Source organism: Bidens hawaiensis, unplaced genomic scaffold, assembly GCF_021521415.1.
Source record: "Bidens hawaiensis isolate Kalapana, Puna unplaced genomic scaffold, B.hawaiensis_p1.1 tig00000566_1, whole genome shotgun sequence".
Lineage (NCBI taxonomy): Eukaryota > Viridiplantae > Streptophyta > Magnoliopsida > Asterales > Asteraceae > Bidens > Bidens hawaiensis.
Window position 1 is genome coordinate 2,674,466 of NW_027491035.1, and position 144,179 is coordinate 2,818,644.

At 37.7% G+C, this 144,179-nt stretch overlaps 1 protein-coding gene across 1 annotated transcript; it reads left to right on the forward strand.

The window, feature by feature from the left end:
• The first annotated feature begins 12,132 nt into the window (after nt 1–12,132).
• On the forward strand, nt 12,133–106,978 carry LOC143636011 (uncharacterized). The gene is made up of 3 exons (XM_077103709.1): nt 12,133–12,423; nt 98,678–100,474; nt 106,800–106,978. The coding sequence occupies exons 2-3, from the start codon at nt 99,262–99,264 to the stop codon at nt 106,976–106,978; spliced, it is 1,392 nt and encodes a 463-aa protein (XP_076959824.1). The 5' UTR covers nt 12,133–12,423; nt 98,678–99,261.
• Nucleotides 106,979–144,179: the final 37,201 nt, after the last annotated feature.

The window sequence follows — 144,179 nt, forward strand, 5'->3', positions numbered from 1 at the left end:
GAGCAGCACATGAGATTCAGATTTGTCAAGCTTGTTGCATTCATTCTTTCATTCTATCTTGCGTCTTCAACTTCCGTCTAAAAACCTGCCACATGTGAAACGCATGTCTCGGAATACACTGATTAAATCATACAATTTTTGCCCAATTCACCTCAGGTTGCCTCACCCGAATCGAATCCCAAGCAATAGCGGCTGAAAATGCCGTATAATCCTTTCCAAACACTCGCCAAACCAAAGCATCTCTTTTATTCGGATCAATAATAGGTATTGGAATATTAATAAGGACTGGAAACAAATCATACCAAGCAACCGACCATCTCCAAGTCCCAAACTCAACCAACTCAGCAACATTAGAGTCCAATCAAACCCAGATCTAGCAATAATCCTTCGAGTAATAAGACCCCGTAAAGGGCTAAAGTCATTCCACCTATCACTCCAAGCATTCGTATCCATACCATCACCAATAAGTTTCCATATAAACGGTCTAAAGGTCTCACGGATCTTAAGGATCTTTCGCCAGCCCCAACTAACATTCCCACGCAACTGAAACTCCCAAAAATTTCGACCTTTCAGCTTGTACATTTGAACCCATTGAACCCATAACGAATTTCTATTAAACAAGATACTCCAAACATGGTAGGCCATAAGCGCTTTATTAACATCCGTTAATCGAAGAATACCCAACCCCCCCCCCCCCTCCGACTTCGAAAGACACACAGAATTCCAAGAAGCTTTAGATTTATACTTACCCTCATTATCGGATCTCCAAAGAAACTGTCTCATCTTTTGTTCTAAATCTTTAATAATTCGAGAAGGAAGGATAAAAACTGAAGCCCAAAAAACATGCAAAGACGAAAGAACCGAATTTACCAATTGAAGCCTACCCGCAAACGATAGAGATTTATTTTTCCAATCATCCATTCGATTTTCCATCTTTTCAACCAGACCCTTACAATCCGAATAGAGAAATTTTGTGGAGATAAGCGGGACCCCCAAATAACGCACCGGTAATTTCCCTTCCTCAAACGGCATCCAAGAAAGGATAGCCTGTCTAACCTCATCCGCCACATTCCCAAAGAAGACCGTACTCTTAGCAACACTCGAGACCAAACCGGACACTTCCTTGAACTCCTCTAACGAATTCATAATAATTTTACTAGACCTTAAATCACCTCCAGAGAAAAGGAATAAATCATCCGCAAAACACAGATTGATTAACCGTTGTTTCTCACATAAAGCATGAAACCTGAAGTTAAGATTTTGGCGAACAGCCCTATGGAGTAAAAGAGTTAGCACTTCCATCACCAAAGTAAAGAGATAAGGAGACACAGGATCACCCTGCCTCAAGCCTCGTTTCCCATCAAAATAACCATGAATGTCTCCATTAATACAAATAGAGAACGAGGCGGTAGTCACACATTCCATAATCCAATTAACCATCACATCATGAAATCCGAACCCAACCAGAATTCTATGAAGAAAATCCCAACTAACCGTGTTTAGCCTTTTGAATATCAACTTTAAAAGCACATCTAGGAGTTCCTTTGTTCAAATGATAATTATGCATTAATTCTTGGCTAAGAAGGATATTATCTGAGATTCTTCTCCCCGGTATAAAAGTTGATGGGTTAATACTTACCACTTCATCCAACCCCACCTTAATTCTATTAGAGATAATTTTGGTGATGCATTTATACAGCACATTACAACAAGCAATATGACGGAAATCAGTAACAGATTCAGGTGTGGCTACCTTAGGGATAAGAGCAATGATAGTATGATTTACATCCCGAAGCATTCTTGTATGCATAAAGAAATCCCTTATCGCCCCACACACCTCATTCCCAACTACATCCCAAGCCCCCTTGAAAAACGCAGCCAAGTACCCATCCGGACCTGGGGCTCTATTATTCCCAATTGAGAAAATCGCCTGTTTAATCTCCTCATTTGTAACCGGTTTTACCATTACAGACTAAGACTATCTATATGACTTATTGAACCCAAAAAATTCTGATAGTGATCAACAAAGGCCTGAGCAACCGAGTTACCTTCAAACACCACCCCATCCTTATTTTTAACTCTTTCAATTCTCCCTCTATGGTTTCTACGTTTGAGAGATCTATGAAAATAGGCCGTATTCGAGTCACCAGCATTAAGCCAATCAATCTTAGCTTTTTGTTTCAAGAAACATTCTTCATCATACACCGCTTCCTCAAACTCCTTCAAACAAGCGGCTGCCATTTCACACAGCTCCAATCATCATTAGGGTTACCATCCACTTGAGATTGCAACGAATCCAGATTCGATCTTAAGATTGTAACTTTAGAGTGCAAATTACCTTGATCATATAAAAGCTTTCTTAAAGCAAGTTTTGCAGCTCTCAAGTTTTTAACCACACAAAACATTTTATTTCCCCTTACCTTCTTACCCCAAGCCTCTTTCACAGCATCCTTAAACCCCCTCTTATTAACCAGAAAATTTGCAAACTTAAACGGCTTAGGTTTCCATCTAGTAATTGACGGGAGCTTGAGAACACATGGAGAATGATCCGACACACGATAAGGCTGAAAAATCGCATACGAAGACCTAAAACGATCAATAAATTTCATGTTCCCCATAATTCTATCAAGTTTCTTTAAAATCCCAATACCCTTCTTCGTTTTTTGATTCCAAGTATAATGTAATCCCGAGCTATTGATATCCAACACCTCAATCTGATTTATACACTCCTTAAAGTCTCTCATACCCGTGTTAATTTTTGAAACACCTGCATAGCTATCTTCCAACGTGAGGAAGACATTAAATTCCCCCAATATAACCCACGGTTTATCTTGTATAAACTGTTTATGGATGCAGAGATCCTTCCATAAGTTTCGCCTTTTCATATAACAATTCTTCGTATACACAAAGGAACAAAAAAGCATTTTCATATCAATCTTAAAATAAACTTGAGCATGCATAACCTGCGAAGACTGAGACAACACCATTACATCGACAGCATCCGAGTCCCACCCTAGAATGATACGAGTACCTTTATCACAAACATTGCCATTAGAAGTCCACTCCCACTATCTAAAACCCCTTTTGCACACATCAAAAAGACTACTAACATCCACATGCGACTCCAAAATTGCACACACTTGAAGATGATTTTCAGACATAACATGACGAACCTCAGTTTGTTTAAGCGAGCGGTTCAGCCCCCTTACATTCCAAGCAGCTATACTACACATGAGAACCGTCTAAACCGGGAGTGCTTGCCCCCTCAGATAAACTATCATCCATTAGCCGACCCGAATAAGTTTCTGATTCTTTAATTTCCTCCTCCATATCTGAATCATCCTCAATAACCTTATTCTCCCCAACCTTCAAATGTTCTTGATTAACTTGTTCCACCGTATTGGTCTCAATATCATTCAGAACAGCAAAAGAATTAGCTGTTAAAACCTCCGCCAAATCAACTGTAGGTTTAGCATTAGATGTACTCGGTTGATCCCTTTTCTTGACTGGCCTATACTCAAATCTTTTTTTAGGTTTTGGGATCTGAAATCCCGGTTTATGTGCCGCCTTATTCATCTTTACCTCTTGGAACCCATCAGCATCAATCTTTTTATCCTTGACGTCAATCCTTGGCTGTTTAGGACAATTGGCGTCAACATGCCTAAACACACGGCAAGCATTACACTTTGGAGGTTTCCATTCATACTCTACTTTCATCGTTTCCCGAATATACCCATCCTCCTCTAACTTAGGAATAGCCATAACCAATTTTTCTTTTAATTCCTTCTCCGAGTCAAGCTCAATCATATCCCCAGCATAGCTGCTTCGTCCCCAACTTTCCAAACACATAGAACTCGTATAAGAGTCAAGAAGTTTTAGATTACCCAGTTTTGTGGCCAATAGACTAAGCCCATCTTCCGTGTATGCAGCCAATGGAACATTATGGATCTTAACCCACACCGGAACCCTTTTTATGTCATCCTTCTTTAGAACAGCCGTTGGAGTCCAAACATTCAAAATAATAGGCACATTACGAATCAGCCAAGGTCCTCCTTCAAGAACATTTTCCATTCCTCCCTTAGTCTCAAACTTAAAGAAGAAAAATCCATTCGCATTCATCATAACCTTCTGCAATCAAAACTTGGTCCAGACATTCTTTACATAATGTTCAATAACCGGAAAAGGTAATCGCTTACCAAGAAAGTACCCAAACAAAGTATTTGTAAACCTATCTTGCACCCTTTTGACCGTTTCCCTTGGAATAACGATATCCACATTATCAAGTTTCACAGCAGCCTCAAGATTACGGAAATTTACCTTCTTATTTGGACCACTATTAACAATTGATGCAAACGAAACACCACCTATTGCAGCAGCATTTTTATTATTATTATTTTTTTCCACATCATCTCCAGAACTTACCTTACTATCTTCCATATCCGGATTTGAATCACTTGCATCACCATAAAGTTGTGGAGGCTGATCTTCCTTACGCAACGGGATATAAAACGTAGAATTCTCCATGAAAGAAACTGAAGATCTTGCATTTTTTTGGTTTGCAGCCAACGCCGTTTTTAAAATTCCCCTACGAGGAGGAATACCATCAATGTTTGTTACCTTTTTGGCTGAAAAACCATGATTCAATCGTTCAATGTTAATATCACTTGGTGGCTGATCCATAACATCACTAACACCTCTCTCCATAATCAAACACAGCCCATGCACAAGAAAAACGAAAAACACCAAAGAACCCTAATATAGAATGACGGCAGCAAGGAACATAAAAGAAAAGAACGAGCAAAGTTTAGAACTGAGGTTTATATTCAAGGATTACTACCAATAAGGAATCCGAATGAACCCCAAACCCTAAACAAGATCGATCACAAGAAGAACAAATTTCAGCAAAGTCGCCATTCTAGAGAGAGATTAGTATTGAAGCTTGAGAGAGTAATTCGGCAGAGGTTTGTTAATATAAACTCCAAACTTAAATAACAGAGGTCGAACGCCTCACACACATCTTCTCCCTACTCTTCTTCTTCTCGGCCAAGCAAGGAGGAAGAACGAGGGAAGTTTTGCAAGAGTGTAAGTGTAACACCCCAGCCCGGAAGGGCTGACGTGTCACAATAATATGGCTCCTGAACAAAATACATAATTTTATATATTTACTTGTTAAAGTTATAACACATTAGACAAGGCAAATTTAAGGTTAATTACAGGTAGTTTAAAGAAAAGGTTTCATGTATTTACCAAACAATATCGGAATTCCTCTACAAACATTGATTGTATTATATAGTTTAAAGAATCTTTAAAGTTGGTAGGTAAATATATAATATGTAACAAAAAGATAAATCTTCAATATTCAAACTTTTATATGGTAATTAATTTGGGAAGTGAGTGCATATTATATTACCATTTATTGACATATATAAAGAGTTCATAAATTTATAAAACGAAATTGTCATAAAAGTAAATAATTATATGAGTAAACAACTTTTATAGTTATTAGGTAATTTTACACATAACATTAAGTAAAAAGCGATCTTACTTATTATATGTATGATATCAATTTTGAGGAAAAAGTTGTTTAATAATAATAAAATATCATCCAACTTGTCTTATTCGTTTCAAGGATGATAGTAGCATATCACACATGTTTTCATATTTTAATCAATATATTGAATTTGCATAAAAAGTTGGTGTTTGATCTCCTGTATATTAACTAATTATAAGATAACAAAATAAACCTTGCTACTACTCCTTCTTCTTCACTAGTTCGCCGGAGAAAACACAGGTTGGCCGGAATTCGTTTTGAGTTCTACGAGAGCTCCTTACGTTAAAGTTCAACGACGGTTCTGCTGTGATATCGCTTGGTGGTTCAAAAGTGGTGGGGGACTGGTTATGGAGTGAAGATGGTAATCGATGGTACTGTTGTGTTGTTGGGTCCATATCGGTTTGTCGGGAAAATTGTAAGTTGCCGGAATTTACTAAACCTGTTTTCAAATTATTCTTCTTGAGTTAAGCATCAAAATAACTTCATTTATTCTGATTAAGAAAGTAGTCATGTAGACGTATATATTCATAATAACATTTTGAATCTTTACTATCACAAAGTGGAAATTATATTCTTTTAAATTCTTAGTAACAAATAAATACTTCATTTTTCAAGGTATACCTATATATATCTTACTTAATACTTGCTCTCCAATTTCATAAAATATATATTCAGTTTTTAAATAAAACATATTTATATTTGAAGCTCTCCTTAAAGGGTTTTGAATTAAAACATTTCACAAAATGTTTATTTAGTAAAAACGGTATAAAAGGAATCTTTTATGAAAGCACCTAGATGCGCTAATTTATTATTATTATTTTCAACGAGGTTGGACATGTTTCGCCTTATAATTTTTTTTAATTAGGGTCGTCTCCGATAGTGAAGCTTGGGATAAGTCATAGGTAGGTTTGTTCACGGTGACAGAACTTGAATACTCATGTAAAGGGGGCGTACATATTAAATTACTCCTAAGCTCAAACGCATAATTTATTTATTTATTTTTAAGAGACCATATACCAAAATAATAATAATAATAACCAGTTCTTACAAATAAACGAACGACAAAGGAATTATAACTCAACGCAAGGAGTATTAAATTCTTTAAATTTACTAATTTCCAATTTAAAATCTTCACCTTTCTAGATAAAGTGACAAGTTATTCACAAAAATTATCTAACATCAGCTAACATTAAGACTAATTCATTTTTAATTCATTTAATTAACCGATATACATAATACTGACTCAAAACTAATGAAACTCAAATTTTAGAGTTCCTCAATCACTTTCATGAATATAATCAAGTTTTTAGTAATTTATTAGGTGGGAAGACGTCAAGTGGATAACTGTGTCAGAACATTTTTACACTAATCCGGTTTATCATTTTAAGAATATAATAAGTTATATTATCTTTCTTTTCATCTCACATTAGAAATAGAAGAATGTCCACAAACTTTCAAATTAAAAGAACCAAAGTTGTATAATTCATTTCTTAACCCAAAACCAAGGTGGTTTCGTGCTCGGGCACTAAATTTTACAAGATAGCTTAGTTAGGTTCAAGCTCGATTTTAAATTTAAGTGAGCCTAAGGTTGAGCCCATGACCCGAGAAATGAACTAAGCTGAGCTTGGGTTGATTTTGGTTTGGCTGCGAAAAAAATGAGTCAACTCAATTTGGGTTGTTTCAAATCAAGTTTTTTTTTATCTTAAATAATTATCAAAATTTGTTGTTTTAGAGAGACATAAATAAAATGACGTCTTAATAGGTTTAAATAAAATAACAACGTGATGTTCGAAAACTTTCAATTCTCGTAAATGCTTAAAGTTTAAAAGTTATAGAAGCATCGTAAAGTAACTCATATAGTCTGAAAGAAAAACAATTGTAAAGGGATTTACTAGCGGAGGAGATTGCAAATAATAAATAAATGAAATGAGGGGGTTTTAACAAGTCAACAATGGTTTTCCCAAAGTTCAGCAATGGGTTTCGCAAAGTTCAGCAGGAATTTAGAAGTTCGGCAGGTTTAAAAAAGTTTAGTAGAGGCTTCAAAATTGGGGTTCATAATACTAGTAACACTATGCATTAACCAATTATTTCATATTTTAATTTAAAGGTTGAGAATTTCACATATTAAACAGAAAAATATTAAAAGACGTGTTTAAAAAAACACAAAATGTCTTATATAACTAGTTTTGTTATACTAGCAATTAAAATTCAAGCAATCATTTAACATATATATACATATATAAACTTTACACTAGTTAATATTGTCTTTATTACGAATTAGCAGTAATTATTACTATATTATTGTTCGTAATGGTAACAATATAAGATTTAGAAATACATTAGTCGCTTATGATGGTGACGATAACTTATCAAGGCATGTATTCAAATAAGTACATGTTACACATCTCGTATTAAACTTGTTTTAGTTCACTAAAGCATAAAAACATTTCGGTACATGGTGTAAAACGGGCAAGTGTACTATAGCAATTATCATATGTGGTGCGTTAAAATTTTAGTGGTATACGGTAACTTAAAATAGTATCAAAACAATATTTGTAACGTCATGTCAAAATAGTATTGGATACCAATGATTATAAAATAATTATAGTTAAAGTTGTGAGTATATATTGTAGAAATAGAATTTCTCATAAAAATAATAAGAACATATCTTGAGCATTCGTTTTGATAATACGCGGATGAGATTTATGACACATCACCAAACTGCCTTGATTAAAACTTTAAAGGAGAATCAAGTGAATAATTGGAATTTCTAGTATCTCTAGATTAATCACATCCCTTAAAAATAGCACGTGATGGTATTCTTGTCAGTTACCAAAATTTAAGGACAATTAAATTTAAAAACTATTACAGATAGCCAACAATAAAAATCATAAATAAAATCTAGAATTGCTTCATATAATCAAATTATTGATATGTTGTTGGCTCGAATTGCTCTTCTTTTTTCTTTCTTTCTTTCTTTTTTTTAAAAACACAAAATAGTTTTAATATACAAGTACATATTCTGAATATATATATATATATATATGTATTAAAGAAACTAGTTTTGTTAGTTTTGTATTGAATTCAAAATAAAAAATGATTTAAACCGTAAAACCGATTGCGTGATTGTAGGAATTTTTAAAATTCGGATGTAAAGAAAAATATATAAATGTTCTTTTATCCTTGATTTAAAATATACCATGTGTCATTAAGTAAATGGTTATGACAAAATGTAAGTTAAAAGTAGTTACCGCATTAGGTATTAAAGAGGTTAGGGTGAAATATAGTATAATAGTTATATAAATGGCAGTAACATATTTGTGGTATAAACAATAGATCAAAATAGTAGCAGTAGATGTTGAGGTATATATAGTAAACCAAAGCAGTGTCGGTAACGGTAACAATATCAATATTGTTATCTGTAGGTGCTTTAATGAAAATATCTTAACATATTTATTTGTCTAGCACGCGTGTAAAAATTTTAAATAAGTGATTTAATTATTAAAATAATTTTGTAACGAAAAAAAAATTGTGCGTGACATATCGGTTGCAGAACGGATACTTAAACAATTTCTTTACTCATTATGCTTGTGGAGTTTTCAAAACTTTAGAAATTAAAGTGCTAGAGGTTTCGAACACATAAACCTTATTTTGTGGAGCGTGTTTTAGACTAGATGCCAAAAACACTGATTTTTTATTTATTTTTTTTGTGGTGGTATATCATATCATAAATTAACTTCATGTTCAAAATATTTTGATTAAAACTTTAATACTAAACAAACACGGTTGGTAGAATAGGAGGTCGTATGATATTCACCTACGGAAGTGAGGATCGGTAATGGCGCAACGGTTGTTGTTACGAAATTAACGTTAAGAGACATCTATTAGTAGGGACACATGGTTAAAATAACGAAGAAGAATAAGACAAGACATCTACCTAATTCTTAACTTCTAAAAATCCTAATGTGCCTAAGTCCTAATCTACCCATTCCTCACATGCCTAATTACTATGTTTAAGTTTTCTACATGAAAGAGCCTTTGCTCTGATACCATAGCTGTAACACCCCAACCCGGAAGGGCTGACGTGTCACAATAATATGGTTCCTGAACAAAAGACATAATTTATTATATTTACTTGTTAAAAGTATAACACATTAGACAAGGCAAATTTAAGGTTAATTTACACACTAGTAGCACGGTTGAAAAGATATATTATTAGGACCCTGATGTTTTATTTCTTGCTCTTAATCCAGCCCAAAGTAACGTAACCTGTGGACCTGTAAAAAATATAAAATAACGGAATGAGCCGAATGCTCAGTACGGAATTATAAGCTCAAACAATAAATGATTTAACAAAACATAATATAGATTGAACTTAATATTGATGATACGATGCAAAGTAACCTTATTAAAATAATTTAAAAATATCATAAGGATGTACCCATGAGCGAACATAAAACGTGACAATATACAGGGAGCTACTCCAGCATATTTATCACACGAGATGGCGAGTTGGCATACCCGCTATCCATCTCCTTAATATTAATCCTAGGATCGATCCATACGCCTCTTAATAGCCATATGTACCACGCTTGTACTTAAGAGACGCCGTGAACTGATCTCACCGTCACGGATGGTGCACATGTTGTCGATGCCGCAACAACATACTCGTGGGACACTCCACGAGAAGCGACACTCAGGGTATCGGAATATAGTTAATCTTATTCACATAACTCATAAAAATTTTATACTATCGTAACATATATCGGAACATACGAAAATGAGTATAATTAAATATAATATTATCGCATGACATGAAAGCTAAATCCAGTGTTATAATCAGATCTGAAATCCAATGGACAGTTAAGTGAATTGATAATTCAAAAACGTGAGGAGTTTTAAAATATATATTAACTCAATGGGTTTATATTAGTTGAATATGAAAGCAATGAAGAGTGGTGGAGGGTAAGAATCCGTACCTTTAATGTTACATGGTAATGCTAACTTGTTTACGAGCTTTCTAATTATCTACATAAAAGTTATAGTTTATTTAGAAAACTATATAAGGAGTTTTACGGTTGGTTCGTTTATATATTTTATATATATCAAGTGAACATCGTATATATTTTGAATGAATATTAGATTAGATGTATAAAACACACAAAGCCTATGTGCATGATTCATTTTAAAAATTATATATTTAATTAAAATAGTAAGTATCCTTAGTCATATTGAATTCTGTTAAAAAATAAAAACATACAGCATGCACAGTTGCTTGTTTATGTATTTTAATTCATCGCATTCTTTGTGTATGTGTTATTATCTTTAGTGTTTTAAGGTATTATTTATTTCTTTTCAAAAGAAAAGGTTTCATGTATTTACCAAACAATATCGGAATTCCTCTACAAACATTGACTGTATTATATAGTTTAAAGAATCTTTAAAGTTGGTAGGTAAATATATAATATGTAACAAAAAGATAACTCTTCAATATTCAAACTTTTATATGGTTATTAATTTGGGAAGTGAGTGCATATTATATTACCATTTATTGACATACAGAAAGAGTTCATAAATTTATAAAACGAAAATTGTCATAAAAGTAAATAATTATATGAGTTAACAAATTTTATATTATTAGGTAATTTTACACATAACATTAAGTAAAAAGCGATCTTACTTATTATATGTATGATATCAATTTTGAGGAAAAAGTTGTTTAATAATAATAAAATATCATCCAACTTGTCTTATTCGTTTCAAGGATGATAGTAGCATATCACATATGTTTTCATATATTAATCAATATATTGAATTTGCATAAAAAGTTGGTGTTTGATCTCCTATATATTAACTAATTATAAGAATTTAAACCATGTTGTATCCATAAGATGGTTTAGCTTAAACAACTGAGACTTATGAAGAATATAAAAGAGTATGCAGGGGATGGGTTTCAAACCCCTGACCATGTGTTTAAGAGTTTCGTGCTTAAACGATTTAACTAGGCTCAGATTTAATAAAATGAAGGATGATAAGATAAAAAATAAATAAACCTTGCTACCATTCCTTCTTCTTCACTAGTTCGCCGGAGAAAACACAGGTTGGCCGGAATTCGTTTTGAGTTCTACGAGTGCTCCTTACGTTAAAGTTCTCCTTACGTTAAAGTTCAACGACGGTTCCGCTGTGATATCGCGTGGTGGTTCAAAAGTGGTGGGGACTGGTTATGGAGTGAAGATGGTAATCGATGGTACTGTTGTGTTGTTGGGTCCATATCGGTTTGTCGGAAAAATTGTAAGTTGCCGGAATTTATAACCGTAAAGTATGAGTTGGGTAGGAGGGTGTGTGATTGTTATTATATTTAGAATTACTATTCGTTGGTAATGAAGGTAAAGGATATGGATGGATGATATTACCTCCCTTGAATAAACTTAATTCTATTTCAAATTTACATTCGATCTTATCCCTATTGGTTTTGTATTTGTTTTGCATCGACTTTTGTAATAAGATTTCTTTCAGTCTATGCATATTTTATTAATATCAATATATCTACAGTGACTAACCATTGTTTTCCTTAGACATTCCTTGTGTCATTCTCGTCCCTTAGGAGTGACCTTTTGACACAGTTGTTTCGGTCAAAAAGTGTTGTCTATTTAAGTGGCTATGGTTATGGACATGTGCTTGTATTTTATGCTTGTATGGTTGTTTTAATTTTATTGTTTTATCATGTTTGGATGTTAACAATTAAAATCGACAACTAGCATAAAAGTGATTCCTTTGAAATTGTTATGTTATAAAATTGGTTTTATTAACTATTAATGATTTCATAATAAAATGGGTTTTATTAAAAGAAACTTGAAAATTGGTTTTCAAAGGTACCATACATTTGAATGCATGCAAATAGAAGGTACATTATATAGTTTTCCAATCTATATTTTGAAAACTAAAATCCCTTTTAAAAACAAGTTGAACACCATCCTTTTATACAACACTTAAGTTACTTGTAGACTTGAATCGTGGAATAGGGTCACCTAACCACTTGTATGTGTAAAGTCACACGTGTGTGTAAGTAGGACGACTTGATTTGAAACCATGTGGATAGGGTCACCGACACATGGCGTTCAAAGGTGTTGATGGGATTAAACGTGCCAACTAAACATATGATGTTTAACCGATCCCATAAAACTAGAAGTTGCAAAGGGTTGCAATCGTCAAACGTTGACTACCTTGTTAATTCGGATAGTAGGATAAAGGTCACCTAACTACTATTGGGATGAAACGTTGGATTCTAGATTTTAATCAATAATTGTCTTGGAGACATTAAAGGGCATTAAAGATTAAAATTTATTGATATCGAAAATACTAAATTGAACTTTGTTAAATTGTTTATAGATGGCCGCAAACAATCCACAGAACGCTATTATCCCTCATGTGCATAATCTATTACTTAGATCCATTCTGGATAAGGATCTTCTAAATTTTAACAACTTTATGGACTGGTATCGAAACTTGAGAATTGTTATCAAGCAAGAGAAGAAGTCCTATAAATTAGACGATCATATTCCCGATGAACCCGATGTCAAAAACATGGATGCCTACGCGGATTGGTTGAAATACACCGAGGATTCGGTGCAAGTTTCTTGTCTCATGTTGGGAACAATGATTCCCGAGATCCAAAAGGATTTCGAGAATCATGGGGCATATGACATGATAACCCAGCTTAAGGAAATGTTCCTTACTCAAGCTAGGGTGGAGCGCTTCGAAACGGTTCGAGCACTTCATGCATGTCATATGGAAGAAGCCCAATCCGTATCATCTTATGTTCTTAAGATGAAAAGCCACCTTGATCGGCTTGAACGGCTTAACTGTCTCGTCTCAAAAGAGTTAGCCACAGATTTGATCCTGAACGGCCTAACTAAAAGATTTGAGACATTCGTCATGAACTACAACTTGAACGGATGGGACAAAAGCGTTGGCGAGCTTTACGCAATGCTTAAGACAGCCGAAGCCGGCATGGGTAAAAAGGTTTTACCCATTCTTGCGATCAATGAGGGTGGCTTGAAGAAGAGGCATCACCCGAAACCAAAGGCAAAGGTTGTCGTTGGTAAGGGGCAAGTCAATAAGGGGTTCAAGGGAAAGGCAAAGTTGGAACCCAAACTCAAGAAGCTAAAGGTTAGCGCTGAGGATCCGTGCTTTGGTTGAGGGGAGATAGGTCACTGGATGAGAAATTGTCCGACCTATCTCCAGGAGTTGAAAGCTAAGAGGGATGCGGGGCAAACCTTATGTACAACTTTCATGATCCATAATGATCTTAATATTATTTCTTCTAACACATGGGTATTGGATACCGGATGTGAAACTCATATCTACAATTCATTGCAGGGGTTCAAAAGAAGAAATGATTACAAGAAAGGAGATATAAGTCTCTTCATGGGCAATGGAGCAAAGGTTGATGTCCAAGCTCGAGTAGATTATGTTTTGAAGCTTCCAAATGGTTTGGAAGTTATTTTGAAAAACATTGTGTATGCTCCTAGTTTGACTAGGAACATTATCTCCGTTTCTCTTTTAAGACAATGTGGTTATGATTTCAAGTTTGTAGACAATGGGTTTTATGTTTTCATGAATGATGTGTTTTATTTTAAAGCAATGCCGTTTAATGGCATTTATGAATTCGTTCATGATAATACATCCATTGATAACTCGTTGTACCAAGCAAGCATCAAAAGACTCAAATTGGATTTGAGTAAAACTTTTCTTTGGCATTGTCACCTTGGTCACATAAAAAAGGATCGCATTCATACACTTCAAAAGAGTGGTCTTTTGAAATCAAGTGATGATTGATGAATGTGAATCTTGTTTTGTTGGGAAAAATGACCAAAGAACCATTTAGTGGAACTATTGAAAAGGCGAAAGACTTATTAGGTATCATACATTCGGATGTATGTGGCCCTTTTAGGACAATGACAAGGAATGGTGAAAGATACTTCATTACCTTTACCGACGATTATAGTCGCTATGGGTATGTGTTCTTGTTAAGACACAAAAATGAAGCCTTTGAAATGTTCAAAGTCTTCCAAAATGAAGTACAAAATCAACTCAACAAAACAATCAAAGCACTACATTCCAATAGGGGAGGTGAATACCTCAATGATGCGTTTCTAGAACATCTTAAGAGTTGTGGGATTGTCTCACAACTTACTCTACCTAGAACACCACAGCATAATGGTGTGTCTGAAAGGAGGAATCGATCTTTATTGGATATGGTTCGATCCATGATGGCTAGAAGCACATTACCTCTATCATTTTGGGGTTTTGCACTGGTCTCTGCTGCCCGTATTTTAAATATGGCACCAACCAAGAAAGTGGAAATGACACCTTTTGAAATATGGCATGGAAAGGTTCCATCATCATATTTTAAGGGTATGGGGCTGTGAGGCTTATGTTAAGATCTACACCCCGGACAAACTTGAAAGCCGATCCACTAAGTGTATCTTTGTAGGATATCCCGAAGATTCGATGGGATATTATTCTACAATCCAAATGAGCATAAAGTGTTTAGAGCTCGCAAGGCTAAGTTCTTGGAAAGAAGGTTCCTTATGGAAGGAACTGATAGAACTATGGAACTCAAGGAGGATCGAGAACCACAAGCCGATACACGTTTGGTTGACACTAGCAATCAACAAGAGGTTGTTGATAATGATCAATTGGTTGATCAACCCACATAAAATGTTCGCAAATCTGGTAGAATTAGCACCCCACCTGAAAGATATGGATTTTTCATGGATGGATGCTATGTGGTAGATTCTGATGAACCAACCACATACCGAGATGCAATGTCACAATCTGATTGTGACAAATGGCTGGAAGCTATGAACGTTGAGATGCAATCCATGCATGACAACCAAGTATGGGACGTGGTTGCTCCACCTCTTAATTCCAAACTGGTTGGAAGTAAGTGGGTTTTCGAGAAGAAAACTGATATGCATGAAAACTTGGATACTTATAAAGACTTGTAGCAAAGGGTTTCACTCAAACTCAAGGGGTTGATTATGATGAAACTTTCTCGCCCGTGGCGATGTTAAAGTCTATAAGGATATTGTATGCCATAGCCGCATATTATGATTATGAGATATGGCAAATGGATGTCAAAACTGCTTTTCTAAATGGACACCTTGAGGAAGATGTCTATATGGTTCAGCCTGAAGGTTTTGTCGATCCACAACATCCTAATAAAGTATGCAAGTTGAAAAATCAATCTATGGATTGAAACAAGCATCTAGGAGTTGGAATCACCTTTTTGATGATGAAGTCAAGAAATTTGGATTCATCAAAAACGCTGATGAAGCGTGTGTGTATAAGAAAGCTGGTGGGAGCATCATTACCTTTCTGGTATTATATGTCGATGACATATTACTATTTGGAAATGACATTCCAACCTTGGAAGGTGTAAAAGCCTGGCTTGGAAGCTGTTTTTCCATCAAGGATCTCGGTGAAGCCGCCTATATTCTGGGAATAAGAATCTATAGGGATAGATCAAGGCGGTTGATAGGTTTGAATCAAAGTGCATACATTGACAAAATCTTGAAAAGTTTCAAGATGGACAACTCTAAGAAAGGTTTGGTACCTATTCAAAGAGGAACAATGTTGAGTGTTTCTCAATGTCCAAGCTCAAAGGATGAGCAAGACAAAATAAGTGGAATCCCATATGCATCTGCTATAGGATCCATCATGTATGCCATGATTTGCACCAGACCGGATGTGTCATGCGCTTTGAGCATGACAAGTCGATACCAACAAAATCGAGGGAACTAGCCATTGGATGGTAGTTAAGAGCATATTGAAATACCTTAGGAGGACTAAGGATATGTTTTATATATCTTGCTCGGGTGAGGAGGAACTCGTTGTAAAGGGTTACACGGATGCGAGTTTCCAAACTGATCGAGATGATTCTCGATCACAATCGGGTTATGTCTTCGTTCCAAATGGTGGTGCTGTCTCTTGGAAGAGCGCAAAATAAGACATGGTAGCTTTGTCCACCACTTAATCTGAATACATCGCCGCCTCCTTGGCAGCTCAAGAAGCTGCATGGATTAGAAAGTTCATTGCCGATCTAGGGGTAGTCCGTACCATTCAGGACCCTCTAGAAATCTTTTGTGACAACGAGGGTGCGATTGCTCAAATCAAGGAACCCTGTGCACATCAAAAGACTAGGCACATTGAGCGGAGATTCAACTACATAAGGGATGAAGTTGAAAAGGGAAAGATATGTATTCGCAAAGTTCACACCGATCAAAACATTGCGGATCCACTCACGAAGCTCCTTGAAAGGCCGAAGCATGAGGGTCATACTTGCGCCTTAGGACTTCGATATTCTAGTGATTGGATTTGACCTAATTTGTATTTGGATATCGGAACAATTGTTATTTTGACTCATTCATATGATTATGGTTTATGATTATGAATCTTGAGTTATGTTCCATTTTAGTATGTTTAAATCCGTGAATAAGTTAATTATTCCAAACGTCCGTAGTCGATCATAGTTGTGGGAACAAATATGAAAGTAAGACTATTATGAACTTGGATTGGTAGATATTCATAAGGTATGAATATAGTAAAGGGTTTGCTGCCAAGGTTCATAGATATTTATGGGATAAATATTGGACTGACCCACCTTCAAATTTTACTGCATGGAATCCTTGTGATTTGTGATCATAAGTAAATTTTAGTAAAGGCGAACATCATAGTATCCTCCGACCTGAGATACATATTGGGTATTGATATTCATCGATTATTATACTTTGACTTAGTTCTTCGCTGCTCTGAAACATGTTAGTACATAAGGCTGAGTTCAAGTGTAGTACAAGGTGATAGTGAGAGACGTATGTAGTCAATAGGTGATTTGTCCCTCTTATTCGTTGAGAGTTAAATGTCTAAGGCCTGAAAAGTTAAATCAACAGAGAATGATCACTCTTGTCTTTGGATTTAACATGACATTTGTGGCAGAAGGATAAATGGTAGTTTCACCTAAATCATTTTCAAGTATGGGACTTGAACGGGGTGATGTTATTGAATGGCACTTCGTCATGCGTATTAGGGATAGTAAACCGTTGTTAGGTGGTATTTGCTACTTGCATCAATCTTATATGTATCTTGTGCAAGTGGGAGATTGTTGGAATCGATTTGCCCAAGACACATATTAGAGTTGATGTGGCTAGTACGTATTGATCCAAGTCGGGTCATACCCAATAACAAGCTAGACAAACGCCACGATATTTATTATTAGATATGTTCTAGTTAATAAATATCAACACTTATAATATTTGAAAATGAGTTTTCTAAATATTTGCAATTGTGTGTTAAATAAATTATATGGATAATTTATATTTGAGAGTTGTTATTTATTTATTTGGATAAATAAATAAACAAGAGTGTTTTGTGTTTTTTTTGGGGGGGGGGGGGAACCCCTTTGTGTGGGCCAGCCCCTCCCACTCTCTCTCTCCTCTTTGATGTTTTCAAGAACATGCAAGAAGGTTGAGTGGAACATGGGTTAGAACAACACAACTACTCTCACACTCTCTCTCACACACATCTTCTCCCTACTCTTCTTCTTCTCGGCCGAGCAAGGAGGAAGAACGAGGGAAGTTTTGCAAGAGTGTAAGGACCCTAGCAACCAAGGCGTTTGTTGGAGCTTGTCGGGTATACAAGCTTGAGGTTTCCTCCATTGGAAACTCCTCATTCAACCTCATTCATCCTTTTCATTCTCGGACTTGAAGGTATGTATGTTAACACCCTATGGTTGTGTTTTGATAGCACGTATTTCGTGTATGGATCCGGGCATTGGGTTTAACATAAATGGGTTTATGTGTAAGGTAATAGCAAGATTTAAAACTTTATTTCCGCTGCATTTTACTTAATAAATGGTTATTTTGAACTTTGATAATCTTGCTAAAACCCAACAGTAATTGCCTCTAAGATCCTCAATCGTTGAAAGAATGGCAATATCAGCCTGAACGGTTCCATCTTCTCGCTTGCACCATCCAAAAATGCATAAATATTAGTATTAACGTCATGATCTTTCACCATCTGCACACACAAAAGAACAATCAACATGTTAGAAAATTTAACAATTTTTAAAAAATATTCTAAGTCCGTGTAAGTTTTTGGACGTGTAAGTGTGACAAGCGTGTAAATCAAGTCAACGTGTAAGTTCTTTTCATAACGTATAAGTTTTAAAAAATTATAAGTTTTTAGTAGTTTATACGCCGTATAGAACAATTAGACTTATAAGCGGTATAAACTACTAACAACTTATATGTTGAATACCAAACCTAGGTCAAAACTGATTTGAAAAATTAGACAATAATATTCTAAAGAGGAACTCAAAGATTCATATACATATCTATAAAATGTTTAAATCAAAAAATCTATAACCAATGTTCAAAAGTAAGTCCAATAATATTTAAATGGGTCCGCCTCTGTTCATCAATGTAAAACAACTCAGATCTAACACATTAGACTTATATTACACCTTCAAAGATTCGAGTAGTGTGCGAATCAACTACAAGAATCAGTAAAATCGAATAAATGGAATGATGAACAAGATATATGGCACAAAATTACAAACAATGTTCACAGCGTGTATGTTCTTCAGAAGTCACGTATAAGCAGATAATGAATGGTCAACTTATAACATACATACACACACACACATATATATATACATATAAATTTCATTTATAATCTCGTATAAGTAGAATACTTATACGTTGAATATATCAAACAATGTTTAAATCCGATAAATTTCACACTTTCGAGCCCAATCAAGTCCAAATTAATGACCTTGATGAATTCACTTGAAATTTTAAACCCAATTTTAAAAATTTTTGCCTAAAACAACCATTCAATTCATATTCTCGGATATCCAAACCCGATTACCCATCCACCAAAATCGAAAATAATACAGAAATGTAAAATCTTTTTGGTTTATAAAGGAAAGTTGTAAACAAAACAAAATATTTCAAAATAAAACCATTTACAAACTGAAAGAAACATATTTTTGTGAATTGAGCAAGGAATCATATTGATCAATCCGTTCTTCCTTCACGGTCTTATATTTCTGCTTTATTATGCATGATGTTAAGTCAGTTATTGGTATTGTTGTCCACTTAAACTTTTATAACAAAAGATTCAGAGACGTCAGTGATATGATTATGGTTCAATTAAGCACACAATATCATAACATGATTAGATTCTAATCTTGACTCAGGCTTGATTTGATTTTTACCATGTCACCCCAACTTGACTTAAACCTTAGAACCAGCAGATCAAAACAATTAAATTTTTTATTTAGCAATCATAGCAATAGTTTTCCACAACAAGGCATACCCCCGTTATCAAGCAATACCCTAAGTTTCCTTTACCATGGATGAGTATGCATGATTTCATCTGTCGGCTTGCATACATTATGTCCCATATGGTTCGTTTCTTAATGGTAATAATACGCGAGCAAGGGGACAATGTATGACTAATAGCGTGTTTGATTAAGTCAGTAGTGAAAGTTGCACACAAAGTACAAAGTGATCAAGTTTAATGAATTTTCAGGGTTCGCTCTTATAGCACATTTTTATATATTCACCGAAATGAATACCTAGACGATAAACTGCATAAAGACCTCAATGGTTCCAGAAACCAAGTGCATCCCATCAATACAAGATTTAAGGCCATAAAACCATACACCATCGAAGTGTAGATTATGTACTAGATGCTTAAAACATTTTTATTAACATTTTTATTTTTGGTGATCTAGTGAAACATAAGGCTTGAGTATGACAGACTATTAATCATTTGCCTTCATCACCATGACTTTTGTGCTAGAATACTAACCCATATTTCAACATGGCTATTTAGATTTGTATCGCTTATTCCCTTGCTTGTTTATAAGCCTACCAATGGAAGATTATGTTGATACACGAATGTCTTTAGCTTTTGTCTTGTTAGTGGTCGGGTTGATAGTCAGATTTAGAAACGGGTTTCGCAATGAACGTATACGTGGTTAAAATTCACCGTATGAGTTGGTGGCTGCTACTGTTCACATATAAGGTTTTGATACATGGAAGTATAAGTTTGTATAGACTTATACATTGAGCGGTTATGTGCTACGATAGATTGAATATATATAGGTATGAGATATGATGATGGTCAAAGGTCACGGCTATGTTTGTTGACTTATGCGTTAATCATGTAAGGCCATTAATGGACTTATGCGGCTTCTCGATCTTACACATTGTCTATTTTCCACATATATGTTAAACATATAATTGTTCACATTGACATATGCGGCCACCATGAATTTGATGATAATAGGACTTATACGTGAGCAAATAGATATGCGCTGTTGGACTTACATCATGCATGTGCAGTTATACGGGCAGTTATACGATGCATGTAAATCACATTATTCGCTCTGTGTCCTTTGTCATAGGTGTGCCCTAAAGTTTCCTTCTATAGGCACACCTGACATTCCTCGTAGAAACCCTAATGACTGATTCTTAACATATTCAAACGTATTACAAAATATCACAAGTGTAAGCATGTCTTCGAGTAAGCTTGGAAGCTTTTGTCTTTTTTGGGCAAACCTGGTAACCATTAAGTGTGCTCGGAACAGTTCTCCGAGTAAGCTTTACTTAGAATACTTTCCTAAGAATATATTCTTCAAGCAGACTTTAATATTTGGATATATATCAAACTTTGCTCGATATAATTCCTACAAGCAAACTTGTTCTTCTGAATCCCTTTAACCGTTTGTTACTTAACATATTTGAACAAGTTAAGTGTGCTGGTTATATTGTATGTTGCCCGCGGTTGAACCTTTCTCATTGGAAGTTCTTAGTAATTTCTTCAATAAACTTCCTTCAGGTGAGCTGGGACCACTGTTTATTGAACCTTGCTCGATCCACCAATATACTTGGTTTTAGCTTGGTTAAGTCAAGAGTTTGCTCTTTAAACAAACATTGCTCGACTTGAAGAACAACCTTGCTAGATGAAGTGTAGTTTGCTTGAACTAACCCTTAGAAGACTTCTAAAAGATAACTTTGCTCGGAAAGCAAAATACCTTGCTTGAATAAGTTTAGGCTTGCTCGAAGGCTTAAGTTTGCTCAGTTTCCATACTTAAGCCATTTTCCGATTAGGTTGAGAAGATTCCAATCTTCCTTTGTCATAATTTTATCCCAACAATCTCCCCCTAGATTGGAACAACCTCAGCTCACCAAAGCACTTTGTAGGTTACATTCACTTTTTTTCAAAATTTACATCGAATTTTTAAAAGCAAAATTACATTATTTAAAGAAAATAAAATTACATGGAAAAAATTGTCTCATGGACATTACAAATTAAATTTAACAGAAAGATAAACAGATCTTCTTCTTCTTGAGCTTCCAGCTTCTCTCCTTCTGTCAAATACCACAGCAGCAGCCTTTTCTTTAAAACGTGTGACCTCCCTGTGGTGTGGATGTTGAGAAGGGAGATTCCATCTGATTATCTCCTCAAGATCCTCCACATGAAGAAACTCTAAGTCAGTGTCATGCTCAATAATGCCCAAGGCCAGTCCATCAGAATTTTTTAAGATAAAAGATAAGACTATCTTAGAAATCCTGCCATTTTTTTAGACCTCATAGTTAGGTTGCTGCTTCATGTTGATACACTCTCTCATGTTGGCTAGAGGGTTTGAGTATGTTCTTTATTGCTTGTAAGATGAGTCAATCATCATGATATCATACATCTTCCTTTGACTTTTGGTTCTTTCAAAGTGTTAGAGTTCTAGCTTCCTCTTTTTGTTAAGTAAAGGAAATCCCTTCCTACATTGTTCTTCCAAATATCTGGAAAGTTTATTCCTTTATTGTCCGACAAATCTCTGTCTGTCTTGATTGCCATACAAGTTCATCCTTGCCATTTCTTCAAGTTGTTCCTTCTTATATTCTTGGAAGACATCCTTAAAAATATTGTTCTTCAAAGCACCATTAGACATTATTACTTTCAGAGTCTTTGTTCTTGCATCAAAATACAGCTTCTTAGGTAGGTCCACATAAGTTGGTGGCCTTTGTTGTCTTTGAAGTGTAGATCTTGTAGTAGGTATTGGAACACTTACGGTGGAGACCCTTGGAGTATATTTTCTTTTAAGTCCAGGTCTTCTCACACGCCCAGTTTGTTAAAAGAGATTTAAAATCTGAGCCTTTGTTATCATAACCAGCTTGAGATAGTCTCCCCCTTCTTTGACCAGAGTTGTAACCATTTCCATAGTTTCTTTATCAAATGGCTCAGTTTGGGTAGGTCTTTTGGTCTGAATAGGTTCCCCTCTTGGTCCACATTGGAAGGATAGCAATCTTCTTTGTTCTTCCTCTAAACTCTCCCAATTTTCTTTCTCAGTATAAAATAATTCTTTCAATTGAGCTTTACCAAGATTGTCGAAAACCTTTTTTAGCCATACCTTTGCTCATCATCAGACCCTTCAGAGTTTTTATCCTGTTCTCATCTTCCCAAGGCAGTAGATTCACCTTTTCAACAGGTTCCTCTTTCACTTGAATCAGAGGAGGAGCCTGAGCTGGTTTTGATTTACTTTTCTTCTCCTCATTGTATTTTTCAAGCTCAGACTCATAAAGGTTTAGTTTTTCTTTAGTACTCATCATTTTAACCTTCTCCCCCCCACCTCTTGCAGTCATTAGTCTTTCCAATAATACTTATATCTCTTATTCCCACTTCTTTTTCTCTTTATCAGCCAGACTCATCAGTTTTGATTTTCTTTTCACATAACCTGAACCAGAATGTATTTTCTCTGACATTTTCTTGAACTTTTCTTCAACATCCTTCTTGCTCATATTGATAACCTGTTCAACACTTACACCATGATCACTTAAAAATTTGCATTTTCCTCAATACTTGTGGTACAATTGATCAATTTTATCCTTTTCATCCGCAGCTTTCTTTCTCAAACTTTCCTTTTCTTCCTCTTCAACTTTCTTATTTGTTGATTTGTAAACACTTTCATGATCATTATAGCTCATGTGGCTTAATTGTTTGTCTGAGAAATTGTGAAGCCTTTGAGTGTTCCTGTTCTTTTCTCTCTTATCTTTTTGAGTTCTCTAACTTTCTCTTCAAGAAGAGAATTCAACTCCTCATCGGGTCATTAATGCCAAATTTTCAAAGGCATAACCATGATTCATAAGACTGATTATTTTGGGATCTTCCCTTCTAGATTCATCAAGTCTTGATTGGATATTCTCTCTGTGGATTTCAGTCATGTCTACATGAGGAAAGTTATGTACCTCTTCATCTTCATCATCAGTTAAGTCAATCAGAGAATCACTTTGTGGTTCATTCTCCATATGCTCATTAGGTTTCACAGCTTGAATAGGTACAACATCAATTACCCTCTTCTTCATCTTGGGTAAAGCTTCTTCAGAAATCTAATTTATTCCAAATCTCTTCCTCTTCCTCACATATCTCAAAAGATCAGTAGGCCAACTCTACTCATCTTTCTTCATTTCATCAATCAGGCTCTGATTCATTATTTCACTAGCTTTTTTCACCATCTTATCTTGAATTGTTTTGGCATCATAATCAACAACCGCCGCCTCTCAGTATTTTCCTTTTCATGCTCATTAGTGGTAGTGGGAATAGTCTGTTTAGGCTTAGAAAATTTGACATCAGCTTTAGAGGATTTAGGTTGCTGGAATTTCTAATATAACAATGACTAGAGAGTTGTTAGCCTCCTCAGTCTGCTGCAACCTCAGCAACCCTTCAATTACTTCCTGATCAATCTCCCTTTTCTCCTCATCAAGCTTCTTTTTTAAATCAAACTCCTCCATCATAATTCTCTGCTCCTTAACTTCTTTATCAAATTAAAATCTTGTGATCATTTCCCTTTGTATCCATTCACCAACAATATTGTCAGGACTTTTGATGGCCTCCTCAGCAGACTCGTCCACAAATAAGACTCTATCACTAGATTCAATCTTTTTAAGCTTCAAGGGTTGCAGCTAGCCCTCATGTTCAACCACTGCTTTCCCTTTTATCCCCCTCTTTTATTCATCAGCAGTTTCAGGTCTGCATGGACCTACTTCCCTCACTACTGTAGGTGGGAAGTCTTCAGGAAAATTGTCAATTTCTTCAAAAAGGTCATTAAGCTCATCATCCACCTCTTTAACCTTTGATGCCACTTCTCACCATCAATTAATTCTTCAATTTGTCAGTTAAGAACACAATTTCACCTGAGATCATCATTTCCTTAGTGATTCTGTCATCCTCAACTGTTTTGTCAGTTTGTGCCTCAGTCAAAGCATCATCAAACTGCTTCTCAGCATCATCCACAATATTCTCAACCTCCCTCTCAGCCTCATTTAATACAACCTTTTCCACCACCAAATCATCATTTTCATTCAAAATATATTTTTTACAACCTCCTCAAACACATCATCCTCATAACCTCCATCATCTCCTCTATTATCACTTTCCTCCTCACTTGCATACATCTCTCCCAAATATTTTAAGATGCTAACATTTTCAGCATTGACATTGGCAACATGTGAATTCTCTCCTTGTTTTAGTGCAGTTGAGGTCATCTCAACCTCACTGACTAGGGTTTGAATCATGTGTAAAGCCTGCTCCAATTGGGATTTTAAGTCAGCATTCTTCTTCTTCAACTCCTCATTCTCCCTCCTCAAATCACAGTTTTCAATGAGTACATTCATATATCTGTCAAGCAATTTCATTCTAGCATCAGGGGAAGGGGATCATGGGAATGGGAGTTTATAGGTGAGATTGGAAATGGGTCAGGGATTTGGGTTTGGTGAGTTTCATGAGGTGGGATTTCTATGATATTTTCACTATTAGGTGGTAATGGGTTTCTGGTTTGAATTGTGAGTGTATATGTATGTATGATTTGGAAGGTTGGTATATGTGCTTGGTCAGATGTTTGGGAATGTGTTGGTGATTGGTATGGGGTATTGGGTTGGTTTATAAGGTTAGCTTGAATATGTTCAGGGATATATGGTTCCTGTTCAGGTTTGTCTGGTATTTGGGTTTGGGTTTGGGTTGGTGGGGATGGAATATATGGGTCTTGGGTATAATTTTGTAATGAAATTAGTCGGGATGGGATATATGGGTATTGGGTTTGAAATTAAGGTGGTGATTATGTTTGTGGTGAGGTGGGTGGTGTGGGAACAAAGTTATCAGTGGTTGGTGTCTCCATTGAACTTCGATTATCACATCATTTACAACATCATATACATTCACCATCTCCTCCTCCTGCTCAACATTTTGATCAACATCATCATCTCCTCCACCATCATTATCATCATCAGACTCAAAAGTCCCATCGTCATCCTTACTCTCATCTTCATCACTAGTCACCCTCGGTGACTCTGGCACATCCATGATTTCAATATTGCTGTCAATCAACCATGGAAAAATGTCATACTCAACCTCAGGATTAAAGTTACTTGTAGCCCCCAACCTTGTAATTCTTCTATAAATTATTGGGTCTTGCAATACATGTGTTATGCCCAAGGTTGGTAGACCAGGGTAAAGAATGTTAAAGATGATATGTAAAAATCTGGGATATCTCCTCTTTCCTAAATTAACCACTAGGCCTTCAAAAATAAGTTTTGAAAAGTTGATTGGCCGATTATATATGATAGCAACAGTAGCATTGGAGATTTCCCTTCTCATGAGAGTCCAAGTACCCATCCTTGGTGTAAAACCCTGTATAATATGGTGTATAAGAAATCTATACAAATGGGAAACATCCCCCTTTTTGAATTGCCCTTCATGCACATCTCCTTGGTATCCCAATGTCTCTTAAAAAATCCTCAACAATCGTTGGGTCGTAAAAGATATCGACCATCTGCATCATCGTTTAATTGAAGACTTGCCCTTATTAAGTTTTTAGTGATCTGGATCTCATGTCTAGCAACGGTGGCTTCTATTCGTCTGCCATGTTCATCATCTTCTAATTGAGCAGAATTCCAGAAATCTAAATGATGGTTTCTGTATATAATAGGGCTTTCAGTAAGAGAGAACCGAGGATTTGAGCGAAGGAGCCACTGAATCATTAGTTCCACCAGCCTGTTCTCCTCTGTGACTTGGAGAAAGGTGCACATATTGTGCTTCTTCTCAAAGGGATACACCATTTCTACACAATCACAGACAAAAAATACATTCAAAGTGAAACTTAGTCAGTAAAGTTCATTAATTTATCATGTATCAACTTAAAATTTGAAGAAGAAATGAAAGACAGTCTTTTTAAGAACCCGTTCTTCGACAAAGTAGTAACCTACACAAAAAATAGAGATGTCAGTACACATGAAATTGAAGCCCTAAACCCGTACAATAAGTGTCGGAAATCATTCAATTGAAGCTTACCGAGTCGGATTTAGTTGGATTACTAATTTAGGTTAGGAATTATACTAAATGATTGAAATTCTGGGTAATGAGCATGTCGGCAATAATGCAAGAGAGAAAGAGGGAAAAGGTGAAATGAAAAATTTTCTAAGTCCCCCTTTTATAGTGTACCCCATGCAAATTTTAAAGTGGGTTTTAAATGAATTTTTCATTTAGTGAGAGAATACTGCCAAAAACCCAATTTTAAATAAACTTGCAAAAATCTTGACGATAAAGTATACTTTCAAAAGCTTGCTCGTACCCAACGTTTGCCCGTGCTTAAAAGTATCAAAAATAAGCTGTTGGAATGAGAAAATGCTTAAAGGAAGATTGGAATCTTCTCAACCTCTCAAGAAAAGGCTAAGTATGGACATCGGGCAGACTTAAGCCTTCGAGCAAGGTTTTACTTGTCCTAGCAAGGTATTTTGCTCTCCTAGCAAAGTTATCTTTTTGAAGTCTTTTTAAGTGTCAATCCGAGCAGGGTTCACTTTGTCTAGCAAAGTTATTCTTCAAGTCAAGCATGGTTTGCAAACTCTTGACTAAACCAAGCTGATGAAGCCAAGTACTTTGGAAGATCTAGCAAGGTTTGATTAATAAACAGTAGTCCGAGCATGCTTGAAGAAACTTGATCAGGAAATATTCAAAGGACTTTCTCTAGCAAGGTTCAACTCCGAGCAAGCTACAGTGCTACCAACACAAGTCAAACAGTGTTACAAGCACACTTCAGTTTGCTTAATATGTTATCCTTAACAAAGAGTTGAAGGAATTCATGAAGAACGGTTTGCTCGTAGGACCATATCGAGAAAAGTTTACTATGGTCAAGAAGATTGAAGTCGGCTAGGTGAATATTTTATTTGGAAAATATTCTAAGTCAAGTCTACCTAGAGAACTGTTCCCCGGCACACTTTGGTTACCAGGTCTGCTCAAAGAAGACAAAAGACACAAAGTCTACCCGAAGACCTGTTTATACTTAGAATCTTTTGTAATATGTTCTCTGAATATGTATTAATGATTAGGGTTTCTAGAAGGAATGACAGCTGTCAGGTGGCAGGCCTCGCCTATGGCAGCCGACATATATGATACCTGAACATTGATTGACAACGATTTGACGGCTGATATATTCGTACGGATATTCTGCCTAGAATCAAATCATTCCTTTCTTAGAACCTGTAACATCATGAAAATTTCGAGTTCAAAATGTCAACATTTCAAAATTAAAGGGACTAAAATGCCAAATTCCAAACCTTAGGGTTTAAAATGAAAATTATGATTTCTTGTCCTATCGCGATACGCGATGGACAAAAGGATAAGCCCATCGCGTACCGCGATGGAGCTTCTGACACAGCGTGACACGTGTGCCATGTGGCACACGGTGGCATCACCTGCTGCCACGTGTCACCACGTGGCAACACGTGTCGCAACAACTGCCACGTTTCGCCACGTGGCAAACCTACGCAGTGATTCATCAGACCTATATCGCGATACGCGATAGGTCTGTCCAGTAACCCATCGCGTACCGCGATGGGATCCAAAATTTCGTCTATTATAGCAGCCATGGGGTGTTCATTTCACACATCCAAACACAGCTCTCACTTCTCTCTAGTCTCTCTCTAAAATCCCGACAAAACATATAAACAATTTATCTCGATAAGTGTGCCCCGATCCTTTGTTGTGTACCAACGTTTCCTCAAAGTTCGTGCCACCCTCCACCCACATACGATCAAAAGGCGTTGTTATGGCGAAGAGTCTCGAAGGACGTGCCGACGAGTGTTGAAGTTGGCCTACCAATGTTGATCAATACAAGAAGCGGCGTCAGAGTGCTGCTCGATTTCGTAGGGTTTCTAATACGCTATAAAGATTAGGCGTAACGACAAATTCAATATAATATAATATTATATTAAAGGCTTAAGCCTTAAGTCGAGGTTATACTCGATGCCTCGATAAAATAAATACAAACATAACAAAGAAAAGAATAAAGAAAAGTTATGATAGATAAAATATATATTTGTGTGCAAGTATATATATTCTTTGTTATGAAATTATTATTTGAGTAATAAGAGTATTCTTAAATAATAAAAGAAAAGATTACGTTTCTTGGCGAAGAAGAAACGTTGGGTTTCTATATAAACTAAAGGTTTATAATTTACTTTTAAACTAAAGGTTTTTCAAGTAAAAGTAAATGAACTAAAGGTTCATCGAGGTTGAGTTATAAGATAAGACTAAAGGTCTTAAGCCGGATCGTGTATCCGACTAACAAATGTTTATACTCGTACTATAGGTGCGAGATAAAGAAGGGAAAGACCCTTGGATGGTGACTGAAGTCGATCCAAAAGCGAAAAGGTGAATACGCCCCCAAACTTCATTAACCTATTTTCAAATGAGTCAAACATGTTATATGAAATTTGTTTACAAGGAACTATGTGTTCCTAAAACCGTTATAAATAAGGGTATAAACCTAGCCCTCAGGCTGTGGTATACGTGTGTTTGGATCCTTACATAGGTGGTACTACGCGATGAATGGGCACATCGCACCACCCTTGGTCGTAGGATGCTCTCCTGCAGTGAGTACGACCGTTGTGTATATTTACGGGTACTTAACTAAGTCAAGCGCTGCGGTGTTTGCTGAGGTGACCTAGAGTAGAGGTTCGAGTTTATAATGTGTTATTTAACTTTGTTATTCTTAATCCACGATGGGCCGAGGCAGGCGTAGTCTCGAGGAGTAATAAAGTAAAAGAAATTATTTTGCGTCAGCGTGTTCACCAGCATTCGTTGTTGACGTATTTTCTTACATTTGTAGGTGAACAATGATAGCGCTTGGAATGACGAAGTGCTATTAATATCCGATGGCTCGGATTCATTTTGTATAAGTTTAAAATGGTGGTTTGTAAACATAAACAAGTAATACTTTTGTTAACTTAAACGGGTGTTTTATAATCCCGTCTTTTGAATGTATATATAAAAGTTACATTTTGATTCTTAAAGTTTTATAAGACTTCCGCAAATTAACGCAACTCTGATTTATTTACAATTATGGTACCAACTATGTGGTCACGCTCCTAGGCCTAAGATGGGGGTGTGACAGAACCCTATTGATTTCTGTTTTCTAATTGACATTTCTATTAATGGAAATCCTTTGAATTTAAGAGTGTTTCTGTCTTTATTGTGTTCTTTAAAGCAACAATTAGTGTGTCATTGATTCCGCCTTTGATACATTATTGTTCTTTTCCAATCTAGCCCCGTCGTAAACCTTCTTGTTAACACTATTTGTGTGGGTTGCGACATAGATGGATTGAGAAACCAAAGGGATTGACAAGTGGTGTAAGAGCTTTGCTCGGCTACCTTGGTGAAGAATAAGTTGCTGATTATTGACTTAATATGTTTGATTTGAGGACGAAGGGTGACGTCAGCTGAGCAATGTTCGATTGGAAAGTGACGTCAGCAGCTCTGTTATTCTTTGCTCATATCTTCCTTGTATTACGGTTTAAAAGTTTCTTTTTCCTTAGATCTTGCTTATTTTTACTCTTAATCTTGCTTTATTCAGTCCAGATTCATCAGATCTGAGTGTTATACCTCAGATCCGATAATTTTTCAATAAGTTTAAATTGAGTTTTTAGTCTAAATTTTTTTAAGGTCCTTGTTTTCATCATAAAATATTTCACAAAAGTACATCAAAAATGTCTCGATTCGAAGAGAAGGAAGTCTCAACTAACAAGATTCCAAGGTTGTATGGACAGGAAAACTTTATCAAGTGGAAAGTTCTCTTTGAGGCTGCAGTTTGTTACAATGATGTAGACATGTGGAACTCCATCAAGAATGGACAATATGTATCAGATGGAACAAACGTTAACCCAGCCATGGGAGTAAGAATGAGTAAAGTGGATGACAAAGCTCTTGCCATGATAAAATTGGGTCTGTCTTAGGAAATTCTGACAAAGGTTGCACATCATACCACTGCCAAGGCCATATACGATGCAATTCTTGAAATGTGTGAAGGAAACTACGAGTTAAAGAAAATAAAAAACAAAAGGCTCAACAACAGCTTGAAAGATTCAAATACAAAGATGGTGAGTGGCTGAAATCAATACTTGAAAGATATCTGGCCATAGTGAATGATCTCAGGAACACTGACTATGTGATGACTGATTTTGACTTAAACACAAAGCTGTTGTCATCATTGTCAAAAGAATGGTACACAACAAGCAAGTTCATCATTCAGAAACCAAATTATGAACAATTCAAGCTTGATGATGTGATTTGTTTTCTCCAAGCTGCAAAATTGAAACGATAGAGAATGAGATGATAAAGGAAGAAAAACCATTTTTCCAAGTTTCAAATGCATCTATTGCTCCAATGGGAAAACAAGTCCATGAAGAATCAACAACAAATTCCTATCATTGGAGAACCAGTTGAGAATAGTGCTGACACTCCAAGAAGTTTTGTTGCTGGAAGCTCAAGCCATCAGAATGGACCTTCAAGGTTCAATGTGCAACTAATAGATGATCAAGATTCTGCATCCATGGCTAGTGGGAATACACCATTTGGTGGTAGTAATGGTCTTCAAGGGAGTGAATACAAGGCATTGTTTTCTATGTTCATTGAGTCCTACAATGCCTTTGTAGCTAAAAATATGATCCATACAAGTGTAGTACAAAATGATTTGGAACAGATTCATGCTGATGATCTTGAAGATATGGACTTGATGTGGCAGGCTGCAATGCTGGCTCTTAGAAGCAGAAGGTTGTTCAATAGTACTGGGAGGTCTCTTGTATCAGGTCCAAATGAAAGAATTGGGTTTGACAAGTCAAAAGCAATTTGCTATAATTGTCAACAACCAGGACACTTTTCTAGAGAATGTAATCAGCCAAGAAACTTCCAAGGGAATCAATATCAGAACCAACAACCAAGAAATCAATACCAGCACCAGCAAAGAAACAACAACTTCAACAATTTCAACAACTACAACAACAACCTCAACTTTAACAACAACTACCAGCAACCACCAATGAACAATCAGCAAGTTGTACCTCAGAACCAAAATTACCAGAGAAACAACAACCAAACCCTCCAAATGCTCCTAACAACACCAACATAAACAACTAAAACCAGCCTAGAAACCAAGGAAATGTAACAATTGTTGCTCAACGAGAAGGTGGTTTTGATTGGAGTGATCACGCTGAAGACATAACCAAGGCAAATGTTGCATTAATGGCAAAAGTTGAAAATGAAGCTGGATCTTCTTCTTCACAGATACATTCAAACTCCATACTTGAATTACTTGAAACAATTGATGCCATGAATGTGAAAGTAGGAAAGTTGGAGAGTGAATGCTTTAGAAAACAAAGCATGATAAATGTGTATCAAGCAAGTGGTACTTATGAAGAAAAGATCAAAAGCCTTAAAGATTGTATGAACAGTTACAGAATTCAGTCAAGATATGTGACTGAAATTGAAGGACTAAAGAAAATGGTAGTTGAAGAAAAGGTGAAAAATACCAAACTACATGTTGAAAATGAGTTTCTTAAGAATCTAGTATCTACTGGAAACATTTGTGTTATTCTGAACAAGATTAATGAAGAAGACAAATACAAATTTGTTCCTCCACCTTTCAACAACTATTCTCTTAAAGTTGATAAGGAGAAAAGGGAGACTTATCTCAATCATTTTAGAGATGTGTTCAAAGACAAGAAGACTTCATTGAGCATTATGAAAAGGTTACAGTTGATGAACATGGAGAGTTTGTTTTGAAAGAAGAGGAGAAAGATGATAAGTCAATTAGTGTGCAAGTTTCTGAAGATGACTTTAATGAAGATGATCCGAACAAAGATGATTTAAGTGACTCTAGTGATCAAATCTTAAATGAAGAATTCCAAGCTGCTTTAAGAAACAGAAGGCAAAAGAAACCTGATTCAATTGATAAACTCCCTGATCTGCCAAAGATGCCTACCAAGATGATCAAAAACCATGAAAGAATGAGAAGAGAGCATGTGTCTTTTGACATATGTGAAAGGTCAAATGTGAGCTACAATACTGTTAGACCACCAAATAAGGAACTGTTCCAAAAGGGTTAATGATGTCAAAAAGGCTGAAGAAACAAGTGAAAATGTTCCATTCATTCCAGTGTATCCTGTGTTCTCCAATCAAGAACTATTTGACATAGGGGAAGTAGATACTATTAAAGAGTATAAGAGAAAATAGTCAAGATACAAGGGAAACTTGGATGAAGAACCCATGAACTTAAAGAAAATAATCTTTGTGAAAAGCGAGATTGAAAGACAGGACATAAAAATTGAAGAGTTTGTACCTTTCTGAATTGATTATGATGGCGTCAAAACCCATAAAACCATTAGTGTTGATGCTCCAAGACCTAGTGACAGATTTAAGAAGGGGAAATCCAGTGAAAGTTTTAAAGGAAAGGTCTGGTGCAAACATTGTGATGAGTATGGACATCATACAGACTCATGTCATGAAAGATTCATCTCCAAACCATTACGTGTCCCAAGTGAAACAAAGTTTGGTCAAGACTTAGGATTCTACAAACAAAAGTATGATGAATATTTGGGAAAAGGAAAGGTGTGTGGAAAGGAAACATTGAACAAGGTTGAGCCAAAGGTTGTTAACAGTATGAAGAAATGTTGGAATCGGTCTGCCCAAGACACATTTTAGTGTTGATGTGGCTAGTACGTTATGATCCAAGTCGGGTCATACCCAATAACGAGCTAGACAAACACCATAATATTTATTGTAGATATGATCTAACAAATAAATATTAGCACTTATGATATTTAGAAAATGGGTTTCTAAATATTTGCACTTGAGGAATCAATAAATTATATGGATACTTTATTTAGAGAGATTATCTTATGATATTATTTAAGCTGGTTAAATAATATACATATATGATAATGGTTATGATATGTTGCATGAAACTTATGGCATGCTAAAAGTGTTAAATGTCAAAAGTTTCAATAGACCTGTGACTAATACATGGAGTATTAGTCCTGCGACTGGTACACGGAATGTTAGTCTTGAGACTAGTACACGAGGTATCAGTCTGCTGCCAGGAAGAAAGATAAAATATTTATTATGGCAGGACCAGCCATTTTGGGTGAAAATTCCTACCCTTTTGTTTACATCTGATTTTCTCTTATTAATATTTCTTGGGACACAACACAACATAACCCAATACCATTACATACAATATTATTAATCTCTCTCCTCTCCTCTCTCTCTCTCTCTCTCTTTGAACTTCGGGCAAAAGAGGAAGAACACAAGAAAGAACTTCTCAAGTGCAAGTGTCATCAAATCCTAGCAAGCAAGGTGTTTGTTAAAGGCTTGGTGGGTATACAAGCTTGAGGCTCTTCTCCATTGAAGGCTAGCCGTTCAAACCGTCATCTCCTTCATCTTCCTTGCATCTTGAAAGGTAGTATTACGTAAACCCCCTATGGTTGTTAATTTTGGTAAGCATGTAATTTCGTATATGGATCAGGGGCTTGGGTTTTACATATAAAATGGGTTTTATACTAATCTTAATAACAAGATTTAAAACTATTAATCCGCTGCGTTTTATTCATATAAATGGGTTTATATGACTTTGATAATCTTGTTAAAACCCAACAATGGCATCAAGAGCTGCTTATACGGATACATGATTCAATAGATCTAAACATTTTTCGGGTTTTATGGTTCACCATATGGCTGAAATTTTTGGGGCTTTTGGTTACCCCTTGGTTCTTCAAGATTATACTTTACATGCATGTGATAATCTTAAAGAATTAAGTCATTTGGATGATCGGATGTTTTGTTTGGACAAAACCCAAAACTTTCGGTTTTCTTATCGTTGGCCGAAAGTTTGAGGTTCAAAAGGGGAACCATTTTAGACATGTAATACTTACATATTTGGATGTGCATTTGGATGTTCATAACCTAGCCGTGACCTTGTGTTTGGATGTGTGTTTGTGTTGTGATTTATTCGATATTCAATTTGGTTGTAATATTCATTTATTTGGGTTTGTAATTTATTTATTCATTTCATATTGGTTTGTAATAATAAGCAGATTAGTTGTATTTCTTTTACTAGAGAAAAATGTATTAGGATATATTTTTTTGTATAAGAAGAAGCAACAAAGTTACTGTTTTGGATTTGGGCCTTAATGGACCTCCTAGTCCATGATGGGATTCTAGGCCAATAACCAAAGCCCAAACTTGGAGGCCCATGGAAGCAAGGAGCTGAAGTTGGAGCCGAAAGGAAGCCCAAACAAAAGTGGACACTTGAGGCATTTGGATGCGGAATCAAGTGGGAGTTCACCGACACACGCCCTTGTTCATTTGGTCCCCTAGGAGAGACTTTTGGCACACTTGTTTCGGTCAACAAGTGTGGCCAAGATTAGGAGGCTATGATTATGAACTTGTGGTTGTATATTTATGCTTGCATGGTTAATTTATATATTTTGTTTTATCTTATTTGGATAAGGATAATTAACAAACTTAACATCAACAACTTGCATAAAATTGGTTCCTTAAAAATCATTAGGTAATAAAATTGGTTTTATTAATGGTTAATGATTTCACAATAAAATGGGTTTTATCAAAAGGAACTTTGAAAATTGGTTTTCAAACGAAGTACCATACATTTGAATGCATGCAAATGCAAGGTACGCAATAGTTTTCCAATCTAGAATTTAGAAAACTTAAATCCCTTTTAAAACAAGCTTAACACCATCTTTTTATACAACATTCAAATCACTTGGGAACTCGATGTGGGATAAAGGTCACCTATCCACATTGGAGAAAACTTGTGAGTTTGAGGTGGGTTTGCTATATTTGTGGGATAAAGGTCACCTAACCACTTATATGTTAAATTCACATGTGTCTGTAAGTAGGACGATTTGATTTGGAAACCATGCGAATAGGGTCACCGAAGCATGGCGTACAAAGGTGTTGATGGGATTAAACATGCCAACTAAACATATGATGTTTAACCAATCCCATAAAACTAGAAGTTGCAAAGGGTTGCAATCGTCAAACGTTGACTACATTGTTAATTCAATTGTAGGACAAAGGTCACCTAACTACTATGTGAATGTAACGTTGGGTTCTAGATTTTAATCATTAACTGTCTTAATGACACAAAGGGTATTAAAGATTAAAATTAGTTTAATGATATCGAAAATACTAAAATTGAGCTTTGTTAAATTATGTAGATGTCCGCAATCAACAATTCACTTAACGCAATTATCCTACCCATGCCTAACGTATCACTAAGAGCTATACTTGATAAGGAGCATCTTAACTATAACAATTTTATGGATTGGTATCGAAATTTGAGAATTGTTCTCAAACAAGAAAAGAAATCCTACATATTGGACGATCCTATTCCAGATGAACCAAACATTGTAGATTTAGATGCCTATAACGATTGGTTGAAATACACAGAGGATTCGGTACAAGTTTCTTGCCTCATGTTGGGAACTATGATTCCCTATATTCAAAAGGATTTTGAACATCACGGGGCATATGACATGATCACCCAACTTAAGGAAATGTTCCTTAATCAAGCTAGGGTGGAATGCTTCGAAACGGTTCTATCGCTTCATGCGTGTCATATGGAAGAAACCCAATTGATTTCATCTTAGAACGGCTCAATTGTCATGTCTTAAAAGAGTTAGCCATGGATATGATCCTTAATGGTCTAACTAAAAGGTTTGAGACTTTTGTCATGAACTACAACATGAATGGATGGGACAAGAGCATTGGTGATCTTCACGCAATGCTCAAAACGGCCGAAGCGGGAATGGGTAAAAAGGTTTTACCGGTTCCCACGATCAATGAAGGAGGCAATAAGAAGAGGCACCACCCGGAACCTAAGGCAAAGGTTGCCAAAATTAAGGGACACATCAAGGGTAAGTTCAAAGGAAAGGCTAAAGTGGAACCAACCAAACCAAAGGAGAGAAGCTAAATGTTAGCTCAGAGGACCCGTGCTTTGGTTGTGGTGAGAAAGGACATTAGATGAGAAATTGTCCAACCTATCTCAAAGAGTTGAAAGCAAAGAGGGATGCGGGGCAAACCTCGGGTACAACTTTCATGATCCATATTGATCTCAAAACAAATAAGCATTTCAAGAAAGGAGATGTAAGTCTCTTCATGGCAACGGAGCAAAGGAAGATGTTGACGCCCAAGGAGGCTATATTTTGAAGCTTCCAAATTGTTTGGAAGTTGTTTTGAAAAACATTTTGTATGTTCCTAGTTTGACTAGGAATATTATCTTCGTTTCTCTTTTAAGACAATATGGTTATGATTTGAAGTTTGTAGACAATGGCATTTGTGTTTTCATGAATGATGTCTTTTATTTTAAAGTGATGCCATCTAATGGAATTTATGAATTGGTTCATGATAACACATCCTTTGATAACACGTTGTACCAATCAAACACCACGAAACACAAAGTGGATTTGAGTAAGACTTATCTTTGGCATTGTCTCCTTGGTCACATAAACAAGGGTCGCATACATACACTTCAAAAGAAGGGTCTTTTGGGATCAAATGATGATTCATTTGATAAGTGTGAATCTTGTTTACAAGGAAGGATGACCAAGGAACCCATTAGTGGAACTAACGAAAGCGCAAAAGACTTATTGGGTATCATACATTCGGATGCATGTGGACCTTTTAAGGCAATGACAAGAAATTGTGAAAGATATTTCACTACCTTTATCGATGATTATAGTCGTTATGGGTATGTGTACCTGTTACGACTCAAAGATGAAGCCTTTGAAATGTTCAAAGTCTTCCAAAATGAAGTAGAAAATCAACTCAATAAAACCATCAAAGTACTTCGTTCGGATAGAGGATGTAAATAGCTTAGTGATGGTTTTCAAGATCATCCTAGGAGTTGTGGAATCATCTCACAACTCACTCCACCCGGAACACCACAACATAATGGTGAGTCCGAAAGGAGGAATCGAACTCTATTGGATATGGTTCGATCTATGATGGTTAGAAGCACATTGCCTCTATCATTTTGGGGTTTCGCATTGCTCTCGGTAGCCCGTATTCTAAATATGGCATGGAAGGGTTCCATCATTATCATATTTAAATGTATAGGGTTGTGAGATGATAAGCACAACACCCAAAACAAACATGAAAGATGATCCACTAAGTGTATCTTTGTAGGATATCCCAAAGACTCTATGGGATAGTATTTCTACAACCCAACCTAGCAAAAGGTGTTCATTGCTCGAAAGGTCGGGTTCTTGGAAACTAAGTATCTTATGGAACGAACTAGTAGAACTGTGGAACTCGAGGAGGATCGAGAACCACAAGCCGATACACGTTTGGTTTATACTAGCACTCAACAAGAGGTTGTTGAAAATGATCAATTGGTTGACCAAGACACACAAAACTTTCGAAAATCTGGTAGAATTAGTAATCCACCTGAAAGATTTGGATTTTTCATGGATGGATGCTATGTGGTAGATTCGGATGAACCCACCACATACCACGATGCAATGTCACAATCCGATTGTGACAAATGGCTTGAAGCTACGAACGTTGAGATGCAATCCATGCATGACAACCAAAAATGGGATTTGGTTGTACCACCTCTTAACTCCAAACCGGTTGGAAGTAAGTCGGTATTCAAAAGGAAAACCGATATGCATGGAAACTTGGATACTTATAATGCAAGACTTGTAGCAAAAGGTTTTACTCAAACACAAGGGGTTGATTATGATGAGACCTTTTCGTCTGTGGCAATGCTAAAGTCTATTAGGATATTATTTGCCATATCCGCATATTATGACTATGAGATTTGGCAAATGGATGTCAAAAATACTTTTTTAAATGGACATCTTGAAGAAGATGTCTATATGATTCAGCCCGAAGGTTTGTCGATCGACAAGATCCTAATAAAGTATGCAAGTTAAAGAAATCAATCTATGGATTGAAACAAGCAACTTGTTGGATTCACCGTTTTGATGAAGAGGTCAAGAAATTTGGATTCATAAAGAACGTTGATGAGGCTTATATATATAAGAAAGCTAGTGGGAGCATCATTACTTTCCTAGTATTGTATGTTGATGACATACTATTGTTTGGAAATAACATTCCAACCATGGAAGTTGTAAAAGCTTGGCTTGGGAGTTGTTTTTCCATCAAAGATCTTGGTGAAGCCGCCTATATTTTGGGAATAAAGATCTATAGGGATAGATCATGGCAGTTGATAGGTTTAAACCAAATTGCATACATTGATAAAATTTTGAAAAGGTTCAAGAGGGAGAACTCTAAGAAAGGTTGGTACCTATTCAAAGAGGAACGGTATTGAGTGCGACTCAAAGTCCAATCTCAAAGGTTGATCAAGAGAAAATGAAAGGAATCCCATACGCTACGGCTATAGGATCCATCATGTATGCCATGATATGCACTAGACCGGATGTGTCATGCGCTTTAAGCATGATAAGTCGATGCCAACAAAATCTGGGAAGTAGCCATTGGATGGTGGTTAAGAGCATACTGAAATACCTTAGAAGGACTAAGGATATGTTTCTAATATATGGCTCTGGTGAGGAAGAACACGTTGTAAAGGGTTACACAGATGGGAGTTTCCAAACTAATCGAGATTATTCTCGATAACAATCAGAATATGTTTTCGTTAGGAATGGTGGGGATGTCTCTTGGAATAGCGCAAAACAAGATGTGGTAGCATTGTCCACCACTGAATCAGAATACATCGCCGCCTCATTGGCAGCTCAAGAAGCTGCGTGGATAAAAAAAAAGTTCATTGCCGATCTAGGGGTGGTCAATACCATTCGGGGCCCTTTAGAGATCTTTTGTGACAACGAGGGTGCGATTGCTCAATCATGGAACCTCATGCACATCAAAAGACAAGGCACATTGTGCGGAGATTCAACTACATAAAGGATGAAGTTGAAAAGGGAAAGATATGTATTCGCAAAGTTCACACCGATAAAAACATCGTGGATCCACTCACGAAGCTCCTTGAAAGGCCGAAGCATGAGGGTCATACTTGTGCCTTAGGACTTCGATATTCTAGTGATTGGATTTCATCTATTTTGTATTTGGATATCGAAAAAACTGTTATTTTGACTTAATCATATGATTATAGTTTATGATTATGACATTTTGAGTTATGTTCCTATTTAGCATGTTTAAATCCGTGAATAAGTTAATTATTCTAAATGTCCGTAGTCGTTCATATTTGTGGGAACAAATATGAAGGTAAGACTATTATGAACTTGGATTGGTGGATATTCATAAGGTATGAGTATAAAGCAAGGTTTTGCTGCCAAGGTTCATAGATATTCATGGGATATAAATATGGGACTGGCCCGCCCTCAATTGTCAATACATATAATCCTTGTGATAAGTGATCATAAGTAAATTTGAGAAAGACGAATATCCTAGTATCCTCCGACCCTATATTCATATTGGGTGTTGATATTCACCAAATATTATGCTTTGACTTAGTTCTTCAATGCTCTGAAACACGACGGTACATAAGGCTAAGATTAGGTATGATACGAGGTGATTGTGAGAGACGTATGTAGTCAATCGGGGATTTGTCCCTCTTATTCGTTGAGAGTGAGATGTCTAAGGCCTGCTAAGTTAAATCAACAAAGAATGATCAACTTGTGTCTTTGGATTTGACATGACATCTGAGGCAAAAGGATAAATGATTCACCTAAATCATTTCAAGTAAGGGACTTGAAAGGGATGACGTTATTGAATGGCACTTCGTCATTCGTATTAGGGGTAGTAAACCATTTTTAGGCGGTATTTGCAACTTACATCAATCTTCTATGTATCTTGTGCAAGTGAGAGATTGTTAGAATCGGTATGCCCAAGACACATTTTAGTGTTGATGTGGCTAGTACGTTATGATCCAAGTCGGGTCATACCCAATAACGAGCTAGACAAACACCATAATATTTATTGTTGATGATCTAACAAAGAAATATTAACACTTATGATATTTAGAAAATGAGTTTCTAAATATTTGCACTTGAGGAATCAATAAAATATATGGATAATTTATTTAGAGAGATTATCTTATGAAATTATTTAAGTTGGTTAAATAATATACATATATGATAATGGTTATGATATGTTGCATGAAACTTATGGCATGTTAAAAGTGTTAAATGTCAAAAGTTTCAATAGACCCGTGACCAATACATGGACTATTATTCCTGTGAATGGTACATGGAATATTAGTCTTGAGACTTGTATATGGGGTATCAGTCTGCTGCCAGGAAGAAAGAGAAATTATATATTCTGGTAGGACCAGCCATTTTTTTTGGGGCGGGGGGGGGGGGGTGGGGGGAATTCCCACCCTTTTGTTTAAATCTGATTTTCTCTTATTAATACTTCTTGGGACACAACACAACATAACCCAATACCATTACATGCAATATTATTGATCTCTCACTCCCCTCTCTCTCTTTGAATTTTGGCCAAAAGAGGAAGAACACAAGAAAGAACTTTTCAAGTGCAAGTGCCATCAAATCCTAGCAAGCAAGGTGTTTGTTGAAGGCTTGGAGGGTATACAAGCTTGAGGCTCTTCTCCATTGAAGGCTAGCCTTTCAAACCGTCATCTTCTTCATCTTTCTTGCATCTTGAAAGATAGTATTACATAAATCCCCTATGGTTGTTGATTTTGGTAAGCATGTAATTTCGTATATGGATCCGGGGCTTGGGTTTTACATATAAAATGGGTTTTATATTAATCTAAATAACAAGATTTAAAACTATTAATCCGCTGCGTTTTTTTCATATAAATGGGTTTATATGACTTTGATAATCTTGTCAAAACCCAACAAGAAAGATTGGAATGCTGATGTGAAACCAAAGAAGAATGTGATTGATCAAATCAAAAGAAACAACCTTCCATTCAAAATAGAAACAACTGTGAACAGATACATACAACCTTTGAGAATTGTTCTCAATAAAGAAACCAGTTAAATCTGATGAATATGAAAAATCACCATCCAGTGGAAAGAAAGGGAAGAAGGCTGTTTTCTCAAAAAAGAAACCAAAAGAGTTAAATGGTGATGAAAAGTTTTTACTAAAGCATAGGTTTCTATGGAAACCAATGGGTGAAGTTCAAGTGCCAAAGGAAATTGATGTGAGAGACTTTTCAAGCACAAAGGATTATGAGGTGCAAGATTGCAAAAGCATAATTCCTTATGTGAAAACCCAACTTACAGTGGCTATGAATCAGATGAATCTGATGATTGTGAACTTATTTATGAAGATCCTAAGCCTATTCCTCTCACATCCAATGCAACAGTTGTCATTGAAAATGATGATTTGCAAGTTGATTCAGCTTGCATTTCATCACCCAACTAATCAATTTCTTTGATTTGTGCAGGAACAGCCAACTCCACTGAATGAAATACGGTACATGGATAGTGGGTGTTCCAGGCATATGACTTGTGACAAAAGGTCACTTGTTAACTGTGAAGAGAAGTTTGATGGTCCGGTAGCTTATGGAAGTGTTGAGAATGGTGGAAAAATTGTTGGAAAAGGAATTTTAACAAATGGGAAAGTTACTTTTGATAATGTCTTTTATGTGGAAGGATTACAATATAACCTTTTGAGCATCTCACAAATGTGTGATAAAGGTTATAAAGTTGGGTTTGATGACTCTCACTGTTTTATTCTCAAACCTAATTTTGTAATTCCTCCAGATATGATTATGATGATGGCTCCAATAAATGGCAATTTGTATGGATTGAACATGAAAAATGTCACTTCAAGGGGTGGTACATGCTTTGTATCAAAAGCCAATGAAAATAAAACCAAATTATGGCATAGGAAGCTTTGTCAGGTCAACTTAAAGAACATGAACAAACTTGTGAAGGGTGAGCATGTGATTGGTTTACCTACAAGGGAGTTCAAGCTTGATGACAACTACATCCCATTTTAAAAGGGAAAGCAGCACAAGTTTTCACACAAGACAAAACTCATTAACACAATTGATCAAGTGCTTGAGATGCTTCACATGGATCTCTTTGGTCCTGTGAGTGTTCCAAGTAATGGAAAGAAGAGATATTTCCTTGTGATTATTGATGATTTTATAAGATACTCTTAGGTTTATTTCCTAAGTACCAAAGTTGAAGCTGCTGAATTGATTAAGAGTTGTGTGACCGGGGTTGAGAACCAGTTAGATGCAAGGGTGAAGGTAATGAGAAGTGAAAATGGGATAGATTTCAAGAATGGGATAGACTTCAACAATTCTCTGCTCCTAGAACTCCTGAACAAAATGGTGGTGCAGAGAGAAGAAACAGAACACTCACTGAAGCTGCAAGAACCATGTTCGCAGATGCCTTTCTGCCTGTCACTTTTTGGGCAGAGGCAAATAATACAACATGCTATATTCATAACAGAGTGCTTTTCAACAAAAGTCAAGACAAGACTCCTTATGAGATTATATTTAAAAGGAAGCCCTACATCAAGTTTCTCAAGCCATTTGGATGCAAATGTTCACTTTTGAACACCAAGGATTATCTCAACAAATTTCAAGCAAAATCCTTGGATTGCTTCTTTGTTGGTTACTCAACACACTCAAAAGCCTACAGAGTATATGTCAAAGACCATTTGAGTGTGATTGAATCTTCAGATGTAATTTTCAATGAAAATCAATTCAATACAGTTGATGGTGTTGCATGTCTGTTTGATCTTGAGAAATTAATCAAATCCTTCAAGGTTTATCTTGAAGATTTTGATGATTCATTCTACAAGACTAGTGTGATTGAAGAGAATGATCAGAAGAAGTTAGATTTGGAAAAATTATGGTCCAAGGTTGCTGGAAAAAGAAGTGAATATAAATTTATAAAGGATCCCTCAAGTGCTGAAATTGAACAAGTTCAAGATCAAGCTCATGATCAAGAACAAAATCAAAATCCAAAACAAGATCAAGAAAATGGTAATCAAGACAATCAAATAAGTGAAGAAGAGGTTGCAAGAAGAGAAATATTTGAAGATTTGGGAAACAATGGTGCATCTACCTCACAACAGAACAATGAAGAAGCACTAGAGTTTCATGATGCAACAATTGATTTGATCATTGATGAACCAGATCTCAATGAATCAAATCTAGACTCTACTGTGTCTACTAATGTGATTTGTTGGTGCATAAATGTCAGTAGTTCATATGTCTAATGTCTGTAATCGAGTCTGTAATATTGTTTATGTATTTGTTTGTTTAAAGCGAAGTTGTTGACAAGTTCGCTTAGGCGAACTTGTTAACCAAGCGAAGTTGTTGACAAGTTCGCCTAGGCGAACTTGTTGAACAAGCGAAGTTATGGACAACTTAGCCTGAGGCGAAGTTGTCGTGTATTTATATAGGTTACGGATTATGGTTTTGTAGTTGTTCGAGTTCGTGTAAATCAGTGAGTCAAGTGACGTGAGGTCGAGAGTCTATAAGAATCACGTGTTGAGTTATTAATATAACGTGAGTTTGTTCGTATCGTATTCGTGTGTTCGTGTGTTTGTGTTCTACGTCCGTAACGATCTACACAGGGATTCCGCACCTGTGTATATCGGGATATCTCGTGTGATCCGTCAGGGAACCTACAATTGGTATCAGAGCTTTTGCTCGATTGTGTGGTTCGGGATATTCACGAGGGTGTAGAATTTGTCCCGTTTCGACTATTCACGGGACGAGTTTTTGGTGTTTTTGCTCATTCTAGCCTCCTACCAGTGTGTTCAAGCCTTTAAACCGTCAAAAACTTCGTTAAAATCCGATTTTCAGATCTGCAGAAAGTTTGAGTTCGTCAGGCGAAGTTGCTGTTCATCAGGCGAAGTTGCCGTCAGGATACGTAGGGTTTCGGCGAAGATATAAGGAGAAGCGAAGTTATTTACAACTTCGCCTACCTTCCCAACTTCGCCTAACTCAGCGAAGTTCTCATCAAGTTCGCCGACTTTCTAAGTTCGCTTACCCTAAGCGAAGTTATTCACAACTTCGCCCAGTCACGCGAATTTAAGAAAGATCCAGCGAAGTTATTACTTAAGCGAAGTTATCCTTAACTTCGCCTACAGTACTGTTCAGAGGAATTTTTTTTTTAACTTCGCCTACTCAGAATTTTTCGGGTTTCTTAGTCTTCAAAAAGGATGTCGTCGATCAACATTTCGGAGCATGTAAAGATGGAAGTTGAAGCGGGGTCAGCTACAAGGGCCCCAAGGTTGCTGAAGGGAACCGATTTTGTCGCGTGGAAGGATCGGTTCATACAATACGTTAAGTACCAGGATGCGAAAATGTGGGTATGCATCCAAGATGGATATATTCCACCAGTCATGGAGTATGAGAGTCGAGACCAAATCAAGAAATACAGTAAAATGGAAGAGGAGGAGAAAAAGATGTATGAAGCCGAAAGCAAGGCTCATGCTGCAATCACAATGGCTCTTCCACAGGAGATCCTCCATACGTTCAGAAAGTATACATCAGCTAGAGAGCTTTGGGAAGCTCTTGAGAACAGATTTGAAGGGAATGTAGGTATTCGAGCTTCAAAGATAAAGTTGCTCAAAACTCAATTTTCAGTTTTTAAGTACTTGAAGAACGAATCTCTTGATGATATTATCACTCGATATTATCATCTAATGACTGAATTGAGTAACTACTCCATTTCTTACCGAGAAGAAGAGATTGTGGAAAAGCTTCTCGATGCCCTCCCACCAAAATGGGAGATGTATACTGTACTGATGAGGGAAGACAAGGACTTCCCTACTTATGATCTTGAAACCACTGTCAACAAGCTCAGAACTTTTGAGCTTAATATGGTAAGAAAAGAAACATCTATGGATCAGGTTCAAGATCCAGGCATGTACGGTGCTAAAGTAAACTCCAATTCAAGTTCAAAGACTGATTCTGCCGCCTACTACTCGAAGAGCGAGTCGGGTGCCAAGTCTTCACAGGAGGGGCATGTGTCAGTAAACTCAAATGGGGATGTTTGCTTTGCTGCTGGTGGATCAAGTGGTACTCAACAGACAGCAAGCAAGAGTAGTGGATCTTCAAGTTCCTCAAGCAATAATTACTCTAAGATGCCAATGAGCGTCAAATCTGCTGAAGAGCAGTTTGGCCTCTATGCTTCGTTTATTGCTTCATATGAAAACTATATTCAAGGAAAGGTTGTTGATCCAGCGATGCTGGATGAAGACTATGACCAGATCGATGCTGATGATCTGGAGGAAATGGATTTACAATGGCAGATGGCCATGATAGTGAGGAGAGTGAAGAAGTTTATGAGAAAGACGGGGAGAAAGTTTGTTGGTGGCAGGCCAGGGTTCGACAAGTCTAAGGTGAGGTGCTATAACTGTCAACAAAACGGGCACTTTGCCAAAGAGTGCAGAAACGAGCGAGTTGAACGTGGTTTAGGCCGGTCTGCACAGCACACTGGGAGTAGTAAAGAAGTCAATGCCATGATGTCCAGAGAAGCAGGTGAATACAACTGGAACCTGCATTCGAATGAAACTAGTGAGCAGGCAAATATGGCTAAGGTTGAGAATGAAGAATGTGAGAAGATTACCGGAGATGAGAAAGCTACTGGTAAGGAAAAAGCTTTCATGGCAGATAACAAGGATCAACTCTCCAAGGTAAGTTCTAAACCTATTTATACTAAATGTGAGAATTTGTCTGAGCAACTTGCTACCATAACTGATCAGTATGTTCGTTTAGATGCTGAATTTAAAACTCTTAAAGAAGATCATCACTTTATGAAAGTAAGAGAAAACAGTTACAAAGTTAAAATAAAAGCGTGTGAAAAAGATGTTAAAAGCTTAAAAACAAAACTTGCTGAAAAAATTGAAGTAATTGATCTAAGTTATGAGGTTTTAGAAGAAAAGACTAAACTGATTGCTGAACGAGAAAAGCATATTGCTGACCACCAGGTGAAAGTGGTGGAACTAAACCGAAAACTTGAACACTTCAGAAATTCCTCAGCTATTCTTGATCACCTTGTTAGTGATCAAGGTACCTCTACAAAGAGGGGAGGAATTGGTTATCACGAGGTTCCACCACCTTATAACCACAATTACACTTTTAACCCTAGTGTTCAGAAATCTGTTGATTTTGAAGTTCCTCAGACAGTTCCAATCAAGGTTACGAGTAAAGAACCAAGTGTTAGTAGTGGCGAAACGAGTTCGCCTGTTTCAAGTGTGAAAATTTATGTTACGAGTCCAATCTCATCAGATTCGGATAAGATGTCCGAATCGGGTAAGACAAAAGAGAAGGTAGTGTTACCCACTGGTGGAGAAAAAGATAAAACTTATAAAAAGAATACTCCACTCAACCCGTACGTCCCACCTTATGTGAGACGAACGGCCGGTAACACAGCCTCGACATCCAAAACAACCTTTGAAAAGAAAATGGAGCATAGGTGTTGTTTTAGGTGTAATAAGTTAGGACATCTTGTTGCAGATTGCCATCTGACGCCGAAATTCAGAGGTGTGAGGCCTATTAAAACTGAGCATAAGCCTAATGGTAATTTTAATACTGTTAAAAATGAAAACCCTTCAAAGTTCCGAAATGTAACTAATTCAGGTTTTCACAGAAACAAACCTCAGTTTAACAATGCTAATAACCAAACCGCAAGATATAATACTTTCAATACACATAGGTTTGGAAGGCCTCACACTCAATTTCCAAGGAGATTTCCTATTAGGACTGACAGGAATTATCCAGATGCTAACTTTGGAAAGCAGAAGTACGGGATGTATAGATCCAAGACCAATTGGTCTTGGGTCCCTAGATTCTAATCCTTTGCTTTATTGTGCAGGAACAGTTGAACAGGGCTGCCCACAGTCTTTGGATTGTAGATAGCGGCTGTTCCCGGCACATGACGGGTAAAAAATACTTGTTGCACGACTTAAAACCTGTTCAAGGAGCGAGAGTTAGCTTTGCCGGTGAAAGTGGAGGCAGAATTACTGGAAGAGGAACGGTGTCCAATGGAAAAATGACTCTTGAGAATGTGAACTTTGTAGAAGAGTTGAAGCACAATCTGCTGAGTGTGTCGCAGATTTGTGACAAGGAGTACACTGTTCATTTCACGAAGAATGAGGCGATCTGTTGAAGCCTGGTTTTCAGATACCAGACGAGTGGATAGTGATGAAAGCTCCACGTGATACAAATACTTATGTGATGGATATGAGGTCTACTGAAATGGCCACGGAAGAATCATGTTTAATGACGAAAGCAAGTGAATCGGAATCCGAACTGTGGCACAGGAGGATGGGGCACATTCATCTTCGGAAGATGAACCACATTGTCAGGAATGGACTTGTGATGGGCGTTCCCTTGAAAAGTTTTAACTTTGAAGACAAATGTATAGCATGCAAGAAGGGAAAGCAACACAAGAAATCCCATCTCACCAAGAAGGTCAACTCTATTGCCAGTACTCTAGAACTGCTTCACATGGATCTCTTCGGTCCCGTGAATACAAAAAGTCTAGGAGGTACTTCTTACTGCTTGGTGATCACTGATGACTACTCGCGATATTCGTGGGTATATTTTCTAAAATCGAAAGATGAGACGGCTCAAATGGTGAAGAATTTGATTACCAAAGTTGAGAACGTCATGGGTAAAACAGTTAAGTTCATCAGGAGTGACAATGGAACGGAGTTCAAGAACTTTGAGATGGAGATCTTCTGTCTTCAAAAAGGAATTGAACACCAATACAGCGCTCCGTATACTCCGCAACAGAATGGAGTGGCTGAAAGGAAGAACCGAACTTTGATTGAAGGAGCCAGAACTATGCTGGCAGATTCGAAGCTTCCTGTGATGTTCTGGGCTGAAGCAGTTGCTACAGCCTGCTATGTTCTGAATAGAGTGTTAACTGTTAAGAGACTTGGTAAAACGTGTTACGAGCTTATGCATGGAAGGAAGCCCAACTTGAGTGGTCTTGAACCATTCGGGTCCCCTTGTTCGATCTTGAAGACAAATTCTAAATTTGGCGAAGTAGCCGATGAAGGAATCTTAGTCGGTTATGTTGTTGGTACTCCCAACAGACGTGTCTTCAATACTTCGACCTGCAAGGTGGAGGTGGTGTGTAACACCGACATCACAAGTTACCAACCGCCAAAACCTAGCAATGGACCTGCTGAGCTTTTCGACTATGTTAAGCTTTTTAAGTCGTTTAACATACCGGATTTGGAAATTTATGAAGAAGAAGAAAGAGTAGCGACGAAGATGATACTTGATGAGGAAGAAAATCTATTGCAAAGACAGCTGATTGATAAATGTCAACCTTCCTCATCAAACACTATCGGTACCCCTGCTGCCTCAGCTGAAGAAGAATTTATCAATCCTTTTCACTCTCAGCATGAAACAACCATTGATGAGATCTCTTTTAATTTGGAAGATAATTTGCATGTCGGTTCTGTTCCGACCACGAGAATTCATAAAGATCACCCTTTGGATAATGTGATTGGTGATGTGTCCTCAGGTGTACAAACGAGAAGTAGCTTGAATGAACACACCTGTGTTTATAGAAGCATTAAGGAGACAGGAATAATCAATGAATGCCTGTACACCTGCTTTATAAGCCAGATTGAACCGAAGAATTATCAAATGGCTTTAAAGGACAGCTCGTGGGTCGAAGCCATGCAAGAAGAGTTGGCTCAATTCGAGAAGATGGAAGTTTGGACTTTGGTTGAAAAACCAAAGAATGTGCATGCGATAGGTACAAAATGGGTGTTTAAGTGCAAGAGAGATGATAAGGGGATTATTATAAGAAACAAGGCGAGGCTAGTCGTTAAAGGTTTTAATCAACAAGAGGGGATTGATTATAACGAAGTGTTCGCTCCTGTCGCCAGGTTGGAAGCCATAAGATTGTTTTTAGCGTTTGCTGCTTATGAAAAGATGAAGGTGTTTCAGCTAGATGTGAAGAGTGCGTTTTTGAATGGGAAAGTTGATGAGGTTGTGTATGTTGAGCAACCTCCGGGTTTTCTTGACCCAGACTTTCCAGATCACGTGTACAGGTTGAGCAAGGAGTTGTATGGATTACATCAGGCACCTCGTGCCTGGTATTCAACTTTATCGGAACTTGCTCGAGAATGGTTTTGAAAGAGGGAAAATTGATAGCACGTTGTTCTTCAAAAGAGATGGAAGCGACTTCCTGCTGGTACAAGTCTACGTGGATGACATTATATTTGCTGCGTCAAAAGTCTCCATGTGTTAGGAGTTTGAAGCCGTCATGAAGAAAAGGTTTGAAATGAGTGCTATGGGTGAACTAACTTTCTTTCTAGGATTGCAGGTTGATCAGAAGAAGGACGGGATGTTCATTCATCAGACGAAGTATGTTCATGATGTGCTCAAGCGCTTCAAGATGGAGGACAGTTCTCCATATGATACTCCAATCTGCGTCAATCACAAATTGGGTGCTGAAGTAGACGGTGATGCAGATGTGGACCCAACTCAATATCGGGCAATAATAGGTTCTTTAATGTACTTAACTGCATCTAGGCCTGATATAATGTTTGCTGTTTGTCTTTGTGCACGTTTTCAGGCAAATCCAAAAGAATCTCATTTGAAAGGTGCAAAGAGGATACTACGGTATCTCAAGGGCAAGCCGAAGCTGGGGTTATGGTACCCGAGAGGAGGAGACTTGGAGCTAGTCGCTTACACAGATTCTGATTATGGAGGGTGCAATCAGAGTCGGAAGTCAACAACTGGAGGATGTCAGTTTCTTGGTGGCAGATTGGTGTCGTGGCAATGCAAGAAGCAGACTTCAGTCGCAATTTCAACCTGTGAGGCAGAATACATGGCAGCATCCAACTGCTGCTCTCAGGTTCTTTGGATTCAACAACAGTTGCGCGACTATGGTCTGAATTTCTTACTTACTCCTATTTGCATTGATAACACAGCTGCTATCTCAGTAACTAACAATCCCGTGAAACATAGTAAAACTAAACATATTGACATACGTCATCATTTTATACGGGATTGTGCTGAGAAGAAATTGATTGTGCTTGAAAAGGTGGATACGCTTGATAATTTCGCTGATTTATATACTAAAGCGTTTGACAAATCCAGATTTCAAAACCTTATTGAACTGAATGGGATGATCAATCCCGAGTAACCATGCTTTTCTTGTGATATTTAAAAAAAAAAAAAAAAAAAAAAACGTCACTAATCGCTTAAAAATATGTCGGTTACAACAGTTTGAAGGACTTGTCTTCGGATATGTTTTGGTCCTCATTTTCTACTTGTAGATTTTGAGGATAGCCATTAACCAGATTACTGATAGTGACCGGGGCGGTTTATGATAAATTTTTCATTCTTTCGCTTAAAATTAGTCGATCATACTTAGTTAGAAGGACACATACTAGTATGTGGTCGGTCCAGCTGATCCATTGGATCTTCGGGATAGCCGTTTACCTGAAGACTTTGTTTTGGTCGGGGCGATTAATGTTAAAATTTTGAAAGAAATGGGAAATGAAATTATTTTTCAAGTCTGTTACTTCGTAAGAAGTTCGTTAGCTATGTTAAACGGAAAATTGATCCAACCTTGGAAAATGATAGATATACTAACTTTGTGTGCTTAACTAGTGAAGTTATTAGGCTTAAAAGGCTTTAGGACAGTCATTGTATGTCAAGGTAACTTTTTATGGTGCGTAAAAGTAGACGTGATACAAACTAAAACTACTTGATTTTACGTAGAAACTTCTTAAGAGTTTTGCATGTCTTCATATATATCTTTCCGAATGATAGGCAGAAAAGCGATTACCCAGTCATACACGAGCCCATGTGTGTTCTGATTCCCGTGAAGATAGCGTCTCAAGATACTGCAGTGATCCAGATTCGGTACTTGCAGTTAATTTCTACCTTGAAGTCTATGTTTATTAAAAAAAAAAAAAAAAAAAAAAAAAAATTGGAGTTATTGAAACATATTAGAGATGACAAAATCAAGACTTCACGATCATTGAGTAAGAGAGAAGAATGGGAAGAAGATCAAGAATACTTACGACTTAATCAGACACTATGGGTCGAGGTCAATTCGGGGTGACTTGGGGAAAGCCAAATACGCTTTGAAAATAGATAGGAGGCATCAAAATCTCTGAGTTGTTGCCCACTTAAATTTTTAGACTTAATCGAAACTAACTCGTATCACAGAAACGATGAAAACCACTTTAAGTTATACCTGCTTACAACCTGTCTCTATATGTCATAATACAGCTAAACACGGATCTATGTGACAGTCACGAAATTAGTATGATTCCTGTTCGGATCTTTTCTAAAACGTGGTAGTCCCTAACTAGACTGAAATTTGATCCCTTATACTTTAAACTTTAAAGTTTTTGTACTTAGATAGTTTTATGATTTTTTAACTGGTTACTTAGAATTGATCATGTCATTTATTTCTTAAAGGGAAGTTTTAAAGAGTTAATTGAAAAATGTTCAAATTATAAGGTTTGATTTGGTAAATAGGCGATGTTGTTAAACAGGCGAAGTTGTGAATAACTTCGCCGAGGCGAAGTTATCCGTAACTTCGCCTGTATAACCCAGACCCTATATAAGGATGTTCAATCGTCAAACTGTTCATCACTTTTCAAAAAAACAGCGAACTTATCCGGCGAACTTACTTGATTATCCGGCGAACTTATCTATATTCAGTTTACTTGTTCTTATTTCCCAGTTTCCGTTACGTTTCAAGGTTCGTGATGCCATTACATCGTATATTCATTGTTCTTCAATGATAATCAGTGGTCGTTTCGACCCGATTATGAACCTCGAACCGTCGGACCTTCAAATCGGTCTTTCAAAACTTGCTGTTACGTGTTAATAACCATACTGATCGTCAACATGTCCTTAAAAAGCTTGGTTTAAGGGTCCTTAATCGTCTAAACTAGCCAAAACATCAGATTTTCAATGTTTGCATTAACCTTACTGTCGCCGATTCAGATTCAGGCGAACTTAAGGTTTAGGCGAAGTTATCCGTAACTTCGTCTGAGGCTTATCTTCGCCTGAGGCGAAGTTGCCATTAACTTCGCCTGAGGCGATGTTGTGATGAGGCGAAGTTACCATTAACTTCGCCTGGATCATTTTTAATTAATATTCATTAGACGAACTTAAAGCTGAAGCGAAGTTATTCCCAACTTCGCCTCATCTTTAACTTCGCCTATACAGAGTTTATCACAACTTCGCTCATGGTAACCAGCGAACTTGTGTTATTCATTACCGTTTATCTAACTTGGTTTGTTTGTTGCAGATATGGCAGCAGTAGCTGGTGCTGGAGGTGCATGAGGAGACGATGGTGATAACCAACGTCAATTTTTCCCGGGTCACAATATGTACATCACCCTTGACCCGGAAGCGAGCGGCGTTGAGGTTTACCGCGAGATTATCACTTTCCTCATACGCTCGAGGATTTTTCATGCCATCACGAACACTCTGCCGATATCCTTACCAAATATCGAAGACTTTTGGCAGACGGTAGAATACGACTGTCGTGTTGAGCCCCTGGTCATGCGAGCGACTGTGAACAATCAACAGGTTCAGTTCAATTCTGAACAGATTCGGGTGGCGTTACGGTTTGGAGAAGAGACGAGGGACGACCCAACTGAGTTTGTGGCTCCGTTTCGTGATGGAGCGTTTCTCCGAATGGGCTATTCTGGTCCATTAGGCGATTCACAGAGAAGGAAGGGTTTTCTAATTGATCAGTGGCGCTTCCTTATGCACGTCATGATAGTTTGCCTGTCAGGAAGGAAGGTGGGCACTGACGGTATGGGTGCGACCATGCAGTCCGCAATGACTGCACTGACTTACAATAAACGCTATAGTTTTAGTCAGATGGTCTTTTACGAGATTGACAGACAGAGAAGGGCGATGGCTCGGGAGCGGTTCATTATGTATCCACGTTTTATCCAGATGATATTGAACCATGTGGCTCCGAATCTACCTCAAAGACGACCAATAAGATACGTGGAATCTGTGAGCAAACGTATCTTTGCTCAATGCCGCACTTCGAGTGCGAGGAGCAACCCTGAACGTCGTCCAAGGCATACTCCACTGTTTGGGTTTTTAATCAACCCAGAGTATGTTCCTGCTGGTGGGGACGAGTTCAGAGATCCTCAACCGCGACAGGCAAGAGCAACTCAAGCTACATCTACTGTGCCTGTTGTGTCGGCTGCAGAGGATATAGATCTTGATGCTGTCTTTGGAGGTCAAGGTTATTTCGATATGGATCAAGTTGAAGAGGTGCAGGTCTCTGCTGCACAGGGTTCGGGTGTGAGTGTTACTAGAGCAGCTACGTCGATGGCTGACTCAGATTTGGATGAGATCATGAATGAGGGGAGACGGTTGATGGTGTCTCGAGAGAGAACGGTTGGGAAGAGAAAGAGAACGGAGGATGATGACGAGTCAGAAGAGGAAGAAGATATACATAAGCTGATAAGACGATCAAGACGGGAAAAGACAGGTGCAGGTATGGGAGCTGGAGAGACTTCAAGGATGGTACGTTTTGCTCCGGCCGCACTGTCTGGTATGTCTATCGTTCCTTCTTCTGTACAGGTTACAAGTACAAGCGCTGCGGATGTTCCCGTGGTGGCTACATCATCTGCTGGCATTCCATCTACCACTACCATCCAGACGTCGACTCCGGAGATTGTGTCTCTACCACCTCCAACGCTTACTCAGTCGGTGGTAGCTGCACGATTTGTAGAGTCAACGGTCGTCACTACTGCAGGGTTATCAGGTATGGTACCACCTGCGGTTACGCCTGCTTCTGATGTCTCGCCTACGCCTATGTCAGACTCAGAGAGAATAGCTTCACTAGAGCGGATCGTGGCAGAGCAATCGAAGACTATACAACGCCTAGTAGAAGCAAATCAACAACAGTCATCCCTCCTGGTTGAGCATGGGAAAATTATAGATGCCTTGAAGGAGTTCTTGGCATCTCAGGGGGAGATGAGCTGTAAGGGCGACGAGCTAAGGACGAAAAGAAGAAATGACCGAGACGATGATCCCAATGCATCGAAAGATGCAGGTGGTGAGCTGCCAAGAACTTCTCAAGCTCTTGGTACTTCCACAGCTGAGGGGGAGTCTGCCGACGCAGCTGGTGGTGATGATGTAGTGTTGGTTGATGATTACGTGATTGATGCGTTGAGGGAACTTGACGATGATATGTTCAGTGACGATGTGTTGTTTGATGAAGATGTGATGCCGAGTGATGTGATTGAGAAGATCGGTGAGCAGATTGAGATTGAGAGTGAGATTGAGGAAGGAGAGATAGTAGAGGAAAATGTCGAACATGACATTCCAGAGGTTGAGAAGGCCGATATGGGTGATCAGACGGCAGTTGAAGATACTGAATGGGAAGAGCAGCCGAGGTGGAAGGAAGGATACGCTCAATGGTTCGTCAAAACAAAGAAACCGGCAGTCCCTACCATGTTCAAAAAGAGTTACAATATTAAGGGCTATGCTGAAGCAAAGAAATGGATTATATGCTGGATTTATGATGAGCAGTTGCGGCTCTTCGTGATTAAACGATATGATGGAATTCAGTACCTTAGAAGAATGCTGAGATCGTTAAACACACTGCCTGAGTGTGAGGTTAAAGACTTAGCCAGATTGGGGTTGATCAATCGAAGTGACGATAATATGGCTAGAGTCATAGGGAAAATTGTATGGAAAGAGAGCATAAAGGAAAAGAAGTTTGAGCTGTTGAAACCACAGAAAGGGAAACTTGTTGAAGACAAGGATAGAGGTTTGAGAGCTGATGGAAAGCCTTGGATGGTTATGAAGTATAAACCAATCCGGTACCTTAAAGAAGTACCGATGAAGCTTATGCCCAAGGATGTGCTCAAAGACCTAAAGTGGTGGTTCGTTGATTGTGAGACAGCGGAGGCAGTGATGGAAGATGAGGATGAACAAGAGATTCTTAGAGTTTACGATCCGATGCATCTTGTTAACTTATCGCAAGCTGATCTGAAGGTGCTTAACGAGAAGAAAATCTTTTATATTCCGGCTTGGAAGGACGAAGCAAGAAAGTATCAACGAGTTGTGTCGGTGTGTGTTAGAGAAGGAGTGCACGCTTGAAGATACAGGATTACGAGACAAGAGCTGAAAGTTCAAGATATGAAGCTACTGCCAAGGGGGAGTCTGTTGGTGCATAAATGTCAGTAGTTCATATGTCTAATGTCTGTAATCGAGTCTGTAATATTGTTTATGTATTTGTTTGTTTAAAGCGAAGTTGTTGACAAGTTCGCTTAGGCGAACTTGTTAACCAAGCAAAGTTGTTGACAAGTTCGCCTAGGCGAACTTGTTGAACAAGCGAAGTTATGGACAACTTCGCCTGAGGCGAAGTTGTCGTGTATTTATATAGGTTACGGATTATGGTTTTGTAGTTGTTCGAGTTCGTGTAAATCAGTGAGTCAAGTGACGTGAGGTCGAGAGTCTGTAAGAATCACGTGTTGAGTTATTAATATAACGTGAGTTTGTTCGTATCGTATTCGTGTGTTCGTGTGTTTGTGTTCTACGTCCGTAACGATCTACACAGGGATTCCGCACATGTGTATATCGGGATATCTCGTGTGATCCGTCAGGGAACCTACATGATTGTTCAATCCTCTTATGTTGAGAGAAATCATCCACCTAAGAACATCATTGGAGATATAAATGAAAGAGTTACAAGAAGTCAATCTGAATCTGCAAACATTTGTTTGTACTCCTGCTTTCTATCACAAATTGAACCCTAGAACATTGTTCAAGCATTGAAAGACAACTGTTGGGTAGAAGCAATGCAAGAGGAGTTGGCCCAATTCAGAGATTTACAAGTGTGGGAACTTGTAGATAGGCCAAGAAACAGATATGCCATTAGAACTAACTGGGTTTTCAGGAACAAAAGGGACGAAAGGGGATTTGTGATTAAGAACAAGGCAATACTTGTTGCATTGGGATGCCTACAAGAAGAAGGGATAGACTTTGAGGAAGTTTTTGCCCATGTGGCAAGGCTTGAGGCAATAAGAATTTTCTTCGCCTATGCTGCCTAAAAGAATACAAGGGTATTTCAGTTAGATGTTAAATCTGTTTTCTTAAATGGAAAAATAGAAGAGGAAGTGTATGTGTCTCAACCATCAAGATTTGAGAAGAGAGACTCATGTACTAGCAAACTTAAATGAACAAACTTTCGGAGTAAAGTTTACTCCAATACGCTTTAACGAGCAAGGTTTTAAATGGGAAAACTTTATTGATCAAGGTTTTGTAAAGAAAGATATTTCCTTAAAACATTTTGAATGTTTGACAGCTATTTACTCATTAAATGACAAAAATCATTTAAAACCCACTTTCAAAAAGGTATAAAAGAGGGAGTTAGAGAAATTTTTAACATTTTCATCTCTCTCTCTCCTTCCATTTTTGCTCTCGTTTCAGAAACCCAACCGACTTAATTCACTTAACTCAAAATCCTAACCCTAATTAATTAGCCCATACAATCCGACTCGGTAAGGATCTATTAAGTGTTTTCCGACAATGATTATTTGACTATAAGCATTTAATCTTCATCTTTACTAACTCTCTGTTTCTATGTGTAGGTTATTAGTTTGTCGAAGGTCAGGTTCAAAAGACATTTCTTCTCTACTTCTTCAAATTATAACTTATAAGTGTTCAAAGATATGAACTTTATGACTAATATTTGCTTTGAATGTGCTTTTGTTTGAATAAATATGGAGGATGATGAACCGACATATCCTTTTGAGCACAAACATTACATGTGTGCTTTATTACAAGTGACTCCGGACAATGAGGAGGTGGCATATATGATCAGACGGCTACAAAGATCTAATATTCGATTCTCATTAACCAAGTGCCCTATACTATATAGAAATCATCTTTTAGATTTCTGGCGCTCAGCACACTATATGATGATCAAAATGGTAGGTGATTGGAGGCTACCGTGGCTAATCACGAGATCAGAGTCACTGAAAGATTAATACGGACATGCTTGCAACTGAATTATGATGACCATAACCCCATTCACTTCACAACAGAGCATTTGCTGAAGAATTTTCAACAAACAATGGGTTATCAAGGGAATGTCAAAGAAGGACAGTTCCAAAAAGGCATGTTCCCAAACATGTATAGGTTTTTAATTCATCACATTATTCAAGGGTTTGCCCTTCGGAATGGATCATGGACCCTTATGAGTAGAGACTTGGAAAATGCAACAGTTGCTATTGTATATGATCTTCCATTTAACTTCTCAAGGATGATCTTTGAAGGGATGATAAGTATCTTTCGGAAGCCCAAGAAAGAAACGTTTTTAGCTTACCTATGATTTCTACAAATTATCTTCAATCGTGTGCTACAAGATATGCCCACAATGGAAACAAATCATGTGCTACAGAAACCTAATATTTACAAAAGGATTCCTAAGTTGACAAGCACAAGCCATTTTAATCCAGAATCTGAATTTGATATAATACCATGGCTAGTGTACCAGGATGTGGCTATTATGCCAGTTCCAGAGTTAACCTCTGAGGAGGAAGAAGAGGATGAGGAGGAGGCAGATGACGATTCTGATGGAGATGATGGAGGAGAAGGAGATGAAGGAGGAGTTGGAGGAAATGTTAATGATGATGTACAAGTTCACGGGGAGAATCCACCACTACCTACACCACCACCAACACCGCTACCTACACCACAACCAACACCTTTATCTACACCACCAGTCACACCACCTTCCTCACCACCACAAGATGAACCAATCAGCCAATCACCACCCATTAAAACACCACCTACCCATACCCAAAGCCCGCCTGAAACCCAAAACCAAACCATAAACCAACACTTAACCCAAACCCAAACCTTTATCCAAGACCAAAGCCATGACATACATTAACTCTATATACCACAACATGTCCCATCCCATTTACTAAACTTCCCAAATACACCACATCAATCTACAAACCATTCCCAAACCACAAACCATGTACCCTGAACCAGTACCTAAAACCCACCCACTGATCCTATCCAACCTTTACCAGAAATATTCTTTTACTCACCATCACAAACCCCTCCCTCTGGTACTTATCTGTTTCAAAGAAACCACGACTTCATGATTGAAAACCTTGATTTGAAAAATAGAAATGTAGATTTGGTAAAGGAAAATGATGAATTGAAAGTGCAGTTGGCTCAAGCTTTACAAAGAATTCAAACCCTAGAAGCTGAGGTTGAGAAGACCTCAGCTGTCCCAAAACAGGGGGAGAATATCAATGAAGCCACTATAGGAGTTGAGGAGGAGGTTGTGAGAGTGAAAACTGATGCTGATAATGCTTTAAAGACTCTGTGCCGTCTATATGATGATAGGGATGATGAAGAGGGAAGTGGAGAGAAAATGGTTGTTGATACTAACTACTTTGCAGACCAGTCTGAAATTGGTGAACAAGAGTATGATGCTGGGAAGGAGGATGCTGAATTGAAAAATCTTTTTGATGATATTGAAAATTTCCCACCTAAATCAGAAGAAGAGAAAAGGAGAAAGTGAAAAGGGAAAGAAATAGTTGAATCTGAAAATGAACCTGTTGATACACAAGATTTGGTGGTTGAAGAGGAAGATGAAGATGAACAGGCTGCCAAAAGGCATGCTAATATTGCGAATGAAACTCTGGAAAGGGAATTTATTGCCCAATCCATGACAGCTGAAGAGTTTTCTGAACAAGAAACATTGATTGAACAAGCCAATATTACCAAAGTTCTAGATCAAAAAGGAGATGTGAAGCAGGAGGTAATTGATGTTTTGATATAATAAAAAGAAGCTGAAGAGGTGGACAACACTTTAGCAATTGTTTCTGGGGTAACAGAGTTCCCAGAGGTTATTGGAAGTATTCTGGGGTAACAGAGTTCCCGGAGGTTAATCGATATGTTTTGGGGTTAACAGAGTTTTCACTTGTAGGCTCAGCATAATTACATCGATAATAATATTATTTTATGATAATGATTTATCATGGTTTACTCGAATTGTGAAACTCACCAACTATTCGTAGTTGACCGTTTTCTCACATGCTTTTCAGGTACAACTAAGATAAAATGATTGATTACGTGCTAAGTGCTTGATGTGTGTAAGGTTTGCGTGCTGGACGTTAGGATACATTATAGCAGATAGAATTATGAACCGTATTGTATGATGTGTGTATCACCTAGACGGTAATGAAAGATGAGATAATGTAATTTTGAAGTATATTAATGCATTCGGTTTTCTTTATAAACAATGTGGTTGATATCAGAGGTGTCTGTCGCATCCCGTTTACGTTTCCGCTGCGGTCACGGGGTGTTACAGAACTTGGTATCAGAGCCATTGGTTATAAAAGAATAGGATGTCTTTAAAAGATACATAAAATATAACCAGTAGCTCAAGTGTTATAGGATCTGAATATCAACTAATAATTTATTGTGACGAGGTCTGGATGAACTTGGATGGACAAGTGAGTTATTATGGTCCGGAACATAATAACAGACTTGTCCGCACGAGGGAATTCAGGGGAAGTCATGGGGTACATTAATAGGTAAAAATGGCAACATATGTGTTAAGTATATAGTATTATTTATACGTGCTAATGTGTATATATATATATGTACATATCTTATGGGTACATGTATTGAGAAATGGGACCCGGATAAGGAACCGGGGAAGGAAATAATAAAAAGTACCGAGGATGCCGAAATTTCTAGAGCATCGGTTGATGATAAGTCTGACTTGTCGGGCCATAGTTATGATAGTACCAAGTTAGATCTCCCGTTTGACATTAACCAGAAATATCTAGTAACCGTCACTCCCAACCAAAATTGATGAATCCCTTACCCTACCAACACCGGTACCGTATATCCTAATAACCCCAGATGTTCACCCGAACCGTCGACCCTCACGTACGAACGGATCCGTACCTGAACCCATTCTTATCCCATTAAGGTAAATAAATAAATAAAATAATAATAATACTAAATTTGATAATAAATCAGCAGATAAAAATAATATATAGAAATATATATATGTATTGCTCACTCACAAACATATGAGATGGACCAATTTCAGATCGAGAATTACTGATTTTAGCAAACCTAGAACGCCTGAGGACATTGACTGAGCCAGTGATAGAGTTCCCATAATAGTAATTAATAATATTTGAAGGCAACCCATGTAGCGCGATTACCTTGAACCTTGCAACTCCCTATGTTATCCTTACATCTGATAGATGCCTATACCCATGTGTACTTGAATAGAATGATTACCCATACACAAAGAGGTGTTGGAATCATTATAGCATAGTTGGTTATTCGTTCGTAGGTGGTATACTGTGTATGACTGATATACGAATAGACACGGATATTATAACTCCGTGGTATGTAATTGTTTGGTGCTCACGGTGAGCATGTATCGGTTATGCTGACATGCAGACGGATATTGAAATCAAGCATATTAAACATTGATCTTTGTTGAGAAGATCTCTATGTCAGTTGGTGACAAGGGTTATAAAACGTATTTAAAAGTTAACCGACGTCAGGTTAAATCCGTATGTTGTTATATTATGGGACATATATGTATACTAGATACGGGTATGTGTAATTTGTATGATAATATTTGGGGTGTATGTGTACCTGTTGTTATGATTGAGCTGGTAACGAGTTATACGGTGAGATTAGTATTGGTTACTGCGTACGGGAAGAGTACTGCAGAATGACATAAAAAGAGTAACTCCAATGATGGAGATTGATATGATTCAGTTGATTGCTCAAGGATAGCAGATGATGATACCGAATGTAGTATCACAGATCACTGCTAGTGTTGATGCAAATGTGAACGCAGAATTATAGATCGAGCAATCACATGATTATGAATATTTCAATTCTTAGTGGTATTACTAAGAGTGATAATGTCCCACCAAATACTATTATGACTACAAGTATTAGTTATAAACTAAACATGAATGGTAGTCGTAATGAATTAGATCCGGTATGAAGGACGTGTTTATTGGTTGTGTTAAGGGGATTATTAATGGTTTACTATTGGTAAAGGGAGGAATAGATTAGCGAGTGGATAGATAAGATCGAAATGGTTAAGGATATTGGTAAGAGTCTAGAACATTGTGTAGTGAAATATGCTACAGATATGTTGGGAGATTATGTTGTATCGTGATGGAACAAGATGGTACAAAATTATAATTAGAAAATTTTTGTTCAGATAATATGGTCAGGATTTAAAATTCTTGTACTAGAACACTTTTATTCGAGTAATTGAGTTCAGGGATTTGAAACTGAACTATGAAAGATAGAAATGTTGTGTGCTGATCACTAAGAACGCGCCAATCGTTTAAAGGAATTGTCATGTCTGGTAACATGACTAATTACTCCTGAAACTAAGCGAAGTGAGCGCAATATTGGGGACTAACTCCATCGATAAAGGAGTATAGTCAATCCTGTAAAATATACAACCTTTGGAAGGGTTGTGTCACAAGCCAGCATTGATATATTTGATTCTATGGGAAGTGGAATGAAAGGACGTTAGGTGAAACGTCGAGTGTTAAAGAAGGGAAATGATAAAGGTATAGTGCAAGATAGACTGGCGAATAAGTAGGTATGTCCTACAACCCAGAATTATACTAAGACTAGTTCTGGTGTGAAAACATGAACCACATGAAAGGTCCTTCCCCAACTGTGGAAAATATAGTTATCGGCAGAAAAAAGAATGTCGGGTGATAGTAGACCACAGGTGTGGTAAAGATAGACGTAATGCCCCATTCGTAGAACCAACTGAAGCCATGGGAACCGGCAACCCCAACCCATTCATGTACAACCACTCCGAACCCAACAACTCCAATGGCAATCCATCCGAAGAAATCAAATTATACCAAACAGTTGTACTTGCTATGAATGTGGCAGTACAGAACGTTTCAAGAGAAATTGCCCAAAGTCGAACCAAGGTGTTGTTGGAAGACGAACCTCAAGACAAGCATCAACCTCGGATCAAGCAAGGAGCCGTGCTTTTGTGTGTAATCCGAACAAAGCACGTCATGATCCAAAGGTGGTATTAAGTACGTTGTAGTTTTAAATCAATAGGCTTCAGTGATACTTTTACGGTCGTCGATAGAAGTTAGTTCCTGCTAACCTCCTACCCTTTGGAAAGATACCGATTAGTGAAACTATAGAACCCTATACTGTAGAATCGCTAACGTAAAGCAAAGAAGTTTTGACGTAATAGTTAGCATGGATTGGCTAACTCAACATGAAGCAGAAATCAAATATGAAAAGAAGATGATTAGAAGTTCTCTTTCGGACGATGAAGCGATTAAATACAGAGAAAAGTGTACGGTATTAAGTTGCCACTCAAATCTCATCTTGAGATGTTATAATATTTACGACAAGAAGACGTGGTGTATTTAACAAACGTGATTGCCAAAGTATTTTAAAAGAAAACATATAGAAAATATCCCGGTGGTACACAAATATCCACAAGTTTTCCCAGAAGAACTCCCTGGATTACCGCCAACCCGACAGGTCGAATTCAGAATCGATTTAATGTCTCAAGCTGGTCCTGTTGCTAAAGCACCCTACCGACTTGCACCGTTCGAGATGCAAGAATTATCTAATCAGTTACAAGAATTGTCGGATAAGATTTTATACGACCTAGTTAGTCACCGTGGGGCGCACCAGTTTAATTGGGAAATGAAGGATGGAAGTGTTAGGATATGTGTTGGTTAGGGAGAATTGAATAAAGTGACGATCAAGAGTAGGTGCTCACTTCTTCGAAGTGAATGACCTGTTTAACCAACTGCAAGGGACGATTTATTTTTAGAAAGATTGATCTTAAATATAGTTATCACCAAATGAGAGATCCAAGAGGAAGACGATGCAACAACAGTGTTTCGGACTCGCTACGGCCATTATGAATTCTTAGTTATGCCTTTCGGGCTAACAAATGCGCCGGCAGCATTCATGGAACTCATGAACCGAGTCTGTAACTTTATTTTGACGAATTTGTCATAACATTCATTGATGATATTTTAATATATTCGCAACGTAAAGAAGAGCACGAACGACGGATAAGGAAAATTGTGGAAGTTTTAAAACAAGAGGAGTTGTACGCGAAGTTTTCAAAATGTAATTTTGAATAAAGAATGCATAGTCCCTTGGTCAGGTTGTAAAACAACAAGGATTTCGCATAGAACCAAATAAGATAGAAACCATTAAAACTGTGCCAAGCGCCGATTTTAAGTCTCCCCGATGGAGACGATGCTTTGTTGCGTATTGTGACGCATCGCGTAAAGGGTTAGAATGCGTGTTGACGCAGTATATGAAGGTTATAACCTATGCTTCCCGACAGTTAAAAGTACACGAGTAAGATTACACTACTCACGACTTAGAACTGGGAGCGGTTAACTATGCACTTAAAATGTGGAGACATTGTCTCTACGATACGAAGTGCACCATCTTCACCGATCATAAAAGTTTGCATCACATATTCGATCAGAAAGAACTAAATATGAGGCAACGAAGATGGGTTGAGTTGTTAAACAATTACGACTGTGACATCCGTTACCACCCGGCAGGGCTAACGTCGTAACCGATGCCTTTAGTAGGAAAGATCGGGTTAAGCCATTGCGAATGAGGGCGTTGGGGATGATAGTCCAGTCGAACTTTTCGGATCTGATTCGAGTCGCTCAACGTGAGGCGTTGAAAGAGGGACAATTGGAAAAGGAGGAACTTTACGGCAATGAGAAGAATTTCGAACAACGCGTGCACGAAATTCTCTACTTCAAAAATCGGATTTGGATCCCGACCATCCATGACCTTCGTGAATTAATCATTGACGAAGCGCATAGATCGAAATAATCCATACATCCGGGATCGGATTTGACTATTGATGATACAGATCTCTGAAAGGATGTTGTTAATGACCGAGAGTGGAGAAAGATATGGTTACGTATGTTGGTGAAAATTTAAGTTATGCAAGAGATAAGGCTGCATACCGAAAACCCTTGGGAACGCCACAATAACAGAAAAGTCGCCAATGATAGTGGGAATAAATTACATTGGATTTCGGGATGCAAATTCCCAAGATATATCAAAGGCATGAGGAAAATTGGGTAATCGCGGATCGATTAACCAATCCTCGCATTTCATTCCAATCTATGACAATTACCACAATGAATTCTTGCCTAAATTCCTGATGGTGAAATGGTATCTCGTCGTGGAGTGCCATTTTCAATTATCTCAGATCAAAATAGTCACCCTACTTCCATTATTGGAAGGCGGGGAAGGAAGCATCGAGAGCTTGAAGCTTTTTATGGGTGAAGTAATTATCACCAATTTGTTAAATTGAAAATGGGCGTCAATCAAGCCATAAGATTGGAATTGATTAGAGAAACAACCAATCGGATTTATAATATTTAAGACAAGTTGAAAGCAGCGCGTGATTGGCAAAGGAGTTATGCCAACATTCAAAGGAAACGATTGTCGTCGGAGAGAGGTGACAAGGTATTTTAAGGCGTCACCTTAGAGAGGTGATATGAGGTTTGGCAAAACCGAAAATAGCTTCTTAATAAATTGGACCCCATGAGAACTATCTCCATGGTTGGTCATTTAGTTTATCGATTAAAGTACTCTAGGGGCTAAGTACTATACATGATGTTTTGCCATGTATACGGATTGAAAAGTGCCTAAGCGATGAGGCAACGAAAGTACTAGCAATAGAGGTACTCATAGAAGACATGCTTGATATCATAAATAATCCCGTAGAAATAATAGTCGGGAAAACTAAACAGTTTGGACATACCAAGTTTTATTAAGATTAAGTGGAATTCACAGCGAAGACCAGATTATACTTGGTAACGCGAGGATGAATTCTGAAGGAAAAACCCCCCACCTTCCTCTCGAAAGGAGATAGTGGGCGTGTAAAATTTCGAGGACGAAATTTCTTAACGGGGGGAGAATGTAACGATTCCGACGAAACCAGGTATACCCTAACCGGTAGACGTTAGTTACGTCATATGTAACGTCGGGTACATGAGTTACCATGGTAATTATACGAGAAAACATGATTCATTGTATTGATTGTACGTGAATATATAATTCACCGTATTGAATATGCGATCGAACGATCGATAGTTATTGAAACCCGAATGATTCGAGGGTTCAATTATAGACGAGATATATGATATTTAGTGATGACTACGAAGTATTAAAGCTTCGGGATAAGTGATTTACGGCACAGAAAGAGAATTTCGATTTAATGGTACGTCGGTACCTTAAACGAAACCTTTAATACCAAACCGAGCAAGAGACGATCGATCAAGCCGAAAAAGAGGCACGATAATTAATGATATGATGTTTTAAGTTAATAAACATCATGGTTTAAGTTTTTAAAGTTTTTAAATCGGTTTTATATAAATTTCTTTTTTTAAAGCCGAAAAACGACCGTTTTAAGCCGAATTAGACGTTTAACTGAAAAACGAACTGAACCAGATTATCCAAAACATTATCCAGATTACGGAAATCGGAATGAGTGGCTAGAAATGAAGTTGTGGGACCCCCCACCCACCCAACATAGTCCGATCGGACTATCAACACCACCAAAACAATTCATTTTCTTTTTTTACAAACACAATCCCACAAACCATGAATTCTCTCAAGTTCTTGAACCAAAACCCGAGTTTTCAAGCAAGAACACAAGGTAAAAACTGAGTTGTAATCGTGTTTATCTTCCTTTCTTAGGTTTTCTTTCAAGAAAATGAGGTTTCAAATGAAAAATGGGTGAAAACCCGAGATGAAACCGATTCTTGCATGATCAAGTGATGTATACGGGTTATACAAAGGATCTTGGTCCAAGAAATGAGTTAAACGAGTCAAAAACGAATTTTTACGGTTAAAATATTTGTTTTTATATCATAACCGTAACCATGAAAGAAATGGCTTGATCGTGAGTATAACTTGCTTGGTATTGTGGTATGTTGTTTGTAGGCTCTGTATTTAGTGGTAGATAAGGCGGAAAGATGAGTTTGTAGCTTGTAGTGGCGGAAAACGAAAGGTATATTCGGTTTTTGTCGGTGTATGTGTTTTTGGACAGATTGTTGGTCGTTTAGAGTTAGGTCACGAAATTTTACAGAGGTGTTAAACACATGGATATATGAGTTCTGTGAATTTTTGGTAATTTTTGGATGAAGGATGAATATCTGGTGAATTTAATGCTCGGTTTTGGCCAAAAATGGTGAAAAATAGTTAAATATCATGAAAAATTCTGGAAAATTGTGGATAAGCTTTTCATATCATGTATAAGTCACACACAAAATTTGCGGTCCGTTGGAGAGGTCTAAGTAGGCTTTTCGGTTAAACAAGTTCTAGGGATTTCTAGCTCGGTTTTAGTAAAAATGGCATTTAAAAGAAGATTTTGGTTTTGGAAAAATTACAGGGGACTATGTGGATGGAAGGGGACATCCAGGAGAAATTTGGGATTTTTCTAAGATCGTTTGGTATTTACGACATATTTAGTGTTTAAATGGTGTTTAAAAATAGATAAGTAAATTTTAAATATAAGAATTAATCCTGGGAATATTTTTATAAAATTTCCCACTGTTAAAAAGTGATTTGTGCAAAATTTCAAGATCCGAGAGTAAACGGACATGTATTTGTGCTAAATGGAACTTAAAAACAAACTTTTAAAGCTTAAAACGAGTAAACCGGCAAAGTTCGCCTAAGCGAGCTGACTGGTGTTTGAAAACCTTAAAAATGGATGATTTTTATGAAACTAAGTTAATCAAGTAAAAATAAATCATCCGAAAATAATTCGGATGATTTGGGTAATTTTACCCGATTTAACCGTTTCCGGTGTATTAAAAGCGGAAACGGGCCCCGCGGCCAAACGGGGTGTCTAACCGAGCTCTAATTTCACCACTTTAATTAAAATATCAGTAACAACTATTTTCGGGTCGTATGTGACCAAACTCATTTTTTTTGAAAACATAAAGACGGATAACAGTGCTAGGCACGCAAAACGAGAAAAACGACTAATAGTAGTTGTGACCTTGGAACTCTAAACGACATCACAATCTAAGTCCGGAGAAGTGTTTCTGGGTTAACCTTGCCCCCAGAACGGGTACAGTGCTGGGTTGACAGTGTCCCCAGGTGTACCGATTGATAAGATTAAAGATTGTATAAACAATAATTGTATAATAATGATCGTAGGGATCATATTACAGATTGGACAAGTTAACTGATATTGATTGTTGTTACCTACTTGCATGTGCTAAGGTGAGTTTTCACGAGCCCCTTTTACTGAACTGTTTTAAATATTTTCCCGGGGCGGAAAGCATGTTTTTATCAAAGTGTTTAAGTACATGCTGATCGCATGGAAATGAACGTATTTATATAATGTTTATTGTACGGGAATCGTACGGTAATGAATTAAGATGGTAATTGTCTGAGTTGCTAACAGTGTAAGGCCCGAAACAGTGTTCTGGGGTAACCGAGTTCCCAGAGGTTATTAAATGTGTTTCTGGGGTAACAGTGTTCCCAGAGGTTATTAAATGTGTTTCTGGGGTAACAGAGTTCCCAGAGGTTATTAAATGTGTTTCTGGGGTAACAGAGTTCCCAGAGGTTATTGGAAGTATTCTGGGGTAACAGAGTTCCCGGAGGTTAATCGATATGTTTTGGGGTTAACAGAGTTTTCACTTGTAGGCTCAGCATAATTACATCGATAATAATATTATTTTATGATAATGATTTATCATGGTTTACTCGAATTGTGAAACTCACCAACTATTCGTAGTTGACCCGTTTTCTCACATGCTTTTCAGGTACAACTAAGATAAAGTGATTGATTACGTGCTAAGTGCTTGATGTGTGTAAGGTTTGCGTGCTGGACGTTAGGATACATTATAGCAGATAGAATTATGAACCGTATTGTATGATGTGTGTATCACCTAGACGGTAATGAAAGATGAGATAATGTAATTTTGAAGTATATTAATGCATTCGGTTTTCTTTATAAACAATGTGGTTGATATCAGAGGTGTCTGTCGCATCCCGTTTACGTTTCCGCTGCGGTCACGGGGTGTTACACTACCTCCAGCACCCAAGGTATTAGGATCCTCGTCATCATTCTTCAGCTTTTTCACTGCATCTTCTTTACAAGTCAGCTGTAGAATGAGATCCTCTTGTTCCTTCATCTTCACCCCCTGAGCTGTAACAATCTCACGGAGGGCTCTAGTCTCTTTTTGATAGAAGGAGACATAACTCATCAGCTTACGTTGATTTATCAGCATTTGCTCCTGAGCTTGACGGTCAGCCACCATTTGGTTCTCATAAAGATGAACCAAACTCAAGAGCATGTTCATTTGAGTTTCCAGGGGCATAGCATGAAACGAAGGAGGTATCGGCTGCACAGGACCTTGAGGACGATTGAACCTCGTGAATGAAATGTCCATAGGTAAAGACGGCTTCATAGTCGGTGTTTGTGAAACCACCAATGTAGCAGCAGTAGGCATTGGTAATGTAGATAAAACTGATTGAGGAATCATACCAAGCCAATGATCCGATGTGAGTATTGTCGTCAATGTGAGTTCCGGGGTGCTAGTAGTAAGCGGCACGACCGGTGTTTGAGGAGCAGACGGCCTTGGAGGTTGAACTCCAAACGATATACCAGCACCTTCAGTCACCTGACGTTTAGATGACTCTCCACTGACCACCTCTTTTCCTTTACGCTTCCGTTGAGCAGCTTGAACAACTATTGATTCAACTTCAGCTGTTTGTTGGTGATCATTCCCACAATCATCACCATCATCTCCATCACCACCGCTGTTCCCACCTGGACCCTCTTCACGCTCGGAATCCGAATTATCATGGATCCAGTGATCATTAGAAGGACATACATATGCTGGATTAGATAGGTGACCAATCAAGTGTTTGGTCCGTGGATGGGGATCTTTCCGATACGACTTCATACGCTTGACGGTATCAGCCGTCATGTGTTTCATCTTCAGCCCATCATCCACTATTGTCTGATCAATCTTTAAATTGGGAAACAAGTCTTGAACAATCAAATTGTATAAAATGTTGATACATCAAAAACTTCCCACGTCGATTCTTGACAAGACAATTCTTTTTGAGATGATAGAAACTCATCTCTGAGAAATTGAATGGCTTGTTCAAGATCAGCGCGATGAATGTCGATTTCAGCATGATACGGCACTCGTCAAATCCACCCTTTCGTCCACCAAGGCAATGTATTAGAACATGTAATAAGTACTTATATGTGGGGCACAAGTACACCATGTTATACATGGACATGTCAAGATCGCCAGCGTTGAACACTCGATTAAATAACCTCCTAATCAACTCTTTAACAAATTCACCCGGGTTATCCATGTTGTCCCCAAACTGCAACGCCAGGTCTGATCACTCCATGAGTAATAGTGATAGGTCGTCCTTTGACTTTAGCTGCAATGTGATTCTCGGACTCGATGTAACGAGCCAAGTTCCAGAATGGACAAACGATGCTAAAGTGAACGGTAGGTCTTGCAGTTACAGCATAATTAATACAGGATCTTCGTATGAAAGCCAACACATCTCCCAACAAATCCTCGTCGGAAAATTTCGTACCGACAAAAGCACAAATGTTATGCTTCTTGTCGTACGGTAGCAAGGGAAGATCCGGTACTTGTTGTTGTACAAGATGTGGTTCAACAGCAGGAGGATCTTGAACAATATCGTCAGCCATAACTGAAAATTTATCCCGCGACTTAGTAACAAGAAAAATAAATAATATAAAATTAATTTAAAACATTATAATTTAAATTATATTTAATTATAATTCATTAAAGTTTCTGATTCGTTATAACGAATTGGTTAATTCGTTGGCAGTGAAAGAACACGAACTAGATATGACGAATCATAGTTAAAAAGATAACGAATTAAAGAACGAATGTGAAGTAATTCGTTATCATTTTTCACGAATAAGGGTGATTTGTTAAGTCATTGGTAATGAATTGAACCTGAATGATTCAAAGTTCGTTAACCCATAACGAATTAGTACCTATAATATTCAATTTTGACTTCCAGAGGTCAAGGTCAAAATTATCAAGAACAATAAAAGTCAAACCTCTCAACCCAGACCCAATTACTCCATAATACACGATATAAATACCTATTAAAGACCCTAAGCAACTCGTAAATACATCGACAACGACTTAGATGGTCAATTTTGACTGGGTTTTCATATAAGTTAGGAAATTGATGTTTATATTATATAAGTTAAATCCGAGCATAAACTCGATCAAAAGACCCTCGCATGGTCATGTAAAATGACGAAAATCATAACATTGCAATCCTTATTACCTTGCGATTATGAAACGATGATCAAAATAGGGTTTAATTAAGATTAGGTTTTTCTGGAAAATTTTGGCAGAGTAACGTTGCTTAGTGAGGAAGAAAATGAAATAGTGAATGAAGATGAAATGGCCTTCACAGTTCCATATAAGAAACGAATGGACACATTTTCCAAGGAAACGAATCATCTGATTCGTTAATTTTGAAATAACGAATTAGTCGATTCGTTATCACATTCGTAATATGTGGCTCACGAATAAGTAATTCGTTAATACTTAAACGAATTAATAACGAATTAGGACCAATTCGTGCATAATTCGTTAAATAATGAATGACGAAGTGAGGTCATTCGTTACAGAGTGGCGAAGGCGAATTAGGTTGGTAAAGAACTGATTTAATTCGTTATAAATAACCCCATTCGTTATTCAATTTTGTAATTTTTTGTAATTTAAATATTTTTTTAAATGTGAAATATTTTTTTCAATTTTTTGTAATTTAAAAAATGAATAAATAAATGGAAAAATAAGTAAAATAGTAAATAAACCATCAAACTCCCATATCTCGATGACCTTAAACCTTATGAATCTTACCCAACATGATAGGATAAAATACCTTAACGTGTTTTACGTTTGAAACACATAACTGAAAGAATTAAATAATAAATAACCCCATTCGTTATTCATAACTAACGAATCAGGTGTGAAATATTTTTTTCAATTTTTTGTAATTTAAAAAATGAATGAATAAATGGAAAAATAATTAAATTAATAAATAAACCATTGAACTCCCATATCTCGATGACCTTAAACCTTATGAATCTTACCCAACATGATAGGATAAAATACCTTAACGTGTTTTACGTTTGAAACACATAACTTAAAAGAATAAATAATATGAAAAATAAAAGGTAAAATATTTTTGGTATTTTGTATTTTGTTTAAAAATATTTACAAGTTATCATCCGAAAAGTAAACATAAATAATTATTTTTTGTTTGTGTTTTTGTATGTTTTTCAAAAGCAGTAATTGTTATTGTATTTTTGGTGAGTTTAAGTCGGCCATTGATATTGTTGTCCACTTAAATCTTATAACAAACTTTCAAGCGTATTTGTGATATGATTAAATGTTCAGTTATAGCACAGAATATCAGAAACTATCAGCCTCTAATCTAGGTTCAAGCTTAATTTGATTTTTACCGTATCACCCCAACTTGACTTAAACCATTATATTGTCGATCAAATTTGTTTGAGTTTATAGAAATTATTGAGTAATGCATCAAGTTTCCTTTACTGTGAGTGAGCATGAACGAATCCGGGTGTAGGCTTACATACATTGTATCCCCTGGGGTCCGTTTCTTACTGGTATTGAGACGCGTGCAATGGAGGAACAAATGTATGACTAATAGCAAACTATTATCAAGTCAGTAGTTTAATTTGTACAATGTACAACAGTGATCAAGTTTCATGACTTTGGGTTTGCTCTAAAAGCGATTGAAATATTCATGCATATGAATACCCAGATGATTAAGCCGCCTAAAGATTCACAGTTTCTAGAACCCTAACGCTTGTTATTTGCTTTATTTTATTTTTGATGAACAGACACATATAAGGCTTGAATATGATAGGTTATTACATTTCTTCCATGCTCATCGAGATTTTGGTTAGAGACTAACACCTCTTTCAATTTGGCGTTTCTTTATGTTTATATCGCATACTTTACTCTAATGGCTGTTTAAGACCTATCAATGCACCAATGCAATTAAGCACTCAGTCTTTGAAGCTTATTTTTTCTGGATATGGGACCAGATGATCAATGTGTCACACCCCAACCTACGGCGAAAATGCCGAGGCGTGAACTGATTGCCCACAGCTTTTCAAAGGTACTATCATGCAATATTAATTGTGACAATATATATAGGATGTGCCCGCGGCGTATCCACCATGTCCTTATCATCTTTACATTTGTACCGTTATCCCAACCACTTTCAATTCTATATTATGACACACAACTTCACGCTTCATGATTTCCATGCGAGGACTTCGATAATTATGTTCCGGGCCATAATTATTTTCATATTCGGATGGTCCACATGATCCATCCCATCATGTGGGTTTACAAAACGTTTGATTAAAACATGACCTTAAGGAAGCAAAAGTTTTAAGGAGTTTTAATTTAAAACAATAGAAAGTCACCAATGTATAAAATAATTTCAAAAGTTGCATTGAATTTTTAATAAAACAAAGAAATTTTAAGACGACTTTTAAACGTAAAGATATAAGTATTTAAAGTTCAAGAAGGGGTATCTTATAAGTAGTTAAGGTTAGTGAAGGTAAAGAAATAAGATAGAAGTAGGCTTCGATAAATAATATATTTAATCAAAAGAAACTTTATTTATTAGACATAAGGTAAATAGTTTAAATGGGGAAATAATCCAAGGCCATAAAGAGGCGTTACAAAACGTAATTAAGAAAAAGACAAGATAAGGTAAGATAGATAAAGGGAACTGGAAACGGTCTTTAATATCGTTGAGTAGCTTAATTGGCGTGACTTGAGGCACCATGAGGAGTTTCAGGAGTAGTAGAAGTTGAGGTAGATTGATTCGGCAATGCTTGGAAAAAGCGGGGCTTGGATGGTTTGCAGGAGAGTTGTTTGGTGGAAATATGTCTGGTAAACTTGAGCTTGTGTTTGTGAGGTTTGGTAGTGTTGGGTTAAGTAAGATTGACCTTGATTGATGGGAGGAGCTGAGAGACATGAGTCAAGTAGTATTGTGTAGTCGTAGTTTGGGCTTGATGAGCTTGGGTAAGTTAAGGGCACACACTACGGAGGTGATTTGGGTTTCCACAATGGTAGCAAGCACGAATATTAGGAACACCGAGTTAAGCAAGAGGGGTAGGTTGTTGCGGAACAACTTGTGAACTCGGCGGGACATGGCATGTGTTAGCAAGATGGCCATAATGGTCACATTGGATGCAGTGACGGCATTGGGATTTAACCGAGTGATGACGGTTACAAATGGAGCATAGCGGAAAGGATCGAGGTAAGGTTTCTTGTTTGAGGAGACTTGCAGGTGGTTAGGATTTGTTGAAGCAAGGTTCTTACGTTTCTTGTTGTGAGGATGAGTGGAGGTAGATGGTTTGTAGTCACCAGCAGAGGAATTAGTGGGAAAAGTTGAATCGGTTGCATTGATGTTTTAAATTTGCGTCACTATCATGGGGATCGCAGCAACTATCTCCTTGGCGATACATGCAGCCATACTATGTTCGTGAGAATCAAACAATTGATGTCGAGGATAACGTTGGTTTGTTGAATGAGACATTCTATTGGGACCAAAATGAGGATTTATAAAATGAAGTATAAATTGAGGAACCATAATAATTGTAACATGTTTAATTATGTGAAAATAATAATGTTGTCTAAATAGTGAGGAATTGCGTCATGAGGATTAAAAGTAAAAGTTTTTATGAGAGAGGGGGGGGGGTACATTGCGTAAATAGTTATTAAATGATGTAGTTAATAATATTAATGTGTGATGACTACATGAGGAGTTAAGTCAGTTTAAAATTTATATTATTAAGTTTACAATAAACTAACGAAATATAAATTGTGGATGTTGGCCTCCCATGAGCTTTCCATGGCAATTTGAATGACCTAACGAACTAACGAAAAACCACTGAGTTGGACAGCCCATGAGCGTTACATGTCAATTGGATTGTCCCAACTAATTAACGAATTATCAATGCAATGAAGTTTGTCGGCCCAATGAGCGTTACACGGCGTTTTAACCGACCAAACTAAATAACGAACAATCGAAATAAATATGGGTAGTCGGAGAATCTTGTGAATCACCACGTTGATTACTCCAACAAAAATTCGAAATCAAGTTAAGAAACGAATAGTAGGAGTGCCCATGGGTTCCATGGATTTTTCACCCAACTAACACATTTAAATAACGTAACACAATAACGGGAAAACCGAGTTTAGCCACAAATCACCGTGAATTCGGTTAAAATCACCCTAAGGTGTCGGTCATATGGCATTTATGGGTCTCACTCGGGTCCATAGGGTTAAGTACTGTGGTCAGGTTATCACCTAGGTAAGGTTTAGCGTCTTACCTTTGGTTCTTGGAACCGTTTTGCCAGTGCCCAACTCATAGTTTCTCTTCCCCTTTCATTTATAATAGGGACATGCCACATAACCTAGCCTTAAGGTGTACCGGTGAAAAAAACAGGTGAGAATTCTTAAGGAATTTCCCCGAAAATAAAGGCAATCTGCATTTTCAAAAAAAAAATTGAATGTTGAGGCATAGCCTCGGAATTTGTGTCTGTGCATAACAATACAATAGACAATAAATAAATAATTATCTAAGAAAGCTGTAAACAATTTAATTTGAACACATAAAGGTAAACAAATAGGCACGTATAGGGCTCCTAAACATGTGTCTAAGTCAATTTCTAACGACCTATCTTAAACCTTCGGCTCTGATACCGACCTATCACACCGACGGAAATGTCGGGGCGTGAACTGATTACCCACAGCTTTTCAAAGGTACTATCATGCAATATTAATTGTGACAATATCTATTAGAATTAATTAAATAATCATTTACATCAATTTAACCAAACTACATAAATTAAAACGAAATCAAATAAATCAAAATTTCATATTCTAATTCTTGTGTCTTCTTCTCTAGCATACAACCTAAGTTTTCTTCAAATACAAGCTTGAGAATCATATCACACGATAACCTACATATGCGTTAACAATACAATAGGTTTTGTCAACACAATGTTGAGTGAGTAAAATCACCAGATTTGAGACACTATATAATAATAAGTAAAAGTGCAAACTGTTCCTGTGAGATATACAAATAAGCCATAGCACATAACAATCAAACAATTATAAAGAAAGCACCCCATAAAGAAATCAACCATAAATAAAGGGCTCAACCAATCCATATAAATGGACATTGGTTACCAAGAAAGGACTAAACCGTTGCCATAAAAATGGACATCGGTTGCCGAAGTAAGCAAATAGCATTCAAATAAAGCAAGTAAGCAAATAGCAAGTTAGGCAAACTGATAAACACACAAGGATAAACAGTTGCGTTTGAATACTATATAATAAGAATTATATACGAATGCATATGTCCCCAAAATAGTTAAAAATAAGTAAAAGAGGGAAGTGAAATACTCACGTTAGTAAACAAACAAGAGATAAACGAATGCGGTAAGAACGGTCGTAAAAAAATCTCACGCTCTTCGGAAGTTAACGACGAGAAATCCTAAGAAATAATAGCCGTGGAATAAATACAAAATGAATAAAGAGTCTATAAATAAATAGAGGTTCAAGATTTGATTATCGAGTGTAATCTTACAAAAGCTATTAATTTCATAAATTTATTATAAATTTCATTATCAAAACTTTATCGTATATAATACGATTTGGTTTAAATGTTTAATTCAAACTAAAAATACGTTTAATATATTTATAACTAATAACGATCTCTTATAAATTAGAATTGTAAATAATACGTACTAAATAATAAATAATAATAGAAAATCGTTTATAAAATACTCGAGCTTATACCCATACAAGATTATACTTTTTAATTAAAACCCTATTAACTCTTTATTATAAAACCCTTTAACAATTTAAACAAAGATTCGGATAAACAATATGTCGGTTTTGATAAAATAATATTTAATTGATATTTAATTATAATATGTTTAACTCATTAAAACCGTTAAGTAATTAACAAAAAATAAATTACCCAAAAACTGGGCTGGCCAGGGCTCGAACCTGCGCCCCTGGCCGGCTCAGTATCTTGTCACACAAACAACAACCCAGCTGCGCTAGCATGTTTGTTGGGTAATAGTTTAGTATAGATTTATTATAAACAACAGTGACAGAAAACCCCACCCCAAAATTGAATATAAACCCTAGATCTAAAATCAATCAATCCATTCGTTTTAGGTTTGATTAATGTTAGGGCTTATGTTTCTGGATCAAAAACGAATTTGTTACATACAATTATTACCTATAATAATGACGGATTGATGGTAGACGACGAGATGTAACGGCCGGCTTACATGGATAAAAAACTTGTACCAGACGACGATTATTAGGGGTTTAATTTTCGATGCATGGTCAATCTGACTTCGAGTACGAACTCCAGAATTAAGATCCCCAATAATATTCTCTTCCGGGTGATATGATAAAGTTCGTGACATTTTCACCATTAGCCAACTCATCAGAAAGAATAGGATCAGAAGTAGGTGTTGGTTGTATCAAAGAATCAATTACATCATTGTGATCTTCACCGTCATCATCAATGGATGGTGTAGACGGAGTATCATCAACATGGTCATCAACATCAGGTGTCGGATCTTCATTAAAGATTGGAACTTCTTGAGTAGGAATTTCTTCATGACATCCATCACCCAAATATTGTTGAAATAATAGTGTGGCCATTTCATCAGTGATTTCTTCTTTAGGAAATGAGAAACAACTCCACAAGCTGTCATAGTCAAACATCCATGAATCGCCATTTCTTTGAATAGGAGTAGCATATCTTTGGCAGTCCACATGCTGAACTTGCATAATCCGGTTGATGCTAGGTAAGAATACACGTCTTAAAGGACTAGCATAACCCACAAAGAAACCCTCCACATACTTATCACCGAATTTACCATCAGGATCCAGGACAGTACATTGAGATCCGAACGGCTTAAGCCACTTCAAACAGGCTTACGTCTATTAAGTAGCTCAAAACAGGTTTTGCGAAACTTTTTTTATGTGGTTAAGTTTGTAACAAGCCGAGGAAACAGCTTCTGACCAGAAACCAACATGTAATTTCGAATCAGCCAACATTGCCCTAGCTATTTCAATCAGTGTCCTATTCTTTTTGTTCAGCAACTCCATTTTTTTTTGGTGTATAAGGAGCACTAAATTGATGAAGAATTCCTCGCTCGTTACAGTATTGAAGCCTACGGTTGTTTCTGAACTCGGTACCATTGTCGCTTTGAATTCTTCGGATTGGCAGATTATATAACATCTCAATCATCTTGAATAAAATAATCAAGTTGTCGAAGTTCTCATCTTTTGATTCAAGAAACATCACCCACGAGAAGCGTTAATAATCATCAGTGACCACCAAGCAATGAAGTTCCCCGGTGATACTTTTGACAATAACAAGACCAAACAAATCCATATGTACCCTCTCGAAAGGTAAGTTGATTGAATCAGTACTCAAAGAAAAACCTTTGAAGTTTACCCCTTCAACCAGTTGTTTGTGAACAAGATAATTCATCTTGCGAACATTGATGTGACCCATACGACGATGCCATAACACCGACTCCTTTTCAGATGCCTTGGTGACAAAACACTGTACAGTACCTTGAGTCGATGATGCAACGCTCATGTTAAGCACATAAAGATCATTTTCCGTTGCTGCTTTCATCAAAATCCATTCTTCTGGAATCTTATACCCAGACTTAGAATCATACAATCTTGACTTGTAAAGTGTGTTGAAAAGCCTTTATCACAAATTTGGGAGATACTCAGCAAATTATTCTCAAGCTTTGTGATGTAATTCACATTCTCGAACATCACTTTCCTGTTCGATAAAGTTTACTCTCCAACAATTTGTCCTCCATGATTTCATACAAATCCCACATATCTTTCTCGAATAGATTTAACATTATCCAGAAAATGAAGAGTTTTTATCATGTGTGTAGAGGATCTTTGAAAGCCCCTACAAATGTAAGAAGTTAGTGAAACAACAGAACCCAAGCCTTCTTAGTCTTGGGTTGTTTCATTTTATCATTTAAAACCTCTTCTAAATCATCATAATCATAATTTGATAATGAATCATTAGACGAACATGAACTCGATGAAATAGACTCAACAACTTAATTGGTTCAACAACTTCTTCAGCAATTGAATTTACAAGATCATTAGAAGACACAGATTTTAAAGGATCTCCTTTATCTTTCTCAATTTTACAAGAATCAACATCGTTTTCAGTGGTCAAATTAACAGTTTCATTTTCGATTTTACCTTTAACCACCCAGTTCTGTCCCACGGAACTTGACTTCTTGTAAAAAGCTTCATTATTCTTACAATTTAAGTTTCACCTACTTCAAAAATCATTTTGACAAGTTCCTTATCTACACCCCTTTTTAAAATCTTGATGGGTGGAGATGTGGATTTAACCAAAGGAACTTTCTCATATGGTTTTTTGTGCACCACATGTTTACTTTCTTGAGAAAATCTCTTAAGACATGAATAAAATAAGCGTCCCTCTTCATTACAATAGAAACATTTCCTCCTATCAACAAACTTATTAACTGGATGAACATGATTCTCTTCCTTTTCTGTTTCAATTTTCAATCTTTAAAACTCATCGTTAGATTGTCTACTAAAGATGGCCATTTTGTGTTCTTCGGAGGTCTCGCCTTTAACAAACACAATATTTTGAAAACCATCAATGGTTTTTACAGATTCATTGTTACCTGTTTTGTAACCAATTCCCAATCTCTTGTAATAAAAACTGATATTAGCAAATTTTTAGTTACCAGCTTTCACAATAGATTGAGTTTCTGCTCTGGTTTTAGCAGATTGATTACCAATTTTATGAGTTTCATTTGAATTATCAATTTTAACACTTTCTTGAGGTTTAATTTCTGTTTTAGACAACAAAAACTCAGCAGCTTGTCTTCCAACCTCACTCTCACGTTCTGAACTATGAGGAGTATTTCCAGTTTGCCCGTCACATGACAAAGATGATGAACTATCATGTTGTGGTTAACTAGGCACCACATTCAACTCCATAAGAAACCCCTCAGGTTCTTTTAGAACATAAGAACTCCAAATTGGTGGAGGAACAACATGATACTTCGGTATCTCTTTTGGAATAATGTGATCTAGGAACAACTTTTAAGTTTTGTTTCAACCCTTTCAATCTTTTTTTTTAAGTTAGTTGAAGTTCTCTTTTAAGTTCCGCTTTCTCATCAATATGCCTATTGATGGCAATTTGCTTATCTTCAACAGTGTGTTTAAGCATTGAGATCGTTTTCTCATCTTGTAGAATTTTCACCCACAAGTTCCATTCACACGATTGAAGTTTATCATGAGTCTCTTTTATATTTTGATAATCATGAAAACTTTTGTTATAGTCGGATATTAAAAAATTAATAACTAATTCCTTTTCATCATACGACTCACAAATACGTTTTACCTCTTTAGTATAAATGTTACATGTACGGTGTTAATGCACGTTTTTGTCGTATCAAGTCTTTGTAACTTATCATTTGTAAATTATTATTATAATGTTAAGGGGTATTTATGGAAAAACAATCCCATTCGTTATGTAAAGGCTCATCGTTCAGGTTGTTTAACGAATGAGCCCATTCGCTATACGTATAATCCATTCGTTAAGGATGTTTAACGAATGTACCTTAGTTCGTTATGTATGTAACCCATTCGTCATGGAATGTTGACGAATGGGGGTATAGCAAATGAGTCATTCGATAAACCTTTCGTTTAACTTATGTAATGTTAGCCAATGGAGACCATTCGTTACGGGTTGTGTAACAAATGGGATCCATCGTCTATATAAGGCAGGTTATTGCCTTCATACTTTAAGTATTGTTTAAGCTATATATCTGTGACACTCGTCAATTTCAGGTTAACTCCGTTAATCCAAACTCCTTTAATTCAAACTCAAGATCACACGAACTGTTTCATTCCAGTTAACGCATATCTCATTACATTTAAATTAGAGTTGAAATGACGCATGACAATCATTACACAAGTAGTCTTTCGGAATTTCACCGAAACACACACGAGTCGACTCAAACCGTTGGTGAACTAACAATAAATAATGTAAACAAGTGCTTGGTATAACTACGTGTTATATTTATTTGCTTGCATTGTGTAACATTATTTGATGGAGAAAGTAAACTAGTTTGTGCGAGAATTAAACTAAATAGAAGTAGAGGGTGCAAGTTGTAACATGTGATATAATTAATAATTATATAAACAAATTAATAACACAAACCCTAACCCTTTCCCTCTCACCCTCTCCCCTGCGACGGCAGCCCCTTCCCCCTCCTTGATCGGCCGAAACACAACACATACACACACATACAATAATCTTTGCAAGCTTGTTGAAGGTTTAAGGTGTTAACTAGGTAACTAAACACTCTCTCTAGCCTATTTCATTGATTTAATTGCATGAATAAGCATAATAAACATAAACCCTAGATGTTAAAATTATTGATTGTTGATAGATTATGAGTCTAGAGGGTTGCTTGCATGGTTAATTGTTCATAGATTGATAGTTTGTTGAGTTTTGATGAAAACTGATGCTGGACAGATTCTTAAATTCGTGTTAAAATGACTGTAACTCAATGTTAATTTTGTGTTTGGTAGTGATTATTGATTCTATGATGTAGTAGGTCGAGTCTAGTTTCTAAAAAGTCTGAAATTGTAATTTTTGGACGTTTAAAAGTTAGCTTTTATTATTTTACAAATCTGTTGTGCAAGTCTGATTCGGGAAGCCTGCTGGTAGGCTGTTTTGCGATTAATATATCTCATAAACGACAAGACCAATGGGGTTTATTCCACTTCTGCAAGTTAATATTTTGAGTTACAAATCTAACCCAATTGGTCTTGCATAAATTGGAGTTTCCATGTAACGGGAATAACAAATAACATTCTGTTGCGCATGATAATGATGGCTGTGTGTTTACTGTGATGTTTTGATCATTGTGGGAAAACCGTATATGATAAAAATATAATAAAAATATTTTTAGAAACCTAACTCAAGTGTGATTCTGTGATGAGTTTTGGTGATTTATTGGACTTGTATTGATTTATGAAATAGAGTAATCTTGTCGAGTGAAAATCTTCCTGGATAAAATAGCTGCTGATTTACTTCAGTTAACATGAAAAGTGCATAGTTGATCGATGTTTGCAATGTGTATGCCTTAACTGCCCTGGTGGGAGTTAGTTTACTAGTAATGTACTATAGTATTTGTTCACGCATGTAGCTTATCACCAACGTGTTTGTCGAATCGCACTTATTTCACAAACGAAACACGAAACGTATCTCATGCATAAGTTTTATGTGCTAAGTCTAGAGACTCACTCGTAGTATAGTTACTTAGAAAATCTCATTTTTGTTTTAGAGCACTAGTGAGGATTTTCTGTGACGCACACCTTTCTCGGATTCTTTTTGTTATCTTCGCAAACAGTGAGTTTCACGGCCCCTTTTACTCTTTTTAAACGTTTTTATTAGGGGGAGATAACATACTCCACGCTTTAGATTTTGTTATTCTTTATATAACTTGTAAGACTAAGTGGCAAACAAACCAACTAAAGTCCTTCATAACATCGAACCAGTTAATATTAGGATAATAGCGAGTCACTGTTGAGTAGTACTACTGGGTTTAACAAACCTCACCCAACTCTAAACTCGACTATAGGCCGAGTGGGTGTAATCTTGACTAACACATTACCATGGTCGTTGTTGATATGGTGGCAAGGCAATTGATAAACAGTCAGCTTCGGTGTCGAACACTTAGTAACACATGCTTGATAGGTTAGCTACCTATTGATATATAATTTAGTTAACACTATATAGTAACGCAAAACGCTTTAACTTATTTGTATAAACTTGTGAACTCACCAACCTTTGTGTTGACACTTTTAGTATGTTATTCTCAGGTAGCCGAGGCGGGCGCGCGGTATAGGACATGCATTCGCTAAACACCATTGCTTTAAAAACTTCTTTTAATTTTTATCTTGATAACTTGGGTTTTTAAGTCGTCAAGTGTGGCGCAACTTTTTGGTTTACACTTTACGTTTCTTCATTTCATTTAAGACTTGCTGTCTTGTTGGTTTTGAAAACTTTAAATATGGTGTTTGATTATAACTAACGATTTCGATCCTGTTAGTTCACACCCTCTGATGGTAAACTCCGTTAGTAGAATTTGAGGGTGTGACTGATTGGTATCAGAGCCATTGGTTATAGCGAACTAGAAATGCATTCATACTAGACTATAACCGCAACGACCCATTAGTTATAATTTTACACACTGCATATATAAATGTCTATTATATATTTAGTTATTCATTTTCTTTATCTCTTTAACTCATTCACTCATACGCGCGTAACCCATACGCGACATATCCTGTAAGGATGTCAACGCCATCATCATCATCCGACCCGGTGTCTCACGCCCCTGGTAAGGAACCGCAGCTACACGACTCATCACCACCCGGAGTAGTCCCGGCACTAGCAGCCCCTGCACCTACGAGGCATCGCCTATCTAGAGACATGTATGAAGAAGACGGTAACTGGAATTGGTACCCGAGTCTGATCGAGCGTATGGTTTACCGTGAGCAAGTTCCATCACTACCTCTCCCGGGTTGTACTATATCCTTCAACACGCTACCACACCTAACCCAACCAATGGAGCGCTCTTTCACAACTCTCGCAGCTCTCGCCTCCTATTTGGATTGTGAAGTCGACATTATGCACTCGACGAGAGTGAATGCTACTGGATTTATAGGGGATGGAGCTGAGTCTAGGAAGAGAAATTCCTACCTGACCGGAGCCATGAAGGAAGTTCATGATGCTCATGTGTAGCAAATGAAAGTAATGACCAAAATACAATCAGAGATGATAGACTGGCAAGAAGAAGTTTGGAAAGCAAGAAACCTTGCAGCAGCAGACCTAGCTCGTTGTGAGACACTAGAGGCGCGAATTGCCCCTAACGCAGCAGGACATGAAGAGGATCCTGAAGAAGATCCCAAGGAAGAACCCGAACGTTGAAGAACCGGAGGAGGATCCTGAGAGGTCCCGCAGTCTGTACCTTTAGGAATTACCTGGACTATAAACCCAGTTTGTTTAAGGGTAGTGAGGGAGCCATAGGTTTACTTTGTTGGGCCGAGAAGGCAGTGTCAGCCTTTGAGATGTGCAACTGTCCACCAGCCAACAGGGTCTAGTTTGCTGCCAGAACACTGCAAGATTTCCGCCCTCACCTGGTGGAATTCAAATGTGCAAATACTTGGATTGGAGTTGGTGAATGCTATGAATTGGGAAGAATTTAAGAACATGATGCGAGAAGAGTATTGCCCTAGAGAGGAAATCTCGAAGCTGAAATCAGAATTTTGGGCGTTAAAGATGGTGGGTTCTGAGATTGAAGCCTACACCACCCATTCTCATGAACTGGCGGTGATGTGTCCGTGGATAGTAGATCCGCCAAGTAAGAAAATCGAGATGTTTATTGATGGTTTGGTACCCCAGATTCAGGGTATGTTGACATCTTCCAAACGACTACTATTCAGCAAGAGATCCGAATAGCCCACAAGCTGAAAGATCAAGAAGTGGCACAAGGTGCGTTACCACCTAGAGGTTCCACCTCTAAAACCCGCGACAACTCGAGCAATGACAACAACAACAACTCTGGGAATAGAAAGAGAAAGTTTGATAACACCAGGTCCTCATCATCGAACCCTCCACAGCAACAACACCATCGTAGACCCGAACTCACTCAAACCTTCAATAATCAGGGTTCCAACAACAACAACAGTGGCAGACAGGATTCGAGTGGCTATGCTGGAAAGTACCCAAAGTGCAACAAGTGCAACTATCACCATGCTGGCCCATGCGACCGTATCAAGTGTTTGCGATGCGGTAAATTGGGTCATCAGGCCAAGGACTGTAGGGGAAACCTAGTGGATAAGGGTGCTCCTAAACAGCCTGCAGCGACGAAAGGGTGCTTTGAGTGTGGTCAAGAGGGTCACTTCAGGAAGGATTGTCCAAAACTAAAGCAAAATGAGAGCAGTGGAGGCAATAACAGTAACGGAAACGGTAGTAAAGGTAGAGCTTTCGTCTTTGGATCGGGCGAGGCCCGCAGGAATCCGAATGTGGTTACCGGTAAGTTCCTAGTGAACGACTGTTTTGCTTCTATTTTGTTTGACACTGGAGCTGATAGGAGTTTTGTATCGAAAGCCTTTAGTAAACTCTTAGACTTTACTCCAACCCCGTTAGATGCTAAGTTTCCGGTTGAATTAGCTGACGGTAAGTCTATAGAAACAACTCCATGTACTAGCGGGATGTAAGTTGAAACTGTCGGGTTATACTTTCGATATCGACCTCATACCCTTTGCGCTTGGTAGTTTCGATGTTGTTGTTGGCATGGACTGGCTATCCGAAAATAGAGCTGAGATTATATGCCATGACAAGATTGTTCATATCACTACTCCTTCCGCCGAAATCATCTCGATACAAGGCGAGAAGAGCGGCATGACCACTAGCATCATCACCCTCATGAAGGCACAGAGATATTTACGAAAGGGTCATCCGGCGATCTTAGCTCAGGTAATTGAGGAACCCATGGAAGAGGAGCGGATCGAAGATATACCTATTGTGCGCGATTTTCCGGAAGTCTTCCCGGAAAACTTACCAGGACTCCCACCCATACGACAAGTCGAGTTCTAAATCGATTTAGCCCTCGGTGCTGCACCCATAGCACGAGCCCCATACCGGCTCGCACCAGCGGAGCTTCAGGAGTTGTCCACTCAACTACAAGACTTGTTGGATAAAGGTTTCATCCGACCCTGCTCATCACCATGGGGAGCCCCTGTCCTATTTGTCCGAAAGAAGGAAGGGACTTTCCGCATGTGCATCGACTACCAGGAACTGAACAAGGTGACGATCAAGAACCGTTATCCCCTACCCCGAATTGATGATCTTTTCGACCAGCTTCAAGGATCGAGTTACTACTCGAAGATCGATCTGAGATCTGGTTACCACCAATTGAGAGTGCGCGAAGAGGACATTTCAAAGACGGCATTCAGAACTCGGTATGGTCACTATGAGTTTTCGGTTATGTCTTTTGGCTTAACCAACGCACCAGCCGTATTAATGGACCTCATGAACCGAGTATGCAAGGCGTACCTCGACAAGTTTGTTATCATTTTCATAGATGATATCCTCGTCTACTCCAAGAACAAGACCGACCATGAAGAACACATGAGGTTAATCCTAGAATTGCTAAAGAAGGAACAATTGTACGCAAAGCATTCGAAATGCGAATTTTGGCTTCGCAAAGTTCACTTCTTAGGACATGTGATCAATGAGAGTGGTATCCATGTCGATCCAGGCAAGGTAGAGGCCATCAAAAACTGGGAAGCACCTAAGACTCTGACTGAGGTGTGACAATTCCTAGGACTGGCTGGCTACTACCAACGTTTCATCGAGGGATTTTCAAAGATTGCTCAACCCCTCACCGCACTGACACACAAGAGTACTAAGTATAATTGGGGTGACGCGCAGGAGTCTGCCTTCCAACTGTTGAAAACCAAACTCTGTAGCGCCCCTATCCTAGCCCTCCCCGAAGGAACGGAAAATTTAAAGGTGCATTGTGACGCATCGATACAAGGTCTCGGCTGCGTGTTAATGCAACTCAAGAAAGTTATAGCCTATGCCTCTCGACAACTACGGATCCACGAGAAGAACTATACGACCCATGACTTGGAACTCGGAGCTGTGGTGTTTGCTCTTAAGATATGGAGGCATTACTTGTACGGTACCAAGTTTACCATTTACACCGACCACAAGAGTCTCCAACATATCTACGATTAAAAGGAGTTGAACATGCGACAGCGTCGTTGGGTCGAGCTACTTAAGGACTATGACTGTGCCATCAAGTACCACCCGGGCAAGGCCAATGTAGTGGCTGATGCTCTCAGCAGAAAAGAAACCGATGATCCTAGACGGGTGCGAGCATTACAACTCATGATTCATGCCAATTTACCTGATCGGATCGTGATGCTCAACTCGAAGAATTGAAAAACGTTAACCTCCCATCGGAACTCATGCGGGGCATGGATAAGAAGCTTGCAACCAAATCGGACGGGGTCCAGTATTTCGAAAACCGGATTTGGGTCCCTCGCTACGGAGACTTGAGAAATCTGGTGATGGACGAAGCACATAAATCCTGATATTCCATTCACCCTGGCTCAGATAAAATGTACCATGACTTAAAGGCACTTTACTGGTGGCCAAACATGAAAGCCGACATTGCCACCTACGTGAGAAGATGTTTGACTTGTGCAAGAGTCAAAGTGGAATATCATAAACCATCCGGGCTGTTACAACAACCGGAACTCCCAACGTGGAAATACGATACCATCTAGGACTTCATCACGGGATTACCCAAAACACCGACGGGATACGATACCATCTGGGTGATCGTTGACCGATTGACTAAGTCTGCGCATTTCTTAGCGATCAAGGAATCGGACAAAATGGAAAGACTGACTCGCCTCTACATGAAAGAAGTAGTGTCCAGACACGGAGTGCCTGTCTCAATCATATCTGATCGAGATTCTCGTTTCACTTCGCACTTTTGGAAGTCACTACAGAGCGCACTAGGCACCCGCCTTGATATGATCACATCATACCATCCTCAAACAGATGGGCAAAGTGAACGCACCATTCAGACTTTGGAAGACATGTTGCGTGCATGCGTGTTAGATTTCGGAAAAAGTTGGGAACCCCACTTGCCCTTGGTGGAGTTTTCGTATAATAACAGCTACCACGCAAGCATTAAAGGAGCGACGTTTGAAGCGTTGTACGGACAAAAGTGTCTATCACCTCTTTTCTGGGCAGAAGTGGGTGATAGCCAAATCACATGTCCCAAACTAGTACTCGAAACCTCAGATAAGATTGTCCAAATTCGAATCGCATGGCAGCAGCCCAAGATCGCCAAAATAGTTACGCCGACAAGCGCCGAAAACCTCTGGAATTCCAAGTGGATGACAAGGTTTTGCTGAAAGTCTCACCTTGGAAAGGTGTAGCTCGCTTTGGAAAGCGAAACAAACTTAACCCACGATGCGTTGGCCCATACCGGATAACTGAACGTATTGGTCCGGTAGCGTACCGATTGGACTTACCAACAGAACTCAATGGCGTACATAACGTTTTCCATGTATCCAACTTAAAGAAATGCCTTTCTGACGAAACAAAAGCAGTTCCTCTGGGCAGTTGCAAGTTGATGAACAGTTATGCTTCATCGAATAACCAGTCAAAGTTTTGGATTGGGAAACCAAAACACTCAAACACAGCAAGATTCCCATCATTAAAGTTCGATGGAACTCGAGACGTGGACCAGAGTTCACTTGGGAACGAGAGGATCAAATGATGAAAAGTATCCTCACCTTTTCGAATGGCTGACCAAGCACCGAAAACCGCGTAAGCCGACAAACCGTCATAATACACCAGAGGTATGAATTAAATTTTGGGACGAAATTTCTTTCTACTAGGGGATGATATGACAAACTCAAAATTTTTGCCTTTTTTTTCAGACACCCATCACGACTTGACACAAATTTTCGGGACGAAAATTCTTTCAACATGGGAATGATGTGACACTCGTCAATTTCAGGTTAACTCCGCTAAACCAAAATTCGTTAATTCAAACTCAAGATCACACGAACTGTTTCATTCCAGTTAACGCATATCTCATTACATTTAAATTAGAGTTGAAATGACGCAAGACAATAATTACACAAGTAGTCTTTCGGAATTTCACCGAAACACACACGAGTCGACTCAAACCGTTGGTGAACTAACAATAAATAATGTAAACAAGTGCTTGGTATAAATACGTGTTATATTTATTTGCTTGCATTGTGTAACATTATTTGATGGAGAAAGTAAACTAGTTTGTGAGAGAATTAAACTAAATAGAAGTGGAGGGTGCAAGTTGTAACATGTGATATAATTAATAATTATATAAACAAATTAATAACACAAACCCTAACCCTTTCCCTCTCACCCTCTCCCCTGCGACGGCAGCCCCTTCCCCCTCCTTGATCGGCCGAAACACAACACACACACACACATACAATAATCTTTGCAAGCTTGTTAAAGGTTTAAGGTGTTAACTAGGTTACTAAACACTCTCTCTAGCCTATTTCATTGATTTAATTGCATGATTAAGCATAATAAACATAAACCCTAGATGTTAAAATTATTGATTGTTGATAGATTATGAGTCTAGAGGGTTGTTTGCATGGTTAATTGTTCATAGATTGATAGTTTGTTGAGTTTTGATGAAAACTGATGCTGGACAGATTCTTAAATTCGTGTTTAAATGACTGTAACTCAATGTTAATGTTGTGTTTGGAAGTGATTATTGATTCTATGATGTAGTTTTTGGACGTTGAAAAGTTAGTTGTTGTTATTTTACAAATCTGTTGTGCAAGTCCGATTCGGGAAGCCTGCTGGTAGGCTGTTTTGCGATTAATATATCTCATAAACGACAAAACCAATGGGGTTTATTCCACTTCTGGAAGTTAATATTTTGAGTTAGGAATCTAACCCAATTGGTCTTGCATTAATTGGATTTTCCATGTAACGGGAATAACAAATAACATTCTGTTGCGCAGGATAATGACGGCGGTGTGTTTACTGTGATGTTTTGATCATTGTGAGAAAACCGTATATGATAAAAATATAATAAAAATATTTTTAGAACTTAACTCAAGTGTGATTCGGTGATGATTTTTGGTGATTTATTGGACTTGTATTGATTTATGAAATAGAGTAATCTTGTCGAGTGAAAATCTTCCTGGATAAAATAGCAGTTGATTTACTTCATTTAACATGAAAAGTGCATAGTTGATCGATGTTTGCAATGTGTATGACTTAATTGCCCTGGTGGGAGTTAGTTTACTAGTAATGTACTATAGTATTTGTTCACGCATGTAGCTTATCACCAACGTGTTTGTCGAGTCGCACTTATTTCACAAACGAAACACGAAACGTATCTCATGCATAAGTTTTATGTGCTAAGTCTAGAGACTCACTCGTAGCATAAATACTTAGAAAATCTCATTTTTGTTTTAGAGCACTAGTGAGGATTTTCTGTGACGCACACCTCTCTCGGATTCTTTTTGTTATCTTCGCAAACAGTGAGTTTCACAGCGTCTTTTACTCTTTTTAAACGCTTTTATTAGGGGGAGATAACATACTCCACGCTTTAGATTTTGTTATTCTTTATATAACTTGTAAGACTAAGTGGAAAACAAACCAACTAAAGTCCTTCATAACATCGAACCGGTTAATATTGGGATAATAGCGAGTCACTGTTGAGTAGTACTACTGGGTTTGACAAACCTCACCCAACTCTAAACTCGACTGTAGGCCGGGTGGGTGTAATCTTGACTAAAACATTACCATGGTCGTGGTTGACATGGTGGCAAGGCAATTGATAAACAGTCAGCTTCGGTGTTGAACACTTAGTAACGCATGCTTGATAGGTTAGCTACCTATTGATATATAATTGAGTTAACACTATCTGGTAACGTAAACGCTTTAATTTATTTGTATAAACTTGTGAACTCACCAACCTTTGTGTTGACACTTTTAGTATGATATTCTCAGGTAGCCGAGGCGGGGGCGCGGTATAGGACATGCATTCGCTAAACACCATTGCTTTAAAACTTCTTTTAATTTTTATCTTGATAACTTGGGTTTTTAAGTCGTCCTGTGTGGCGCAACTTTTTGGTTTACACTTTACGCTTCCGCATTTCATTTAAGACTTGATGTCTTGTTGGTTTTGAAAACTTTAAATATGGTGTTTGATTATAACTAATGATTCCGATCTTGTTAGTTCACACCCTCTGACGGTAAAACTCCGTTAGTGGAATTTAAGGGTGTGACAATATTGAACCTCTAGCAATTTACTTTCTCACTCAATTACTTCGTTAATCTTATTATTATTATCATACAATTACTTAATTAATAGCATATCGTATAACTAGATCTAAGTTCTAATTAACCTAATACGGATATGTGTTGATTGGATCTAAACAGTGTTCAACAAGTGGTATCAAAACTAACAGGGTTAGATTGCTTTGATTTAAGGTAAATTTGTATGGCTTGATAGAGAATTTGATTATTATCTGTTAAGTTTTGAGTTAAAGTTAATTTTATCTTATTTGATTAAATTAACATTCTGATATGTTAATTAAGGATTGAATTGGGTGAAATTGTGTTCGGTTTGGATTGAGTAAGGTGTATGTGGTTTGAATTGAGTTATTGTGAATGTTTGTGATGATTTTGGTTTGGATATGAGTTTGTACAGAATAGGGTATAACTGTGTTTGATTTGGTGGATTTTTGTGTTTATTGGATTAATTTGAGAGTTACGGGATATGATATGTGTTTTCGCGAGATGTTTTCTAGTAAATTGAGCTTTGATTTGGTTGATTTGGTGCATAATTGACCAAGTATTACAATACTTTAGTTTTTGTTTTCGAAAGATCAGATCTGGAAAATTTCCAGATTTCTGGAAAACTTTGCTTGAATATTTGAAGATTTGAATATTGCTTTAATTCGTTATGACTCATTCGTTATGCACATGTTGTCATTCGTTATCAGTCTCTAACTAATTCATGACACGTGTAAAGTTTGTTACAGCTGAATAACAAACTCAATCGTTATTCACTGTAGCTAATTCGTGCTCACTTATTCGCTATATCTTCGTCATTGATTCGTTATCTCATTTTTCATTCTCATTGTTCACTGTTTCGTTATTAATTCGTTAACCATTCGTCCACTCATTCGTTAGTTGATTCATCTTTGATTCGTCATTGATTCGTTACTCATTCGTCTATGTCATTCGTTACTGATTCTTCCTTTCATTCGTCATTTACACACCACTTCATTCGTTAAGTTACTGTTCCTGATTCGTTATCACTCATAATCACTCATTCGTTACAAAAGTTTCGCTTTAAACCCTTAAGGTTGAGTTCTGTTTCAAGTTTGAACCTTTATTTAGCCAAAATGGCTGATTATTATGCACTGGCCTCTCAGAATGTATTATTGCAGCAAATATTATATCTTGATGTAGAAATAGGATCTCACTCGAAATGTCCTCGATTGATGAAATTTAGTGATTTTGCTAAATGGGAACCATGTTTTTGTAACGATTCTAGCAAAACCAGGTATACCCGAACCGGTATATACTATTTATGTGTTATTTAGTAATGAATATATGAATTATAATGCGTTTATACGAGTATGTATGATTCACAGTACGAACTATACTCGATTATGCAGTTAATCGTGTTGAAAATACGATTAACCGATTAACGGTTATTGTAGCCCGAACGAATCGAGGATTACATTATAGACGAGATATATGATATTTAGTGATGTTTACGGAGTATTAAAGCTTCGGGATAAGTGAATTAAAGCACAGAAAAAGAATTTTCGATTTAATGGTACGTCGGTACGTTAAACGAAACCTTTAATACCAAACCGAGCAAGAGACGATCGATCAAGCCGAAAAAGATGCGCACCTATTAATAATATGATGTTTTAAGTTAATAAATGTCATGGTTTAAGTTTTTTTTTTTAAGTTTTAAATCGGTTTTATATAAATTTCATTTTTAAGTCGAAAACGACCGTTTTAGCCTCGTTTTAAGCTGAGTTAAACATTTAACCGAAAAACGAACTGAACCAGATTATCCAAAACGTTATCCGGATTTCCGAAATCCAAATGAGTGGCTAAAAATGGAAAGGTGGGTCCCACCCCACCTCCCCACTTGGTCCGATCGGCATAGGTGATAAACCCCTAGCCTTTTGTTATTTTTTTTAGAATAACATTTGCATCATCCTTCTTCCTCTCCATTTTATGATCTAAAAATCCAGAATTTTAGCAAGAAAAGCAAGGTAAAAATCGAGTTATTTACGTTTCCATCTTCTTTTCTTGAGTTTATTTGCAAGAAAATGAGGTTTCAAGTGAAAAAGGGTGAAAACCCGAGATGAAAACCGATTCTTGCATGATCAAGTGATGTATACGGGTTATACAAGGGATCTTGGTCCAAGAAAGGAGTTAAACGAACCAAAAACGAATTTTTACGGTTTAAACTTTAGTTTTGAAACAATAACCGAAACTATAGTGTAAGAGGCTTGATGGTGAGTGTAACTTGCTTGTTATTGTGGTATGTTGGTTGTACGTTCTGTATTTAGTGGTAAATAAGGAGGAAAGACGAGTTTGTAGCTTGTAGTGGCGGAAAACAAAAGGTATATTCGGTTTATGTTCGGTTATGAGTGTTTTGGACAGATTGTGGTATATTTATTGTTAGGCTACGAAATTTCACAGAGATGATCTACACATGAAAATATGAGATCTGTGAAAATTTGGTAATTTTTGGACAAAGGATGAATATTTGGTGAATTTAATGCTCGGTTTTGGCTAAAAATGGTGAAAAATACTTAAATATCATGATAAATTCTGGAAAATTCCAGATAAGCTTTTTATAACATGTAAAAGTCACACACAAATTTTATGTCAGTTGGAGAAGTCTAAGTAGGCTTTTCGGTTAAACGAGTTCTAGGGTTTTCTAGCTCGGTTTTAGTGAAAATGGCATGTAAAAAGAGATTTTGGTTCTGGAAAAATTACAGGGGACTATGTGGATGGCAGGGGTCATCCAGGAAAAATTTGGGATTTTTCTAAGGTCGTTTGGTATTTACGACATATTTAGTGTTTAAATGGTGTTTAAAAATGGATAAATAAATTTTAAATATAAAAATTAATTCTGGAAATATTTTTATAAAATTCCCCACTGTCAAAAAGTGATTTGTGCAAAATTTCAAGATCCGAGATTAAACGGATTATTATTTGTGCAAAACAAACTTTTAAAGTCTAAAACGCGTAAACCGGTAAAGTTCGCCTAAACGAGCTGACTGGTGTATAAAAACCCTAAAAATGAACTATTTTCATATAACTGAGTTAAACAGGTAAAAATAAATCATCCGAAATAATTCGGATGATTTGGGTAATTTTATCCGATTTAACAGTTTCCGGTACACTAAAGACGGAAACGGGTCCCGCGGCCAATCGGGGCGTCTAAACCGAGCTCTAATTTCACAACTTTAATTAAATTATCAGTCAACAACTATTTTCGGGTCGTGTGTGACCAAACTCATTTTTGAATGTAAAAACGGATAACCGTGCTAGGCACACAAAACTGAGAAAACGAACTAATAGTAATTTTAACTATTGAACTCTAAATGATATCACAATCTGAGTCCGGAGAAGTGTTTCTGGGCTAACATTGCCCCCGGAACGGGTACAGTACTGGGTTAACAGTGTCCCCAGATGTACCGGTTAACACGGTTAAAGTTATATTAATAGTGATTGTATAGTAACGAACTTAGGGATCGTATTACAGATCCGGATTAGTAGCTGCGTACTGTGTTACCTACTTGCTTGCGAAAGGTGAGTTTCACGAGCCCCTTTTTCTGAATTGTTTTTAAATATTTTCTCGGGGCGGGAAGTATGTTACTATTAAAATGTTTAAGTACATACTGAACGCATGGATTTGCGTGTATTTATATATATCTTATTGTACGGGAATCGTACGGAAATGTACTAAGATGGTAATTGTCTGAGTTGCTAACATTGTAAGGCCCCGTAACACGAGTGATTAGCTAAAAGCCGGTAGAGTGTGAATAGTACTATTGGTCTGACAAACCCAACTGGTCCGGCATGGATTTGCTGATGTTTCCCAGCCAGTTGCACATGTCTATTTTGTTGTTATTTATTTTTGCTATGTAATGTTAGGCATAGCGGTTTGGGGCAGGTTCGTGGGCGGAGTATGCCACGAGGTTGTATGTGGATAGTCAGAGGTTTCACTTGTGGGCTCAGCATAATTACATCGCTAATATATGATTATTAGAATGATTTGTCACTGTTTATTTAAATTAGTGAAACTCACCAACTATTCGTAGTTGACCCGTTTTCTTTACATGCTTTCTAGGTACCCCCAAACTGGAATAATTGCTACATGCTTGACGATGCGTGCTTTTTGTGGAAGCTAAATGATCTTTTTGTATTAAATATGTTAATGTACTGTTGGTAAAACTTATGTGTTAACGCCTAGACGGTAACTAAACTCGGAACAATGTAATATGGTGTAAATTAATGTAGTGGTGTTTTCTTTATAAGCAATGTTGTTGATATCAGACGTGTCTGTTGCATCCCGTTTACGTTTCCGCTGCGGTTACGGGGTGTTACAGTTTTCGAGCACATCTTGGTTCTGTGCATCCTGATTGTTCTCAATGTATTGATGAAGTCTATACAGTTCCAATGCTTGGTAATGAAACTACGGGTTTTACTCTAAAAGCTTTTTCTCAATACTCGCAAGAGGAAAAGAAAGCTTTAGAGATTATGACTAAAGCATATTCTACTTTGACTATGACATTACCTGATAACATATTTTATCAAGTTGGGAGTATTAAGATATGTGCATCATTGTTTTAACACATCAATATGAGAAGTATGGGAAACACAGAAGAAAGCAAGAAAGTGATGTTGAAGTTTCAATTTCGAAACTTTAATAAAAGATGAGACTGTTGAAGAAATGCTCACTCATTTTAATCATTTGATGGCTGAAATGTTGAAGTTGAAGATATAACCCACTGAATCTGACAAAATTGATACAGTGAAGAATGCTTTACCTAGTTCATATTCAACATTTCTAATGGCTTTGAAAGAAAACAACTATTTCAAAAATGAAGATCTAACGGTCTCGGAATTCATGCAAAACGTGGAAGCTCGAGAATATGATCTGAAATGTCAGAAATCTTCAAAAGAAACTCAAGATCCAACTTTTTATGGAGGTTGTATGCCTTTTAGTAGTACTTCTTCATGGCTTCTGGGTATACAGATAATTCTTCAGGGGATCTGCATCTACCAATAGCTTCACTGCACCACCAAACGTTAACATGAAAGAAGTTGAAAAGAATTTCTCGTTTCTTTGTGCATTCATGACATCATATGAAAATTTGGTTGGCAGTAAAATTGCTACAAGTGAGTTGACTGATGAAGACTATGACCAAATTGATCCAGATGAATTGGAACTAATGGATCTCAAATGGAATATGGCCATGATTGTCAGAAAGGTAAAGAAGTTTATGCAACGAACTGGTAAAGACCTACCATCTCTGAACAAGCGAGTTGGTTTTTATAAATTAAAGGTCAAGTGTTACAATTGTCAAGAATTTGGTCACTTTGCCAAAGAATGTGATAAGCTAAAGAAGGAGTATAATGGACCTCGAAATCAAGACAGAAATTTTGTAAAGAAGGGTAATTATTCTTATGAAAAACCTTGTGGAGGTAGTTCTTATAAACCTTCGGGATCTCAAGCTCTTCTTACAGCTGGTGGAACAGAGATTTCAATATGTTGTGTGTTAGTTCACGGATTTGCGTCTCGAGTCTTTGTATTTATCTTTTGTATTTATTAATGAAAGAAATGTTATTATATTAAGTTAGTTCGTTATGGTCAATCTAATTCGTTAAGGATGTTTAACGAACTAGATGTTTAAGTTATCGTTCCTCCCAATTCGTTAAGTATGTTTAACGAATGGAAGACTTAGTTCGTTATGTTTATTAGTCGGTTTGTAATGTCTCGAAGTGGAAGGCTAGTTCGTTACGGAATGTGTTGGACTCGGTGTGCCCAAGAGACATATTAAATTGATGTGGCTAGTACATTATGATCCAAGTCGGGTCATACCCAATAACAAGCTAGACGAACACCGATAATATTCGTTCATATATGATGTGATCATAACAAATGAATATTAACACTTGAGTTATTTGGAAAGGGGTTTCTAAATAAAATGTACTTGTGTAATAAACAAATCATATGGATGATTTATGTTTTATGAAAGAACATTACATAGTGTTATTTAAGTTGGTTAAATAACAATATGTGAATAATAATAACCAAGCATGTCTCTTAACATATAATAGGTTTTATAAGTTATAAGTTATAAACTTATAAAAGTATATATGTATGGATATATATATATATATATGTTTAAAGTTTTATAAAAGAAAAAGATAATAACTCTTTCAAATGTAATATTATTATATGTTTGAGTGGAGACATGCAAGGTGCGTGGAGACATGCAATGGTTATTATTGGTGGAGAGAAAGATGCCTTTAAATAAAACCAAGTCTTTCTCTTTCATTCTTTCATAACACACATAATTTCCACGTAAAATTTTCTCTCTTCCTCTCTTGGGTATTTTCATCCAACATAAGAAAAGAAGAAGAAAATTTCAAGTGCAAATCCTAGCTAGAAGTGGTGTGTTGTTGAAGCTTGGGGTATGCTAGCTTGAGGAGCTTCCATATTCAAGTTCTTACCTTTCAATCATCATCTCTTTCACCCGGTTTTGTCATATTGAAAGGTAGTAGTAACATGCATGGACTTATAGTGACATGCATGTATTTGATAGTGTGTAATTCGTATTTGGATCCGGGTTTGGGTTTTGCATGTTTAAAATTGGTTTTATACATATCATATTAACAAGATTTAAAACTTTTATATCCGCTGCGTTTTTGGTAAAATAGGGATTTTATCACTTTGATAATCTTGTTAAAACCCAACAATGGCATCAAGAGCCGCTTATACGAATGCATGCTTCATTAGACCCAAAATTTTTCGGGTTTATGGTGGGTTTCACCATTTGGCCGAAACTTTTTGGGGTTTTGGTTACCCCATGGTTTTTCAAAGTTATACTTTACATGCATGTGGTAATCTTGAAAAACCAAGTCATTTGGATGATTGTTTAGTTTGTTTGGACAAAACCCGAAACTTTCGGTTTGCTTAAGCTTTGGCCGAAAGTTTTGAGGCAAAAAGGGGAACCATTTTGGTCTTGTATTATTGCATATTTGGATGTGTAATAGATGTTCATAACCTAGCCATGGCCTTGTGTTTGGTTGAATGATTGTGTTGGTTGTTTGTTCATTCGATTTGGTTGTAATATTTATTTGGGTTTGTAATCTATTTATTCATTCATATGGCTTGTAATAATAAGTAGATTAGATGTATTTCTTTTACTAGGAAAATGTATTAGGATATATTTTGTAAAAGAAGATGCATGGATGGAAGCCCAAATAAAATGATGAAGACCACAACACCGGGAGTAAACACTTGGAGCATATGGATGCGGAATCAAGTGGGAGTTCACCGACACAAGTGCATGTTCTTTTGGCTCCCTTAGGAGAGACTTTTTGACACACTTGTCTTCGGTCCACAAGTGTGGTCAATATTAAGAGGCTATGGTTATGAACTTGTGGTTGTGTATATTTTATGCTTGCATGGTTGATTTACTTATTATTTGCAATATGGTTTGCTTAACAACTTAAAATCAACTAGCATAAAATTGATTCCTTAGAAATCGTTAGGTAATAAAAATTGGTTTTATTAATAACTAATGATTTCATAATAAAAATGGGTTTTATTAATTGGAACTTTGAAAATGGGTTTTTCAACTAAGTACCATACATTTGAATGCATGCAAATGAAAGGTACAATAAATAGTTTTCCAATCTAGAATTTAGAAAACTAAAATCCCTTTTAAAAACAAGTTAAACACCATCCTTTTATACAACACTTAAGTCACTTGTAGACTTGAAAGTGAGTTAGGATCACTTACGCAAATTTAAGAAAACTTGTGATCTTAAGGTGATTTTACAAGTACTTTTGGCATTAGGATCACCTAACCACTTGTATGAGTAAACTCACACGTGTGTATAAGTAGGACGACTTGATTTGAAACCATGACTATAGGATCACCTTAACATGGCGTTCAAAGGTGTTGATGGGATTTAACATACCAACTAAACATATGATGTTTAACCGATCCCATAAAACTAGAAGTTGCAAGGGTTGCAATTGTCAAACGTTGACTACCTTGTTAATTCGAATAGTAGGATAAAGGTCACCTAACTACTATTTGAATGAAACGTTGGGTTCTAGATTTTAATCAATAATTGTCTTGGAGACATTTAAAGGGTATTAAAGATTAAAATTTTATTAATATCGAAAATACTAATTTGAACTTTGTTAAAATTCTTTTAGATGGCCGCAAACAACGCACCGAACGCAATTATCCCACACGTGCATAATCTATCACTAAGATCCATTCTGGATAAGGATCGTCTAAACTTTAACAACTTCATGGATTGGTATCGAAACTTGAGAATTGTTCTCAAGCAAGAAAAGAAGTCTTATATTTTAGACGATCCTATTCCCGATGAACCCGATGTCAATAACTTGGATGCCTATGCGGATTGGTTAAAATACACCGAGGATTCGGTGCAAGTTTCTTGCCTCATGTTGGGAACAATGATTCCCGAGATCCAAAAGGATTTCGAGAATCATGGGGCGTATGACATGATAACCCAACTAAAGGAAATGTTCCTTACTCAAGCTCGGGTTGAGCGATTCGAAACGGTTCGAGCGCTTCATGCATGTCATATGGAAGAAACCCAATCTGTTTCATCTTATGTACATAAGATGAAGAGCCACATTGATCGGCTTGAACGGCTTAACTTTCCCGTCTCAAAAGAGTTAGCCACGGATTTAATCCTAAATGGCTTAACTAAAAGGTTTGAGACATTCGTCATGAACTACAACATGAATGGATGGGACAAAAGCATTGGTGAGCTTCACGCAATGCTTAAGACAGTCGAGGCCGGCATGGGTAAAAAGGTTTTACCCGTTCTTGCGATCAATGAGGGTGGCTCAAAGAAAAGGCATCACCCGGAACCAAAAGCAAAGGTTGCCGTTGGTAAGGGGCAAGTCAAGAAGGGGTTCAAGGGAAAGGCAAAGGCGGAGCCAAAGCCAAAGAAGCTAAAGGTTAGCGCTAAGGATCCGTGCTTTGGTTGTGGTGAGATAGGTCATTGGATGAGAAACTGTCCGACCTATCTCAAGGAGTTGAAAGCTAAGAGGGATGCGGGGCAAACCTCAGGTATAACTTTCATGATTCACATTGATCTTAATATTATTTCTTCTAACACATGGGTATTGGATACCGGATGTGGAACTCACATATGCAATTCATTGCAGGGGTTCAAAAGAAGAAATGAGGTGAAGAAAGGAGATATAAGTCTCTTCATTGGCAATGGAGCAAAGGTTGACGTCCAAGCCCGAGGAGATTATGTTTTAAAGCTTCCAAATGGTTTGGAAATTGTTTTGAAAAACATTTTATATTCCCCTAGTTTGACTAGGAATATTATCTCTGTTTCTGTATTAAGACAATCTGGTTATGACTTTATGTTTGTTGATAATGGTATTTATGTTTTCATGAATACTGTCTTTTATTTTAAGCGATTCCGTTTTATGGCATTTATGAATTAATTCATGATGACTCATACATTGATAACTCGTTGTACCAAGCTAACACCAAAAGACTCAAAATGGATTTGAGTAATACTTTTCTTTGGCATTGTCGTCTTGGTCACATAAACAAGAATCGTATTCATACACTTCGAAAGAATGGTCTTTTGAAATCAAATGTTGATTCATTTGATGAATGTGAATCTTGTTTATTGGGAAAGATGACCAAAGAACCCTTTAATGGAACAAATGAAAGAGCGAAAGACTTATTAGGTATCATACATTCGGATGTATGTGGACCATTTAGGACAATGACAAGAAATGGTGAAAGATACTTCATTACCTTTACCGACGATTATAGTCGCTATGGGTATGTGTTCTTGTTAAGACACAGAAATGAGGCCTTTGAAATGTTCAAAGTCTTCCAAAATGAAGTACAAAATCAACTCAACAAAACAATCAAAGTACTACGTTCCGATAGAGGAGGTGAATACCTCAATGATGCGTTTCTAGAACATCTTAGGAGTTGTGGGATTGTCTCACAACTTACTCCACCTGGAACACCACAACATAATGGTGTGTCTGAAAGGAGGAATCGAACTTTATTGGACATGGTTCGATCCATGATGGCTAGAAGCTCATTACCTCTATCATTTTGGGTTTTCGCTATGATCTCTGCTGCCAGTATTTTAAATATGGCACCAACCAAGAAAGTGGATAGGACACCTTTTGAAATATGGCATGGAAAGGCTCCAAAATTTTCATATTTAAAGGTATGGGGTTGTGAGGCTTATGTTAAGATCTACACCCCTGACAAACTTGAATGTCGATCCACTAAGTGTATATTTGTAGGATATCCCACGGATTCGATGTGATATTATTTCTACAATCCAAGCGAGCATAAAGTGTTTATAGCTCGAAAGGCTAAGTTCTTGGAAAGAAGGTTCCTTATGGAAGGAACTGATAGAACTGTAGAACTCGAAGAGGATCGAGAACTACAAGCCGATACACGTTTGGTTGACACTAGCAATCAACAAGAGGTTGTTGAGGATGATCAAATGGTTGATCAAAACACACAAAACATTCGCAAATCTGGTAGAGTTAGCACCCCACCTGAGAGATATGGATTTTTCATGGATGGATGCTACGTGGTTGATTCGGATGAACCCACCACTTACCGAGATGCAATGTCGCAATCTGATTGTGACAAATGGCTAGAAGCCATGAATGTTGAGATGCAATCCATGCATGACAATCAAGTATGGGACTTGGTTGCTCCACCTCTAAATTCCAAGCTGGTTGGAAGTAAGTGGGTTTTCAAGAAGAAAACTGATATGCATGGAAACTTGGATACTTATAAAGCTAGACTTGTAGCAAAGGGTTTCATTCAAACTCAAGGGGTTGATTATGATGAAACTTTCTCGCCCGTGGCGATGCTAAAGTCTATAAGGATATTGTTTGCCATAGCCGCATATTATGACTATGAGATATGGCAAATGGATGTCAAAACTGCTTTTCTAAATGGGCATCTTAATGAAGATGTTTATATGGTTTAGCCTGAAGGTTTTGTCGATCCACAACATCCTAACAAAGTATGCAAGTTGAAGAAATCAATCTATGGATTGAAACAAGCATCCAGAAGTTGGAATCACCGTTTTGATGATGAAGTTAAGAAATTTGGATTCATCAAAAACGCTGATGAAGCTTGTGTGTATAAGAAAGCTAGTGGGAGCATCATAAACTTTCCGGTATTATATGTCGATGACATATTACTGTTTGGAAATGACATTCCAACCTTGGAAGGTGTGAAAGCCTGGCTTGGAAGCTGTTTTTCCATAAAGGATCTTGGTGAAGCCGCCTATATTCTGGGAATAAGAATCTATAGGGATAGATCAAGGCGGTTGATAGGTTTGGATCAAAGTGCATACATTGACAAGATCTTGAAAAGGTTCAAGATGGAAAACTCTAAGAAACGTTTGGTACCTATTCAAAGAGGAACGATGTTGAGTGCTTCTCAATGTCCAAGCTCAAAGGATGAGCAAGACAAAATGAGTGGTATCCCATATGCATCTGCTATAGGATCCATCATGTATGCCATGATTTGCACTAGACCGGATGTGTCATGCGCCTTGAGCATGACAAGTCGATACCAACAAAATCCGGGAACTAGCTATTGGATTGCTGTTAAGAGCATATTGAAATACCTTAGAAGGACTAAGGATATGTTTCTAATATATGGCTCTGGTGAGGAGGAACTCGTTGTAAAGGGTTACACTGATGCGTGTTTCCAAACTGATCGAGATGATTCTCGATCACAATCGGGATACGTTTTCGTTCTCAATGGTGGTGCTGTCTCATGGAAGAGTGCAAAACAAGACGTGGTAGCTTTATCCACCACTGAATCTGAATACATCGCCGCCTCCCTGGCAGCTCAAGAAGCTGCATGGATTAGAAAGTTCATTGCCGATCTAGGAGTGGTTCGTACCATTCAGGACCCTCTAGAGATCTTTTGTGACAACGAGGGTGCGATTGCTCAAATCAAGGAACCCCGCGCACATCAAAAGACTAGGCACATTTAGCGGAGATTCAACTACATAAGGGATGAAGTTGAAAAGGGAAAGATATGTATTCGCAAAGTTTACACTGATCAAAACATTGCGGACCCACTCACGAAACTCCTTGAAAGGCCGAAGCATGAGAGTCATACTTGCGCCTTAGGACTTCGATATTCTAGTGATTGGATTTGATCAAAATTTGTATTTGGATATTGGAACAATTTTATTTTAACTCAATCATATGGTTTTGGTTATGGTCATGTTCTTGAGTTAAGTTCCATTTTAGTATGTTTAAATCCGTGAATAATTTGAATTATTCTAGACGTCCGTAGTCGTTCATATTTGTGGGAACAAATGTGAAAGTAAGACTATTATGAACTTGGATTGGTAGATATTCATGAGGTATGAATAAAGCAAAGGGTTGCTTCTAAGGTTCATAGATATTTATGGGATAAATATTGGACTGACCCGCTCTCAATTTTACTGCATGGAATCCTTGGGATTTGTGATCATAAGTAAATTTGAGTAAAGGCGAACTTCATAGTATCCTCCGACCTGAGATACATATTGGGTCTTGATATTCATCGACTATTATGCTTTGACTTAGTTCTTCGCAGCTCTGAAATATGTCAGTACATAAGGCTAAGCTCAAGTATAGTACAAGGTGATAGTGAGAGACGTATGTAGTCAATATGGGATTTGTCCCTCTTATTCGTTGAGAGTTAAATGTCTAAGGCCTGACAAGTTAAATCAACAGAGAATGATCACTCTGTGTCTCTGGATTTAACATGACATTTGTGGCAAAAGGATAAATGATAGTTTCACCAAAATCATTTTCAAGTATGGGACTTGAAAGGGATGATGTTATTGAATGGCACTTCGTCATACGTATTAGGGGTAGTAAACCATAGTTAGGCGGTATTTGCTACTTGCATCAATCTTCTATGTATCTTGTGCAAGTGGGAGATTGTTGGACTCGGTGTGCCCAAGAGACATATTAAATTGATGTGGCTAGTACATTATGATCCAAGTCGGGTCATACCCAATAACAAGCTAGACAAACACCGATAATATTCGTTCATATATGATGTGATCATAACAAATGAATATTAACACTTGAGTAATTTGGAAAGGGGTTTCTAAATAAAATGTACTTGTGTAATAAACAAATCATATGGATGATTTATGTTTTATGAAAGAACATTACATAGTGTTATTTAAGTTGGTTAAATAACAATATGTGAATAATAATAACCAAGCATGTCTCTTAACATATAATAGGTTTTATAAGTCATAAGTTATAAACTTATAAAAGTATATATGTATGGATATATATATATATGTTTAAAGTTTTATAAAAGAAAAAGATAATAACTCTTTCAAATGTAATATTATTATATGTTTGAGTGGAAACATGCAAGGTGCGTGGAGACATGCAATGGTTATTATTGGTGGAGAGAAAGATGCCTTTAAATAAAACCAAGTCTTTCTCTTTCATTCTTTCATAACACACATAATTTCCAAGTAAACTTTTCTCTCTTCCTCTCTTGGGTATTTTCATCCAACATAAGAAAAGAAGAAGAAAATTTCAAGTGCAAATCCTAGCTAGAAGTGGTGTGTTGTTGAAGCTTGGGGTATGCTAGCTTGAGGAGCTTCCATATTCAAGTTCTTACCTTTCAATCATCATCTCTTTCACCCGGTTTTGTCATATTGAAAGGTAGTAGTAACATGCATGGACTTATAGTGACATGCATGTATTTGATAGTGTGTAATTCGTATTTGGATCCGGGTTTGGGTTTTGCATGTTTAAAATTGGTTTTATACATATCATATTAACAAGATTTAAAACTTTTATATCCGCTGCGATTTTGGTAAAATAGGGATTTTATCACTTTGATAATCTTGTTAAAACCCAACAGAATGTGTAATGAACAAGACCCATCTTCTATATATAAAGGTAAACGCCTCTGATAATTTAAGTTTTGAGATTAAAGTAATGAATCGCTGTCCGTTTGCACTCTCAATCAAAGATTCTTATATCTAACGTATTATTATTATATATATACATATATACACCTAATATAACATATAATTAAGAGTAATCATGAACTAGATCCATTACGGATTAGATCTAATTGTTAATCGTTTTAGATCTGAGCTGATTCCGTGTTCTCACAAGTGGTATCAGAGCTTTCGGGGTTCGATTGCTCTTGATCTAGTGTGTTAAGTTGTTAATTGAAGGTTTATAAGTATAATTTTGTTTTATTTAGGTTCGGTTTTGAATTCTCTGTTGATTTGGTTGAATATGGACTGAATTGAGGAGGATTGGTGATTGTTAAGGTATTAATAGTGTTTTGGTTGAGTGGAATTGGAAATTGGATTGGTTTGGTATTAATTTTGATTTGGATTCGTGTATACGGAAACAGAGGTTGTGTTTTGGTTTTATTGGACTCAGAATTGGTATAGTTAAATTACAAGCTGTTGCGATTTGATTCGTGATGAGTATACGAGCATTTTGAGCATTTATTTGCACGATTTGGTATAGCATCGAGTTAGTATTACGGATTTGAGTTGGTATTTGGTGTTCTTTATTTTTCCAGAAATCTGGAAATTAAGGATGAAGATTTGAAGATCTTAATCAGTTGTTGAAGATTCGTTATAAATCTTCATTTAATTCGTTATTGTAGTTCGTTAAACTTTCTTAATTCGTGCTCAATTAGTTACTCAGTTCGTTACCAAATCTGATTCGTGTCAACTAGTTTGTCAGACACGTGATCTGATTCGTTAACCTCATATCTAACAAACTTTTGCCACGTGGAAAAGGTTATCAGAGTTTGTTACAATCGTTATAACAACCCGATTCGTTAGTTAACTGTAGCTAATTCGTTAGCTTAATTCATTACCTTGAATCCGAGATTCGTTGATCTGATTCATTAGGTTGACCTGATTCGTTAGTAATTCATTACTTTGATTCGTTAAGTGGATTCAGAGATTCGTTCATCTGATTCGCTACATTGAATTTAGAGTCGTTAATCTAATTCGTTAGACTGATTCGTCAACTTGACCTGATTCGTTGACTCAGTTCGTTAGTGATTCGTTACCAATTCGTCATAGGCTAATTCGTGTGACATTGTTCCTTGTTCGTTACTCATATAACAGTCAATTTGTTATAATTGATTCGTTATTTTAATTTGATATAAACACTGTTCACAGTTCGTTAGATTTACTTTTCACGCTTTGTTAAGTTTGTTTTTAAGATGGCTGGTTTTTATGCGTTAGCTTCTCAAAACGCACTCATGCAAAAAATGTTACAATTGGATACTGAGATTGGATCTCATTCCAAGTGTCCTCGATTGATGAAATTTAGTGACTTTGCTAAATGGGAACTTCGTTTTCGTGCTCATCTTGGTTCTGTTCATCCTGACTGTTCTTATTGTCTTGATGAGGTTTACACTGTACCGATGATTGGAGATTAGACTATTGGCTTTACCCCTAAGGCTATTTCACAATATTCTCAAGGGGAGAAAAAGGCGTTAGAGATTGAAACAAAAGCTCATTCGACTCTTACTATGGCTTTACCAGATAACATTTTTCGTCATGTGGGTAGTATCAAGATTACTGCTTCATTATTTCAACACATCAAAATGAGAAGTATGGGTAACACTGAGGAAAGTAAAAAGGTGATGTTAAAATTTCAATTTAGAAACTTTAATCTACTCAAAGGTGAAACTGTTGATGAAATGACTACTCATTTCAATCATTTAATTGCTGAAATGGACAAGGTAAAGATTGAACCATCTGAATCTGATAAAATTGATACAGTCAAAAATGCTTTACCTAGTTCTTACTCGACATTTTTAATGGTGTTGAAAGAGAATAATTATTCAATAATGAGGATTTGACTGCTTCCGAGTTTATGCAAAGATTTGAAGCTCGAGAATATGACTTGAGATGACAAAAGTCTTCTAAAGAAAGTCAAGATCCAGCATTTTATGGGGCTAGCATGGCTTTAGGCTCGACAATTGCTCCAATCACAGCATTTCTCAGTCAAATTGCACAAGAAAACCCCACAAAACTTATAGTGATCCACGTGCTTGTTTCTATGCTTCTGGAGGTTCTGGATCTTCTGGTATTTCTAGAACTTCAGCTACTGCAAATCAATTTTCATCACCACCGACTGTGAATATGAAGGAAGCTGAACAAAATTTTGCCTTCTTGAGTGCTTTCATGTCTTCTTATTAGAATTTGGTTGGTAGTAAAATTGCCACTAGTGAGTTAACTGATGAAGATTATGACCAAATCGATCATGATGATTTGGAGCTCATGGATTTGAAATAGAATATGGCAATGATAGTCAGAAAGGTGAAAAGATTCATGCAAAGAACTGGCAAAGATCTTCCCTCATTAAACAAGAAGGTTGGGTCTGACAAATTGAAAGTTAAGTGTTATAATTGTCAAGAGTTTGGACATTTTGCCAAAGAATGTGATAAACCGAGGAGTATAATGGTCCTAGAAATCAAGATCGAAGTTCGTCTGGGAAAAATGGAAATGATGTTGATAAGTCTTCTGGAACCAAACCATCTTCTTATGGGTCACAAGCTATGCTGTCCAACATGGATGGAACTGATTGGTCACAAAGATTGTTGTGCAACGACAATCAAGCGAATTTGGCTATGTTCGGGTCAAATGAAAATTTTCAAGATGCAAGTGTGAGTGAGCTATCTTCTGACAATGATACCGAGTCTGATTCTGAATATTCATGTGATAGGAACCGACTACTTTTTCTTGCATGGACAAGATTAACGAAGTTAGTCCTTGTGTTTCTTGTGTTGATTGTGAGAAAAACAAGCCTAAGTAAGAATGTCACACCCCGACTAGGGGGGTGGACGTGATGATTGAATACCATACAAAACACAGCGGAAATAGGGTAACAATTTTATATTAAGACACTAGGTCAAAGTTACAATCAAATGTCTAATACAATTACAAAGCTAGAAATTCAACTACCATCTAATTAGGTGAAACTTTTCTACTATCCATCATGGCTTCTTTAGGTTAAGCTCTACGGTTCGACATAAGTCTTCTAAAAGGATCTTCTATCTCCAAGCGAGCTCTTGTCTAAGACTCTAAATCTCCATATCCAAATAAAAAGTACCTGAACACATGCTTAAAATAATTGGGTCAACTAAAAAGTTGGTGAGTTCATGAGTTTAAGTTATGAAAACATTTAAATAAAAATGATCTAAATAGTATGGTGCACATTAAGCAAGTTCACAATCAAACCTATGTCCACGACCCGTGAACATCTAAAATAAATACCCCTTACCCATACCCCTTATTGTTATGGGTCAAACTACACTTATGTCTGCCCATCATAAGTTGCAAATGGCGCGGATATATGTGACAAGATATACATTTTATCATTCAGCGGGTGGTCGTCCCATGATGTAGGCCCACTGTGTGCGGGGGTCTCCCAGATAGTACTACCCATATATCCTGTGGTTCCTTTCGGAGTTAATGATTGTTTAAGGCAGCTAAATCGGTCTTGATTAATAATACACCAATAAGTTTAAAATATATAGAAGCATGTATCCACCCAAAAATTTAAGAAAAAGGGTAGTGCATGAACTCACCTTGGCCTATGCGTATGCGTGAAGATAAAAACACTAAAGAATCTTGTATGCTATTCGAGAAACAGCTCCAACTCATAGACATTCCTAAATTCATATAACTTGTCAATAAAAATAACTTGTTCCACATCATATGTGCTCGTGACCTAAGTAGGTTAAGGTTTTGTGTTTTCTTATGTTATTTGACGTTACAATTGTGTATTGTCTCATGTGCAGTAACAAAGTTTCTGTAATTAGAGAGTCGTTATATTAGGTGATTATATTATGATATGGTATTATTAGCCATGTGAAAAGATAGTTGATTAATAAGTTAAGTATGTGTTGTCTTATCGAGTTAAAGTTTCTAAATCAGAACGGTTTGGGTTTTCTATTTAGTATAGTTAGCTTAGTTAAGCAAAATAGTATTTTAGGTTTAGTTGTAATTGTAGTAGTTATAGAAATCATAATTAATCGGTTAATTTTAGTTCAAACAATTAATGGATCACTTTGTTTAGTTAGTTTGTTAGCAACATTTGGTTGGTGGTTATGTATCCCCCAAAATGTACATTAATAAGTCTTATATACGTCTTTATCTCAAAGTAAATTAACGTTTTATATTTATTAACTTGATGAAAAGGTAATTTAGCATCAGATGAGTTCCCAAAACTTAAGATGTCACTTTGGTAACTTGAATCCCTCGTTTAATTACCAAAATCTTGTAATAATAAAAATTATAATCATAATTCTTGTTAGCTTCACTAATAATAAAATAAGCATCCTGATCTTATATAAAGTGTTAATAATTATACCTTGAGTTAAAATGCCTTGTAATCAAAATTTATATATCAATCTTGTTAGTTTTTGATGGATATGCGATTCTTTTTGGTTTACAAACAAATTCATAGGGTTGTTAATAATGTTAAAATAATTATATTCTGAATATATAATGTGTAGGAGAAATTGTGAATTTCTGGATTAAATAGCATGTTACGAAAACTCTATTTTAGAAGCTTTAGGTTTTTAGTTTATCTATTTTCATAATTCATGCATTTTTAGTACCTAAAATTATAAGAATAACTTTGTATTAAACACCATATAAGTTATGGTGAAATCTTATTTTCGTTATGGTTTATATACTGTAAAAATAGTTTATAAAAAAATATATATATATTAGAACTGATAGAAATGTAATTACGGTTGGGTTTGGGTTTTAACCCGTTCTAGTTAGTTTTAACTGTGTAGCTAACTTGTATATCAAATTAATGTGCCTCTTTTACCTGAGCTCATTATTTTGATTAATATTTTTGAAAAATCAGTATTTTTAATATCTTTCATAATTTTTTTTATGGGGTTTTACTCGAAATAAGTATTTTAAAGCATATTCAAACAGGTATCACATAATTATCAAGTTTGCTTGACAAAAATAAACTTTCTTAACATCCAAGTTTACTTGAAAGCATAAAATTATCAAAGTCTACCCGATAATACATAAATAATTCATTTAAGTACAGATAATCATTAAGCTTGCTCAAATGAGTTAAAATTCCTATCAAAACAACTAAGTTTGCTAGAAAGTTCAAAAGCATCAAAGCTTGCTAGAAATAACATATTCAGACACATTCAAGTATTAAGCTTGCTCGAATGAGGTAAACTTCAAATAAAACATCTAAGTCTACTAGAAAGTTTGAAAAACATCAAAGCATGCTCGAAATAACATATTCAAACACATTCAAGGTAAAATGCAACTCTTTTTTACTTAAACCATATTGCAAACATTTTTATTATTATAGATCAATGTTTAAGAGCAAATGGTGCATTAAGAGATCAAATTTCAGTTATTTCCTTCCAAATCTTTTACTCTTTTCTGAAAAGATCTCAACATGGGATCATATTGATTAAGTCACCTCTCAATACTTCATTTTCAGCATTATTATGACAGATTAGACAGGTAAATAGCAGGTCTATACTTAGCATGAATTTCATTACGTATTGGTGATATGATTAAGGTTATTAGTTTGCATAAATCAGAAATGGATAACAGTTATTGTGCTATGATGTCCCATATCTCTTCTCAAAGCTTATTTGGCTTTCCCCAGATCACCCCAAATTGACTTCAACCCCCTGATATTTGGTCAAAATATTTTTCATGACAGAACATTTTCAAATTTATAGATTTTTCTTTTCAAAACTTCAAATATATTGAGGTTAGACGTTGGACTTACTTGCCACGCAATACGGACTTACAAGCCTTTCATTCACGATGTTAAAGGACTTATATTATTGCCTCCACCCATGTATTTCTATAAATAACCCTCATATTTGCATTTTCTCAAAATGTGTGAACATAGATCAACTTTTGGTTGAAAAATAAAAATAAAAATTTGTTCACATTTGTTCTTTGTCATATGTACAAGATAATTCATTTTTGGTGACCAAATACTAGCAGGCTCGTGTATGACTGGGTAATCACTTTTCTGCCTATCGTTCGGAGAGATTTATCTCGAAACATGCATATTCAACAATGTTACTCCACATTAAGTTTAGCATTTCCATTATGTTTATATCACCTCAGTTTTTACACATCATGGAAAGCAACCTTACATATTAATGAATGTACCAATTGTCTTTTTAGCCTATTAAATCCATATGATTTGCAAAAATAATCAATGCACTATCATTTCCCAAAGGGTTGGATCAATTTCCATTTAAAAACCTTTTAAGCTTCTACCAAGCGTTGAACTGAATAATCTTATCATGTCTCTGCACTATACAACTTGCTCACTTTGTCAAAAACATTTTTCTTGGAAAAACTTCTTTTGCAAAATATTCATTTAAGCATACAAACAAAAACCCAGTTTTGACACAAGCAATAGGTAACATATTCAAGAGTAATCAGAACTTCAATGACCCAATTAACACAAGCAGGCTTAACATAATGTACATCCAAGACAGATTATGTAAAGGTTGTCCTATCCTAATCACATCATCAGTTCAGATTATCCAATCACATTCAACAAATATAAGATAAGAACACAGATTCATCTTTTCAAACCTTAGGAAAACACACTTATCAATATATTATCAGCATTCACTTAATCAAAACTAAGTATCAAAGACACCTAAGTCACACAGATTGTCATTCAAAACACATATTAGCAAATACCATTCACACAAATAAGCACATTATCACAACTTTCACTCACAAGACCATCAAGGATAATCAGTTAGCACAGTGAGCACACATCATGTCACACCCCGACTAGGTAAATGCGGAAGCGTAATACGGGAATGTAGCAGATAACTCTGGTATCAAACACATTGTTTATAAAGAAATTCAACAAACTAACTTACATTATATTACATGGGTTGGTACTAAGTTTACAAACTAGATGAAAATCACATAACCAGTTCTCGGTTTCTTATTCATTAGTACGTATTTGCATCTATTCACAGCTATTCAACTTTGCTTCTAACACCAACCACGTAAGCAATTCATTCCAACTTCGGCTTACCTGAAAAGCATGTTAAAACGGGTCAACTACGTCTAGTTGGTGAGTTTCAAGTTTCACGAGTACGAACAAAATCAGTATACGAGTTCGTAAAGTTCGCAGTACGTATGTATATAAGTATGTGTATGATGTATTATACTAAGCCACAAGTGAAACCGAAACGAGCTAAAACACATGGCCACCCCTGCCCATGCACTCCCATTGGCATTTAACAGCCACTTTGCCACAAGTATGTACTATGTATAACACCACATAGCAGTATGTAATAAGTTTAAATGACAATGTGCAACTGGGTTAACATGTTCCAGCATACCCTACCGGCCCTGTCAGTTGGGTTTGTCAAACCGATAGTACTATCCACACGTCACCGGCACGAAGTTAATCACTTGTGTTTGTGGGGACTTTCAAGTGTTAGTACTTAGATAATTCACATCATCACACGTTTTCAAGTATATAAGTATATGTAAACATGCTTTCCACCCAAAAAGTTCGTAAAACAGTTTAGAAAGTGGGGTCGTGAAACTCACCTTATCATAGTTTGAGCGGGTAATACACGTCAGTAGGTGATATGCCTTGATTATAGCTTGAATCATATAGCCGGTATCGTATTGTTAATACTAGTACCGTGTTTAAACCAAATCGGGCTGTATAACTAGTCTGGGTATAACTGTTAGGTCCAGAACATGACCATAGTCTTAGATTGTGACGTTGTATACTATGAAATGTTCAAAATCAGACTTGGGTCAGTTTAACCGTTTTCCGAGCCTAGCCAAGTTGATCGTTTATGCGTTTCGGGATTAGGTAAGGTCACACAAACTTAAGTAAATATATTGATTGAATAAATGATTTGATTTATGAAAGAATTTTGAAGTTTCGGTATCTGGTTTGATCGCAGGGTTCGTTTCCGTTTTCACACGGGTTTGATTATACAAAACGCGTACAATCCACCCAAATTGTCCGAAATTCTAGTAGAAAGTTCGGGTTTATCAAATTCATCCAAAAATATGCTATTTGACAACTTTTGACATTTTGACTTACCAGTCAGTCCGTTAAACACAAAACTGTCAGTTTCGTTTACACAATTATAGTTTAAATCTTTGATTAATCATAAGTAATTATGTACTTATATATAAATTATGGAAATTTTTGTATAAATAAATTAAAATATGGAGAATTTTATAAAAATATTTTCAGAAATTTTATGATTAATTATTTATTTATAAAAATTCATTTAATGTGTTATAATTAAGTAATAAATAGCCCGTTTATACCAAATGACATCCGAAAAATCTGATAATTTTTCCAAGTGGTCTCAATATCATCACATAGCCCCTGAAAAATCTCCAGAATCTAACTCTTTGGCCAAAATATCTTTTTGCGCGTTTTTCAGCTATTAAAACTCAATTAAAACACAATTGCACAAAAATACTTTGACATCTCCAAATGTTCTCATATTTTGCCAGTAATCTTAACATAGCATTTCAAGTTCCAAACCAAATTTCATAATTTTTCATGAAGTTTACATATTTTTCCCGAATAAACGCCAATAAACGGTCAAATATTCTCCGTTTATCGAAAAATTACCAAATTTTAACAGCGACTCAGTTATGCGATCCCTAATGTTCCCGAAAAGTTTCATAACCTAAAAACAAGCACGTCACAATCGAAGCACAAACAGCCCCTAAACGAGTAATACGGTATTACCTTGTCGGTTTTCGGTTATTTTCGATAGTCTAAACAACTCTCCGGGTCTTGGGTTGCAAACTCAGTGTATCTAAATATAATATAACATCAAACCAAGCAAAAATCATCCATGGAACAACCTTTTTAACTAGGGTTTCGGTTTTTGTTTCAAACCGAACTTTTGAACCGTAAAAATGTTATATTCATGTTCTAATCCGCGTTTTTGACCAAAAATCTATATGATTATGCTTTGTAAACATGTTTAACATCAAAACATGATTTTAGTTAATTTTTAGGGTATTTGGATGGTTAAACATGTTTAAAACTAATCAAAACGTATTTATAAGATTATAACTTGGTTAAAACATGGCTAAAAGTTCATGAAATTTAACTTACATGATGGTTTATGGTTAAGGTTTGGAAGAACAGCTGAAGAAGGTCTGGTCCTTAAGTTATACGTATAAGAAAAATATGAATCTTACTCAAGAAGATTTAATAAAATATCTTTGGTGGGGAGTAGTGAGGGGCAGCCGCAAGAAGGGAGGGGTTTTCTAGGCCCCTCCTTTATCATTTAATTTCTTTTTTGCATGCCCGAATTTCATTCTCAGTTCCAAGTTTAGTTCGGGTTCGGTTTTTCACGAGAAAAATTAGTTCGAATGCGACAACAGCGCGAAAACAGATGTTTTTCGACCCTTTTTTGCAAAATAATAAAAACATATTAAAAGGTTGTAAAAATCCAAAATATTTTCACGGATTGCTTAAAACATGTCATATAAGTGTTTTATAAATCTTTTTTGGCTTAACAGATGCTACAATGTTCGTTTTGATGTTAACGATTGCGTTTAAACTTATAGTGTATCAATAAACGAAACCTTTTTCGTTTAAATGGTTTTAAACGTACTGGGGCCTAAATATCAATATGTTAGCCTCTATAATATATATATAACTCGTATATGACCCCTCAGTATATATACAGGTCATAATCTGTATTAGTTGGTTACTCGTTTAAGCACAACGAATTAACCGATTTATCGTTTACTCGCTACGTAGTGAATATAGTATACCTCGTTTTGTCACGAATGTCACATTCTCCCCCTGTTAAGAAATTTCGTCCTCGAAATTTAATGTGTCATCGGTTTTCTTTTTAGGGAATAGGTGTGGGTATTTCTTTCGGAATTCGTCCTTTCGTTCCCAAGTATATTCGGGTCCTTGTTTTGAATTCCACCGAACTTTTACCAATGAGATTTTGTTCCGTCCACAATTTCTAACGGTTCCTCTACGAAGTTGAGATTTTCATTAATCTGAACATCTTCCAGTGGTACTATTTCCGTTTCATCAGTTAAACACTTTTTCAGATTCGATACATGAAACACATCGTGAATAGTGCTCAGTTCTAAGGGTAGTTTAAATCGGTAGGCTACGGGACCAATTTTTGAAATAATCTCGAAAGGTCCAATGTATCTCGGGGCTAATTTACCGGTCTTTCCAAATCTTATAACACCTCTCCACTGCGATACTTTCAAAAACACCTTGTCGCCTATTTCAAAAGATAACGGTTTTCTACGAATATCGGCATAACTCTTTTGTCGGTCCCCGGCGGCTTTCAATTTTTGTTCAATCTTGTGAATCTTATCGGTGTTTCTTGAATCAATTCAAATCTTGAAATTTGAGTATCACCCACTCCTGTCCAAAAAAGTGGAGATCTACATTTTCGCCCGTATAAGGCTTCATAAGGTGCTGCTTGTATACTGCTATGGTAACTATTATTGTAAAAGAATTCAATAAGCGGGAGGTGTTGATCCCAATTCCCTTTGAAGTCCAGTACACAAGCACGAAGTAAATCTTCTAAGGTTTGGATAGTTCGTTCGGATTGACCATCTGTTTGGGGATGGTAAGCAGTACTCAGGTCTATTCGGGTTCCTAGAGCTTCTTGAACTGCTTGCCAGAAATGTGAAGTAAAGTGACTGTCTCGATCTGAAATAACCGAAAGAGGTACTCCGTGTCGAGATACAATTTCATCAATGTAAATATGGGCAAGTTTCTCAGTAGAGTAAGTGTTACGGATTGGAATAAAGTGTGCGGATTTGGTTAATCGATCTATAATTACCCAATTTGCGTTGTGTCCTCGGGAGGTTTTGGGCAAATGTGTTACGAAATCCATGGTTATTTGTTCCCATTTCCACTGTGGGATTTCGGGTTGTTATAACATTCCCGAAGGTTTTTGATATTCCGCCTTAACCCTTGCACACGTTGCACACTTACTTACATACAAGGCTATATCCTTTTTCATGCCAGGCCACCAGTAAAATTCCTTAACATCTTTATACATCTTATTAGTACCTGGATGAATAGAGTATTTGGATTTGTGTGCTTCATCAAGAACAAGTCCGCGGAGTTTATAAAGTGTTGGAATCCAGACCCGGTTTTTATAATAAAATATTTCATCATTTCTTCTCAAAATTCTTTTCTTTCCCGTGTATTTCTTCCTTTTCTAACTGGTCTGCTTTTTAGGCCTCGTCTTGTGCAACACGAACTTGTTCGATTAGGCTACTTTGGACAATCATTCCCAGTGCTCGTTCCCTCAACGGTTTAACTCTATCCTTTCGGCTTAAAGCATCAGCTACTATATTGGCCTTACCCGGATGGTATTTAATTTCACAATCATAATCGTTTAACAGTTCTACCCATCTTCTTTGTCTCATGTTCAGTTCCTTCTGATCAAATATGTGTTGTAAGCTTTTGTGATCAGTATAGATGGTACATTTGGTGCCATACAAGTAATGTCTCCAGATTTTCAATGCAAAGATAACTGTTCCCAATTCCAAATCGTGGGTTGTGTAATTCTTCTCGTGTACCTTTAATTGTTGGGAGGCATACGCTATTACTTTCTTTCGTTGCATCAGTACGCATCCCAAACCTTTACGAGACGCGTCACAATAGACCATCAATTCATCAATTCCATCTGGGAGACTTAATATTGGAGCTTCACATAACTTTTGTTTTAACGTTTGGAAGGCCATTTATTTTTCTTCTCCCCAATCATACGTTCGATCTTTCTGAGTTAGGAGGGTTAAAGGTTGAGCAATACTTGAAAAGTTTTCAATAAATCGTCGGTAATATTCGGCTAATCACAAAAATTGACGAATTTCCTTCGGTGATTTAGGTACTTGCTGTAACACCCCGACCAAAGGCGGATTATACATCGGGGCGCCACATATTGCTTCATTACTCGCGACACTATTGGTGTCAATATTTATTAATACACATTTTATCGCGCACGCGCAGCGGGGAAAATAAAGAACATAAATCAAACATAAATCAATATATTATAAATTATAACATTCAAACATAATTAACTTGTCCTGATACATTTTAATTCTAGGTCCAAAAGTAAAAACGTCCTACGTGTCCACAAGCTCCAAAACAGCTACTGCAAACCTGAACATGTGTTAAAATAAACGTCAAACACTTGCGTGTTGGTGAGAGATCAAGTTTAATACAATACATAGATAACAATAAAATCTGCGCGCAACATGTGTATGTCTGGTTTTCAATAAGGGTGTAATCTGATCGGGACCAACTCTAAGAGACAAGACTGCCAGTGCTCACAATTGAGCTCACAAACAAGACTAACTGTGCAAGTGTAACAAAAGAGAAAATCATAAACGAATGTTCTCCCGTGTTCATCTAATGGTACCAAGAAAACTGCGGAATAGACCGACAAGACGGTTAATGATCCACACATACAAATAAACAGCCAAGTCTACGTCCTCAACACATGGGATACTGCGCGACTAAAGTTCATAAACAGTTTAAGACTCAAGTTTTGTATGAACACATGAACATCCCAAAGCATTTAAAATAAAAAGGGATTAGATACGAGATAACTCACTTGATAAACGATGCGGTGAAAGATATGCAAGAATCAACTCTTAAACAAGCAAAGTTAACCTATAATTAAGATTATTGTTTTAACGATCTGTTTTAAGTCTTGATAATAAGTTAGCATAATTAATAAGTAAATTATTATATAATATATATATATTACCGGAAAAGCAGGACAGAACAGGGAGGAAGACGGAGGCAGAGAGGAAGACGGCAGAGAGAGCAAGGAGCAAGAGAACAGGAGAGATTAAGTGTTTGTGTGTGATGTGTTATGAAAATATTATTATTATTTATAGGAAAAACCCTAGGAGACACAAACCCTAGAAAAAGGGGAAAAGATCTCAAAAAGCAAAAGATTCCAAAAGCAAAAGATATTAAAAGATATGGCAGCTGCAGGGGGCAAGATAAAGCTGTCAGGGAACAGTAAAAAGCATGGGCGGATCAGATAAAGGTACTGGTCAAGCATGGCAAAAGCAGATCTCAAAAGATAATGTCAGTCACTTTTTCTACCAACCAATGGGGGTTGGTACGCATGCTGCGCCGAAAGTAACTATTCAGACATTAGATGGGTTAGGTCAACGGCTCAAAAGATAAGACAACACAAAAGCATACAGGCTGGAATAAACAGAAGATACAAGGGTTAAGCGCGGGAAGGCTGAGTGCGCGAGCGCGAAGGCTGGCACAACAATCCTTAGCGCACTGCGGGAAGAATCACATCCTTAGCGTGCTGCGTGAACTAGAATTCTAAGCGCATCGCGGGAAGAACATACATTCTTAGCGCATTGCGGGAAGAACATGCATTCTTAGCGCGCTGCGAGAAGAGTTCTCTTCACGCATCGCAGGAACAAGATGTCTTCACGCAGGCTTCCATGTAAGGAGTCTGGCGCGTGGAGCTGCAGACATCCTTAGGCGGGAAGAACCAAAGGACAAGCAAAGAGTTGAGGGAAACAAGGCTTAAGGGCGGGACGGCGACAAGAGGAAAAAGAAGGCGGAAAGAGAGAAGGAAGGGGGAGGGGACGGCGGAAAGAAAGAGAGAGAAAGAGGCGGGAAGGAAAATATATATTATTATTAAAAGTAAAATATAAGTAAAAAAATATTAAATAATAAAAGAGAGATCGGGTCAGAGAAACGGGTACCTGGGTCGGGTCGGATCGGGGCAGATGTCACAGTCTCCCCTACTTTAAGAAATTTCGTCCCGAAATTTATCTCGAAGTAGGTTGCGCAGAGAACAGGTGCGGGTACTTGATCTTCATTTGATCTTCCCTTTCCCATGTAAACTCGGCTCCGCGCTTGGACTCCCAACGAACTTTCATGATAGGGATACGACTGCGCTTGGTTTGCTTAACCTCGCGATCCATAATCTCAACAGGCTTCTCAACGAAATGCATAGTTTCATCAACTTGAACTTCATCAAGTGGAATGTGAAGGTTCTCGTCAGCTAAACACTTCTTGAGATTGGATACATGGAACGTTGGATGCACATTACTGAGCGCGGGCGGCAGGTCAAGTCTGTAGGCAACTTTTCCCACACGCGCGAGAATCTTGAATGGTCCAACATATCGAGGAGCAAGCTTACCCTTCTTCCCAAAGCGGACAACACCTTTCCAAGGCGACACTTTGAGGAGAACAAGATCACCAACTTGAAATTCGAGAGGCTTTCGCCTACGATCTGCGTAACTCTTCTGTCGGCTTCTGGCAGTCAGCAGATGATCACGGATCTTGGCGATTTTATCGGTTGTCTCTTGAACAAGTTCGGGTCCTGTGATTTGAGTTTCACCCACTTCGCTCCAACAAATCGGGGAGCGGCACTTACGACCGTAAAGTGCTTCAAATGGGGCCATACCGATACTGGAATGATAGCTGTTATTATAAGAGAACTCGATCAAAGGCAGGTGTGAATCCCAATTACCTCCAAAATCAAGAACACAAGATCGGAGCATATCCTCAAGAGTTTGAATAGTTCGCTCAGACTGACCGTCAGTCTGAGGATGATATGCCGTACTCATGTCCAAGCGAGTTCCTAGCGCAGATTGGAGAGATTTCCAAAAGCGAGATATAAAACGGCCATCGCGATCGGATATGATGCTCAAAGGAGTACCATGGCGGCAGACAATTTCCTTGACATAAAGCTGCGCGAGTTGCTCAACACGGTAGTTTTCACGAATGGGCAGGAAGTGAGCAGACTTAGTCAATCGATCCACTATTACCCAAATGCTATCATGCTTGCTTGCTGTCAAAGGTAACTTGGTAATAAAGTCCATTGCTACACATTCCCATTTCCACGTAGGAATTTCTGGTTGTTCGAGCAAACCAGATGGGCGTTGGTGTTCAGCTTTCACTTTAGAACAAGTCAGGCATTTAGCTACGAACACAGCAATATCCTTTTTCATACCGGGCCACCAATAAGTTATGCGCAAATCCTTGTACATCTTATCAGCGCCAGGATGAATAGAATACCGAGATTTGTGCGCTTCACTCAGGATATCAGCGCGAAGATTCTCATCACAAGGGATCCAGATGCGATTAAGATAGCAGAGAATTCCACTCAGATTAGGGACAAAGTGCGCTTCCGCGCCACACGCTAACTCGGCGCGAAGGTTACCGTTACTGATGGATGCGCGCTGCGCGTCACGAATACGCGATTCAAGGTTGCTTTGAATCGGCGTGAAGTGAAGCTGGGTGCGCGGCAAGATACAGTTAAGTTGGCAGGGTTTTCGGCTGAGCGCATCGGCTACCACATTAGCCTTACCAGGATGATACCGGATCTCACAATCGTAATCGCTGATGAGTTCGTTCCATCGGCGTTGCCTCATGTTAAGTTCCTTTTGATCAAAGATATGCTGAAGGCTTTTATGGTCAGTGTAGAGGATACACTTAGTACCATAAAGGTAGTGTCTCCAGATCTTCAAGGCAAAAACAACTGCACCAAGCTCGAGGTCGTGAGTTGTATAATTCCTTTCATGAACCTTGAGTTGCCTTGATGCGTAAGCGATAACCTTGCCTCGTTGCATAAGAACACAACCGAGACCTTGGTTGGATGCATCGCAATACACGACAAAATCATCATTACCCTCAGGTAGCGCAAGAACAGGAGCTTCACACAACAAACGCTTGAGCGTCAGAAAGGCTTCTTCTTGCTTCGAGCCCCAAATATACGGTTTACCTTTGTGCGTCAGAGCTGTTAAAGGCAAAGCGATCTTCGAGAAGTTCGAAATAAAGCGCCGGTAATAACCAGCTAAGCCCAGAAAGGAACGGATCTCGGTAGGAGTAGATGGCGTGATCCAGTTCTTGATTGCTTCAATCTTGGATGGGTCGACATGAATACCCATCTTGTTTACAACATGACCAAGAAACTGTACTTCATCAGACCAGAATTCACACTTGGAAAGCTTAGCATAGAGTTGCTCGGCTCTAAGCTTTTGCAATACCAATCGGAGATGTTGCTCATGCTCGGCCTTGGTCTTAGAATACACCAGAACATCATCGATAAACACGATCACGAATTTATCCAAGAAAGGCCTACACACCCGATTCATTAGATCCATGAAAACGGCGGGTGCGTTGGTTAGACCGAAGGACATGACCAAGAATTCAAAATGGCCATAACGAGTTCGAAAAGCAGTCTTCGGAACATCTTCATCGCGGATGCGCAACTGGTGATAACCAGAGCGGAGATCAATCTTCGAGAAACAAGAGGCACCTTGGAGTTGATCAAAGAGGTCGTCAATACGCGGTAAGGGATACCGGTTTTTAATGGTGAGTTTGTTCAACTCGCGGTAATCAATACACATGCGGAACGATCCATCTTTCTTTTTAACGAACAACACCGGAGCACCCCAGGGCGAAGAGCTAGGGCGGATGAATCCTTTAGCAGTCAACTCTTGAAGTTGGCTGGCCAATTCTTGCATCTCAGCGGGCGCAAGACGATAAGGGGATTTAGCAACGGGGGAAGCACCAGGGACAAGATCAACACGAAACTCGACTTCACGAGCGGGAGGGATACCAGGAAGATCATCAGGAAAAACTTCAGGGAAATCACGCACAACAGGGATATCGCGAAGCTTCTTTCCTTCATCGGGTTTAACCACATGGGCTAGAAATGCAATACACTTCTTCCGCATGAGTCTTTGGGCTTCGGCGCAAGACATAAGTTTAAGACCACTGGAGGGTTTTTCGCCGTAGATATGAAGATCACCATTTTCTCGAGGAATGCGAATCAACTTCTTGGCGCAAATAACTTCGGCGCGATTATGCGAAAGCCAGTCCATACCAATGATAACATCAAGGCTTCCAAGAGGCATAGGGATGAGGTCGATTAGAAAATCGTTTTCGTTAAGGTTAAGCGTGCAATCTTTAATTACCGAGTTTATTAAAACAGTTTCGCCATTAGCCAATTCAACTGAAAAATCTTCTTTTAAGTTATCGCGCGGTCGCGCAAGCTTCCGCTCAAAGGCGCGAGAGATAAAACTTCTATCGGCGCCAGTATCAAAAAGCATAGATGCATAAAATCCGTTAAGCAAAAATGTACCATTAACTACGTCGTTATTCGCTTGCGCTTGGTGCGCGGTTATGTTAAAAGCTCGGCCACGCGTCACTTGGTTCGAAATTTGGTTCACCGGATTCGCTTGAGTAATCTGAACTTGTAGTCTTGGGCACGCGTTCCGGAAATGACTGGGATCGCCGCAGTTAAAGCACGATCTGGGTCGTGGGTTTTGGTAAGTTGGTCATGGGTTCTGCGGGTAGGCTGGTGGTGTTGGCGCAATCGGATTGGAGGGAAGGGTTCTACAGTACTCAACGGAGTGACCTACGCGGCCACATCGGTTACATTGTCGACACGGGACTTGAGGTGTGTGATGAAGTCTACAGGTTGGGCAAAAGGGTTGGTTTCCTGTGTAAGGTTTCTTAGTTGGCGGGGCAGGAAGTGCTGGATTGGTTAAGGCATAGTTGTGGACTACAGGAGGTGCTGGGTAGGTTGACAGTGGGTTAGGCGCGTAAACTGGTTGATAAATTGGTTGCTGGACAATGGGCGGGTTGGTAAGCGCATAGGCTTGTCTGCGCCTACGTTTCTGGTTATGGTTTGAGGGTTCTGGTTTGGTTTCTGTTGGTTCAGGGACAGTCTTGGGTTTGGTCTTCTCAGTTCCCCGCAGGAACAGGGTTCCTGCTCTGACATGGTTGTCGCTGAGCACAGCGGCCAACTCAATGGCGTCAGAGAGGGTAACTGGGTTTCTGGCCCATACAGAATCTTGAATTTCCATGGGGAGACCCCCAAGGAATTTCTCGATTGCTCGGCGTGAAGGGGTAACAAGGTGAGGGACCAGTAAGCTTAGCTCGTGGAAGCGCGTCGCGTACTCGCGCGCTTCACCGCTGTATTGCTTAAGATTCCAAAATTCTTCCTCCAGGCGCTTAACTTCGTTGGGAGGGCAGAATTCTCGCGTAAGAATTTCCTTGAATTCCTCCCATGTCATGCTAGAAGCAGCCTCTGCGCCACGCGCATGAGCTACTCCATTCCACCATGTAAGCGCTCTGGATTCCAAGACACTGGAAGCATATAGGGTTCGTCTTTCTGAGGGGCATTGGGTGTGAAGGAAAGTGTTTTCTATCTTCTCGAGCCACTGGAGCATCACGGTGGCTCCTTCGAGACCTGTGAACTTTGGAGGGTTACCCGCATTAAATGACTTAATGTTATAACTCGAGGTGTTGGTATTGTTTTGGCTCAAAGCTTGGGCTATTGCGGCGGCCATTTCCTGTGAACGTTGCTGTCTACGCATGCGCGAGGCTTCTCTTCTCTGAAATCGGCGAGATAGCGGAGGCATTCTATAAAAGTTTTAATTTTAGTTAATATCTTGGTTTTATCGCAAAGTATAACTTTATAAAGCTTGGTTTCACGGAGTTAGATGCTATCAAAAGTTAAAGTAAAATAAATGACCCAAAATGCAGACTTAATAAAGGTAACAAATTCGAATCAGAAATCGACAATTCATGTATCACCATGACTTTCCGAATTCCCAATTTAAAATATGCGAGTAAACGAGTATTGGAGATTGACGATTCATGTATCACCATGACTTTCCAATCTTCAATATAAAACATACAAGAAAATGAGTATTGGAGGTTGACAATTCATGTATCACCATGACTTTTCAAGTCTCCAACCTCAGAACATAATCGTAAATGGAAATTGAAAATCAACTATTCATGTATCACCATGACTTTTCGGATTTTCAATCCCAACAAACGAATATGTAAGTAAAATCAATAAAAATCGAAATTCACAAAAATCGAAATATCGCGGAATAAAACATAAAATCATATACTGCGCAAGCGCGAGCATATTCATAAATAACGAGTAATTAACAATAAGCGCGCAAACATGAGATTTCTCTCAGGCGCGAGAAGGGACTCTTAGGTATTCTAGGCCGTTACGTCTAACCACCTATCCTAAAGTCAACGAGCTCTGATACCAATCTGTAACACCCCGACCAAAGGCGGATTATACATCGGGGCGCCACATATTGCTTCATTACTCGCGACACTATTGGTGTCAATATTTATTAATACACATTTTATCGCGCACGCGCAGCGGGGAAAATAAAGAACATAAATCAAACATAAATCAATATATTATAAATTATAACATTCAAACATAATTAACTTGTCCTGATACATTTTAATTCTAGGTCCAAAAGTAAAAACGTCCTACGTGTCCACAAGCTCCAAAACAGCTACTGCAAACCTGAACATGTGTTAAAATAAACGTCAAACACTTGCGTGTTGGTGAGAGATCAAGTTTAATACAATACATAGATAACAATAAAATCTGCGCGCAACATGTGTATGTCTGGTTTTCAACAAGGGTGTAATCTGATCGGGACCAACTCTAAGAGACAAGACTGCCAGTGCTCACAATTGAGCTCACAAACAAGACTAACTGTGCAAGTGTAACAAAAGAGAAAATCATAAACGAATGTTCTCCCGTGTTCATCTAATGGTACCATGAAAACTGCGGAATAGACCGACAAGACGGTTAATGATCCACACATACAAATAAACAGCCAAGTCTACGTCCTCAACACATGGGATACTGCGCGACTAAAGTTCATAAACAGTTTAAGACTCAAGTTTTGTATGAACACATGAACATCCCAAAGCATTTAAAATAAAAAGGGATTAGATACGAGATAACTCACTTGATAAACGATGCGGTGAAAGATATGCAAGAATCAACTCTTAAACAAGCAAAGTTAACCTATAATTAAGATTATTGTTTTAACGATCTGTTTTAAGTCTTGATAATAAGTTAGCATAATTAATAAGTAAATTATTATATAATATATATATATTACCGGAAAAGCAGGACAGAACAGGGAGGAAGACGGAGGCAGAGAGGAAGACGGCAGAGAGAGCAAGGAGCAAGAGAACAGGAGAGATTAAGTGTTTGTGTGTGATGTGTTATGAAAATATTATTATTATTTATAGGAAAAACCCTAGGAGACACAAACCCTAGAAAAAGGGGAAAAGATCTCAAAAAGCAAAAGATTCCAAAAGCAAAAGATATTAAAAGATATGGCAGCTGCAGGGGGCAAGATAAAGCTGTCAGGGAACAGTAAAAAGCATGGGCGGATCAGATAAAGGTACTGGTCAAGCATGGCAAAAGCAGATCTCAAAAGATAATGTCAGTCACTTTTTCTACCAACCAATGGGGGTTGGTACGCATGCTGCGCCGAAAGTAACTATTCAGACATTAGATGGGTTAGGTCAACGGCTCAAAAGATAAGACAACACAAAAGCATACAGGCTGGAATAAACAGAAGATACAAGGGTTAAGCGCGGGAAGGCTGAGTGCGCGAGCGCGAAGGCTGGCACAACAATCCTTAGCGCACTGCGGGAAGAATCACATCCTTAGCGTGCTGCGTGAACTAGAATTCTAAGCGCATCGCGGGAAGAACATACATTCTTAGCGCATTGCGGGAAGAACATGCATTCTTAGCGCGCTGCGAGAAGAGTTCTCTTCACGCATCGCAGGAACAAGATGTCTTCACGCAGGCTTCCATGTAAGGAGTCTGGCGCGTGGAGCTGCAGACATCCTTAGGCGGGAAGAACCAAAGGACAAGCAAAGAGTTGAGGGAAACAAGGCTTAAGGGCGGGACGGCGACAAGAGGGAAAAGAAGGCGGAAAGAGAGAAGGAAGGGGGAGGGGACGGCGGAAAGAAAGAGAGAGAAAGAGGCGGGAAGGAAAATATATATTATTATTAAAAGTAAAATATAAGTAAAAAAATATTAAATAATAAAAGAGAGATCGGGTCAGAGAAACGGGTACCTGGGTCGGGTCGGATCGGGGCAGATGTCACACTTGCCAATTCTTAATGGCCTCAATTTTACCGGGGTCTACATGGATTCCTTGTTGATTCACAATGTGTCCTAAAAATTGTACTTCTTGTAACCAGAATTCACATTTGGACAACTTGGCAAATAGCTTTTCTTGCCTCAATAATTCCAAGATTACTCGCAAATATTGTTCGTGTTCCTCCTTACTTCTCAAATATATCAAAATGTCGTCGATAAACACTATCACGAATTTATCAAGGTAAGGTTTGCAAACTCGGTTCATAAGATCCATAAGGTACCCACACCTGAATCTGTTACTGATTTTCGTCCTATTGCTTGTTGTAATGTGCTGTATAAATGCATCACCAAAATTATCTCTAATAGACTTAAGGTGGGGTTGGATGAAGTGGTAAGTATTAACCAATCAGCTTTTATACCAAGGAGAAGAATCTCATATAATATCCTTCTTACCCAAGAATTAATGCATAATTATCATTTGAAAAAATGAACTCCTAGATGTGCTTTTAAAGTTGATATTCAAAAGGCTTATGACACGGTTAGTTGGGATTTTCTTCATAGAATTCTGGTTGGGTTCGGATTTCATGATGTGATGGTTAATTGGATTATGGAATGTGTGACTACCGCCTCGTTCTCTATTTGTATTAAAGGAGACATTCATGGTTATTTTGATGGGAAACGAGGCTTGAGGCAGGGTGATCCTATGTCTCCTTATCTCTTTACTTTGGTGATGGAAGTGCTAACTCTTTTACTCCATAGGGCTGTTCGTCAAAATCTTAACTTCAGGTTTCATGCTTTATGTGAGAAACAACGGTTAATCAATCTGTGTTTTGCGGATGATTTATTCCTTTTCTCTCGGGGTGGTGTAAGGTCTAGTAAAATTATTATGGATTCGTTAGAGGAGTTCAAGGAAGTGTCCGGTTTGGTCCCGAGTGTTGCTAAGAGTACGGTCTTCTTTGGGAATGTGGCGGATGAGGTTAGACAGGCTATCCTTTCTTGGATGCCGTTTGAGGAAGGGAAATTACCGGTGCGTTATTTGGGGGTCCCGCTTACCTCCACAAAATTGCTCTATTCGGATTGTAAGGGTCTGGTTGAAAAGATGGAAAACCGAATGGATGATTGGAAAAATAAATCTCTATCGTTTGCGGGTAGGCTTCAATTGGTAAATTCGGTTCTTTCGTCTTTGCATGTTTATTGGGCTTCAGTTTTTATCCTTCCTTCTCGAATTATTAAAGATTTAGAACAAAAGATCAGACAGTTTCTTTGGAGTCCGATAATGAGGGTAAGTAAAAATCTAAAGCTTCTTGGAATTATGTGTGTCTTCCGAAGTCGTAGGGGGTTGGGTATTCTTCGATTAACGGATGTTAATAAAGCGCTTATGGCCTACCATGTTTAGAGTATCTTGTCTAATAGAAATTCGTTATGGGTTCAATGGGTTCGAATGTACAAGCTGAAAAGTCGAAATTTTTGGGAGGTTCAGTTGCGTGGGAATGTTAGTTGGGGCTGGCGCAAGATCCTTAAGATCCGTGAGACCTTTAGACCGTTTATATGGAAACTTATTGGTGATGGTATGGATACGAATTCTTGGAGTGATAGGTGGAATGACTTTAGCCCTTTACGGGGTTTTATTACTCCAAGGATTGTTGCTAGATCTGGTTTTGATTTGGACTCTAATGTGGCTGAGTTGGTTGAGTTTGGGACTTGGAGATGGCCGGTTGCTTGGTATGATTTATTTCCAGTCCTTATTAATATTCCAATACCTATTATTGATCCGAATATAAGAGATGCTTTGGTTTGGCAAGTTTTTGGAAAGGATTATACGGCGTTTTCAGCCTCTATTGCTTGGGATTCGATTCGGGTGAGGCAACCTGAGGTGAATTGGGTAAAAATTGTATGGTTTAATCAGTGTATTCCGAGACATGCGTTTCACATGTGGCAGGTTTTTAGACGGAAGTTGAAGACGCAAGATAGAATGAAAGAGTGGGATGCAACAAGCTTGACAAATCTGAATCTCATGTGCTGCTCGTTGTGCTCGAGAGGTCCTGACTCACATGATCATTTATTTTTTGATTGTATTTTCTCTAAACAGGTGTGGAATCAAATGAGACCAATGTTTGATATGGATCATGTGGATAGTAGCTGGAATAATATTGTTGATTATATGGTGTCTCGAGCAAATAATCGCTCGGCTAGTGCTATTATTGAGAAGATTGGAGTAGCAGCGTGTTCGTATTTTATATGGCAAGAGCGCAACTCAAGACTCTTTACGGCTGATAGAAGAACTCCCTGTCAACTTAGGGAGGTGATTATAAAGACCATAATTTTGAAGATTATCACGTTAAAGTTCAAGAATACGGAAACGAAGAACCGTGTATGGCAAAAATGGAACATTTCTGGTATTGGGGACGGCTATGGTTGAGTCTTTGTTTGTTTTTCTTTTTTTTTTCACTATGTAACATGTAATATAATGGAAGGGTGTTGTGTTTTGTAATTGGGGGGTCTAGCTTGGCTGGTGGGTTTTTTCGTGTAATTGGCATGTCGTTTACATGAACTAGTATGATACTCTGTCATACTACTTGTTTTGTTTTGGTTGAAGTTTTAATCGAATCACCGGGGTAACCCTTTACCCAAAAAAAAAGATCCATAAACACTGCAGGTGTATTTGTCAACCCAAACGGCGTAACCAAAAATTCATAGTGACCATACCGAGCTCGGAAAGCTGTTTTTGGTACGTCTTCTTCCTGAATTCTTACTTGATGATAACCAGATCTGAGATCAATTTTCGAAAAATATTTCGCACCCTGGAACTGATCAAACAAATCATCAATTCGAGGTAAGGGGTATCTATTCTTTATAGTCACTTTATTCAATTCCCGGTAATTAATACACATCCGAAAACTTCCATCCTTCTTTTTCACAAATAACACTGGTGCTCCCCACGGCGAATAACTAGGTTGGATAAAACCCCTGTCCAGTAACTCTTGTAACTGGTTAGACAGTTCTTGCATTTGAGAAGGTGCAAGTCGATAAGGTGCCTTAGCAATGGGTGCTGCTCCCGGTATCAAGTCAATATGGAATTCAACTTGTCGGGTCGGTGGTAAACCAGGCAACTCATCGGGAAATACATCTGAATACTCGTGTACCACTAGGATGTCTTCAATTCGCTTTTCATCGGGGTATTTGACTGTTACGCTCGCCAAGTATAATGTACAACCTTGGCGCAAATACTTCAATGCCTTAAGTTGGGATACGAGAGGCAACATAGTACCAAATTTCTAACCTTGAATAGTCATTGCCTCATCATTCGAGAGAGGTATCCTAACCGTCTTATCCTTACAAACAATTTCAGCTTTATACTTAGACAGCCAGTCCATACCGACTATAACATCGAAACTTCCTAATTCCACTAGAAGTAAATCAATAAGGAATGGGTGGTCGTTTAGGATAAGGGAACAGTTTTGGACTATTCGATTAACAAGTATAGACTTACCATTTGCGAGTTCTATAGTATATGGTTTTGTTAGGTCACTAACCGGCATATTTTTACCGCTAAAAAGTTAACAGATACGAAACTTCTATTGGCCCCCGTATCAAACAAAACTGAAGCATACTGGCCGGAAACTAAGAATGTACCTGTTACCACGTTCGGATCATGACGCGCTTCACCCGATCCTATTACAAACGCGCGTCCCCTAGCTGCATTGGAGGTTGATGCTTGTGCTTGGTTCTGCCTTCTCACTGCACCCTGGTTCAGCTTGGGGCGTATCTCCGAAAATGTTCCGTACTACCACATTCATAGCAAGTATGGAGGTTCATGGTGGGTGGGGTTTGTTTATTGAGTTGTGGTCGGGTTTGTTGATGTCGAGGTAGTTGGGTTGGTTGTTGTGGTTAGTTTACATTATTGGTGGGGGTTCTACAATTGGGGGCATAGTGTCCAGTTCTTCCACACTTGTGACAAACTACTGATTTACAATCACCCGTATGATGAAGATTACATTTCCCACATTTCGGTGGTGTCCCTTTATAAGATTCTTGTTTCACGTTCGAACTGGTCATGGCATAATTTCGGGTATTCGGACGGGCTCGTTTATTTGGAGGGTTCCCTTGCATCCTTTTTCCATAATCAGATCGTTTCAAACTCGATATTTCCCCCGGCATCCTTATCACACCACTTCTCATAAGATCAAAAGTAACAACACTCGCTTGAGATACAGCACTTTCCAATGTTGGGTGGGCTACTGAATTAACTATACTCCTCACGGCAGGAGTCAATCCCCAGATGTAGCGTTCAATACGTTTAGCTTCCGGAGTCACTAACCACGGTACTAAGCGAGACAGTTCGTTAAAATGATTTGTATATCCTACATAGTCAGCACCCTTCATTTCCAAATTCCACAACTCATGTTCCAGTCTTTGAATCTCACTTGTCGGGCAAAAATACTCTAGCATAAGGGTTTTAAGTTCGGCCTAGGCGTGTGACGACAAGTTGGTACCTGCTTTGTAAATAAATCAGAGTTGCGGGTATTATTTCAGCGGAAGTCTTTAATAAAATATTATTACTTTGAAAACTTATTAAACTCTCGGGTCAAAAATACCCGTTTGATATTTTAAACACGTTTCTTTTAGAAAACATAACTTTTTATCATGTTTTCAAATAAAATATCTGAGCCACCAGATAGCATCTAATGACTATAACTCCAATCTTCTATTCCTTCTTGCTTGTATGTTCTAACCTATCTTGTTTCCATGTAACATGGGGGAAAATACGTCAGCACAAAGCTGGTGAATAACGCTGCCTCTAAAATCTCTTTTCAATACTTTTGTGAAACCAACAATAATACCTTTGTGACTACTCATTAGGCACCCAACTGAATTGGGATAAAATTACCCTAAGTACCATGTACAATTAATTATATACACAATATCATTTCTCTGAACAGTCCCGTAGACCTTTAGAGGCATGTTGATGATATGCATGGCCTCGGGGAAATGTCGAGTCACCATGTATGTTTGGATCCAGACACATGTATACTCTTAATCAGATTGTCCGTTTCTTATTATTGTAACACAAAGTTTTTATGGATTCGTAAATCCTATGCAAACATTCAGACTCATTATAAAAGGTTTGGGCGTATTCACCTTTTCTGTTTATAATCAGTTTCTGTTACTGATTCCTATTTTCTGTTTCCTTCTTCTTGTTTTGTTACCTTGGACCTATAGTACGAGAATAACGTTTGTATAAATAACTAGATCAACGATCTAGCTTCAGACCTTTAGTCCGTTTTTGTATAGCGTTAACCTTGATAAAAACATTTGTTTATTCAAAACATTTGGACCTTTAGTCCCTTTCTTTATTTATCAATTATATGCCCGTTTCTTCTTCAGGAAGAAACGTCTATATCGAGTTTCTTCTTCAAGAAGAAACATTAATTTCTTTAACTATAATCTCTTGTATTATATTTCTTAATCATAAAGAAAAACTATTTTGACTATAACATTCACTTAAGAAAAGTTATATGATTCTTAATTGTAATCAAGGTTCGGCTATACCTCCGACTATGTTCTAAGCCATTTATAATAATAAAGTAATAACTTAGGCAAAACCCCTTACCTCGCACGGGTATTCGGAGTTAGATATTCCTAAGTTTATACGGACAGCACTTCTACTCTATGCACGTCTATCGAGGCATTCTTGATCAACCCTTCTTGGCACGTAAATCGAGACAACGTTCGGGTGTCGCCGGGTCATGCACGTACTTCGAGACGAAATGTCGGGTTTCTTGAGTGGTACGTACTTCGAGGAAAACACCGGATTTATGGCACGGATTATGATGTTTTATTTGTCGGGTCGGTGGCACGCAAAACGATGTTCGGCACGCAAACCGAGGTAGAGAGAGTAAATTCTAGAGAGATCGTGGCTGTGGGTTGTAAGAAATGAGCCGTAGCCCCCCTATTTATAGCTGATTTTGAGTCCCATCGCGTACCGCGATGGGCTCCTTTCTGGCTTCGTCGCGTACCGCAACCGACACAGATTCTGAGATCTTGCCACGTGTCGCCACGTGGCCTGAGACGTTCTGACACGTGTCCTGGCCTGCTGCCACGTGTCACCAGAGTGTGACACGTGTCTCTGAGTCATCATGTTCCATTGCGTACCGCGATGGCCATCTTCTTGGACTCATCGCGTACCGCGATGGGTCCTTAGATATTATTTTTCGTTTTTAGTCCTTTATCTTTTATAGCTTGTCACTTATGGTCTAGTTCTCGTTGTCCAAAAATACTAAGGCGGCTATTAAAGCGGCTCTGCGAGCGTGCGAAGTGCAAAGTGCGCCATCAAAGCGCCACATTGCGCCCAACGCCCTTCGCCGTCGCCGTCACCATCGTCCTCGCCCGAGCGGGAGCGCGTGCGCGTCGGTTGCTACGCACCCTCCGCTAGGACTACTTGGTGCATGATATTCATAAAAGAATATTACTGTGGAAAATCTCTTTCTTATAAAGAGCTTCCATTTCTTTACCACTTTCTATGTGGGATGGATTCCATCTTCCTTATTTATATCTTAGTGGAATGCTTCCACTTTCTTGCATCCTTCCATGTGGGATGGAGTTTTCTTTCATGTAAGTAAACTTTAACTTAGGAAATATTTTTATTTCCTTATTTAATATTTCTCATTACTTATCTTGATATTATTTTTGATCCCTCAACTTTCCTAAGTTGTCAAATTTGGATCGAAAATTTTGGGGATGTTACTTCCTCCCCACCTTGGAATGAATCTCGTCCTCGAGATTCGTTGGTTTAAGAGTGAATGGTTCTTGCCTTTCGATTGTTGATTAGATTCTATCTAATCTTGTTCTTGTTGTTATAATCTGTATGCAGAATAACTAGGATCTTTATTTTGTTGCTAACTTACATCCTCGAATGATGTAACCAGTCAATAGTTCAGAATATCATTAGTAAATATAAATTGCTAAACACATTGATCAGTTGTGTTTAACTATTTACCTTACCGTTATGCATTCTAAACATTTACTGATGTTAACTACTCTGTTGTTTTGATTCAATCTTGTCGAATCTATTCCATTAAGTTTGTTGTTTAGATTCAGTCTATCGAATCCATCTTATCCTTGATATTGATCAATGAGGTTCTCTTTATTCTCACAGTACCCCTGTACTTTGATATTAATCACATTTGCTATACTTAGCAATTTGTATTCCTTGAATATCTTCAAGCTCTTTTTCTTTGACTTTTTAATCAACCCTACCGGGTACAATATTCCATCAGTCGTATTTCTTGAACGAATTCCTTTCGATGATATAATGTCCTTGCATTTTTAAATATTTTCTAACGTTTGATGGATCATCCTCCTAGATGATGAATTTTCTCAACGCTTTATCTGTTCTAAGTTTCGGATGAACCTTTCAATATTCGAACCTCTTGATTGTTCTTTAGAGATAACGAATATATGCATTCTTGTGTATTAACACGATCTATATGCTAATATTCCATTTATAACTTAGGGACTTAAATACCCATTTTTGATTACAACACTTCTCGTTTGAAAACGAGTTACAATTATTATACAAAACTTAGCTAATCTATCTTGACATTCCTTGGATATGATCTTGTCATTCTTTAATCTTGATTAGCTTTTCTTTTTGGGCATTCAGTCTTAAAGTGTCCCGTTTCTCCACATGTAAAACATACTCCTAACTTCTTACGACATTCATCTATTGTGTGTCCTGCTCTCTTGCAGTATGCACAATTGTTTGAATTTTCTAGTCGACATTTTCCAGTATGTTTTCTTCCACAAGTCTTGCATGCTGACTTGGGAGTACTTTCTTCTTTTCCTATCTTCTTGGAATCTTTCGGTTTCTTTGTTTCTTTATCATTCATCTTTTTTTCTTCTTGATTCCTTATCATGCTGTTGATTAAGTATCCGGCTAATTCCATAGCCGAATCAACTGTTTCTGGCATATGGGATCGTACCATGTCTCTTATTTCTCTTGGTAGTCCATATATGTAACGAGTTACTTTATTATATTCCGGAGTTACTAAATGTGGAACCAGTCGGCAGTATTCTAGGAATTTAGTATTATATTCCCGAAGATTTGTGCCAACAACTTTGTGATTCCATAACTCAGTTTGAATTCGATCCATTTCATGAGTTGGGCAAAATTTCTTTAATATTAGACCTTTGAATGTTTCCCAACTTAAGTTATACATCATTTCTCTCCCTTTGCTCATCAATAGAGCATTCCACCACTCATGCGCCTCTTCTTTAAATATTAAGGCGGAATACTGAATCTTCTCTTCATCAGTACACTTACTTGTTATCACTATTGTTTCCATCTCCTCAAGCCACCTCACGGTTGTGATGGCTCCTTTATCTCTGTAAAACTCCTTTGGTCCATAATACTTGAAGTCTTTGAACAAACATCCACCGATTCTGAGTTTCTTTCGTTTCTTATTCTTTAATTGATTATCAGACGTAGAGTTATCATAAGCTTCCTCCTTTCTTGAAGGAACAGATTTACTTCGACTTCTCTTGTTAGATTTTGGTTGACTTTGACTCGTAGAAAAGTCTTTCATAGCTTCCTTAATCATCTTTTGAATTTCTTCTTTATATTGGATAGGAATTTCATTATCTTTATCTTTATTATTAATGTTTTCTTCATTTTCAGTTTTCTTGGGAGGACTGTTGTGAGAGTTTGCACTTTCTTCTCTTGACATACTACAATAAAATTTTAAAAGATAAGTCCAATATTCGAGGAATTCAAAACATATCTTTTATTCATTTTATTATCGTTACAAGAGTGCATACTATTTTTGTTACAATTATACTCTCCACTAAGGTTCTATTTCTTCCATCGAATGACTGGTTTCTTAATTTTGCTATCTTTCTTGATAGTCTCCCTTTCTTTTTCTTCCACCTCCATTTCTTTCATTGTTTCTTCATTTTGAGTGAGAGCAAAGTAAGGATCTTGAGTTGCCGAAATATTAGAATACTCGCGAGGATATTCTTCCGGATAAGTCATTACTTCTTCCTTTGGCGTCATTGGTTTCTTGGATCTACTTGATCCTGCTCCATATGTGTTTGAAATTACTTGAGCTAGCGGAATGTCAGAATCATATGAATCTGAATCTTCCTCCATTTTTGTTTGGCATGTACTTTCATCGCTAGATACAGGAATTGGGAGAAAAGACGTTCCCATAAATCCTTTTCCTTTACCAGATTGAGGCTTAACGGATTGTCACACCCCCATCTAAGGCCTAGGAGTATGACCCATAAGTTGGTATCGTAATTGTAAATAAATCAGAGTTACGTTTAGTTTGCGGAAGACTTATAAATTTTAAGGATCGAAATATAATATTTACATAAAATAAGGGAGTATAGAATACCCATTTGAGTTAACAAAAGATTACTTGTATATGTTACAAAATCACCATATATTAAGTTTTACAAAATAAAATCCGAGCCATCGGATATATAAGCACTTCGTCACTCCAAGTGCTAAACTTGTTCACCTACAAAATGTAAGAAAATACGTCAGCAACGAATGCTGGTGAACACGCTGACGCATAAATACTTTCTTTTACTTTATTACACCTCAAGACTACGCCTGCCTCGGCCCAACGTGGCTTAGGAATAACAAAGTCAAATAACACATTATAAACTAGAGCCTCTACACTAGGTCACCTCACAAACACCGCAACGTTTGACTTAGTTAAGTACCCGTAAATATACACAACGGTCGTACTCCGTGCAGGAGAGCGTCCTACGACCAAGGGTGGTGCGATCATGCCCATACATCGCATAGTACCACCTATGTAAGGATCCAGACATATGTATACCACAGCCTGAGGGCAAGGTTCATACCCATAGTTATAACGGTTTTAGGAACACATAGTTCAATGTAAATAATTTCATATAACAAGTTGACTCATTTTGAAAACAAGTTTAAAAGTTTGGGGGCGTATTCACCTTGTCTCTTTAGGATCGGCTTCACTCACCGTCCAAGGGTCTTTCCCTTTCTTTATCTCGAACCTATAGGTCAAGTATAAATATTTGTTAGTCGGATACACGATCCGGCTTAAGACCTTTAGTCTTATATCTCAATCCTCGATTGAACCTTTAGTTCAATTCTTATTTACTTGAAAACCTCTTGTTTAAAAGTAAATTATAAACCTTTAGTTTATATGAAAACCCGGCGTTTCTTCTTCTCCAAGAAACGTAATATTTTCTTTTATTATTTAAGAATACTCTTTATTCATTAAATAATACTTCATAACAAAGAACATATAATCATATATACTTACACACATATATATGAATTCACAATATTCAATAATCAAACTTTCATTCGTTTCTTTGTTATGTTTTTTTTTTTATCGAGGTATCGAGTATATCCTCGACTTAAGGCTTAAGCCTTGAATATAATATTTAATTATATTGAATTCGATGTTACGCGTAACCTTAGTGGTGTACCGAAATCCTAGATAAATGAGCAGCACTTCGACGCCGCTTTACTTTTCTCGATCAACTTTGATATGCCAGCTTCAACACTCGTCGGCACGTCTTTCGGGACTCTTTGCCATCACAACTATGCCTTCTTAATGAATGAGGGTGGAGGGTGGCACAACTTCTAAGGAAACGTTGATACACAAACGAGAGATTCGAGGCACGCTTATCGAGGAAACGAGGCACGAATTTTGAGGTATTCTAGAGAGATGTTAGAGAGATGTGAGAGCTGTGTTTGGGATGCCTGGAGTGAGATACTTTGGCCGCTATTTATAGGCAATATTTTAGACCCCATCGCGGTACACGATGGGTCCCAACACAGACCTATCGCGTACCGCGATATAGGTCTGTTGAGTCACCCATATAAACCTGCCACGTGTTGACACGTGGCAGTCGCCGCTCCACGTGGCGGCAGTGTTGCCACGTGGTGACACGTGGCAGCACATGGTGCCACTGTATGCCACGTGGCACACGTGTCACAAATTGTCAGAGGCTCCATCGCGGCACGCGATGGGCTTCTACTTTCGTCCATCGCGTAGCGCGATAGGACAAGAAATCAGATTTTTCATTTTTAACTCTCAAGTTTGGATTTTTGGCAATTTTAGTCCCTAAAATTTGGAAAGTTGATACTTTGAATTCGAAATTTTTACGGTGTTACATCCTCCCCACATTGAAACAAATCTCGTCCTTGAGATTGCTTTACAAGAATAGTTGGGGGTATTTCTTTCTCATTTTCGATTCGAGTTCCCAAGTATTTTCGGGCCCCTCTACGCGAGTCCCATTTAACTTTCACAATTTTCAAAGTTTTTCTTTTCAATTTCTTTGTTTTCGAATCTTCAATTTTAATTAGACGTTCTACGAATTTCAAATTTTCGTTTATTTCTACGTCTTTTAATGGCATAGCCAAAGATTCATCGGTCAAACACTTACGCAGATTCGAAACATGGAACACATCATGTATTCCTTGCATTTCCTCGGGTAACCGCAAACGGTATGCAACAGTGGCGATTCGTTCAAGTACCTCAAAAGGTCCAACGAATCGAGGACTTAACTTTCCTTTCCTATTGAAGTGAACAACGCCTTTCCAAGGCGAGACTTTCAACAGAACCTTGTCACTAACATTAAATTCTAATGGCTTACGACGAACATCGGCGTAGCTCTTTTGGCGATCACGCGTCGTCTTAAATCTTTCTCGGATTTGGAGAACTTTGTTGGTAGTTTCTTGGACTATCTCGGGTCCAAACAATTGATTGTCTCCGGTTTCGGACCAACACACGGGCGTCCTACACTTTCGTCCATATAACGCCTCAAATGGTGCGGCTTGAATACTCGTGTGATAACTATTATTTTACGAATTCCATTAGAGGTAAGTGATCGTCCCAACTTCCTCCGAGATCGATCACACAAGCCCGGAGCATGTCTTCCAACGTTTGAATAGTCCTTTCGCTTTGCCCATCGGTTTGTGGATGATAGGCAGTGCTAAGGTTTAACTTCGTACCAAGAGCTTGTTGGAAGCTTTTCCAGAAATGAGACGTAAAACGACTGTCTCGATCAGATATTATAGACAGCGGTACTCCATGCAAAGCAACAATGGTGTTTACATAGATAAGCGCTAGTCTATCCATAGAGCACGACTCATTGATGGGTATAAAATGTGCGGATTTCGTCAATCGGTCCACAATCACCCAAATAGCTTTGTGTTGTCGAGTCGTCTTCGGGAGTTTGGTAATGAAGTCCATGGTAATTAACTCCCACTTCCAAACGGGAAGTTCGGGTTGCTGAAGCAATCGTGAAGGATTTTGGTGTTCAGTCTTGACCTTCAAACACGTCAAACATTTCGCAACATGCGAAGCGACATCTCTTTTCATTCCATTCCACCAATAATTCTCCTTGAGATTATGGTACATTTTATCACTTCCGAGATGCATCATATACTTCGACTTGTGAGCTTCGTTCAAGATTTTCTCACGCAATCCTCCAACTATTGGTACCCAAATCCTATTGCCGAGTCTAAGGATACTATCGTCACCTTTGACTAACGAGTCAATGGTGTCGTTGCGTTTTTCATCGGCAATTTGGTTTTCCTTAATTGCTTGATCTTGAGCGGACTTGATTTGTTCAATGAGATCAATTTGAAGTTCTAGACGCAACGCTCAGACTCTTTTGGGTTTCTCATGTTCCTTGTGACTTAAGGCATCAGCCACAACGTTGGCCTTACCTTCATGATAAACGATTTCACAGTCGTATTCGTTGAGCGTTTCCATCCATCGCCGTTGGCGCATGTTCAACTCTTTTTGATCAAAGATATGTTTCATGCTCTTATGATCAATGTACACGGTGAATCTTACTCCATAGAGATAGTGCCTCCATATCTTAAGTGCAAAGATTATGGCGCCTAACTCTAGATCGTGAGTCGTGTAGTTCTTCTCGTGTACTTTGAGTTGACGAGAGGCGTAAGCGATTACTTTCTTGCGTTGCATTAGTACACATCCCAAACCCGAGTGAAATGCATCACTAAACACTACAAAATCTTCAATACCTTCTGGCAAAGCCAAGATAGGTGCTTGGGTGAGCTTTTGTTTAAATATATCAAACGCCTCTTGTTGCTTCGTTCCCCATTCATACTTGATGTTCTTTCGAGTTAAGGAAGTTAGGGGGACGGCGATACGAGAAAAGTTCTTGATGAACCTACGATAGTAGCCGACCAAACCTAAGAAACTTCGGATCTCGGTTGGCGACTTAGGGACCTCCTACTTAGAGATAGCTTCAATCTTAGCGGGGTCCACTTGAATACCATTGACGTTAATAATATGACCAAGAAATTTCACTTCGTGCAACCAGAACTCGCATTTCGATAACTTGGCGTACAACTTCTCGGTTCTAAGAATTTCAAGCAACATTCGAAGATGAATTTCATGATCGGCCTTTGACTTAGAGTAAATAAGTATGTCGTCGATGAATACGATAACAAATTTATCCAAGTAAGGATTACAAATACGGTTCATCATGTCCATGAACGCAGTCGGCGCATTAGTAAGTCCGAATGGTATAACGGTGAACTCATAATAGTCGTACCTTGTTCGAAACGCGGTCTTTGGATTGAACTTTGAGTTGGTGATAGCCGGATCGAAAATCGATTTTTGAAAAGTAGCTAGCACCTTGAAGTTGGTCGAAAAGATCATCGATACGAGGGAGTGGATAACGATTTTTTATTGTAACTTTGTTCAACGTACGATAATCGATACACATTTGCATGGAACCATCCTTCTTCTTAACGAATAGAATTGGTGCTCCCCAAGGCGACGAACTCGGTCGAATGAAACCTTTCTCCAATAACTCGTCGAGTTGTTTCTTTAACTCCTTCATCTCGGTTGGTGCTAAGCGATACGGAGCTTTGGCGATCGGAGCAGTACCGAGAATGAGATCGATCCTAAACTCTACTTCACGATCGGGAGGGATTCCAGGAAGTTCATCAGGAAAGACGTCAGAAAATTCTGAAACGATAGGAACGTCTTTAATTTCCTTTGGCTTTGATTCTTCAGTGACGTAGGCCATGAATGCGAGGCATCCTTGATTCAAACACTTGTTAGCCCTAATCATAGAGATTATGCTAACTTGACCAGTGTCTTTGTCCCCTTCAATTCGAATCGTTCGTTTATCTGGGGCTTGAAGTTCAACGGTTTTGCTATTGCAGATGATACGAGCATGATTATCGGATAACCAATCCATACCAAGTACAATATCAAAACCAGCCAGACTCATAGGCAATAAACAAATAGGCAATACATAACCAGCTAGAAGTATTTTTCCGTTTTCAAGGGCTTCAGAGATTTTAACGATTTCACCACTAGCAGTCTCGACGCTTAGAGTTTAATCTAATTTTGTTAAAGGTTCGTTTAATAGACTACAGAAACTATAATCTATAAAACTTAGATTGGCACCTGAATCAAACAAAACTCTAGCATAGGTGTCGTTGACTAAAAACGTACCGGTTATGGTTTCCGGCATGTCAGCGGCCTTCTTTGTGTCGAGTACAAAGACTCGAGCATTTCCCTTTTTGTTCTGGCCACTTCCACCCGCACCACCAGCAGCAGGCTTGTTCTTTGGGCACTCGAAACTTAAATGGCCCATCTCCTTGCAGTTAAAGCAAGTCATCTTCTTTTTCCAACAATTAGCAGCATCATGTCCCGTACGATTACAGGACTCATAGACTTTAGGAGATGGGGCAAAGTTGCATCTACCCTTGTGGTACCTCCTACAAGTCTTGCATGGTGTAGTGTTGTTTCGGTTTACGCCTTTGCCTTTGAAGTTAGAACTACCTCCAGCTCTTCCTTGAGCAGTTGTTGTTGTAACCTTCTTGTCCTCTTCTTTGTTGCGGACCATGCCGCCCATCAAGTAACCAGCCAACTCCATTGCAGAGTCAGCGGTTTGAGGCAAGTGTGACCTCACCATGTCACGGATTTCTCGTGGCAATCCCCATATATATCGAGTTACTTTGCTGGACTCAGGGTTAACCAGCTGGGGAACAAGGCGACAATACTCGAGGAATTTAGTATTATACTCACGAAGATTTGTCCCTACGACCTTATGATTAAGGAACTTAGTTTGGATCTGATCAGTTTCATGCATTGGACAAAACTTCGCCATCACCATGGCTTTAAACTCATCCCAACTCAGACCATACATCTTGTCTCTTCCTCTACTCATCAACAGCGCATTCCACCACTCGTGCGCTTCTCCCTTAAACATCAGGGCAGAGTACTGAATCTTTTCCTCCTCAGAACACTTGCTTGTGATAACAAGAGTATCCATCTCTTCAAGCCACCTCATGGTTGTGATGGCTCCTTTGTCACCATGGAACTCTTTCGGTCCATAGTATTTGAAATCTTTGAACGTACACCCACTAACTTTTAACTTTTTAAACTTTTGCCTAACACCTTCGTCGGCATTAGACCCATGATCGCTCTCTTCATCACTGGATGGTTTAGGACGAGATCTTTCGGATTTTCGAGAGGGACGAACAGAAGGATTAACAGATCGGGGATATTTGGTTTGTCTAGATTGGGATCTAAATGCTGATTCTTCCCTAACAGCATCTTTTATCATCTTTTGAATTTTGTTCATATATTTTTCAGGAATTTCTTCCTCTCGCTCGTTCCCGGGGCCTTTCCCCTTATCTTTTATCTCTCTCTCTCTCTTCGAGCGTTCTCAATATTGCTACTTTGTTCAGACATTTTCTTTTTATTTTTCAATTTAAGTCTGAAATTTTAACAACATTTCTTATATTAAACACACGTTTTATTTCATATATACATATCACAAAAGGATATGTATATTTTATATTACACATATTTATATATATCGTTTCCACGATATATATATAGTTCGTCCTATCATTACATCAGAACGTTTCATACTTTCTTTATTTATACACATTTTCACACAATTATTTTACACAAATAGCTTCTCATTACATCCCATCATCTTCAGTTCTTTTAAAACTTCTTCACCACCTTTGATATCTTGTTGCATTTACGAAGGAGTTTTTCTCCAACTTTCTTCTTTTTCTTCTCTTCCTCATCCACCTTCTTCCTCCAATCGTCGGTTTCGTGCAATGCACGATCCAGTTGTTCTTCATACGATTGTGGGATTACATTGGGGTATCCATACTGCGGAGGTGGATCACGGTAACCCAACGTCACCATCTCGTAGTGATTTGTCGGTTCTGGATAAGGCACGCTTATGAGGAAACGAGGCACGAATTTCGAGGTATTCTAGAGAGATGTTAGAGAGATGTGAGAGCTGTGTTTGGGATGCCTGGAGTGAGATCCCTTGGCCGCTATTTATAGGCAATATTTTGGACCCCATCGCGATACGCAATGGGTCCCTGGACAGACCTATCGCGTACCGTGATATAGGTCTGTCGAGTCACCCATATAGACCTGTCACGTGGCGACACGTGGCGGCAGTGTTGCCACGTGGTGACACGTGGCAGCACATGGTGCCACCGTATGCCACGTCGCACACGTGTCACAAATTGTCAGAGGCTCCATCACAGTACGCGATGGGCTTCTCCTTTTGTCCATCTCGTAGCGCGATAGGACAAGAAATCAGATTTTTCATTTTTAACCCTCAAGTTTGAATTTTTGGCAATTTTAGTCCCTAGACTTTGGAAAGTTGATACTTTGAACTCGAAATTTTCATGGTGTTACACGGATTCTTCGCTAGATTAACGATTGGACATCTGCGCGAGGTTAAATTTAGAGATATGTAGACGCTCTTATCTTATTTGTATTTGTTATATCTTATCCATATTAGTTATGAATGATTTCTTGATACTTTTCAACTAAGTATCTTGTTTGCTTGAATCAAAATCAATAACTTTTTCAAAACTTATCCTTAATCAAAGCCTAGGTATAATCAAATACCTAATTCTCTAAGATTGATGGCTCTGATACCAACCTGTCACACCCCAACTTAGGGCCTAGGCGTGTGACCACAAGTTGGTACCTGCTTTGTAAATAAATAAGAGTTGCGGGTTTTATTTCAGCGGAAGTCTTTAATAAAATATTATTACTTTGAAAACTTATTAAACTCTCGGGCCAAAAATACCCGTTTGATATTTTAAACACATTTCTTTTAGAAACCATAACTTTTTATCATATTATCAAATAAAATATCTGAGCCACCAGATAGCATCTAATGACTATAACTCCAATCTTCTATTCCTTCTTGCTTGTATATTCTAACCTTTCTTGTTTCCCTGTAACATGGGGGGAAATACGTCAGCACAAAGCAGGTGAATAACGCTGACTCTAAAATCTCTTTTCAATACCTTTGTGAAATCAACAATAATACCTTTGTGACTACTCATTAGGCACCCAACTGAATTGGGATAAAATTACCCTAAGTACAATGTACAATTAATTATATACACAATATCATTTCTCGGAATAGTCCCGTAGACCTTCAGAGGCATGTTGATGATATGCATGGCCTCGGGGAAATGCCGAGTCACCATGTATGTTTGGATCCAGACACATGTATACTCTTAATCAGAGTGTTCGTTTCTTATTATTGTAACACAAAGTTTTTAAGGATTCGTAAATCCTATGCAAACATTCAGACTCATTATAAAAGGTTTGGGCGTATTCACCTTTTCTGTTTATAATCAGTTTCTGTTACTGATTCCTGTTTTCTGTTTCCTTCTTGTTTTGTTACCTTGGACCTATAGTACGAGAATAACGTTTGTATAAATAACTAGATCAATGATCTAGCTTCAGACCTTTAGTCCGTTTTCGTATAGCGTTAACCTTGATACTATTTTGACTATAACCTTCACTTAAGAAAAGTTATATGATTCTTAATTGTAATCAAGGTTCGGCTATACCTCTGACTATGGTCTAAGCTATTTATAATAATAAAGTAATAACGTAGGCAAAACCCCATAACTCGCACGGGTATTCGGAGTTAGATATTCCAAAGTTTATACGGACAACACTTCTACTCTATGCACGTCTATCGAGGCATTCTTGATCAACCCTTCTTGGCACGCAAATC

What these genes read in the sequence shown, in the direction of transcription:
- LOC143636011 (XM_077103709.1), top strand. Translation starts at nt 99,262, where the DNA reads ATGGCCGCAAACAACGCACCGAACGCAATTATCCCACACGTGCATAAT. An exon ending in CTTTATGTTTGTTGATAATG is followed by an intron (nt 100,475 to 106,799) that starts GTATTTATGTTT and finishes ATCTACTCAAAG; the next exon opens with GTGAAACTGTTGATGAAATG.